Source organism: Scyliorhinus canicula, chromosome 14 (assembly GCF_902713615.1).
Source record: "Scyliorhinus canicula chromosome 14, sScyCan1.1, whole genome shotgun sequence".
NCBI lineage: Eukaryota > Metazoa > Chordata > Chondrichthyes > Carcharhiniformes > Scyliorhinidae > Scyliorhinus > Scyliorhinus canicula.
In genome coordinates, this window is record NC_052159.1 from 60,681,756 (window position 1) to 60,784,182 (window position 102,427).

Consider the following 102,427-nt stretch of genomic DNA (forward strand, 5'->3'; position numbering starts at 1 on the left):
TACAATGTCCTGTATTAAATCTATCTCTCTTGTGTATGGTTACTGGCACATTACATTATTTCTATCTTAATTAATCAACAACAATTGACTTTCTAATATTATTACACTGTTTCAAAATTCATCCCATATCTCTCTTTTAATTGGTTTGGAGAGAATGCCTCCCTAGGTCTGTTTTCGAAGCCTTTATCTCATTGTTGACCAAATCCTTAGTCTGGCAGATACCTTTTGTCTCAGTTCGGCTCTTTGCTGAAGTCTTTGCCAGTGATTACTTGAGAGACGTATTTATCTAATATACAGAATGGTTTCTGCTCATCAAGGCTATTAGCATTCATTGGAAAAAAAATAATTCATTCAGCTTCTCTCACAGATTACTTGATACTCAGGTTACATTAGGCTCTGGTGTTTATTGTATCCATACTGTATGTTTCTTTGGGACTGTGGTTTCTAGCTGCACGGAGTTCATGTGCTTTCTGGTAAACATTAAATCAAGTAATCAGCTTACCTCTGCATAAGATTGTGCAACTGCCATAAAATCTGCAGCAAGTAAAACAGCACATGTGATTTTTATGTCAGCAAACCCTCCAAAAGATATTACAAATAAATTGCACCCAATATCTGCAGGCCATAAAACCTGCATGAAGGTTAACCTATTCACTAAATGGTACAGCAACTATTTAATTTTCTAACATTTCAATTGATTAAAAGGAAACATTAATGTACAGTGTAACAAAATGTTTACCAGCTGAAATTATCATTTATTTCTTTTTTTAAAATGTAATCGTGAAGCACGAACGCTCTATTATTGAAACTATTGCTGCAATGATGATTGATTATATTTCCGCACTACTAATCAACATGATTAGTCATCCCACTGGCCTTTCACAATAACTGTGTCAAATGGGCGACGCACACATTATCTTATTTCATTGTTCACTAAGAGGGTTAATCATTCAGCCAGTTTCTCAGCAATCAGCTGGAGTTAATAAATGAGCCAGGCCAGTTTCTCCATGCCCATTGGTTTTTGATCTCCTCTTTGGTTTTCTATGTACTTCACCTTGAGCAATGGAGAACAGTGAGGGAATACCACAAAGGCGCAGCGAATCCAATAACTTTTTTCTCAATTTGATGGAAAAAACCAACGCAAGGAAATGTCTGACATGGTAAGTGATTTGAAAGTTGAACATTAACTGTTCAATGTCACATTTATCAGCTGGAGGAACAATAACACTGAAGCCATCAGTCTTTCAAGGAGAAGAAAGGGCCTGACAAAAGCGAACTGCATTTGCTATTATGGAAAATGGTAAAATAATTATGTTTTGACTGTTTAACCTGGAATGTTATCTACCTCCTTTAAGTCATTCCTCTTTTGCACTTGTGTAGCTTTCCGTCTCATAAGATGGTGGTTTTCGCCATGGTGGTCAACTCTGTTGTTTAGCACTGCCTGATGTGACTTACAAATCCCACACAGGCATGGCAGTCTCTGTCATATGTGACCCAGTGGCCACTTCACTGTAGAGAAGCTCTTTGGGTAACAGCTGTCATCCATCCAACAAATGCAGCTGAGTGTATGCTGATGGAATTAGCGCACTCCTGCACCTCTGAATTGGTGACTTTGTCCTGCTCAGAGATGCTGAGGATACGCCTGAGACAGCGAAGGTTAAAACTGTTCAGCCTTTTTCTCTGCCTAGTAATATACCGTCCAAGTCCCAGCACTGTAGATGATGTGCAGAGGACACAGATATGGTAAACTAACATTTGGTGTTCAAGTTGCTGTTATTCCACTCTCTCTTACTTAGATTGGATATAACAGTTTTTGCAATGTGTATGTTAATTTCAAGTGACAGATTGCTAATGATTGTGGGGTTGAGATATGTGAAGCCATTCACAACCTCCAGAATCACATTGTCAATGCTGATAGATGGCAGTATCCTGGATCATGACATTTGTCTTTCTGTTGCTGATGGTCAATCTCAACTCTTTACAGGCACGAGAGAGTCTGTTCTTTGCTGTTGCAAGTATTCCTCAGTATAAATGTTGGTGCAGCATAATCAGCACACATCCACTCTCTGATAAGGGCCTGATGCCCCTTTGTCTTGGATTTCAGACAAGCAAGTTTGAACATCTTTGTCAGCTCTGGTATGTAAGCAGGCACCCTTTGTAGGTGACCTGAAGGCATCTGACGGCAGCAAACAGAAATATGCCAAAAGTGTTGGTGCTAGAACATTAAAAGTATTTAACCCCACTGCAGATCTCAAAGGGTTCCAGTGTTGCTCTGTGATAGCTGATCTTATCCATTATATTGTCATGGAAAGAGGAGACCACACTGAGCAGCTTGGTGGACAGCCAATTTTCTCCAGCAGCTTTAATAGACCACTGCTGCTCACATGGTCAATTGCTTTGGTGGGATTGATGAAGCCAATACTTGGAGATCTCCTTTGTTGACAGCATTTTGCTCACAGCTACTGGACTAAGAAGATCATGTCAATTATATACCTGTTCTGAAACATACTGGAATTTGGGATAGATATGACCAGCCAGGATCTGCAGTCTGACAAGGACAACAGAGGCAAATACTTTCCCAAAATGGTCAGCAGGGAGATGTCTAGATAATTGTTGCAGTTGCTGCAGTCACCCTTATTCTTGTACAAGGTCACAATCTTTGCATCGTGCATATACTGGGTTACTGCCCCTTCCCAGCAGCAGAAACAGAGATGTTCATGCAGATACTGCTGGAGTGCCAGTTTCCTGTGCTTGATGAGTTCAGGCCGTATAGCATCAGTACTTGGAGCTTTGCCTGTGGCAAGCGAATCAATAACTTTGCTAAGCTTCTCCATTATGGGTTTGATACCCAGTTCTGCCTTGACAGGCTGGCTTTCTATGATGCCTGGCCTGCCTCAGTCAGTATTCATCCGAAAGTACAACTCGAGGTAGTATTCCACTAATCTCTCCAACTGCTTATTGCAGTCAGTGATGGCTTCCCCTACTAATTGAGCCATTCCCTTTATTTTTTTAAAAGTAATATTTTATTGAAGGTTTCACATTTAACAAACAAGAATTGAACTAAAACACAACAATTGAGAAAATCGTTCAAACATAGTAAGCGTTAGCAACACAAGAAATCCGAGATATATAAAAATCACAACAAAAGCTACATCCAAATCCAAAGCTGTATCCTCCTGAACACCACCCATAAACGCTACCTCCCCTCCACTAACAGCTGATGGTCACTAACTCTTTGAAATAAGAGATAAATGGCTGCCACCTCAGGTAGAATCCCTTTACCGATCTCCTGAACGGTGTACTTGACCTTTTCCAGGTATAAAAAAGTCCATAAGGTTAGCCAACCAGGCTGAGGCACTAGCTGGAGCGTACTCTCTCCACCCCAGCAGAGACCGCGTTTGTGCTATCAGTGAGGCAAAGGCGAGCTCATCCGCCCTCACCCCGGCACCCTGACTCCATGAAAATGGCCACCAATGGTCAAGGCTCCAGATCAATGTTAACAACCGCTGACATGGTGTTAAAGAAGGAGACCCACAATCTATGGACAAGAGCAGAACATGTGGGTATGGTTGGCGGGCCCACGAGAACCTGTCCTCCACTCCATCAAAGAACCCACTCATCCTAATTTTGGTCAGATGAGCTCTATGAGCCACCATGACTTGGATGAGGCTGAACCGCTCACAGGATGAGGTGGAATTTACCCTGTAGAGGGTCTCATTCCACACATCCTCACCTAAGATGGATCCAAACTCCTCCTCCCGTTTTGCCTTCACCCGATCATGTGACAAAGATTCCAATGAGATGATCTGCTCATAGGGTTTGAGTTTGACCACCAACTGTTGGCCCCTTTGGAGGTACACCCTGTGAATTCTCTGCGCCCTACCCCCCCACATAAAGGAATTTACTAACTTGTTCACTCCAACAAAGAAGGATTTAGCGAGAAAAATAGAAACCTTGGCAGAATATTCATTTTGATGATTTGAACTCTGCTCGCCAGGGACAACGGAAGGCTACTCCATCTCTGCAAATCGAGTCTCACCTTTTCTAACAAACTTATAAAGTTTGACTTCTGAAGCTCATATCAATCATATGTCACTTGGATGCCCAGATACCGGAAGCTACCACTGGCCCAGCGGAAGGGTAATACTCTCAAATTGGCTCCCCTCCCAGGGGTATTAACCGGAAAATATTCATTCTTTCCTAGGTTTAACTTATAACCTGAAAAGGAGCTAAAGTCGTTCAGCAGCCTCATAATCTCATCTATAGAGGAGACAGGATCTGTGAGAGACAAGAGCAGGGCATCAGCATAAAGCAACACCCAGTGCTCCCCCCGACCAATCCTCCTCCATCCCCCAGAAGTCCTCAGTGCTATTGCCAGAGGTTCTATTGCCAGAGCAAAAAGGGGTGGTGACAATGGGCACCCTGTCTTGATCCCCTGCTCAGAGGAAAGTATCCCAATCTTGTTGCATTGGTACGAATGCTAGCCATGGGGTTCATGTACAGCAACTGCACCCACAAAATAAATTTCTGCCAACCCAAACCTCCCAAGTACCTCAATAAGGTACTTCCACTCCACTTTATGGAATGCTTTCTCCGATACATAGCTATCTCACCTCTGGCTCGGGGTACGAAGAAGGCGAGAGGACAACATTCAGAACTCGCTGTATATTAGAGGACAGCTGACTACACAAATCCCATCTGGTCTTCTACCTCTATATCTGGGACACATGGTTCTAACCGCAAAGCCAGCACCTTAGCCAGTATCATGGCATCAACATTTAGCAGCAAAATGGGCCTGTAAGAACCACACTCCGTGGGGCTCTTATCTTTCTCTAAAATAGGGGAGACAGAGCCCTGTGTAAGCGTATCAGGCAGATAACCTCGAGTTAAAGCATCGTTGAACATATCTACCATTACTGGTATTAGCTGGTCAGAAAAGTTTTCGGAAAATTCAACAGGATACCTATCAGGGCCCGAGTTTATTCATCTGCATGAACCCAATCGCCCTTAACAATTCATGTGAACCTAGCGGGGCCTCCAGCTCCTCCCTACTCTCCTCCACTACTCTCGGGAAGGACAATCTATCGAGAAATTCGGTCATATCTGTCACCTCTTCCGATGACTCCGACCTGTACCGACCTCCGACCCTGTAGAACACCTCAAAAGCCACATTGACTTTGCTCGGTGTTGTCACTAAACCACCCTTCGAGTTCATGATTAATCTGCTTTATCTCCTGATAGGCCACCTGCTGCCTCAGCTGGTGCGCCAACAGATGACCTGCCTTCATAAACTGCGAGCCTCGCACGTCGTAACTGCTTCACTGCCCTTCCAGTGGATACCAAGTCAAACTGCACCTGGATCCCCTTCCAGGTTGCCAACAGATTTGGGGTAGGAGCCTCCGAGCAGAGGGTCTGTTTCCAGGATCTGTCCTACTAAATGCTGCCATTCCTCCCTCACTGCACTATCTAAATGTGCTTTATATGAGATCACCTCTCCTGTTATCACTGGCTTAAGAGCCTACCATAGTCAAGCTCATATCATGCCCAGTATAAGCATATCATATTATGAACTTCCAGTCAATACATTTAACCTTGGACACAAACAAATTGTAATAAATCATGCATTTATGAATAAATTATGCAATCATGCAAGTATCTAGTGAATTTGAAACTAAATATGGACCTGGTGAGGCTACCTCACAGCCAGTTGTGGAATTCACACATCTCATTGTTTAGGGATGGGCCAAAATATAGATACAATGGAGTTTTAGGCAGTCTGCCCCCGGGTTTCATATTGGACAAGAGGGAAGGTTGAAATTCGAAAATATTAACCTGACATCAGTTGTAAGGAAAATGCTAGAATCTATTATAAAAAATGTGATAACTTGGCACTTTGAAAATAATGGTAGGATTAGAGAGAGTTAACACAGATTTATGAAATTAATTAATTTTTGACAAAGCTATTAGTTTTTTGAGGATATAATGAACAGAATACATGAGGGGGAACCAATGGATGTGGCATATTAGGATTTTCAGAAGGTTTTAAGGCCTCAAGCAGGAGGTTATTAAGCAAAATTAGAGCACATGGGATTTGGGATAATATAATGGAATGGATTAAATATTGGTTAACAAACAGAAAAAAGAGTGTTGGAATAAATAGATCATTCTCAGGTTGACAGGCTGTGACTAGTGGAATGTTTGATGCGATGGGCTGAATGGCCTTTTCTGTGCTGTCGACCAATAGGACAACCTTGACCAGTGTTTGGGCCCCATCCAACTCTTCACAATCAATGTCAATGATTTGGATAGTACAAATGAAATGAAAATGAAAATGAAAATCGCTTATTGTCACACGTAGGCTTCAAATGAAGTTACTATGAAAAGCCCCTAGTCGCCACATTCTGGTGCCTGTTCGGGGAGGCTATTACGGGAATCAAACCGTGCTGCTGGCTTGCTTGGTCTGCTTTCAAAGCCAGCGATTTAGCCCTGTGCTAATATTTCGAAGTTTGCTGATAACTTAAAATTCAGTGAAAATGTGAGGATATAAATGAGGATATAAAGAGGCTTCCTGGGGATTTAGATCGGCTGAGAGAGTGAAAAATAACATGTGGATGATTGGTGGTGCAGGTGGATTTTACTGGAGGTTGGCAGGAATTTTTGGAGGACTATTTGAAGGGTGTTTTTGAGGATATTCATTGGACTCTTTTCAGAATCCTTTGAAGGAATCTTTCCAGTGGGACTTTGAAAGAATTTCCCAGTGGCAGCTGCACTTATGCTTTTCTCTTTTCTCTGTGCAGCTCCCTGTAGCAATTGACAGCGTTGTTAATGCTTCTGTTGATGATTAGTAGAGTGGCACAGTAGAAACCTGCGGGGCCCATAACCCAGAGGTTCATGGATTAAAACTATTCTCTGATTTTTATGTTAATGCTTTTGTTTACAATTGAACTGCGCTCTCTCCTTCATCAAAGATGGTGAAGGTCTCTCTACTAACCATCAACAGAAGCAGTAACAATGCTGTCAATTGCTACAGGGAGCTGTACAGAGAAAAGAAAAAAGCATAAGCTGCCACTGGAAAATCGTTTCAAAGTCCCACTGCAAAGTTTCCTTCAAAGGATTCTGAAAAGAGTCTGATGAATGTCCTCAAACTACTCTTTAAATAGTCCTTCACAAATTCCTGCCAAACTCATGGCGAAAATCCTGGCCTTTTTTTTAGCTTTCCTATGGCAGGATAAATTAATTGTTGGCGTTTTCTACATGTTTTTAACTTTATAATATTAATATATATGTTTGTAAGGAAATATATATTCCAAAAGCCTCTCTCCTGGAATGTAACCCCCATTTATAACATTGTGCCTACTGCAGGTTATGTTTTGCATACATAATCTTGTTTTGTATAACATTGTTTCACATAATGGGTCCGATTTAACGGAAATGAAACAGAGCCCTGTGTCTGGCACGTTTAGCGGGGTGTTTCCCAGCGCTTGCAGGACCGAGAATGACCCCGCTATTAAGCGGGACTCTGCTTCATTTCTGGGCCTTGGCAAGGATTGCCCCGCTGTGGCCCCGCTGAGACCCCGCTGAGGCCCCGCTGAGGCCCCACTGAGGCCCCGCTGAGGCCCCGCTGAGGCCCCGCTGAGGCCCCACTGAGGCCCCGCTGAGGCCCCGCTGAGGCCCCGCTGAGGCCCCGCTGAGGCCCCGCTGAGGCCGCACTTAGACCCATTTCCTACACCAATGAGCTCTGCTCGCCAGTGCAGGAAGAGATCAGGGCACCATGCCCTCCAATTCCCCCCACTTCCCTACTCACCCATGTACCTGATCATGGTTAAGATGCCACCTGGGCACCTTGGCACCACCAGTCTGGAGCCCTGGCAGCCTGGCTACATAGGCACCTTGGAAGTGCCAGGGTGGCATTCAGGTGGCACTGCCAGCATGCCAGGCTGGCAGTGACACAGTGCCTGGATGGCATCAGGGGTGCCAGGGTAACGCCCTGCCCAGAGCCTGACCACCCAGTGGACACCGATCTCCTGGGAGACCCCTGGTCCACTATTGTGGAAACCATTGCTAATCAGTTCCCGCTCAGGGTCTCTTAAGCAAGACCGTTCGATCCGGGGGCTGGGTAGATCTGGCGTAGACATATTCAAGTTAGACTAACTACTCACTTGAATGTGCAAACCTGGATCCAGATCGCAAAGCCTCGCAAGATCCCATTAAATGTCGCGAGGTGTGACAGGGCTGGTACATCTCGTGAGACCAGCCTCGTCACATCCTAAATCGGGCTTGACAAGGCTGATAGATCATGCCCAACATCACAATTTCTAGAAACAAATTAATGACGGGCAGCAAGGCCTTCCTGTAAGGGACTTAGCTGCTGACACCTCAGAGCCTCATCTATAACTCCATGTTAAGTCAGGAGTGTGATGGCATACTCACAATGATTGGATAGGTACAGTTATATCAACATTCAAATAGTCCAATTCTAATCAGTAATGATTCCCAAAGGTAGAGGAGTCTAGAACTAGAGGGTATAGGTTTAAGGTGAGAGGAGAGCGATACAAAAGAGACCAGAGGGGAAATCTTTTCACACAGATGATAGTGAGCATCTGGAATGGGCTGTCTGAGGCAGTGGTAGAGGTGGGTACATTTTTTCCTTTAAAAAAGTTAGACAGTTACATGGGCAGGGCGGGTATAGAGGGATATGGGCCAAATGCTGGCAAGTACAATGGAACAATAGAGCATTACAGCGCAGTACAGACCCTTCGGCCCTCGATGTTCTGCCAACCTGTGAAACCAATCTAAAGCCCATCTACACAATTCTATTATCATCCATATGTTCATCCAATGACCATTTAAATGCCCTTAATGTTGGCGAGTCCACTACTGTTGCAGGCAGGGCATTCCACGCCCTTACTACTCTCTGTGTAAAAAACCTACCTCTGACATCTGTCCTATATCTATCTCCCCTCAATTTAAAGCTATGTCCCCTCGTGCTAGCCATCACCATTCGAGGAAACAGGCTCTCACTGTCCACCCTGTCTAATCCTCTTGGGACTAGCTCAGTAATAGAAACTGGGCGGCATGGACAAGCGGGGCCGAAGGTCCTGTTTTCATGCTGTAAACATCTATGTAAATCCCCTGGATTTTCACAATTGCTACTGTTCTCAACATGTAGCCCTTCCACAACAGGTGCAATGTAGCTGCTCCATTCATAGAATTTACAGTGTAGAAGGAGGCCACTCGGCCCATCGAGTCTGCACCAGCTCTTGGAAAGAGCACCCTACCCAAGCCCACACCCTATCCCCATAACCCAGTAACCCCACCCAACACTAAGGGCAATTTTGGACACTGAGGGCAATTTAGTATGGTCAATCCACCTAACCTGCACATCTTTGGACTGTGGGAGGAAACCGGAGCACCCGGAGGAAACCCACGCACACACGGGGAGAACGTGCAGACTCCGCACAGACAGTGACCGAGCGGGGAATCGAACCTGGGACCCTGGTGCTGTGAAGCAATTGTGCTAACCATTCATGATCTATACTTCTATACTAACTATTCATGATCTATACTTCTCCAGGATTTACTGCAGCAACTCACCAACCTCAACAGCAGCTTGTGATGTCTAATATTCAGAAGGCAATAGCAACAGTATGGTTGCATCAAGTTCCATAAATAACTGTTTAAGTTGCATGTTTTCTGATTTGCATACCCACCACTGTTTCTTCATCGGCTCTGGGTCACAATTCTTGAATTCCTCATACAATATTATTGTGGGAGTACTATCACCACAAGGATGCCATCAATTCAAGACCACCACCAATGTCCCAGGGAAACCAATGGGCAACAAATGTGGTGTTGCTGCTGCCACCTCCATCCCAGGAATAAATCTAAAAAAAGTTTGAGGCCTACCTGTTTCTGTTAGAAGGGAGAGCGACTGAAATTAGAACATATACTTGTCAAAAGATCATTTTTATTGTGAATGGACAAATTATCATTAATTTCTATTGAACAAGTAAAACCTTTTAATACTGTATTCTGATTGTGAAAAACAAAATCTGATTTTCAATGTTGAGTTACTCTCTCCCACCATTTTTGTGAGTAGGTCCTTTCAGACAATAAAGACCTGGAGATTGGAGTCGATGGCAAATAAAGCAGAAGTGCTTCAAGATTCGGACTTACCATTGTCATTCTTTTGACTTTTATAGAGGAACTTTTCTTGTTATCTAAGCACCCAATTCAACTAAATGGATTATCACATTCTGATCTGATTATGAAATTAAATTTAGAACAGTTGTTGATTAAATTAAACTTTTCGAATACTACATTATACAAATAGCCTTTTAAATCTTTTAACTGCAAATAAAACAATGATAGCATTTTCCATTAAGTTGCTAAAATAGTTATTGTTAATTTTTGTCTTTACCTTTTCCTTCTAAAACAAATGAAATCTGTGAAGAAAATCTAAAATAGACTTTTATCAATGATTTATCATGTTTGATGATCTGTAAACTGTAAAAGTTCAAAGTACAAGCTTACTTTAATGATTCCAATTGTAGGTGTCGGTGGAAATAATTCGAGAACTTTGGTAAATTCTGCAGTGATGTAATATGCAGGGTGAATGTCCCTTTTTTTTGGGTGTTTCCACTCTTTCACAGTAACTTCATTGTAGTGTTAATATAAGCCTAATTGTGACAATAAAGATTATTATTATTATAAAGAGCCACATGCTTTGAATAAACACAAAAAGGTGCCATGTTGTCTGTCCATACTTCCATTTTGAAAAAAGCTTTTAAACACATGTAAAGTTTTGAAAACAGAAAGGTGCCTTTAAAACAGATGTTCTTAAAATCTAAAATATCATAATTACATTTTTGACAAGAAACAAATACTTGAAAGATTCATTCATAGAATGAATCATAGGATTGTTCAAGAGGAGGCCATTCAACCTGTTGTATCTGCACTGGCTGTTCAAATGAGCAATTTGTGTCGTGTCATTCTCCCGCCTTCTCCCCAGAACCGGTGTTATGATCCGGCAGATGTTAATTTCCTTGCAAACCAAATCCGAAAGGGAAATGTAGCCTACCTATCACAACCCTTTCCTTTTTGTATTTTGATGATGAGAAGATTAGTTTACTGAATTCAGAAGCCACAAATTCCAGTAACACTTTTGGGATTTTAATCATTAAATTAAAACATTTATAAACACAAAACAAATTACGGGTGCGATCCAGTAATCGGGTTGCACCCAGCATGGAACCAGGCACAACAGGTGAACCAATCTCCGCACCGGACGCTGGGCTAATCGTGAGCCACCTGACTCGTTCCGCCCAGCTGTGTGAGATCCAGATCTGCATATTTAAATGAGCCAGTACTAAATGTCTGTGAGACCTTGCCAGGGCGCTGTTTAGTACTAGTCTCCAAAAATATGGACCAGGTGTAGCAGCACCTCAGGGGGTCTCACAGGCCATTTGAGACCCCCAGGTGGTTGGGAACAGGGGAGGTAGTACCCTGGCATGTCCCCTGGCACCTGGGCACCTTGGCACTGCCACCCTGGCATCCTGGCAGTGCCAACCTGGGGGGGGGGGGTTTGCCCATTGGAGGAAATCGACTAAAGTGTGGCATTGGCAGGGGTAAACTTCCCAAGGCCCAAACATCCATCAAAGTTCTGGAATAGCGGTGTGAATCTCAGCACTGCAGCCACTGAGAAGCACCCCAACAAACCCCCGAAAGCGGACTTTAACTTTTGCCTGCTGAATCGCGCCCTATATGTACACAGCCAAAGTTAATTTTACAGAACATTCTCCCCAAAAATACTTCCCACCTGGTTAGACCCACAACTAAACACCACTTTAGGCAACAATCCATTATGTTTAACAATAAAAATCCAGTACATTAACAGAAGACAAACTGATTGTTGCTTTAGCGAAGGTCTCTCACACGGCTTCTCACTTGCTTCCACTCTGCTGTGGAAATTTAAGAAATTTGGAAACAAAACCTTGCTTTCTGAAAAAAACAAACACTTTTCTGGGTTGGCTAAAAAGCTACTCATTTTGCCTCACCACAGTTTTTTCCCAGCACAGAGCAGCACTCTTGGATGTTTCAGATGGTCACTCTTTAAGCTCTCAGCATCTCTCCTTCATTACCTTTTTGCTCTTACATCTGAATTTCATTATCCTTAGCCCTTCTTTGAAACATACTTTTCCAAGAATATAAACTCTTTCATGTTCTCCCTATTGTTCCCACTTTCATGTCAAATAAAATTTAGTAGCCTTGCCTTGCTTATTTATGACCTTTCCCAAGTTGTAAATAGCTAAAAATCCAAATTCTTACTTAGATCCTGATACAAATTTGTACCTACGGCTTGCTTACTTAAAGAAAATTCAACTTGGTCACATTAACTTCAAGCGTCTGCCTTTCACACTTCCACATTTTTGATGTCCTAAACCTTACACACAAACTGTTTTCAGTTTAACTAAATTGCACACACACACACACACACGCACACACAACCATCAGCCTGCTTCACATAATATCACAATAAACCCCCAAAATATTTAAAATAACAGGCAGGATTCTTCGTTTGGGAGATTATGTTCTCCTACTAGAGATAAATCGGCACCAGTTTTCACTCACGCAGGAAGCGCATATTCAGACGTGATTCCCTAACCCTTGCCATGCAAATGTAAGCATGGTGGGGGTTGCGAGGGATTCCCTTGTGAATCTCGCTATTGGGCCACCTTTTAAACACAGGGACTGCACAAAGGTAAAAAAGACAAGGCTGCCATATTCCACTGGCATCAAAATTTTATAAACTTTCAACTTTCAAAGGAAAGCATAACTCCAAGATTTTCTTGTATTTTCTTGAATTTTGTTTAATTCCCTTTCCTTCCCATGTACTGAATGATCTGTTGAGCTGCTTGCAGAAAAATACTTTTCACTGTACCTCGGTACACGTGACAATAAACAAATCCAATCCAATCCAAGAGACAACTATTTACAGACGATATGGCCCTGTCGATGTCCCACTTCTTTGTCCTCGTTGGGACCTCAGCTCTTCAGCATAGCATTCACCAGGTATGTTCAGGCTTGTCCTGTGGCTCAGCTCCTGGCTGCAGCCCTGTCTCCCTCTCCTTGTGAGACTTCACAGTTACAAAGGTGCTGCTGGTCAGTCTGACTAGATCCCAATTCTCCTCCTTAGGCTTCTGCCATGTTGTCATTCACAAGTTCTGGCTTTGTCCTGGATGTAAACTCTTCCTCACCTCTAGCCCCATCCCTCAGCTTTTGAAAGGCACAGCTCATTGTCCCACAGGAGCCAACCCCTTCCCCCGCTTGGTGCTGTCCCCCTACCATGAGCTGCACTTCTATCCTGTCTGCTTTATTAACCACTCTTTAAACCTGTCCTGCCACTTTCAATGACTTATGTACACCTGCACCCACATCCTTCTGCTCCTGCACACCTTTGTTCCATTTATTTTATATTGTCTCTTCATGTTCGTTTTTTCATCAAAATCACAATGAGCAAAATTGCCAAGTATCAGCAGAGGGCAGGGGGCGGATTTGGTTTGGCTGGAACGAGGTAGGGGGGCAGGAAATTAGTCCATGAATAGATCTTGTCTTCATTTTACACATCCCTATGAATAGCACAGCACAACCTTCCTTTATAGGTGAATATTTTAAATTCAAATTCCTCCAGTCTCTCCTGGTTTGACTCTTTTCTACCACTTTTCTTCTTTGCAGTTTACAAATCTTCCTTGTGATGCAACCCACATTTTCCCTTTACTGTTGTAAATAAGGTTGTCACATTGTCCAGGCCTCCATCTCACACACTTCTATTTTCTGCTCTGTGTAATCTTTGAATTGCCCAGTCCTAATTAAATAATTAGTTTTCTATTTATATCAAAATTCTGAGATCATCTGTCAAATATCATACTGTGTCCAAACACCAACAATTCATAGCTGAATTATTTATCAAAGAGTACAACATAAAGAAGCCCCTACATTTGCTGCTGTTTCTTTTTAAAAGTGAAAGAACCTTCTATCAGGAAAATAGTGATGTAGTAATGATATGAAAATATCCGGGAAATCCAATAAATTGGATTGTTCTCTGATGGTTATATATATTTTTGAACTATTGGAAAATGTAAGCTGCTTAAGGCAGTGACAGTTTGGTTATGCTAATGAAACTAGTGCTTTTGATATGTTGATGAGCTTTGCAATATTGCAAACAGAGATTTACCTAAGGCAAGGTGGTATGAGGAGGACAAAACGTAAAGGGTTTAAATAATGTGCTGGAGGTGCAAAGGAGGAGACAGGGTGTGAGATTTGAAATTACATTCTAAAAGGTAGACTTACAAAATGAAGGCAATCAAGTTTGACTTCTGAAAAGGTTATTTCATATCAGGGAAGATCAAAAGGGAACAACTGTATGTCGGAAGATGATTAAACCTATGCAAGAATAGCTGCTTCCAACCTCAGCCACAGTCCAAAGATGTGCGGGTTAGGTGGATTGGCCATGCTAAATTGCCCGTAGTGTCCTAATAAAAGTAAGGTTAAGGGGGGGGGGGTTGTTGGGTTACGGGTATAGGGTGGATACGTGGGTTTGAGTGGGGTGATCATGGCTCGGCACAACATTGAGGGCCGAAGGGCCTGTTCTGTGCTGTACTGTTCTATGTTCTATGTTAAGGAATAGCTGTTAACTCCCAGCCAGCTGGGTCTGTGAAGAAAGCTGGGCTGGAGACTAAGTGCTCCCGCCAGCAGAGATGCGCTATTGGTCTCTGCTGGTGCTAGGTGTAGTATCTATGTGAGATGCTCTCTCCTTTACCATACTAATTTACATTGAGAAGAGCTCGCTGGATTTTGTTGGAATCCCGACATCGGGCTGCCATTTTGTGCGGGCGGCCCGATATCGAGGTCCAGCAGCAGGCCCCCCTCCCCCAACAATGAAAATCCTGCCCCCACTCCCCACTGACAAATAAGGGCATCCTCCCACCACCACCCCCCCCCCCCCCCCCCCCCCGCCACCAGGGTAATAATGGGTCACCCTCACATAGCATGCATGCATGAGGGTGACCCGAACTACCCCACCAACATCCTAGGCCCCTCGTCAGACCCGCCCCCCAGCGGACACCCCTAATCCTCATCAGAACCTCCATGAGACACCCCCAACAGTGTCCCCATCGGAGAACCCGATTAGAGACCTCAAATCAGAAACCCTCGTCTTTCCCCCCATCAGAGACCCCCATTAGAGACCTCCATCGGAGACTCCCCATCAGAGACCCCCATCAGAGACCCTCAATCTGAGACCATCAGAGAACCCTAAACAGTGACCCCCATCAGTCCCTCCATCAGAGACCCCAACAAACCCCCAACAGAGGTCCCCAAACGAGACCCTCCAACAGAGACACCCAATGAAGACCCCTATCAGAGGCCTCAGCAGTCACCCCTGCCTGAAAGTTGGAGCAGTCTAGCTAGTACAGTGAAAAATCATTGCATTTTCACTTACCCTTTCCTAACATCTGCTGCCTCAGACAAAAGTGTTTAAAGCATCAGCTGTTATAAGTATCAGAGGTTTTCTCGAAAGTCAAGAGGACTTCAAAGAGCTTCAAATCCCTTGACAGCCTTTGAAATGCAAATCTTCCATTCAATTTCACACAGCAATACATTGCATTGGCCAGTGATTGACAGTTTTATTACTGTAGAGACAGGCACTTGGTGGAATGTTGATCTGTCTTTCCCTTCACACTTGAATGAATCTCAAGTAACCTGCTTTGATGCTGACAACAATGTTCATAAACATTATTTCTTTGATTGACAGATCCTCACCACATCAAAAGCAGTTAAATGCTTTCACTTCCTGTTTTTCACAGCAGAAAACACTTAGCTGCTATTGATGTGGTAACGAATTGTCAATCACAGCAACAGTTAATGAGATGTAAATGTGTGCAAATCACTGATTTGCATTCTCCCACTAGCATGGGCATGTGGCTTCCTGCGCCATCATGGCAGGGGGGAGGGGTGATGGAGCATCGGAATGGGATTGACGCCCAGTGCCGATCCCATTTTTCAGCCGAAGCTCCATTCTCCGCTGGATCAGGAAACCTGCTGTCAGGCAATGGAGAATCCACACCATTGTCTTGAGAAGCCAGTTGCTTGTTTTACCTCAGAAACAAACCCCAACGAGATATAACTGTCTGGTGTGGTAACCGTTATTGGATTTTTGTTCTAGTTTTAAAATTTTATTAGATGTTGTGGAACACTTGGGGAGAATGAGCTCTGAAGGGAGTGAAGTAAATGTTTGGAACTGGGTACAGCGAGAGATTATGTGTACAGCCATTGCCCTTCTTAATTTATTTCTGTTTGTTTTATTGCTTAATAAACATTTATTTTACTTAAAATCATCACAAACCATTTGGGACATCATTCTCTGGATTTCAAACCTTTCCTCACATGATAGAAAATTGCAAAATTAAGTGAGGGCAGTTGTTTCAAGTTTCCATTCTGGGATTTGGAATAACACAAAATTTACCATCAACCATGTTCTTAACACTTCCTTGGTAGGAGTTAATAGAAGTCAATTTGGAGACATTTCCAAACTTTAAACAGAAGAACCATTTTTGTGACCATTATGTTTATTTAATTTTTTTATTTCAAATTGGTGGCTTGTACTTGGGTTTCATTGTTTGGTCTTGCTCTTCAATGCACACTTTTCAGGCTATCTCCACGATGGCAATATTTCTGAACTAACTAGAATTCTTGATCAATTTTAGGAATCTTCTAAGGATATTACTTCTTGGTCAAGGATTATCCATGTTATTATGTGGGACTGCAATCAGCAGTCAATATTTGGCGGATGACTTTGCTGTGAACACCCCAGTGCTTCAGGGTTTTATCAACTACGTTCTATTGTTGCTGGTTTACACGGGAATATTGATGTTCAGGCGGGGTACGTAGCGAACAAGAAAATAATCTGTTTGAAATGTTCAGAATCAGCAGAATGAACAATACAGTTTTAAAATAATTGCAGCACCAAAACTGCTGAAGTGCTAATTTAATTTTACTTTTAATCAGGCAACGACAATTTACTACAAATACTGAAGACAAAATGGTGGAAGTACCTTCTGCTGGGATTAATTGATGTTGAAGCTAATTATCTGGTAGTCAAAGCTTACCAGTATACAACATTAACAAGTGTTCAGGTATGTGTTCAACCTTGTGAACCTGATTACGACATTTGTTGTATCCTGTATTTCCCTATGCACAAGTGGGAAGAGTTCAGTAAATAATTAATCCCCCAACTTCCTCTTTTCTGCCCGAAAGTTGAGTTCAATTGATTCCTCATCAAAGTAGACAACCATTTTTGTGTGACTCTAGCCAGTAGGCAGACTTACCCTGTCCTCACCCAGTGTCCTCAAGGATTATGAGACAAAAATCAGGGGTGGAGTTCCTTGTGTATTTTTCCCTTTTAACCTATGCAATGCTAATGCATTGGCATATTAACCACTGTTTCCCTGGCTGGTTGGCATCAGCAAACTCAATACTGAGCAGGGGTTGACCATGAGGCTTGTCTCCCCTGCATGGCCCAATAGCCTATTGTGTGGTGCATTTATAAATTAAACCAATAAGTAGAATCACTGGGGAGATTCTGCGCCCGTGTCCACCCCAAGCGTAAACGGCAATGTGGGCGCAAAATCCCGCGAGAATCAGGAAATGAGATTCCTGCTAACGAGATGTTGTTTCTCGATTTTCCCCGCCCCTTGATGGTGATTTAATGAGATACCACCTACATTGGTAAAAATAAAGTTGACTACATTTTAATATTATTCACATTTTCCACCCTCACTAAATATTCAAACCTTGCTGACATGACGTCACATTGGCGAGGTTCACAACGGTAATTTAAAAAAGGTATTCAGTCGAGGGGATCCCAATGGGGCTGCCAAGGGAAATAAAGCCCTGGGGGGGGGGGGGGGAACATGCCCGGGAAGTGCCCTGGCATCGCTCCCTGGCACAGGTTGGCACTGCAAATCTGGCAGTGTCAGGGCAGTTCCAGAGGTAGGCCCTCTGGGGAATTCCATGGGGGGGTGGAGGGGAAAAATAGCTGATGTCTGTGAAGGTGGGAGGACCTTGCCTGTGAAGAGGGTGGGAACTTTCCTGAGAGATACTGTTGTAGTGGGTAGGCGGAGGTGGGGGGAGATAGCTGCTGATACTTGTGCGGTTGTGGGGAGGGGCAGAGAGAGCCTCCGATAGCTCCATGGTGGGGGTGCCCTAATGCTCTTTGGGGAGCGAGGTGCTCCGTGTCCTTGGGGTTGGGGTTTATTTTCAGTGCTGATTGGGGTGCTACATCCACCCGAGGAAATAGTCTCTGAACGTTCACTCTATCTATCCCCCTCATCATCTTATAAACCTCTATTAAGTCGCCACTCATCCTCCTCCGCTCCAAAGAGAAAAGCCCTAGCTCCCTCAACCTTTCCTCATAAGACCTATCCTGAAAACCAGGCATCATCCTGGTAAATCTCCTTTGCACCCTTTCCAATGCTTCCACATCCTTCCTATAGTGAGGTGCCCGCGCTTTTGCCCTGCCCGGCCCCGCCTCCTCCAGGGCCACTCCCATTGTCAGTCCCCCCCACCAGCTCCCCGAACACCCCGTTTACCCCTCTGCCCAAACCCGTCCACCCGACCCCTGCAGAAAAACCCATATAGAAAAGACAAATCGACATCACCCCACCCACCCTAAAGCCAACCCACATCTTACATTAAACCAAGCAAATACAAATACAGTATTATACAGGCTCCCCCATCTTAGCCCCTCAGTTTGAGTCCAATTTCTCGGCCTGCACAAAGGCCCACGCCTCCTCCGGGGACTCAAAATAATGGTGCCGATCCTTATAGGTGACCCACAGACGCGCCGGCTGCAACATGCCGAACTTCACACTCTGTCTATGGAGCCGCCTTCGTCCGGTTAAACCCGGCCCTCCGCCTTGCCACCTCCGCACTCCAGTCCTGGAAGATCCGCACCTCCGTGTTCTCCCACTTGCTGCTCCGCTCCTTCTTGGCCCACCGGAGCACACACTCACGATCCACGAACCGATGAAACCGCACCAACACCGCCCGCGGCGGCTCATTCGGCTTGGGCCTCCTAGCCAGAGTTCTGTGGGCCCCCTCCAACTCCAGGGGCTCCTGGGAGGACCCAGCCCCCATCAGCGAGTTTAACATAGCCGCCACATAGGCCGCTAGGTCCGACCCCGCCAGCCCCACCGTGAGGCCCAGGATCCGCAAATTCGTCCTCCTCGACCGGTTGTCCAGCTCCTCAAACCGCTCCTGCCATCTTTTATGGAGCGCCTCGTGCATCTCCACCTTCCCCGCCATGGCCACGACCTCATCCTCCCTTTCGGAGGCCTGTTGCTGCAGCTCCCGGATCGCAGCCCCCTGGGCTGTCTGGGTCTCCATCAGCTCCCTGTTGGTTACCTTCAGCGACTCCAGCAGCTCCAACTTAAGCTCCTGGAAGCAGCGCAGCAGAGTCGCCTGCTGCTCCTGAGCCCACTGCCTCAGCTCCTCAAGGCCTCCGTCGGCCGCCATTTTGTCTTCTTTCCCCCGCTTTTTCAGGGGTGCTTTCTCCGGTTTTCTCCTTACCCCACTCCTGGTCCGGACCATAGGACCGTAGGGGTCGACTCCTGTCGTCTTCCCACGTCGGGATTTGCCGACACAGCTCCGTTGGGGTCCCTGAAAAGAGCCCCAAAGTCCGTTCTCAGCGGGAGCTGCCGAATGTGCGGCTTAACTCCTCATTGCCGCCACCGGAAGTCTTAAAACAGAAAGTTTAACGCTGGAAATCGCGATTCAAAAGTATTTAACTCATGAAAAAAGTAAAGAGCATTATAATGAGTTTTACTACCATGAAAATGGCAGAAAGATCCACCATGAGGTTGAATCTGTTAAAATGGTGTCTCAGCATTCAAAAGACCTCCTTCATCGCGGCAGCTCCGATTCAAACCAGCGCACATCCACAAAAGACCCAAACCATCAAAATTCCGATTTGCGGATGCACAACCGATTGTTACGCATGCCATCACAAGCGTCATGACGTCAGAAGCTCAGACCACGCCCACTTAAAAGGAAAATGCCCGAAAATCACAAACAAGGGGCGGGATTTTCCCCTACCCGGCGTGACGGGGGTCCCGGCGTAGGGGAGTGGCGCCAACCACTCCGGGGTCGGGCCTCCCCAAAGGTGGGGAATTCTCCGCAACTTTGGGGGCTAGCCCCGCGCCGGAGCGGTTGGCACCAGCTGCCGCTAACGTCACCACCGGTGCTTGCATGATATGGGTTTCTCTTCCGCTTCCGCCATGGCGGAGGCCGTGGCGGCCGCGGAGGAGAAAGAGTGCACCCAGGGCACTGGCCCGGAGTCTGAGCGGGGGGCCCCGATTGCGGGCCTGGCCACCGTGGGGGCACCCCCCGGGGTCCGATTGCCCCCCCCCCAGGACCTCGGGGGCCCGGTCGCGCCGCTGATCCCGCCGCCACCAGAGGTGGTTCAAACCTTGGCGGCGGGAGAGGCCTCCCATCGCGGGCTGGAGAATCGCCGCAGGGGCCTCGCCGATCGCAGTGGCGTGATTCCCGCCGCCGCCACTTCCTGGGTGGCGGAGAATCTCTGCCACGGCAGGGGCGGGATTTTCGGCAGCCCCAGGCGATTCTCCGACCCTGCTGGGGGTCGGAGAATTTCGCCCCAGACTCTTAAAGGTACAACACCCAAATTTTTTTTACCTCAAAAGGCACAACATTGCCTGAATTTCAACCAGCAGTTGAAAATAACTTTCACAGCACCCTGAAACAAGCAGTTTGCAGCATCCAAAGTGAAGAGTGCAAAAACAAATCCGAAACCAAAATGATGATTTGTTTATTGAAGAATACTACTCAGACATGGCTGAGTTATTCAGATATGATTATCATAGCATCAGCAACACGGTTGAAAAGCTCAATACGACTCTACTGATGCTAGATGAATCAAATAACATATCAAATGGCAGATCGTTGATACATTGGATGACAGCAACCTGTCAAATAGCCAAGAAGAAATGACGCCACACAGCGAATACTGACCAACTCTGTTGAGAGAGCGCTGATCAACTCCACAGAGAGAACACTGCACGACTCCACACAGGGAATGATGAAAGACTCCACAGAGAGCGATGCAAACCTCCACAGAGAGCTCATTGACAGACTCCAGAATGAAAGCAATTAAACACTCCAGAGCAACAACTATTCATGAAGAAGACTATGAAGTGTGAAAATCCAACATTGTATATATATGTGTGTGCCTCTATTAGGGGATGTACAATAGTACCTGCTATTACAGGTTTGTCGGTAAGCCCCTGCCGGCTAGCTCCGCCCACAGGGAGCAGTATAAATATCCATGAGAGCTCCTGAGCGACCATTTTACAGCTGCAGTTGAGGGAATAACATCTCACTGTAATAAAGCCTCTTTGTACCATTTTGTGTTTCTGTGTGCAATTGTTAGCGCAACATGAAGGTCTATCCACCTTATTTGAGCAACCAGAAGCAGACTATGAAAGTCTACCCAACTAATTTGACCAACAAAAAGAAGACTATGAAAGTCTACCCAGCTCATTTGAACAACAAAAAGACGACTATGAAGGACTATCTACCTTATTTGATGAACAACAAGAAGACAATGAATGCCTCACCACTGTATGTACGAATAGTGACACAGTGATCACAATTAGCATACACGATGTGCTAGATCATAGCGAGACTGATAGATCTCAGCTCATCTGTACAGAAGCACTCAACAATCAAAGTAAAACTACTCTTGAGTCCAGTGAGACCGCATCAATTAAAACCTCATCCACTCATGACAAACCACTGAAATCTTGACGATGTTGACTCCAGAAGAGGAGCAACAAGAGATCAAAGATGAAGCAAATCAACCGGAAATGACTGATGTCACCAAGATCAATGCAACAATAGATCATTCACACAAACCTGAATTCAAAAAGTTTAATGAAACATCAGATACCACAAAGGACACTGATACCAATAACTTTGAGAATGACTCAAATTATCTACACAGAACAGTCATTGAGTGCAACAAGAAGCACAACAAAAACAACAACAAGAAGCACTACAAAAACAACAAGAAGAAGCACAACAAAAACAACACCAAGAAACACAACAACGAAAACAACAATGAAACAACAACTTGTACGACATGGTACAACTCTGCACATGAAGGACAATGTAACAGCACAGTCCAAAACAATGGCAAGAGTACAAACATACCATGGCATGACAACGAATCTCACATATTCATATTTGCTCCACAACAAACAAGCAAGCCAGTTTTCAAGGCAGATGCCATACAGAATCGATACCGCAAGCACAGGAGAAAGTCCAGGTCAGACAAAAAAAGTAATTTGAACATTCGAACACCTCATGATGACTTGTTACTTAAACACAAGAACACTGACCACGTTCACAAAGGCATTGAAATATCAATGTCACCACTTCAACAACAGAAGAATAAAGAAACTCCACCAACTAAATTTATAAAGATTGGACTCATAAATAATAATTGGCGAGGCCGAGGCAGCAGGCCCGAGGCCAGGGCACAATGTAGGTGGGGTGTCCCACATCGGAATGCTCCCACCTAGGATGAAGAAAGAAGGCTGAAGTCCGGTCCCAGGGGAGCTCTGGGGGAATGTAGAGGAGAAGAGAAAGAAGGTTTAAAGAAGTTTGGTGAAAGTTGTTTTCTCCCCTTTTTTTTGTGTGAAGGAAGAAAAATAGTTTTTTTCCAAAAAAAAATTCAGATTGATTCAGACAGGAGGGTGGAAGGGGAAAGAAAAGAAAGGAAAAATGATAAGCCGCTAAAGGATGCGAAGAGCAGCATCAAAGAAAGGAGGAAACGCGGGTTCGCCGCTGAATGAGAGGACGAGCAAAAGTGCTGACAAGATGACGGAAGCCGAACCGCATGGTGGGGCTGCTCTACTTACAGTGGAGAAGATGACCAAGGTGATGGCGGTGGAGCTTGAAAAGCAGCTCGCGAGGCACATGGAGGCCTTGAGGAAGGAGACGGTGGTCGCACTGAAGTAATTGGTGGAGGAGGCAATCACCCGGTGAGGGTGGCGGTGGCAAAGACATCAGCCGAGGTGAGAGAGCAGGGCGAGAAGATGAAGGAAGTGGAGGAGGCCGTCACATGGCACAGTGACCAGGTCACCTCGATGGGGGACGAGCTGCAGAGGGTGGTGGAGGTCAACAATGAACTCCGAGCAAAGCACGAAGACTTGGATAACCGCTCAAGGTGGCACAATTTGAGAATTGTGGGCTTGCCTGAAGGTACAGAGGGCCCAAGGCCAACACAATACTTCACTAAGAAGTTGGCGGAGTTGATGGGGGAGAGTGAGAGCCCCTCCCGGTACGAACTAGACCGAGTACATCCGTCATTAAGGACGAAGCCCAAAGTGAATGAGCCGCCAAGAGCAGTAATTATCTGCTTCCATAAGTTCTGCATGAAGGAGAAGGTATTAAGCTGGGTGAAACAAAAGCATGAGGTGCAGTGGGATGGTACTGCGGTTCAGATCTACCAGGACTTGACAGTGGAGTTGGCAAAAAGACGAGAGGTGTTTGGGTGAGTGAAGGCAGCATTGTACAAGAAGGGGGTGCGATTTGGTGTAGTGTACCCGGTGAAGCTGAGGGTAACGCCAAAGACTTTTATTTTGAGACAGCGGAGGTGGCTGAGGTGTTTGTGAAGGCAGAAGGCTTGGAACAGATATGAGGAGCGGAGCTGGAAGAGAGACTGGACTGTGTTTGGGCAGCTGGAAAATGTATAAATGCTACAACTTTCTTTTTACTGATGTGTATTGTAATTTACTTCTCTTTGCATTGTTACAGAGTTCAAGTTAATGGTGGGTTGATTGGCGTTCTGTGTTGCGACGGTTAAATGTTATGTTAGTGAATTGTATGGGTTGGATTGTTGGTTTTGTTTTTTTTTCTTTCTCTGGGACTCGGTGGAAGGGGACGATATATCTTGGCGGGGGGAGCCACCCGCGCTAGCTAACTAAAGTCAGCATGTGAACGGAGGTGAGGTGAGAGGAGGGCTGCGGACGTTGGAGCCTGGATAGCAGGATTCAATGGGCCTACGAGGCGAGCGAGAGACGGGGGGGGGGGGGGGGGGGGGGGATTGATGCTGGAAGATGTTTTTTCAAGGGGAAATGTAGAGGGGGTTTTTGGGAGAGGGAAGGGGTTCGATGTTAACAATGGACAGGGGCGGGTGAGGCTTATGGGGCAGGGTCCGGTGGTATGATGGTGGATAGGAAAGGTGTGGGGGGGGGGGGGGGGTGAGAGACCCCCAGTAAAGATAGTCACGTGGAATGTGAGAGGGATAGGAGGTCCGGTCAAGAGGTTAAGGGTGCTTGCGCATCTTAAAAGTTTGAAAGCCGATGTGGCAATGCTGCAGGAGACTCACTTGAGGGTGAAGGACCAGGTGAGACTTAAAAAGGGCTGGGTTAGTCATGTGTTTTACTCTGGATTTGATGGAAGGGCTCGAGGGGTAGCGGTGTTGGTCAGCAAATGAGTACGCTTCCAGATGGAGATGGTGGTGGCAGATCAGGGGGGTAGATATGTGATTGTGACAGGGGCGCTGGAGGGGAGATTAGTGGCGCTGTTAAGTGTATATGGTCCCAATTGGGATGATGTGGGATTGGCAAAGAAGGTGTTTGGGGCCATATCCGACTTGGACACACACGAGCTGATTGTGGGGGGGGGGGACTGGAACTTGGTGCAGGAGCCAAGGTTGGACAGATCATGGCCGCGCTCGCTGATCCCATCAGGGGGGGGGTGCGAAGGCACTGGCTGGGCTAATGGTGGAAATGGGAGGGGTGGACCCTTGGAGGTTTCTGCACCCAAGGGAACAGGAGTACTCGTTTTTCTCAGCAGTCCATAAGGTATACTCACAGATCGACTTTTATGTGGTGGGAAAGGCTTTGCTGGCTGGGGTTAAGGGGTCAGAATACTCGGCAGTTGCAGTGTCAGATCATGTTCCACATTGGGTGGATATGGTACTGGAGAAGGGGATAGCGCAGAAACCGGGGTGGAAGCTGGATGTGGGGCTTTTGGGGAACCAAGTGTTCTGTGAGAAAATTGAAAAGGTAATTAAGGAATATATAGGTTTCAACTGTACAGGTGAGGTGTCGTAGGCAGTTGTCTGGGAGGCTCTAAAGGCGGTGGTGAGGTAATTTTGTTTAAGGCCAGGGTGGACAAAGAGGAGAGGTTGGAGCGGCAGAGGGTGGAGGTAGATAGCAGTTTTGCAGAAGATGGGGACCCAGCGAAGCTGGGAAAGAGGAAGGAACTACAGGCAAGCTTCGACCGACTGTCCACCAGGAAGGCGGTGCGCCAACTGAGATGAGCAAGGAGTGCGCAGGTCAGCTCCGGAGGGAAGCAGCGGCAAAGGAAATCCTTCAGGTGTGGGATAGGGCAGGGAAGTTGGTGGTGGCTCCGGAGCTGATTAACAAGGTTTTGAGGAGTTTTAGGAGAGGTTGTACTGGTCAGAGCGACCCAGGGGAGACCGTGAGATGCAGGAATTTCTAGATGGGTTGGAGTACCCGAGGCTAGGGGAGGGGGACAGTGCTACATTAGAAGGAGCAATAGTGGAGCAGGAGATAAAGAATTCAATTGGAAGGATGCAGTCGGGGAAGGTGGCAGGGCCGGATGGGTTTCCGGTGGAATATTATAAAAAATTCAAGGATAAGCTGGCACCCCTGATGGTTGGGATGTTTGAGGAGGCGATAGGGAAGGGGGTGTTGCCACAAACCTTGGGGCAAACATCGATTTCATTGTTGCTAAAAAAAGATATGGATCCGACGCAGTGTGGGTCGTATAGGCCCATATCACTTTTGAATGTGGACGCAAAGGTATTGGTAAAGGTACTGGCGGGTAGGCTGGAGGGGTGCCTCCCGAAGGTGATAGGTGAGGATCAGATGGGGTTCATGAGAGGGAGGCAGCTTTTTTCGAACATTAGGAGGGTTTTGAACGTCGTTATGGCACTGGCGGAAGGGAAGGAAACAGAGGTGGTTGTGGCATTGGATGCCGAGAAGGCGTTTGACTGGCTAGAATGGGGGTACTTGATGGCAGTTCTGGAGCGGTTTGGGGTTGGACCAAGATTTGTGAAATGGGTAATGCTATTATATAAGGAGCCGAAGGCGAGTGTCTGCACAAACACATCAGCTCGACATACTTTTCTCTCCACCGTGGGACGAGGCAGGGATGTCCTATGTCCCCCCTCCTGTTTGCACTTGTGATTGAGCCGTTGGCCATTGCATTAAGAAGTTTGGAAGCATGGAAAGGAATAGTGTGGGGGGTGGGGGATAGAGCATAGGGTGTCCTTATATGCCGACGACTTGCTGCTGTATGTGTCGGAACCGAGTGTGTCGATAGGGGGAATATTGGAGCTACTGCGAGTATTTGGGGCTTTCTCGGGATACAAGCTGAACCTGGACAAGAGTGAGTATTTTGTGGTGTCTCGGCCGGGGGTGGGGCAGGGATTGGGGGGCCGCCATTCCGTAGGGCAGGGACTCACTTTAGGTATCTGGGGGCGCAGGTTGCCCAGGAGTGGGGGAGGCTTCGCAGGTACAACATCACTAGTTTGGTGGGGAGAGTGAAAGCCGATCTGGCAAGGTAGGATGGTCTCCCTCTGTCACTGGCGGGTCGGGTACAGGCGGTTAAAATGAATGTGTTGCCGCGATTTCTATTTATTTTTCAATGCCTACCGATTTTCCTCCCAAAGGCTTTTTTCAGAGAGATTGAAGGAAGGATTACCTCGTTCATATGGGAAGGGAAGGTGTCCAGAGTGGGAAAGGTGCTGCTACAGAGGGGAAGGCAGGCAGGGGGTTTGGGTGTCCTGAAACTGATGTACTACTACTGCGCGGCGAATGTGGAGAAGGCGCGGAGCTGAGTCAGAGGTGTTGATTCCCAATGGGTCAGAATGGAGGAGAGTTTGTGCGGGGGGTCGGGACTGAAAGCACTAGCAACAGCGCCGCTCCCGATAGCCCCGGGAAAGTACTCAGAGTCCGGTAATAATAGCTTCATTGAGAATTTGTAGACAGTTTCGCCAACACTTCGGGTTGGGTGCAGGGTCAAGGGAAATGCCGATTCGGGGGAACCACAGATTTGAGCCAGGAGGTGGGATGGAAGTTTTCGGAAATAGAACATAGAACATTACAGCGCAGTACAGGCCCTTCAGCTCTCGATGTTGTGCCGTCCTGTGCAACCCCTCTAAAGTCCCTCTACACTATTCCCTTATCGTCCATATGCCAATCCAATGACCATTTGAATGCGTTTAGTGTTGGCGAGTCAACTACTGTTGCAGGCAGGGTATTCTACGCCCTTACTACTCTCTGAGTAAAGAACTACCTCTGACATCTGTCCTATATCTATCTCCCCTCAATTTAAAGTTATGTCCCCTCGTGCTGGACATCACCATCCAAGGAAAAAGGCTCTCAATGTCCACCTTATCTAATTCTCTGATCATCTTGTATGCCTCAATTAAGTTACCTCTTAACCTTCTTCTCTCCAACAAAAACAGCCTCAAGTCCTTCAGCCTTTCCTCATATGATCTTCCCTCCATACCAGGCAACATCCTTGTAAATCTCCTCTGTACCCTTTCCAATGCTTCCACATCCTTCCTATAATGTTACGACCAGAACTGCATGCAATACTCCAAATGAGGCCGCACCAGAGTTTTGTACAACTGCAACATGACCTCATGGTTCCGAAACTCAATTCCTCTACCAATAAAAGCTAACACACCGTACGCCTTCTTAACAACCCTCTCAACCTGGGTGGCAACTTTCAGGGATCTATGGACATGGACACCGAGATCTCTCTGCTCATCCACACTAACAAGAATCTTACCATTAGCCCAGTACTCTGTCTTCCTGTTATTCCTTCCAAAATGAATCACCTCACACTTTTCTGCATTAAACTCCATTTGCCACCTGTCAGCCTAGCTCTACAGCTTATCTATGTCCCTCTGTAACTTGTAACATCCTTCTGCACTGTCCACAACTCCACCGACTTTAGTGTCATCTGCAAATGTACTCACCGTCCTTCTACGCCCTCCTCCAGGTCATTTATAAAAATGACAAACAGCAGCGGCCCCAAAACAGATCCTTGTGGTACACCACTAGTAACTAGACACCAGCCAGAACATTTCCCATCAACCACCACCCTTTGTCTTCTATCAGCTAGCCAATTTCTGATCCAAACTGCTAAATCGCCCTGAATCCCATGCCTCTGTATTTTCTGCAATAGCCTACCGTGGGGAACTTTATCAAACGCTTTACTGAAATCCATATACACCACATCAACTGCTTTACCCTCATCCACCTGTTTGGTCACCTTCTCGAAGAACTCGAAGAGGTTTGTGAGGCACGACCAACCCTTCACAAAACCATGTTGACTATCTCTAATCAAATTATTCCTTTCTAGATGATTATACATCCTATCTCTTATCAACCTTTCCAAGACTTTTCCCACAACAGGAGTAAGTCTCACTGGTCTATAGTTACCGGGGTTATCTCTACTCCACTTCTTGAACAAGGCGACAACATTTGCTTTCCTCCAGTCTTCTGGCACTATTCCTGTAGACAAAGGTGACTTAAAGATCAAAGCCAAAGGCTCAGCAATCTCCTCCCTAGCTTCCCAGAAAATCCTAGGATAAATCCCATCTGGCTCAGGGGACTTATCTATTTTCACACTTTCCAGAATCGCTAACACCTCCTCCTTATGAACCTCAAGCCCTTCTAGTCTAGTAACCTGTATCTCAGTATTCAACTCAACAACTTTGTCTTTTTCCTGTGCGAATACAGACGAAAAATACCCATTTAGCACCTCTCCTATCTCCTCGGACTCCACGCACAACTTCCCACTACTGTCCTTGACTGGCCCTACTCTTACCTTAGTCATTCTTTTATTCCTGACATAGCTATAGAAAGCTTTAGGGTTATCCTTGATCCTACCTGCCAAAAACTTCTCATGTCCTCGCTTGGCTCTTCTTAGCTCTCTCTTTAGAGCCTTCCTAGCTAACTTGTAACTCTCAAGTGCCCTAACTGAACCATCACGTCTCATCTTTACATAAGCCTCCTTCTTCCTCTTGACACGAGTTTCAACTGATTTAGTAACCCATGGTTCCCTCGCTCGACCACTTCCTCCCTGCCTAACAGGTACATACTTATCAAGGACACGCAGTAGCTGATCCTTGAACATGCTCCACATTTCCATTGTGTCCATCCCCTGCAGTTTTCCTCTCCAGCTGATGCATCCTAAGACTTGCCTCATCGCATCATAATTAGAACATAGAACATAGAACAGTACAGCACAGAACAGGCCCTTCGGCCCTCAATGTTGTGCCGAGCCACGATCACCCTACTCAAACCCACGTATCCACCCTATACCCGTAACCCAACAACCCCCCCTTAACCTTACTTTTATTAGGACACTACGGGCAATTTAGCATGGCCAATCCACCTAACCCGCACATCTTTGGACTGTGGGAGGAAACCGGAGCACCCGGAGGAAACCCACGCACACAGGGGGAGGACGTGCAGACTCCACACAGACAGTGACCCAGCCGGGAATCGAACCTGGGACCCTGGAGCTGTGAAGCATTTATGCTAACCACCATGCTACCCTGCTGCCCCGAATTGCCTTTCCCCCAGCTATAACTCTTGCCCTGCGGTGTATACCTATCCCTTTCCATCGTTAAAGTAAATGTAATCAAATTGTGGTTACTATCACCAAAGTGCTCACCTACCTCCAAATCTAACCTGGCCTGGTTCATTACCCAGTACCAAATCCAATTCTTTTCCAATGGGAAATGAAGGGGATTAAGACATTAAAAGATTTGTTTCTTAGGCGTCGGTTTGCAGGATTGAGGGAGCTGGAAGCGAAGTATGGACTGCAGCAGGGAGGAATGTTTTGAAACATGCAGGTTCGAGATTTTGCCAGGAAGGAGATGCAGAGCTTCCCGGAGGAACCGGCCTCCACGTTGCTGGAGGAGGTGTTGACGACAAGGGGACTGGAGAAGGGGGTCGTGTCAGAGGTGTATGGAGCTATTTTGGAAGAGGATAAAGCACCAATGGAAAGGATCAAAGCAAAGTGGGAGGAAGAGTTGGGAGAGGATATGGAGGAGGGGTTCTGATGTGAGGTGCTCCGGAGAGTAAATGCCTCCACCTCATGTGCGAGGTTGGGGCTGATACAGCTGAAGGTGGTATATAGAGCACATCTCACAAGGGCGAGGATGAGCCGATTCTTTAAAGGAGTAGAAGATGTGTGTGAGCGTTGCTGGGGGGGGGGGGGGGGGGGGGGGGGTGCGGGGGGGCGCGGGGGGGTGCTAATCACGTTCATATGTTTTGGTCCTGTCCAAAGCTCGAGGAGTACTGGAAGGAGGTTTTTAGGGTAATTTCCAAGGTGGTGCATGTGAAACTGGACCCGGGTCCCTGGGAGGCCATATTCGGGGTGTCGGACCAGCCAGGGTTGGAAACGGGTGCGGAGGCAGATATCGTAGCCTTCGCCTCGTTGATCATCAGAAGGTGGATCCTGCTGGGATGGAGAGCAGCCTCTCCACCCTATGCCCTGACATGGCGAGGGGTCCTGACCCTTGAGAAGGTTAAGTTTGAACTGAGGGGAAGGACAGAGCGGTTCTATAAGTCATGGGCATTATTCATTATGCACTTTCAAGAACTGGATAACATCAAACATTAGTTGGGGGGGGGGTGGGTGGGAGGTTTGGGGGGAGGGGGGCTGCGTGTATTAAGGGTGACTATGGGTAATCCCTGATTCCTTTTTGTGATTTGTTTGTGTAAACATGCGGGTTGATGTTTGGGGGTTGGTGGGAGGATGGGTTATTGTTATGGGGATTGACATATTTGTTGCTGATTATTGTTTATTGTTGGTGGGTGTAAAGTTGGGAGAAAATGTGAAAAAAGAGGAGAATGAAAATATAAAAAAAATAATAATAATTGGCTTTCTATAATTATCAATATCATCATAACTTGAACAGATATACATACCATGGTTTATCTACCTGTTTTGTACAAATTTCTTTAGAACAGTACAGCAAATATGTAAAAGAAAAAAGGGGGATGTAGTGATCTGCATATCTGTATATACATGGGGTTAATGTATAGATGTAACAATCAAGTAATCAGTAGAGGTCAGCAATAGAGACAGGCATAAATAGACAGACGGAAGCCAAGATCCGCCTCTTCACAAGGGCAATGACTTGTGACCGCAAGCAGACAAAGACAGCTCAGCACAGGTGTAGCTAATCATAAGTATTTCTCATTTAATCATGTTCATGTAACATCTAGTTTAAGTATTGGAGAGAGAACAAACTCACAGTTAATTTATCCACATTACTCAATAAAGTATTTGCTCTAATTAGAAGACCATGAGTCTTAATCAACATCGAGTTAAAGATAATTCTGGAAGAAGCAAGTGAGTAACTTATTTTGCACAAAGCAATGCAACATTACTATCAGAAATAGTAATATAATATCCAGGATGGCATGCACCTTCCTGGTGCTAGGATCAAGGATGTCTCAGAGTGGTTGCAGGACATTCTGAAGGGGGAGGATGAACAGCCTGTTGTCATGGTACACATTGGTACAAACAACATAGGTACAAAAAGGGATAAGCCCCTAAAAGCAGAATACAGGGAGCTAGGAAGCAAGTTGAAAAGTCAGACCTCAAAGGTACCTATCCCAGAGTACTTGAGGAAGTGGCCCAAGAAATACATTGGTGATAATTTTCTGAAATTAGTTAAACTCTAGAATGGCTCCTCCAGATTAGAGGGTAGCTAATATAAGCCCGTTATTTAAAAATAGAGAAAACAGGGAACCAGAGACCAGTGAACCTGACTTCAGTAGTAGGGAACTTGCTAAAGTCCATTATCAAGGATTTCATAGCACAACATGGGGAAAGCAGGGGTATAATCAGAAAAAGTCAGTATAGATTTACAAAAGGGAAATCATGCTTGACAAATCTACTGGAATTTTAGCAGAGTTGACCAAGGAGAATTGGTGGAAGTGGTTTATTTAGACTTTCAGAAGGCTTTCGACAAGGTCTCACATAGCAGATCACTATGAAAAGTTAAAGCGCATGGGTTTGCCGGTAGTGTCTTGAGATGGATAGAAAGCTGGTTAACAGACAGGAAGCAAAGGGTTGGAATAAATGTAATTTTTCCGATTGGCAGGCAGTGACTAGTGTAAGGATCCTCCTGTTAATTCATGTATGTGTCTTGTTTTTTCCTTTTAATTTTGTTATCTGCTATTTCAATTTTTGTACCTGGCCAATTAATGGAACCATTGCCTTTAAGATGAACTTCACCTTTCATTAAAAGAAAACAACAAACTCCAGCAGAACTTGCTGTTTGGTCTGATATCAGTGATGACACTGATAGCTGATGGCCAATGAGCTGCTTTAAAATTGGTGGGCTGATACTCGATGCTGATTGGTGCTGACCATTCTGTAATGTTTTGCAGGGCAAAGAGGGTCTCATCTTGTTTTTAGTTTCACTTTAATCAGAAGTGAGAGGGTCACAGCTCTGATTTCTCTCTTTCACCTGATGGCTTATGTCTAAAGATCAAAAGTACAGATCTTCTCTGCATAGCCAGTTTCAAAAGCAGGAAAAGCCAATCCATCAGCAGCTGAAGGCCGGTCAGTTGTTTAAAAACCCTTTTGAAAATCTCATGTGGGGAAAACTGGGCTGGATTCTCCGAGCCTCCGCACCGAAATCGGAATTAGGTCCGACGCCGTGTGGGCGCGAACTACGCGGCGTGGGTAGGGCCAATTGACAGAGGCCCCCTGCCGTGATTCCCCGGGGGAAAGTGGCTGAGTTCCCGACAGTGTGGTTCTAACCACCTATTGGCTATTGGGAATGGCCGGTGGCGGCTGCGGACTCAGTCCACGGCCACCCTGGTGGGGGGGGGGTGATCGATCACCGGGAGGGGGCATCATGGACGGCCGGGGGGGGGCGATCGGGCGTCACGGACCCGCGGGCGTGCACAATCTCGGGGGGGGGGGGGGGGGCTACATTTCTGGTGCCGCTCCGTGGGCTGAGTCCGTCATGAAACATGGGACGGCAGCTGCAGGCCGCCGCCGTGCACATGTGCAGACTCCCAACCAGAAGTGCGGGTCCCCGTATCCGAGGCCAGAGCTCTAAGAAGAACTCTGGGACCCTGCTAGCCCCCTGCTAGCCCCCTGCAGGTAGGAGAATCACTCTGGACTTTCTTCAGTTTTTACACTGGCGTGGGGACATAGCCCCATTATTGGAGAATCCTGCCCACTGTTCTTATCCCAGAAAGGCTGTTGGCCATTCTGGTGGAGTTGAAAACAAATAAGAATTACACAGGCATGAGGCTGTTCTTTTGGAGTGAAGGCCCAGGTTAATAAAAGTTAAAGTGGTTCCCCATAGTTAATCATACAGCCTGGGAGTTCTGACTGAATGTAATTGCCAGAAGATCCTCATCAGCAATTCAACCGGTGGTTTCAAACACTCCACGTCCTGGGATGAAATCCTGCTGCTGCAACTTCTTCAACATCTGAAGCAAGGACACTCATCTTTCACTTCATATTTTAATTCCTATTATTTTTACCCTGCCCCCTCCCTCTGTGTGTGCCTGTCGTGTGTGTGTTTGGGTAGAGAGTGTCATAATATACACACAAGTATATGATGGCGCATAGACACACACTGACTGACACACTGAAAGACCAATAAACACACAGAACACAGCAGCCAATCACCAGACAGGGCACGGTCACTATAAAGCCAGAGGGCATTAGTTTTCCCGTTCATTCGGGATGCAGCCTCTGAGACAGACAGAGCCCGCAGTCCGTAGCACGAACATCTACCATATGCTAACAGTATAGCCTGGTCAGGTTAGCCATAGGTCTTCAGTCAACCTAACATAGTGTCGATCCACAGTGCAAGTATGTTTAACAGCTCATAGTTAAAGAAAATAGAGTTGTACTTCTACAAGTGTTGGTAGCCTGTCTCTTCTACTGCTCTGGTAAACGCAATCATCACAGACCCAGCATACCCAACACATCAGAGAATGGGACTGTAAAAGGGGGAGTAGTAGATTAGTTGGCTGTTGTTCTATAATAATTATTGCAAATCTTATCTCTATCTTTGTTGAAGAAAATAGTTGCTATGTTTCACTTACAAATATCCTGTAAGTCATTGGAGCTGTCAAGGACCAAAGATCTCAGAAACTTTATATGAATTATTGGTTAATTCACTTCTGTTGCGACTCTGTGGTATGTTGGGTTGGAATCAACTGGGCACTAGCCCAGCGTGTTGTAACACTAGTGGGGTATTGCAAGGATCTGTTCTAGGACCCCAACTGTTCACATTATATATTAATTATTTGGATGAGGAAACTAAATTTATCTCCAAATGTCCAGATGATACAAAGATGGGTGAGGGGGATGCAAAGATGATTCAATGTTATTTGGACAGTCTGAGTGAGTGGGCATATGCGTGGCTGATGTAGTATAATGTGGATAAATGTGAGCTCACCCACTTTGGTAGATAAAATAGGGAGGCAGATTATTATTTGAATGGGTATAAATTGAGAGAGATGGATACTCAGTGAGAACTTGGTGTTCTTGTGCACCAGTCCGTACAGGTACAGCAGGCAGTAAAGAAGGCAAATGGTATGTTGGCCTTCATAGTGAGATTATTTGAATATAGGAATAGGGATGTTTTACTGCAATTGTACAGGGTGAGGCCACACCTAGAGTATTGTATGCAGTTTTGGTGTCCTTATCTGAGGAAGGATGTTCTTGCTATGGAGGGAGTGCAGCAAAGGTTTCCAGGTTGATTCCTGGGATAGTGGGACTGCCATATGAGGAAAGACTAAATTGGTAAGGATTATATTCATTGGAGTTTAGAAGAGTGAGAGGAGATCTCATAGAAACTTACAAAATGCTGACAGCAAGAGACAGGGTAGATTCAGAAAGAATGTTCCTGATGGTGGGGGAGTCCAGAACTAGGGGTCATAGTTTGAGGATAAGGGGTAAACCTTTTAGGACTGAGGTGAGGAGAAATTTCTTCACCCAGAGAGTGGTGAATCTGTGGAATTCACTACCACAGTAAGTAGTTGAGGCCAAAGCGTTGTGTGATTTCAAGAAGGAATTACATACAGCTCTTGGGGCTAAAGGGATCACGGGATATGAGGGGAAGGTGGGATCAGGGTATTGAATTGATGATCAGCCATGATCGTAATGAATGGGTGAGTAGGTTCGAAAGGCCGAATGGTCTTCTCCTTCTTCTATTTTCTTTGTATATTTCTAAATATGAAAGTCATCGGCCGGAATTCTCCGGCTGTTGCAATTCACTTTTCCCGTGTAGGGCCGTGAAACACGGGGCTGGGGGACCGGAGAATCCAGCCTATCAACTTTTGGAATGGAATGGTGGGGGGAAGAGTGGCTTGTTGGTGCCCTGCACAGTCGAATAGCTATGCCACATTTCACCCGGAGTTTGAAAGTTGGGGCAATTATGTGGAAAGCCTTCAATACTTTATTGCTGCCAATGACATCATGTCAGGAGTCAAGCAAAAAAGTTATATTACTCACTGTTTGCGGCACACAAACATGGGTAGCATTGTGGTTAGCACTGTTGCTTCACAGCGCAGGTTCTATTCCCGGATTGGGTCACTGTCTGTGTGGAGTCTGCATGTTCTCCCCGTGTCTGCGTGGGTTTCCTCCGGGCGCTCCGGTTTCCTCCCACAAGTCCCGAAAGACGTGCTGTTAGGTAATTTGGATATTCTGAATTCTCCCTCCGTGTACCCGAACAGGTGCCGGAATGTGGCGACTAGGGGCTTTTCACAGTAACTTCATTGCAGTGTTAATGTAAGCCTACCTGAGACAATAAAGATTATTAAACACCTTGGGTGGGATTTACTGGCTGTTCCGGCTGGTGTGTTATTCTGAACCCACCCTGGCGACGGCCCAGCAGTGGTGGTGCTGTCAATGGGAAATCCTGTTGCCAACGGTGGGACCAAGAAATCCTGCTGGCGGGCTGCCTCTCTGCCGAAAAACACACGGTGTGGTGTTTGGTAAATCCCGCCAATAGGGTGTGATTTAATTGAAACATTGGTAAGTAGCATTTTTGGTGCAATTTAATGGCACTTAGTGCCGAACTTGAGCCCCCATGGGATTATCGCTGTTTTGTTATGCTCTTGACATAGCATAAGCTGCTTCCTTGATGTACACTCCAACAAAGGAAGGTTCAGACTTGGAGATAGCTTTAACACATTTATTAACTGTTAACGATTCTCCTACTTGGATTCGACTCTCCTGTTAATCCTGCTATAGCTACTCAGACTGATGAACCAGTCTGCTACAATCCACGTGGTGGGTGTGATGTGTTTCAATCAACCCTGTGTACTCACTGAGTGTCTTCACTGGAAAGAGGAAGATCATGTGTGCTGTGTCCTTTTATATGGGTTGGTGTAATGCCCTGCTGTGATAGTGTCACCTCTGTGTCTGTCGTGAATGCCCATTGGTCGTGTCCTATCTTACTGGCCTATTGGTTGAATGTCTGTGTGTCATGTCTCTGGTGCTCCCTCTAGTGTCTAGCTAGTCTGCGTGTATTAACATTAACCCCTTGTGTATTTACAGTGATGCATATCACCACATCCCCCCTTTTTTCGTGTTACATATTTTCTGTACAGTGTTAAAGAAAATTGAACAAAAACAGGTAGATAAGTGATGCTATGTACAAGGTATGATGACTGTGATAACTATACAATAGTATGCAAGACCAAATAATAGTCGCGATGACTTTGAGGATAAGACAATACAAAAAAAATTTATGAGTCCAATAGTTCATGAATTTATATGGTCTGGTATAGAAGTGTCAATGGTGACGTTGTCATTTCCTTGTGAACGCCCTCAGTGTCCTGGTGTTTGGTCATCAGGAGGTGTTCAAGTGTTCAAATCACTTCATTGACTGATTTGAAGTCTTTTTTTTTATGCTTATGGTAGCAATTCTTGATGTCATCTGTCCGGAAAGCTGGGTTGCCTGTTGGTAGTGTAGCAAGCATGAATTGGTAAGATGCATCGTCCTGCCATGGTATGTCATTGTACTGAGCTGAGCAGTAACAGTGTCCCTCATGGGCAGAGTTGTACCATGTCGTACCAGTCGTAGTTCCATTGTTGTTGTTTTTGTCATGCTTGTTGTCGACGTTGTTGCCTCTGAGGTATGATTCTTGCTATTGTTTTTGATGTTGCTGTTGTGTTGGTTGGTTTTGTTGTCGTGTTTGCTGCGCTCAAGGACCACACTCTGTGGATAATACGAGTCCTTCACACAGTTACTCGTGTCAGCGTGCTTTGTGGCATCTGCTGTTTCCTTGAGCGTGCCGTCACTGAGTTCGCGGCGCTCCCCGTCTGGAGTTATGTCCGGCTTACTTGAATCAGCTTTGGCTTGTCGATTCTCCCCGTCTGGAGTCTGGTCTGTTTCACCTGTCAGTTCTGGCTTCTTTCCGCTTCCCGTCTGGAGGCATTTCAGGTTCACTTGAATCTTCTGAAGTTTTGTGATGCTCCCCGTCCGGAGTCAAAACATTCAGGAATGCATTTGCTTGTGGAGAGGCTCGTGCAAAAGAGGTTTGAAGTAACGTGGTGTCACCGGAGTCACCAGTAGTCTCACTGTGATTGTCGCGTGCCTCTGTACACACTAGCTGAGGTCTGTCCCGTTTCACATCTGGTATGGGAAGTGGGATGCCGTCGTCACTTGTCTCACATACAGTGGGTAGAGCCTCAGTATATTCTTGTCATTCACTTGAGCTGGGTAGACTGTCAGAGTCTTCTTCTTCTTCACTGGAGCGTGGTAGACTGTTATAGTCTTTTTGCTGTGCACTTGAGCATGACAGACTGTCATAGTCTTTCTGTTGTTCACTTGAATGGAATAAATGAAATGAAAATCGCTTATTGTCACAAGTAGGCTTCAAATGAAGTTACTGTGAAAAGCCCCTAGTCGCCGCATTCCGAAGCCTGTTCGAGGAGGCTGGTACGGGAATTGAACCGTGCTGCTGGACTGCCTTGGTCTGCTTCAAAAGCCAGCGATTTAGCCCAGTGTGCTAAACCAGCCTCAGCCTCAGCCCCACTTGAGCGTGGCAGACCTGCATCGTCTGCTGCTGGTTGCTCAGAGGAGGTTGCTAGACCCTCATGGTCTTGTTCATGCAAGGACTGTGCTCTGGAGTCTTGCATTGCTTCTATCGTGGAGGCTGTCCACGAGTTCCTGCGGAGGCTTGTGACACTGGAGTCACTTTCTGTGTGGAGACGTGCAGTTGTCCCGCCGTGGAGTCTTTCATCGCTTTCTGTGTGGAGGCTGGGACCCTTTGTGGTGCGTGGACCACTCTCTGTGTGGAGTCGGGGCTGTTCGCGGTGCGTGGACCACTCTCTGTGTGGCAGCAGGCTGCTCTCTGTGGGCTTGTACCGCTCTCTGTCTCTTGGGGTCAGGCTGCAGCATAATCCTGCACCCACGAGTCGGGATGTCATATATGCTGGGCTGAGGACTCCCCAATCCGAAGAACCCGTCGTCGGGGTCTTCAATGTACAACACCTCTAGTTGCAGTTCGGATTTGGTACTGGGGTAGCCACCTCCCAAGGTGAAATCTTCATCTGAGTCGTTGTCTTCCAAGACCATATCATCACGTTTTGTGTCAGAGCTGGCATTGGGCTCGCGATGTCCAAAGAAGAATTCAAGGTCTGAGTCATAATCTTCAAGGACTGTATCATCTCTTTGGGTGGTGCTAACTGCTTGTTGCAGGGTGCTGCGGAGGTTACTTTCAGCTACTGGTTGAATTTCAGGCTTTGTGCTGTCATTCCAGGTGAAAGAATCTTGTTTTGAGGCTTTAAACATTTTTTTTTGTGTTTTGAGACATTTACCCTTTAAGTGGCCGTGGTCTGGGGCCTCTGACGTCACGAAGCGTGTGATGTAGAGCATAGGCAGCGATTGCACATGCGCATATCGCTGTTCCTTTACTTGGGGCCTTTTCGCAATTGCGCATGTATGGCTTCTCGCGCATGCGCAAACGGACCTTCCTGTTCTGTGCGCTCTTCGCACAACTGTGCATGTGCGGCACCTTTTCCTAGATGGCTGCAAATCAAAACTGCCGTTTGTTGCTGCAAGCCTACCTTGTGGTGAGTTTTGGCGCCTCTTTTACCTTTTTTTCTTGCATGTTCCTAGCAGAATTCTTGGAATTTGTCCAGGACTGCCTAGAAGTCACTCTTGTTTTGCCCCTTTGTGCATTTGAAGGTCTTGAAGGTTTCAGCTGCTTCTGGATCCGCGATGGTAAGTAGAAGCTTTATTTTCTCTGCATCCGCCACGCCATCTAAGTTGGACACTACCAGGTAGATCTCGAATCTCTGCCTGAACGCACGCCAGTTTTCACTGAGATTGCCTTGGTACCTGGGCTGCTGTGGAACTGGAATCTCGAACATCATCTTGCCTGGGTGCCGTTGCTGGTTGTCACTGTCTGTTGAGTTGTAACTATATGGATTTAAACAGGTCACTCCTGGGTACCATGTTTTGTTATGCTCTTGACGTAGCTTAAGCTACTTCCTTGATGTGCGCTCTGACAAAGGAAGGTTCAGACTTGGAGATAGCTTTAACACATTTATTAAACTGTTAACGATTCCCCTACTTGGATTCGACTCTCCTGTTAATCCTGCTATAGCTACTCAGACTGACGAACCAGTCTGCTACAATCCACGTGGTGGGTGTGATGTGTTTCAAATCAACCCTGTGTTGCATAAATAGTCAGTACTACGGTCACCTTGAAGGCGACTGGGAGTGGGTGTCCTCCAACTCCACGGGGTGCCAAGTCCGCAAGGATATGGCACAGGTGTCGCACTGTCTCTTTGTTGAGACAGAGTCTCCTGCAGCACATGATGTCTGTCATCTCATCGAAAGACTAAAGTCGTCCTTACACCTTGGGCTGTCGCTGGCGTCCACCTTTGGGTTCCTCCTTGACCTGATGGGTGGCCGAATCTTTAGGGTGTGCAGCCGCTCCCTGCACATGGGGTGCCACGTCCACCCTATGTCGATGCTGCTGCCTTCTCCGGAGTCTGGTCGCCTGGGCTTCCACCAGCAACGCGATGGTAGCCACTGTGGGATCGACACCACCATCCATTTTGGTATCTGTAAGGAATTGGGGAATGTGACAAACTGACAATCACTAGGGCTTCCATTCTGGGACCCCCAAATCCCACAAGCCTCCCCCAGTCTTACATGTCCCGCCATCTCTCAGAGTGCCAGCCTGCAAGCCTGTGTAACATTCCACATATCACACTAACGATTAAACAACAAGGAAACGTCACCTTTCCATATTGGTACCAGTACAAAGTTATAGCAACTCATTTTCACAAACAAAAGCAAACATAAAGTATGAATCTTCGTAGATCCCTCAACAGAAATGGAGGATAAGCCTGAGAATGAGTTATCATGTCCAGCACTTTGTCATAGAAATTATGTGTCCATCAATGTGTTCCTTGTTTCGTGTATCAGTGCCATTCTCCATCCAGGAGCCGCAGCTGTGCAGACCATCCCACACAGCCCAATCTCACCAGAACCAAACCCTGGCAACCACATATCCCACTGCCGCTCAAGGTGAAGTTGAACATCCTTGACTTCCAGTGTGTTTAACCTGTGGCGACATGCCAGTTACCTGCAGCACTCACCACTCCAGCAACAAGAGCATCAGCAATCTGCAAAAGCATTTCTTCAACAGCATCATCAGATGGTCCATTTAGATCAGGAGTTCTCAACCTTTTTTAACCCATGGACCCCTTTTCCTCTTAATTTTTTTTTGTGGACCCCCATAGCCATTCCACAGAAAAAAAAGCTTCTTATATGCGTGGTAAACTAATCCTAAAGTCCATCTACCTTACCGTGAGGGTTGGAAACGGATTAGCGGTATTTTCGTACGTTGCCAAATTTATTCTAATATGAAAAGTAATGAAAAAAACTTTTTACTGACTAAATTGAATTAAATTACTCTAAAAATAACCAATTCATATCAAATATACACAGTTTCTAGTGATTACTGTGTTAAATCATTCATTAAACTTCAAGGAGAAACGTGGCATAAGCGTCAGGTCAACCGTGGGTATTTAATAAGCTGCTTCTGTCATTAAAGGTCCTCCGGGCTGTTCCTAGGGGATAATAGCCCGGGCAATCTTCAACAACAACTGTCATTAAAGAACAATAAACCCATTTGTCATCAACTGGTATGGATTTTTTTTTCTCAGAATACAGTACCACAAAAATAAACACAGCAAATGCACCTTTTTGGTTCTGAGCCCCTTCAGCCCACAAGGTAAATTAGATAGATTATAATCTCTCTTTGACCTTTGTCAGTGCGAGAGAGAGAGAGAAAGGTGAATATTCATCATGAAAACAAACATTTTTTTCTTCTACTTGATTCTCAGTAGTAACAATTGTTCTGAAGTAGAATTGCTCTATGGACCACTAAAATATCACCGTGGACCCCCAATTCGGTATTTTTTTTGTGTGGACCCCCAGTAATGTTACATGGACCCCCAGGGTCCATGTGGACCCCGGTTGAGAACCACTGATTTAGATCAATGTCTCGCACCAAATCCCAGAGCATCTTCATGCATCAAACGGGATTGCCTTCTGGACTCATACGTCCCCCTGAGCCCGATTTTCCACGACCCAGGTACCTTAGGGTGTGTGAAGTGCTCTCACAACTAATATGGCCAATTCCTCATTTGCAACAGCCTTAAGCTGTGAAGCTAGAGGCTGCTCACAGTCAAAGGGAGTTAAGTGACTTTCAGCATAGAACCAAGAGCAGGACTCTGTCCTGGAAGTGTGTAGTCGGACAAAGAGGCTGCTGCTGTAGTTGTCCCTGTTGAGGGTCTCCAAAACCGCAAAGCCTCTCACCTCCCCCAGCCCACCTGAGTGCCCATCCCCCCCCCCCCTCCACCTCCCCCCTCCCTCCCCGCCACCCCCAGTCCCCCAAGCACTGGATTAGCAGCTCTGGTGCCCTTGAGCTTTATGCCGGAAAATGGAATTGACTACTCACAAGTGGCTAATCTTCACAGAATCTTTACACTTCCTCACTTCCCCTCAGTTGCCATTGTGTCAGCTTCATGTTTTTAAAGAGGGTACTAAACATGTGATTTTTTGCTGTGGGGGGCACAGTGGTTAGCACTGTTGCTTCACAGTGCCAGAGTGCCAGGTTCAATTCCCGGCTTGGGTCACTGTCTGTGCGGAGTCTTTCTGTTCTCCCCGTGTCTGCGTGGGCTTCCTCCGGGTGCTCCGGTTTCCCCCCCACAAGTCCTGAAAGACGTGCTGTTAGGTTATTTGGACATTCTGAATTCTCCCGCAGTGTACCCGAACAAGAGCTGGAGTGTGGCGACTAGGGGCTTTTCAGAGTAACTTCATTGCAGTGTTAATGCAAGCCTACTTGTGACAATAAAGATTGTTATTATTATTAATTCCTGGCAGGCCGCTGCAATTAACTTCAATCTCACTAATGAGATTGAAATTAATGCAAATGAGGGTTAATGATATGCTCACCATTTTGGGGTCAGGTAAATTGCAAACTGGTTTGTGCCTGGCATGAATCTCGATTTTGGCCTTTCCCACTATTTATCTAGCGCACCCAGATGGGCGTGGGGCTCAACTAAGTGGTTAAATCATGCCCATAGACCGGTTATTGGTATTCCCTTCCGGAGTCTAAGATCTCCCGCCTGCGGAGAATCAGGACTGGTCCCCGCTGGTGCTAACAACAGCACCCAGGTATGAGTCACAGTCCTTAGGCATGCAAATCTGTGCAAAGCAGCAAGTGCATCAGATTCCCATCACTCTGCCTCAGGCTGCCATTCGGAACGGATGTCTGATCCCAAAGTCCAGTGGCAGGCCCCCTCCCCCCACCGCGCAAATGTCAACCTCCCAGCACTGACAGCCCCTCCCTCCATTACAGGAATAACGGGTAATACTCCCCCCCACACCACACAGGCATGAGGGTAGCCTAATCCTCCTACTCAACTCCCATGCCTCCCCTTCAGCCACCATCCTTCAGTCCCCAGCCCCTAGCATTTCCCCCTGTCACCATAGCACTAACACCCTGGCAGTGACACCCTAGCCTAGCATGATGGGCCCTGATTTTGGGGAGGGGGGGGGAGTCATCCCAATGCTAATGTTGCTGCTAGGCTGCAGAGAGGGGCTCACCAATATTGGGAGAGCTTGGGCTGTGGGTGAGGGCTTGATGCCGGACCATCCGTGCCCTGTGTCTGGACTGCCCCTTCCAGCTCTGGGCAACCTGAATATCACCCGGGGCATGGCGATCTCAGGCAGCCCTCTGTTCAACAGCATCATCCTGGGCCGACTTTTAAAAATCTGATGTGGCCTCCTCACCTTGAACTGCTCTGTCTGACAGCTGATGAGCAGTCCAGCCAGTTCAGTGAAGAATCAATGCAGGAACGCTTTCCCTTTCTGAACATCTGCTCCCTCAGCCCTCTACCTTTAATACTGCAGCATTTAGAAGTGTCAAAGCCTTCCTAGAAAGCCCTCAACACTAGAAAAGGCTTCAAATCCCCTGACATCTTCCACTCAGAAAACTTCCCAGAAGGTTCTCCAATCCTCACACCTTGCTATAGTTTCTCTCCTGTCTCCCTCATGTCTTCTCTGAGCTCATCTTGTCCATGACGCCCATCTCCTGTTTTTCATGTTAGCTGATATTGTTAACAGTTCTCTATTTTCAGGTATTATCTCTCTTTCCTTTCTCCATCATTGTTCCTTTCCTCAAAAGATTAAGCCTTGACCTATGTCCTTGTAAACTACCGTGCCATCTCCAACCTCCCTTTTCTCTCCAAAGTCCTTGAATGTGCAGTCACCTCCAATGTATCCACCTTAACCAAAGCTTCATGTTTGAATCCCTCCGATTGGGTTTCCATCCCGCCATAGAATGCAACCAGCTTTTATCAAAGTCACAAATGACACCTTTTAAAAAATAAATTTAAAGTACCCAATTCATTTTTTCCAATTAAGGGGCAATTTAGCATGGCCAATCCACCTAAACTGCACATCTTTGGGTTGTGGGAGTGAAATCTTCGCAAACATGGGGAAAATGTGCAAACTCCACACGGACAGTGACCCAGAGCAGGGATCGAACCTGGGACCTCAGTGCCGTAAGACGGCAGTGCTAACCACTGCATCACCGTGCTGCCCCCACAAACGACATCTTATGTGATTGTGACAAAGGTATACTAGCCCTCTTCAACTTTCTCACCTGTCTGCAGCCTTTAACATGGTTAACCACACCATTCCCCTCCAACACTTCTCCACTGTCATTTAGCTGCGTGGGATTGCTCGCATTCTTATCCATCTAATCATAGCCAGAGTATCACTTTCAATGGCTTCCCTTCCTGCTGCTGTACTGCTACCTCTGGTGGCCCTTCCATTTCTCATCTACATTTTGCCTCTCAGTGGCATCATCAGAAAGCGCAGCATTAGTTTCACATGGAGGCTGATTGGCTCACGACATCCAGCTCCACTTCACCATCACCTCTTTCAACTCTTGCACTTGTGTTGAGTTACCAGACTGTTTATCCGATATTCAGTACAGGATGAGCAGAAATCACCTCCAGCTAAATACTGTATGGGGAAGACTGAAATCATTGGTTTTTTTAAAAATTCCAATTAAGGGGCAATTTTGCATGGCCAACCTAGCTACCCTGCACATCTTTGGGTTGCGGGGGTGAGACGCACGCAAACACGGGGAGAATGTGCAAACTCCATACGGACAGTGACCCGGGCCCGGGATTGAACCTGGGACCTCGGTGCCGTGAGACAGCAGCACCCTGAAGTTATTGTTTTTTGCATCCCAGTCCAAAGACCTATCCCTAGTTTCCGGTTCCATCCCTCTCCATGGCAACAGTCTGGGCGTAAACCTGTTTCTTTGTAACCTTGGTATAAAATCTGACACCCAGATGAGCTTCCTATCATATATTTGCACCACCTTTAAGATGGTTTCACCTTGATAACATAGTTTGACAGCCCCTGTCTCAGCTCATCTTGTGCTGAAATCCGCATTCATGCCTTTGTTACCTCGAGACTTGACTATTCCAATGCGTTTGTGGCTGATCGCCCACATTCCACCCTCTGTGAACTTGAGGTAATCCAAAACTCTGCGGCCTGTATCTTACCTCGCATTCATTTCTCACCCCTGTGCTCACTGACCCACACAGGCTCCTAGTTAAGCAGTGTCTTCATTTTAAAATTCTCATCCTTGTTTCCAAATCCTTGCACAGCCTTACCCCTCCCTATCTCTATAGCCTCCATCAGCCCCACAAAACTCCGAGATATTTGCGCTAATTTAACTCTGACCTTTTGAGCATCCCTGATTTTAATAATTCCACCATTAGTAGCTGTGCCATCAGCGGCCTCCACCCTCGGCTTTGGAATTCTTTCCATGCTACCTTGTTTACCTTGCTTTCCTTTTTTAAGATGCTTCTTAACACCTACCTCTTTGAGCAAGCCTTTGGTCATCTTACCTACTATCCCCTTATTGGCTTGGTGTCATATTTTGTCTTATAAACACCTTGGGAGATTTTAATGCATCAAAGGTGCTGTCTAACTACATGTTGTTGTTATTTCCAGGGCATGCCTGTAAATAACTGATCAGGTCCTATCTCATTTTGGTAGCTATATTGGACATCGGGAGCCAACTTTGTGAACTATGGTCCCCTTTTTCTAAAACAGTCAAATGGCAGGAATGGTGATAATTGTCCCTCCCGCTCCCTGCCATACTCTCATGTTCTTACACCAATGGAAAACCAAAAATACCAGTATGAATTGCAACATAAAAATGGCTTACGTTAACCAGCACTTCCAACAAGTAAACCAGATGGAAAACTGCTGAATGTGCAACTTGCAGGAAAAGCTTGAAATAGAGAATAAATAATCTTTAAATGCTACATACTTCATTGAATTTGAAATGATCTAGACTATGAAACAAGATGCAGAAATGTTGTGATTCCCGGTGCCAAAGTGTGCAAATAATAATTCCTGCCATTGGTTCAAATTTAACATTAATGTGAAAATTTCCGACAGACTCAGTGGATACCAGAGAGAACAAGTGGTAAATAGATTAACACTCATTGAGCCAGAAATTCAGAAGTGCCTATTTTGGGTGCCCCAAACACAGAGTACTAACAGACCACTTTTGGTTCGCGATGTGCTAGGAGCAAGGGACTTTTGGCTTTGGAATTTATTACATTGCCAAAGGCGGGAGCCGGCATCAGTTCAGGTCAATATTCAGATAAGTGATTGGGTAAGATCGCAGAGGTCAGAAAGAGGAATGACTGGGACTTGAGTGCAATTGGGGAGGGGGGAGATGATGCTACGGGGTCAAGGCAAAATATCCTGGGGTTCTGCAGTATTTCGGTGGGACTCGTAGTGTAATCAGGTGTGGGACTGTTGGGATCAGCAAAGGATGTCATTGTGTCGTCTGTATCGTTGCGGTGCTGAGAGTGTTTTTGGAGGATGCTGGAAGTAGGGGTCAAAGGAAGATTGGGTGGGGGGGGCGGGCTTGGAAGATAGAGTTATGAGTGAGGTCTGAGATCTTGAAGAAGAGGATGATTAAGGTGCTAATCTTTCTTTTGTTTTATGCTGCTTAGCCTTAGTTTTCCTGAGGCACGGGCGCCATTTTGGACACAAAACAGCATCCATTGTGCCCAAACCATGACACCACAGAGCAGAACTTCCAGTTCATTCTTTATGTCGGTAAATATAAATGAATTACTTGTTAACCATGTGTTTGTTATGCACTTTCAGCTCCTAGATTGCGTTGTCATTCCTGTGGTGATGTTCCTATCATGGTTCATCTTACACTCAAGATACAGAATCATCCACTTTGTGGCTGTTTTAATGTGTTTGTTGGGCGTTGGGATTATGGTTGGTGCAGATTTTCTGTCAGCAAAAAACCAAGGATTAGGTAAGACGCATTGGTGCAGGAGGCTTGACTGCATCTGGAATTGTATGAAATGTTTTTGAACAGTGTACAGAGTATTGTATGAACTTTAGAAAGTAGGCAAAGCATAAAGTGAGGAAAGAGACATTCAACACATTAACATAGAGAATAATTGATGGAGACAGAAGGCACATTGGAGGTATCAAAAAATACTTTGCACCTGCGCTTACGAAGGAAGAACTATTCCACAGTAAATAAGGAGGTTGCCAGGCTACTGAATAATATTGATATAGATTGTAAATAGTTGAGGCCCAAGCACTGACCCCGTGGCACTTCACTAGTAACAGCTTGCCAACCCAAAAAGACTCATTTATCCCTTTGCTTTCTCTGAGTTAACCAATCTATGTTAATATGTTACCCTTGCACCGTGAGCTGTTAATTTGTGCAGTAACCTTTGATGTGGCACCTTATCAAAGGTCAGAGGGCATTCCAGAATTTTAATTCTATGACAGTGAAGAAACAATGATATCGTTCAAAGTCAGGAAGGTGTGACTTGGAAGGGCACTTGGATTTGGTGGTGTTCTATGCTTCTGTTTCCCTTGTCTTCTCAGTGGTAAAGGTCACAGGTTTGGAAGGTGCTGTCAAAGGAGCCTTGGCTATCTTAAAAATCCACACCACAATCTTTCACTTTCTCACTTAATAAAATTCGATCAGATCACCTTTAAGTTGATGCTTCTCTAAATTATTGAATCCCAATACTAACCAATATAGATAATTAAGATGATTTAACCTGGGAGTTAGTTCAATGCCATTGAACTTTTTCCAAAGCCTCAAAACTTTCAGATCAAATCTGGACTTGGGTATTCATCACGATCCCAGCTCTGGGTCACTGTCCTTGTGGAGTTTGCACATTCTCCCCATGCTTGCATGGGTTTCTCCCCCACGACCCAAAGATGTGCAGCTTAGGTGGATTGGCCATACTAAATTGCCCCTTAATTGGAAAAACTGAATTGGGTACTCTAAATTTATTTTAAACTAAATCTGGACTTAGTGTAATTTTTTTGTTAAACGCATTTTATTCAAACTTGTATCAAAGTAGGTTACAGCAAAGAAACACCCCGGGAAACATTCTTCCCAACAATCAACTATACAGTTTGTACAGAGTTTCCTCCTTTTTCACCCCCCCCCCCCCAATCCCTGCCTCCCCCTGCGACGAACAGTTCCTCAAACACGGTCACAAACATCCCCCACCTTTTCTCAAACTCCCCTGCTGAGCCCCTTAACTCATACTTTATCTTCTCTAACCGCAGAAAGGCGTACAGGTCACCCAACCAAGCTGCTACCCCCGGTGGCGATGCTGACTGCCACTCCAGCAAAACTCGTCCCCGTGCAATCAGAGAGGCGAAGGCCAAGACATCGGCCTTCCTCCTCTCCATGAGCTCCGGCTTCTCTGAAACCCCAAATATCGCCACCAAAGGGTCCGGGTCCACTCCCTCCTCCCTATCCTGGCTAAGACCGGGAACACTCCCGCCCAGAATCTTCCCAATTTTTCGCAACCCCAAAACATGTGTGCATGATTCGCTGGCCCCTGCCCACACCTCTCACACTCATCTGCTACCCCTGAAAGAACCCATTCTCGCCCGAGTCATATGCACCCTGTGCACCACCTTAAACTGTATCAGGCTCATCCTTGCACAAGAGGAGGTCCTGTTTACCCTTCGCAGTGCCTCACTCCATACTCCCCAATTGATCTCCATTCCCAACTCTGCTTCCCATTTCTCCTTGATCTTCACCACCCGCTTGCCTCCCTGCTTCCCAGCCACTTATATATATCCCCAATTCTTCACTCTCCTTCCACATCCGGCAATCTAGGGAACCCCTTCCAGACCTTTCGTGCAAAGTCCCTAACCTGTAGATACCTGAACTCACTACCCCTCGGCAGCTCTACACTCTCCCTTAGCTCCTCCAGACTGGTGAACCCTTCCTCCAAATACAAATCCCTCACCTTGACCAGCCCCACTTCCCTCCACCTCCTGTACACACTAGCCATCCCCCCCAGCTCAAACCCATGATACTCGCACAGCAGCGTAAGCACCGACATGCCTTCCACCCTAAAATGCCTCCTCAACTGATTCCATATCTTCACCGCGGACTGCACAATGGGCTCCCTGAATACCTACTCGGAGCCATTGGCAACGCTGCCATCACCATAGCCCTCAAACTAGACCCCTTATAAGATTCCTCCTCCATCCTAACCCACTCTACCCCTTCTCCTTCCCACCACCGCTGCATCTTGTCCACATTCGCCATCCAATAATAATGAAGCAAGTTTGGCAACGCCAACAACCCTGCTTGGACTTGGTATTCTAAGTGAAACCTGACCAATGTCTTGTACAAGAACAAATAGCATGCCTTGTCTTATAATCAATTTTCCAATGACTACACCCAATTCACTTTAACGATTACTTCACGGTATTGGCATGGGGGAGATTGCAGAGATAGGGAAGGGCAAGACCATGGAGACAACTTGTAAACAGGGTGAGAATTTAAAAATTGCTTAACCAGGGACCAATGTAAGTCAGCAAGGGCTTCATTGCTGTCACGAGGTCATGTAGCACCACACTCAGACCATTGTGCCCTAATCTCAACTGATAGCACATGTGCCAGAAAATGGACAGGACCAGAGGGCTATCACAGCTGCAGACATGCAGTAACCATTTTAAGTACTCTCTCAAAACCAGCACAAGGCAATACAGAGCAACCTTAATCCAAAATAGCTGGATCCTCACACAGAAAACAGAAGTGGAAGTAGGCCATTTGGCCCATCAAGCCAGCTCCACCATTCAATGTGATCATGGCTGATCCTCTATTTCAATGCCGCACTCTTGCTCTCTCCCCATATCCTTTGATGCCATTAGTGTCGAGAAATCTTTTTCTTTCTTAAATACAATGTTACTTGGCCTCCACAGCCATATGTGATAGAGAATTCCACAGATTCACCACCCTCTGAGTGAAGAAATGTCTCCTAATCTCAGTCCTAAATGGTCTACCCTCTATCCTCAGACTGTGGCCCCATGTTCTAGACTCCCCCAGCTAATGAAACAATATCCCTGTATCGAGTCTGTCCAATCCTGTCACAATTAGATATGTTTCAATGAGTACCCTCTTCAGTGAGTACTCATGTACCACCCTAACTGGGACATCACCTAGAAAAAGCTCTAGGATGTGGAGACACACATAGGCCCATAACCTCCGGGTTCCCCAAAGTTGCATTTAGGGATTACCCCTATGATGCACTGGGAATCCCTCTCAGAAGTTCCCACATAAGGATTTACCCAGCAATTGTCCAGGGGATCTAACTTCCTCTGGACAATTGCACTAGGCTGGGAATTATCCAACAGAAATGATTTAAATGGGTAACTACGAATGGTTTTCTGCCAGTTTTAACCTGATAGTTACTCTGAAAGTGTTAGATGGGAAAAAACAAACTTATAACTCCAGAGTAATTATTTAAATACCCAGACCCATCCTCCTGGCCCAACCTGCAACTGTGCCCTACCCCTCCAACCCCAACCTGGCACCCACCAGCCCCCTCGCCCAGATCACCCTCCCCGCCACCCCCAGCCTGACCCGACCTGCACCCCCCCCCCCAACCTCCGGGACTGGCCCAACCCGCACACCCCACCACCACTGGTCAGATCCCACCCAACTCAGTCTGACCCACCCCCTCCCTACCTCCTCCCCTTGCGGGGCTGAGCCTCTCATCCCTCCCCAGGTCAGGCCCCCACACCCTGCAGGTTTGACTCCAGGTGATCACAATCTATCCAGGCCCTGTTCTAAGTAACCAATATTTGGTTCTAATATCATGCGATAGACATAACGGTCTTATTGTAGCTGAGCTTAGTTCTGCATTTAGTTCTTGTGAGTGCTATTAGCCATGACTGCAGGGAGCAATGGTGATCTCTCGTTCAAATAAGCCAGGTTGGGAAGATTCCATTAATGATTAACTGGTCCTTGGGGTATCTTACCTTGGGAGTGTAATGTACTGCCAAGGCGTTCCATTGGTGCTTGTTTGGGAATGGGATAACCTATGTTTGTAACAGCGAACGAGAAAAGCATCAGTGCATTTCTTTATACATTTATGCCCGATGAAAGTGACCATTTTTACTGATGTCCCTTGTGGCAGACTAGAAAGATCCAGAAGCAGATAAAACCATGATGGTGTTGACCTTCAGTACCCTTGCATTGCTGTTCCTGTCAATTTGTCTGCAGATCAACTTGTAATGGATGGTACAACTTTGACACTGCCTTCTTGGTAATGGACCTCAGTCTGTGAAGGCAGCTCTCGTCAGATATTCTCAAGTAGCTGCAACTGAGTCTATCGGCATGATTTTGTTTGGATAATGGTAATCTGTTTCTTGTGTAGGGGAATTTCGTAAGATGTTAGTCAGTGCTGATTACCAGTTTAAGAAAAATGTTAAGAGGTGGGCTACTAGATAGATAGATACCTAGTTTAAGAGAGTTGAGGCTTACTGCTTGAGAAAAATGTGGAGTTTTGACTGAAATTCTTCATTGAAAGAATTATGCATGGTTCAAGATGGCAGACAATTCTAGTTGGAATATGTTAGGTAGTATTAAGGGACATAAGGATAAGATATGTGAGCGTAGAACTAGTTTAGACGTTAGGAAAATGAATTGTTGGCCTTTGGAGTAACTTGTCATACCATGCTGGGAAAAGGACAGAGGACATGATCTTTTTCATATGCTTGTAATATAAGAGATCCAGAGCATAACATTACCGTTTAGCAAGTCAAATGTAGTCCATCCAGAATTAGCATATCATTATATTATCATAAACTTCTTTTTATTCTTTTGGGAACATTAGTTTCCTCCTCTGATCTCTCTGATAGTGTAATGAATATCTCAATATCACTTCTTACCAGGTTGCAAATCATCTCATTTTTAAAAGTACTGCTTGATTGATCCTCAATCAATTACTTTCTATGGACATTTGTATTATATATTTATCAACATGCTTCAAATATTTTTATTTGCTCAAATATGAAAGTTGCTGTGTATTCTCAAAATATAGTTCTGAATATTATAAAAGGTAACTTTATTGATGCTTTGAATTTTTCTTAAGTGGATTTAGTGTCTTTTTTTTTTAAACAGGTAACAACAAGTTGCTGGGAGACCTTTGTGTCCTGGGGGGTGCTGTACTTTATGGAGTTTCGAATGTGTGTGAAGAATTCTTTGTGAAAAACTTTAGCAGAGAGGAGTTCCTGGGAATGCTCGGCTTATTTGCAACCTTCTTTGGCGGTATACAACTGTAAGGAGTGGCAACGTTTTTCTAAATTATTTCTTTCTGATTTGTATCTAAATTGGGGAGGGGTTGGTGGTGATGTGGTTAAATGGGAATTATGTCAGGGGACCCTGGAAACAGCATAGAGGGAGTACAGAGGCTGCCAGGTGCTAAGGTGGGCTGGACGGAAAGGCCCACCTTGGTACTGTGGACTTTGTCCCCGCTGTGAAAAAAAGAATGAAACAAAAAAGCAGTTCTCCAGCACTCACCCCTCACACTTCCACTCCCCCCCCCCCACATATACCCCATGTCCCATCCATGCAAACCTATGCAATCTCATGCCCCCAGTCACCCCTTGGCCCTTCATAACCTCCATGTAAACCTATGTCCCTCTGTGGTGAATCACAGTAGCGTAATTCACACTATATTACTATGTCTTTGTAAGCTCGGCACACGAGCAGTTGCGCTGCTCTGCCACTAGGGGGAGATGCACTGGGAGTGTACGGGAGTTTGTACTGGGCTCCACCCTTGGCTCCACCCACGGCTCCTCCCCCCTAACCGGAAGTATAAATGTTGATGCTGAGAGCCTGCCTGCAGTTCATCTGGAGTTCATCGTGTCACAGGCAGGCTCTGTTGTAAGACGATTAAAACCATTGTTCACTTCTAACCACGTGTCGCGTGAATTGATGGTCTCATCACCCTCTACCTTCCACTACATAGTCTCTATGCCAACTTCGTGCAACATTAAGTCCCCCCCATCACTCACCACCCTGTGTGCTTAAGGCACCCATTACAACTCTCTCAGTATTAGCCATGGACAGAATTTAGGACCCATGCTCAGATTAAATGAAGTCCTCAAATGTCTATTGATGAATTCACTATTTTAAAAACTATCATTGATAAAATCGAACAATTCACTACATTTAACGTCTTTAAAATACCTAGTCCCTTGTAACAACAAACAATTGCATTCATATGCCCACTTTCAAGACTTTATAAACATTGTCGATCAAACTGTGAACTAACAGGTTGTGAAGTCAATCATGCAGCTCTAACCCTCAGGCCTATGTCAGCAGACAGAGTGAAATAGCAAGCACTGTTTTTTTAAAACTGAGGACAGAATTTAACATTTTTTTAAAGGATCATAGAATCCCTACGGTGCAGAAGGAGGCCATTTGGCCTATCGAGTCTGCTATGCAGGTACCCTCTGAAAGAACACCCAACTGAGGCCCAACCCCCCCCCCCCAACCCCCCCCCCCCCCCCCCCCACTCTCCCCTGAACCCCACCTAGGGGCAATTTAGTATGGGCAATCAACCTAACCTGCACATCTTTGGACTGTGGGAGGAAACCGGAGAACCCAGAGGAAACCCACGCAGACATGGGGAGAACGAGCAGACTCCGCACAGACAGCCAACTGAGGTCGGAATCAAACCCAAGTCCCTGGCACTGTGAGGCAGCAGTGCTACCCATTGTGCCACCATACCACCTTAACGGCAAGATACTTAAATTTCTTGACAGCTTAACATTCTCTTGGACAGTTCCAATTCCTAGTTTCAGTGAACCTTTTTTTTCTTCATTTATGGGATGTGGGCATTGCTGGCTCGGCCAGTATTTATTGCCAGTTGACGGTTCCAGAGTTTATCCACTTTTTGCACAGATTCACATCTACTTTTAACTATTCCAAATTGCACCTTACCTCTCCCAAAGAGCACCTTTCTCTCCTGAGGGGCACATCCCTTTTCCCAAAGGGTATCTTACCTCTCCCCAAGTATCCATATTTTAAGGGTACTCTAACTCTTCAAATAACTCTGCTAACTTTCGACTATCTCCTACTAAATCTAAAGTGGACAGGCTGCATTTTAGAAATACCACGAGCCAAAATTTGATCAGCCTAAAGGCAGCTGCACTTCAATATATGCAGTCGCCTCTTTGAAACATGGATGTGTAAAGTACGACCTGTTTCTGTCCCCCCCAGCCCGCATTCCCCCCACCCCCGCTGCAAAAATGGTGGGAACCAGTGGGACTTCTGCATCCTTGTCTCCAGAACTATTTGTGCTCAGATGGAGAATCTGTGTGAAAATTCAGGCCAATAATTTCCATATTGAACTTTGAAAACAGCTCCCATGATAGATTCATGCTAAATGTTTGCACATATTCCTGTAATCATAGAATCCTTACAGTGCAGAAGGAGGCCATTCAGCCCATTGAGTCTGCACCAACCCTTCAAAAGACCACCCTACCTAGGCCCAATCCCCTGCCCTATTTCTGCAACCCCACCATAAGGGGTATTTACCATGACCAATCCACCTAATCTGCATATCTTTGGACTGTGAGAGGAAACTGGAGCACCCGGAGGAAACCTCATGCAGACACGAGGGGAATGTGCAAACTTCACACAGTCACCTGAGGTTGGAATCTATCCCGGATCCCTGGCACTGGGAGGCAGCAGTCCTGGCCACTGTGCTACCATGCTGCCCAGCTAACCACTGTGCCGTCCAGCAACCGACACAATGGGAAGAAAAAATACATTAATAAAAATGTATTTTGATTTGGCTGCCGGATGTCTTCCTTGGGATTGCAGTAAGCTGGGTATTATGTTATTCAGTGATGTGCAACCTTTGTTTACCATTTATTATGAAGAGAAAACCTGTTTCTTCAGGAGAACTAGGGTAATATGCAACAGGCATGAATCATCAGGCAAACCGGCTACTGCGTCTAGTCAGAACCCACATAGATTTATTTCAATTCATCCAGGTTAAGTAATAATCTTCGTAAAGTCCTACTCATAAGAAGTGACTTAAAATGTAACTTACACATGCAGTACAGCTCCATATTTTTGAATGAGTTAGCAAAGAATTTCACTCTGGGTGATTGTGAATGTCACTCTAATATTTCTGTCATTGTGACAGTTCAGCATAAACAATGCAAATATATAATTATTATTACAATATTTCAATAAGTATTTTAGTTCGTATATCGTGATAGATAGCTGCCAGTGAAATATCAGGCATTAATTGAACAATAGCGAGCGAGATGAATTTTATTAGAGCATAAGGCACAACAGCAAATCTCTTGATTTGACTACTATTTTACATATTTACATTCTATAACAAATATAATTTCGGTGGTAATTGATGTGATTTGGTTCATTCGGCTGACTACGGTTTGGATGTTTAATAATATTAATGAGAATTATTCTGAATGATGTGGATACCTCAGATGAGTGATCTCAGTCATGGAGTTATATGGTATTACTACTCATACAATAGCAGCAATGTTTAGTTTTGATAGCATGATTCAGGAAGATAGGTTTATGTACTTAAGTTTTGACATTATATAATGATAGCATGTTCATAAATCACTTTAAAATTATAATTATATGCTGCTATATATGGAATAAAATCAGTAGGGAAGATGTAGAACATTAAGAAGAATATGGCAGGGGAAAGGGAATAAAACAAAAGATTGTCTTGTGAAAAAAGTGTTATGAATGTTCTTGTTATTGATCTTAAAATTCGGACCTTCCATTTTCTTCTTGTAGAAGCATTCTGGAACGTGATGCAATTGCAAACATTAATTGGAACTGGCAAGTCGGTAAGCATCTATTCGACAACAACAGCTTCCAGTTATGTAGTCCTTTTAACATAGTTAAATGTCCCAATGCATTTAAGATCAATGCAAAACATTTCTGAAACCGAACCACAGAAAGAAGTATCAGGTAAGATGATCAGAAATTTATCGGAGAGTTGAGTTTGAAGGAGGATCTTAAAGGTAGAGAGAAGGAAAAGTTTTGGGAGATAAATCGAGAGCTTAAGGTAAAGGCAGCTGAAGGTGCGTCTATGAAAATTGAAGTAATTAAAATTGAGGATTTGCAATAAACCAGAATGGGAGGATTGTTAAGGCCTGTAGAGCAGGAGGTGGTTCCAGAGATAGGGAGGGATGAGGCCATGGAGGAATTTTCAAATATGTTAAAATGCCTTTCTATAGTTTTCAAGGTGCAATTTGTCTTCAAATAATTCAGATAATATGTGTAAATGTAATTACAGCGTTGGGAGCTATGTAAACAGGATCTCTACTTTGTATAGAATGGTAGTGTCGCGATGTTTATTTTACACTGTGCTTTATTTCTTTAAGCATCTAGGAATTGATGCTTATTAAGGGAAAACCAGCAAAATGTGGAAATGGAGGGTACCAGTAAAACTTGTCCAAGCTGAGTTGGGGGGGAGGGGGGGGGAAGAGATCCGGGAGGTGGAAGGAAGCCCTGTGGAGGATAAATGCGTCCCCGTTATGTACGAGGTCGAGCCTCATTCATTTTAAGGTGGTGCATAGGGCCCACATGATGGTTGCGAGGATGAACTGGCTCTTTGTAGGGGTGGAGGATAGGTGTGGGCGGTATGCTGGGGGGACTGCGAAGCACGTCCACATGTTCTGGCATGTCCTAAGCTTCGGGGGCTCTGGCTGGGGTTCTGGGATGTCATGTCTGAGATTATTAATGTAGGGATAGCCACGAGTCCAGAGGTGGCGATATTTGGAGTATCGGAAGATCCGGGAGTCCAAGTGAGGAGAGAGGCCGATGTCTTGGCCTTTGCCTCCCTGATACTTCGGAGACGGATTTTGTGGAGCTGACGGGACTCGGAGCCACCAAAAGCGGGGGATGGGTGAGCGACCTGGCAGATTTCCTGCACTTGGAGAAGGTCAAATTCGTCTTATTGGGGATGGAGGAGGGGTTCACCCGGAGGTGTAAGCCGTTTATTGATTTCTTCAAGGTGAATTAAGGTGTCAGCGGGGTAGGGTAGTGGGGGGGAGTTGAGGGGTTTGTTTCTGTTGTGAGGGGGAGATAGGGGGGGGGGGCAAAGTGAGGGGGTGGGAAGAGTAGTGGGTTTGGCATCCGGGGGTGTTGCGGGCCTGTGTTCTTTATTACTGCGGATTGTTGGGTTTTCTGATATTTCTATGTACATATGGAAGATGCCTTTAATAAAAATGGATTTTTTATAAACTTTCCCAAGCTGGTCTCGTGTAACTTAAAATGGAACTCTGGTATTACCGGTGCCAATGTTACTAATTTTTACTGAGAGTTGAAACTTTTGAAGTATATTTTCCCTTCTGGTAAGGATGAAGATTTAAAAACCGAGGCCATGTTGGACCAGAAGCCAGCACAGATCAGCAAGAGTTGATAGTTGAATGATATTTGGTGCAAGTTAAGATATAGGGATGGATACAAATTCATATGGGTCAGAAGATGGGATACAGGCCAGGATAGAATGGAAATACTCCTCCCAGGGCAATAAAGGCACGGGTGAGGATTTCAACAGCAGATGAACTGAAGCAGGGTCAGAGTTAGGTAATGTTGCAGAGATAAAAGTAGGCAATCTTGGCGATGGAGTGGATATGTGGTTGGAAGCTCACCTTGGGATTAAATAAAACAGAAAGATTGTGAATGGTTTGGCTCAGCTTGAATCAGCTGTCAAGAATGAAGACAGAGGTCAGACAATAGGGTTTGTGGCAAGGACCAAAGACAATGGGCAAAATCGTCCCAGAAATCGTCAAAGTCTGATTTTGGACGGGTAAAGTGGCATTTGACCGGCCGACACCAGTGGCGGCTTTTCCCATCGTATTGTGCGACACTCTGCTTCAAAAATGTAGAGGCAGGGGTTTCATGTTGGATCGCTGGCAGGGTGGCCTCCAATTTGCCCGGCCCACCGTGACCTCAGAACTTCAGTAATCAGGCACCATATTTAAAGGTCCCCACTGTGCAGAGCTAACACTCTTCAAGGAATCCGAAGCAGCTGGGAACTGATGGCTATCAGAGCCAAGTAACATGCTGCCCCTAAATTGAGCAAGGCCACACTCTAGGGCTGACTAGATGCAGTGGACACCCACCGCAATGTCCTCTACCCCTGCTCTGGGTGAACACCATCAAGCAAGGTGACAAATCCAGCACGGGAGCAGGGCCGGTTTTAAGCCTATTTGACCAATTTCATCAAATTGGGCCCCGCACCTTAAGGGGGCCCCGTGCCAGCGGCGACAGAGTTACCGTTTGAAGCCTTTTCTGTATTCTAAGAGGAACTATAGGGTAGTTTTTACTTTTGGGGAGCGCACCGCATTACCATCGACAAATCCTTCAGCCCTGCGCCGCCAAATCCTTCCGCCCGGGTAAGTAAGTTTCAAAATTTTAGTATATCAAGCATTTAATGTTTTTTTTTGGTTAAAGACGAGCATACTACACAAAATATAAACATACATAAATTTTTACTTTTGTAGAGTAGGGGCCCCGCCATCACTTTTCTAATTGGGCCCGCAATTCCTAACACCGGCCCTGCACGGGAGGTGGTGGCAGCGGCAGTCAGCCCAATTCCCACCTAAACAGGACAGCCATCCAGTGCCAATAAAAGATGAATAATCTCTGTTCTGCCAGGTGAGGATTTCAACAGCAGATGAACTGAAGCAAGACACTCTTCTCTGAGAACTAAGACATTCTTCTCATCAGTCTCAACTCACACACTCACAGACCCATCAAACATGCACAGGGATCTCACTCCATGCCAGCTCAAGGGACACCATCACTCACTCTCTCACACGCACCTTCATCTCTCCTCCGGGTCATGTCCTCATCACCTTCATGGCCCCCCTCACCATCCGCACATGCCAGGAATCCTAATGATCAGCCCTGGCACATGTCCTGCATGCACTCTCTCCATCAAGCTGGCACACAACAAAAGGGAGAGGTCCCAGACTGATGGAGGGATGTCCGACATCAAGCTCCTCATAGACTTTGAAAACAGTGTGATCCAGCTGGCCATCAAGGATGTGGACCATTCCTGTGCTGACCGTGAGGTCTGCGGCACTCAACTATGTGAGGATCCAGCACTGCAACATCCATCAGACATCTATGATGTGAATGATTAATCCTGTTTCTCAAGCCTCTGCCATGCACTAATGATTTTTCCTTTCTTTCACAGGTCCTTCTGCGAAGCAGCCAAGGGGGTCCAGGAGCCAGGTCCTGGACTCAAGTCCTGAAGGCAGCACAGAAATGGAATTGGTAGGCACCAAGATTGTTCCTATCACAGAGCTCACCCACATCCTCCATCAGCACAGAAACACATACCTCAGTGGTATCTGGTTCCAGAGTAACCTCATGGTCACAATCTGGTGAGCACATCACACTGTCTGATCCATAGCAGGCGGAGGCAGGGACTTCCCAGGGTGCCAGCATTCAGAGGATTGCTGGAGGCCAGGAATCTGCTGAGTCTGAGTCAGGTGAGCAGCCTCTGGACCCAGCCATGTCTCAGTTGCTGGAACTGCAAAGACAAGCTCGGGAACATTAGGAAAGGATGCCTGCTGTACTCCTCAGATTGCAAGGCATAATGGAGGAATCTATCTGTCTTTAGACCGAGGTGATAGTGGCGACATGGCAATGCACCAAAGTCAACATTGGTAAGGTGGTAGTCGCCATGAAGACTTTGGTTCTGCACTGTTGCAGAGGCTACATTCCATAGCGGAGATCCATCAGTGACAATGACCAGAGGTTTAGCTCACTCCAGCTGCCCCTCCCTCTCAAGGATGCAGCCAGGGGCTCTCAGACACCCATTGGGAGGAGGATAAGCAAATGCACATCCAGGGCCATCCACCCAGATGACTCCAGTAGTGTTTGGCCCATCTAAATCCTTCAGCTCCAGCCCTGCAGACTGAGGTGAGTGGCACTGACACACAGCAGGACCCCAGAAGGCCGAGGCCTCCAGGTCTTGACCCTCCAGAGGACACCTGCCAAGGTCATCACAGACAATAAGTTGTAGCAGTCAGCAGGCTGCTTCTACCTCCACTGTGGATGTTTGGGATGCACCAAGACCTGGCAGGGTTAGAAAGATCATGAAGGTGGAGTTGTACAGATTGGGCATGGGTGTTAATCACTTGTTAATAATGTTCACAACTGTCAATAGACTCCTTCCAATGTCAGCCTGTCTATGGCTCCTGGTTGTGACAAGCTGAATTTCTGGCAGTCTGAAGTGAAAGCTTGGTCTCTGCACAAGACGAAAGCAGGTCCCTCAGTCCAGGGCCTCCTCCTTGTGCTGTGTATATTCCCAAAACACTGATGGTGCACCTTCACAGTCACTGGACACATCAGTCCTGCTTGCACCTCGATAGGAATTATCATTGTTGCCAGAATGATGGGCAGCACGGTGGTGCAGTGGTTAGCACTGCTGCTTCATGGCGTCGAGGACCCTGGTTCGATCCCGGCCCCGGGTCACTGTCCATGTGGAGTTTGCACGTTCTCCCTGTGTCTGCGTGGGTCTCACTCTCACAACCCAAAGATGTGCAGGATAGGTGGATCGGCCACACTGAATTGCCCCTCAATTGGAAAAAAAATTGGGCACTTTAAATTTATATTAAAATGAATTGTTGCCAGAATGTCCTGAGCTGGCGTCACTGAGTTCCATCATTCTCCTTGTGTGCTCTCTGCACCTTAGAGGTGTGGCTGGACCCACATCTCATCAGTATCTGTGTCCGGTGACTCTGGTCCTGAAAGGTGCCATAGGATCAGGAGAAATTAAAGTTTCTCCACAGCATGTCCATGATGTGACCATGATCATCACGAGCAAGTAAACTGCCATTAGCCAGACAGGAGTCAAACATTCACATAAGCTCAGTGAGTGTCTGTGAATTGTCCCCACTGCAAGTTATCATCCTGCTGGAATGTAGGGACTATGGACATATGCATGACAGGAGTTTTATCACAAAGGGTATGTGCACTGTTACTAGCCAGATGCGAGTCAAATATTCACAGATGAAATGTGAGGATCTATGGAGTGTCCTCACTACATGTCGTCATCAACCTCAAAGAATCTAGCAGTTATGAGGACGCCCCAGGCATTCCAGCCTTGTGTAGACATCATGATGATCTCATGGCCATCATCCTCGCTTTCAAGGCCCTCCTTACCCTCATCCTCATGTACATCCCGCTCATCGGAGGAGATGTGCAGCTCCTCCGCTTCCTACTCAGGCCACTCATCCCTCTATTGCAGCACCAGATGGTGTCAGACACTGCAGGCAATGAATATGTGTGACATTCTTGTCCACTGTATTGCAGGTTCGACCAGACCGATCCAGGCACTGGACTCTCATTTTCAGCATCCCTGTAGTTTGGCCCACTAAGTGCAAGTTGCAGCATGCGGCTTGTAGCACCTTCTCTTTGCTGCCACCTGAGGCCGCCACACAGGGGACCTAGAAGGCAGGAGTGTCAGTCTCTGCAATTGTTCAACAAGTTTGAGGTTCTCTCAGCTTGTTCGGATGAGAGGGGGGTCTGCAGGATGGGTGAGCAAACTGACTATGGCACCGTCGTGCAGGAAGCTGTCATGATATGCACTCATGCACATAATGAGATGCAGACAGGCAGTGACAGACACTCAGTACAGCCAATCAACACACAGGACAGATCACAACCAATCACCAGACAGAACACTAGAGGGGGGTCTCCCACTATAAAATACACGAGGCATCAGCACTCTGCCTCTTTTCATTGGTGACAACTGTAGTGACAGTCAGGGTGTATATATCAGTTAGCACCTTCTACACGTGGCTCAGAGCTAATCTGGTCTAGTTAGTTATAGTTAGCATACTTAGATTAGTAGAGTGTCAACCCACAGCAAGCTGTGTGCACTGCTACAGAAGTTCAATAAAACGTATTGAACTAACTTCTACGTTTGGTGTCTACTTTCCAGTACAATTGCATCCAGTTGCAGACCGTGTTACCCCAGGGTGAGTAACACGACATGGTACCAGTCGTCTACTTTATCTAAGTGATTTACCTCGAGTGATTCAGTGACGACCAGCAAATATCTTCCAGCGGCATGGAGAAGATTCAGGCTCCACCACAGCTCCAGATCTCCGGCAATCTCGGCGCCAACTGGCAGGCCTTCAAGCAGAGGTTCCGTCTCTACATTAAGGCCTCGGGCCTCGAGGATGCGTCTGATTCCAGAAAAATCGCTCTGCTCCTATCAACTGCAGGGGACCAAGCCATCCAAATTTTCAACTCGCTCACTTTTGCCGACGTCAAGGACAAGACCAAATTCAAGACCGTTTTAGCTAAATTTGATAGTCACTGCGGAGTCAAAACGAACGAGAGCTTTGAGCGCTTTGTCTTCCAGCAACACCTTCAGGGTAAGGATGAACCTTTCCAATTCTTTATAACTCATCACCGTATATTAGTGCAGTCCTGCAACTATGGTGACACCGCTGATTCCATCATCAGGGATCAGATCGTGTTTGGGGTCCACTCCGGCGCTCTACAGGAGTAGCTCCTCAAAATTAAAAACATGACCCTGCCAGTCGCAATCGAGACGTGTAAAGTGCATGAACAGGCAAGAAGTCGGTACTCCCGTTTCAAATCGGCAGAACATGAACAACTTGCCTCCCACGAGGCAGAGTGTGTACAGGCCATCGCCTGGATGCGGCGCCTCAGTATCGATGAAGGCGGCCATTTCGCGTGCTTTTCCCGGGGTCCCACACATGCGCACTACGAACGGGAGAACAAAGCGGCCGAAGAACAAACTGCGCAGGTGTGAACGTCGGCTGACCATATTGCTATGTGCGACGACGCACGGAGCGTAACGACGTCAACGTCATGACGTGCCCGAAGTGTGGCCCCGTCACTTAAAGCTGCAATGCCCTGCAGAAGGCAGGCGATGTTTAAATTGTGGGAAGCCTGGACATTATGCAGCCTTGTGTAGGTCTGCACCACCAGTCTGGCTGCAATCCCGCCTGTCAAGGCGCCGTTGTCCCCACCTCCACCTCTCAGGCGGTCGACAAGGATCCGACGCCAGCCCCAAAGATTGGACTTATAGACATTTATCTTGCAAATATTGTTCTGTATCTGCATGCTAGACACTTTTCATGTACATATTCATTCACTCGCTGTTTACTGTAAATAGTTATATTTGTACATACAGTCGTGTATGTTCTAGTCTAAGCAACTGACAACATTTTTTAAAAAGGAGGATGTCATAATATGCACTCATGCGGTACACTCTCCGTATTATCTCCCATCAGATCCCCTTTACCTTTATCACTTGAGTATTTCTCTTTTCCCCAGTTTCTATCCCTCACAGACTGAAACTGATGTAGTCAACCAAACTTTGATTTATGAACTAATTCATAATCATCTGTCATTTCTGCTGCTAATCTCACAGTTTTTACCCTCTGCTCTTCCAAATGAGTTCTCACTACATCAGGAATTGAATTTTTAAACTCCTCCAAAAGCATAATTTCTCTAAGAGTTTCATACGTTTGGTCTATTTTCAAAGCCCTTATCCACCTATCAAAATTACTCTTTTCAAACTCCATGTATGTTTGACCAGGTTCTTTCCTTAAATTTCTAAACCTTTGTCTGTAGGCTTCAGGCACTGGTTCATATGCATCTAAGATGGATTTTTTCACCTCCTCATACGTCCCAGATACCTCCTCTGATAGTGGTGCAAAACTTCACTCGCTCTACCTACCAACTTTGTTTGAATCAGTAATACCCACATGTCCTGTGGCCATTTCCTTTGTTTAGCTATATTCTCAAATGAAATTAAAAAGGCTTCTACATCCTTCTCATCAAATCTTGGCAATGCTTGTACATATTTAAATAGATCCCCACCAAGCCTTTGACTATGACGCTCTTTCTCACTATCCTCATCACTATCCTCAAACTGTACGTTTCTCTTTACATCCGCCAAGTTTAACTGACTTTCATGTTTCATGGCCATTTTCTGAAATTCAAAGTACCTCTCTTTTTCTTTTCCTCTGATGTGTACTTCCCTTTCTCTCTCTTTTTGTTTTGCTAGGGCTATTCTTTCTTTTTCCCTTTTTTCTCTCTCCTTTTCTTTTTCCCTGATCTGTACCTCCCTTTCTCTTTATTTTTCCTTCATTTCGTATTCAAGCTGCTTTAATTTTTTGCATGTTCAAGCCGCTTGATCTGTAATTGAATTCATGCCATTTCCAATGATTCTGACTGTGTCTCAGCCAATTTTAAATGCTCAACTACCGTTGCAATTACCTCTTCTTTTCGTATTTTGTCAGGTAATGTTAGCTGCAATATTTTTGCCAAATCTAAAAGCTTTTTTTAGTCTCTGTTTGTAAGGTACTGCATGTGGCTTTCTCCACCCCAAAAAACATCTGATCCTCTGAAAGAGCAATTGTCCACAACACACTCCCTACTTAAACTGGAATACCACACCTGAAAAGCAAATACAAATTTGCCCACCCCTCACTGTCTTTAAGTTCACTAAGCCAATCTTTTATCCAAGGCTTTTTTCCCAGATGAGCCCCCAATTTGTTATGGGCCAGTGTTTAGAAAACTTCAAAGTATATAATGGAGTTCACTTGGCCTACAACTGTTCATAGATTTCGGTTATGAGGAGCACAAGGGTCTACCTTTCAGGTGTTATTCAACAGAGGCCTTAAGCACTTTTAATCAAAAGAAAGTTTATTCTACGAATTATAAACACACACAGTAAGCATTTTTATCAACTACAAACATAAATACCCACACATCTACAGTACTCTATATGTAACCCGTAATAACTTCCCGTTACTGTTTCAATCAAGTAACAACATCCATAAATCAGAAAACCCTTTTACCAAAAACAATAGGTTTGAATTCGTTCCAGAAAACAGTTATCACTGCTAAATTATCAAGTGATCTGGACACACATTTTAACATGCAGAGAGAGAGAGACACACGCACACAAGACTTCTCTGTTTGAATCCAGCTTCCAAAAATGTGTAAACGAAAGTAAAACTCAGAGCCACAGCTAGCTCCCAGCTCAAACACAAAACTAAAAACCCAGCTCCACCCCACAATGACACCACTGAAGCCATTTGGAAACACAAAACATTTTTTCAAGGGACACTCCCATGACACAGGCTACAACAGGGAGTTGCGGTGAGCAAAGCTCCCTGTTGTACAAAATTGGGCTATGTGCCGTCTCGGATTCCCCGTTTAGGCCCTTTATCAATTATCAATTTGATAACTTGTCTCATTAATAGCTAACCACCTCACATTTATTTGTTCACTCACTGCTTTGTGTGCTTGGCAAGCCTTTTTTTCTGTGAACACAGAGCAAAAGCAGGTCAGATTTTTGAAAGAGGGAACTTCAAGGAAAAATGCAGAGATTAAGGGGTTATAAATACTGAATGATAGTTGAATTCATCTTGTCCAGCAAGATGATCTACTTATTTTTGGGGAGTTGATTAGCTCAGTTGGCTGGATGGCTGGTTCACGATGCAAATGGGGGTTTGATTCCTGTACTGGCTGAGGTTATCTGTGAGGTTATCCTTCTCAACCTTGCTCCTCACCTGAGTTATGGTGACCCACATGTTAAATCACCACCAGTCAGCTCCCTCTCAAAAGTGTCCTCAGGGACTATAGCGACTTTCTTTCCATTTATGTGGGTGGTATGATGTATTGTAATGCAAAGGATATGTTTAATTGAGTAATTGAGTTAATTTGTTGAGTCTACACACGGCAACAATTGTCTGGAAAATAGAATTAAGTAAATAGAACACTGGTTACCTTGGAAGTGAAGTGCACTGATTGATCTTGATGTTTCCTTTGGTGGCACAGTAAGGGGACAGTGGCTGGAAAATCAATATGAAACAATCTAACGGTGGTGTTTTGCATGAGCAACTGTAATGCATAACAATGATAATTTTATGAACATTGTTTACTGACAATGTATATTAGAAATTCACAGCACACTGCCGAAGATGCCCTTTATTTTTATTCTTTGATGAGATGTGGCATTGCTGGCTGAGCCAGCATTTTTATTGTCCATTACTAATTCCTAATTATACTTAAAAAAAAAGAGTATTCAAAATCGCTGTAGAACATAGAACGATACAGTGCAGTACAGGCCCTTCGGCCCCCGATGTTGCACCGACATGGAAAAAATCTAAAGGCCATCTAACCTACACTATGCCCTTATCATCCATATGCTTATCCAATAAATTTTTCAATGCCCTCAATGTTGGCGTGTTCACTACTGTTGCAGGTAGGGCATTCCACGGCCTCACCACTCTTTGCGTATAAAACCCACCTCTGACCTCTGTCCTATATCTATTACCCCTCAATTTAAGGCTATGTCCCCTCGTGCTAGCCACCTCCATCCACGGGAGAAGGCTCTCGCTGTCCACCTTATCTAACCCTCTGATCATTTTGTACGCCTCTATTAAGTCACCTCTTAACCTTCTTCTCTCTAACGAAAACAACCTCAAGTCCATCAGCCTTTCCTCATAAGATTTTCCCTCCATACCAGGCAACATCCTGGTAAATCTCCTCTGCACCCGTTCCAAAGCTTCCACGTCCTTCCTATAATGAGGCGACCAGAACTGTACGCAATACTCCAAATGCGGCCGTACTAGAGTTTTGTACAACTGCAACATGACCTCATGGCTCTGGAACTCAATCCCTCTACCAATAAAGGCCAACACACCATAGGCCTTCTTCACAACCCTATCAACCTGGGTGGCAACTTTCTATGTACATGGACACCGAGATCCCTCTGCTCATCCACACTACCAAGAATTTTACCATTAGCCAAATATTCCGCATTTCTGTTATTCTTTCCAAAGTGAATCACCTCACACTTCTCCACATTAAACTCCATTTGCCACCTCTCAGCCCAGCTCTGCAGCTTATCTATGTCCCTCTGTAACCTGCAACATCCTTCCGCACTGTCTACAACACCGACTTTAGTGTCGTCTGCAAATTTACTCACCCATCCTTCTGCGCCCTCCTCTAGGTCATTTATAAAAATGACAAACAGCAACGGCCCCAGAACAGATCCTTGTGGTACGCCACTCGTAACTGAACTCCATTCTGAACATTTCCCATCAACTACCACTCTCTGTCTTCTTTCAACTAGCCAACTTCTGATCCACATCTCTAAATCACCCTCAATCCCCAGCCTCCGTATTTTCTGCAATAGCCGACCGTGGGGAACCTTATCAAACGCTTTACTGAAATCCATATACACCACATCAACTGCTCTACCCTCGTCTACCTGTTCAGTCACCTTCTCAAAGAACTCGATAAGGTTTGTGAGGCATGACCTACCCTTCACAAAACCATGCTGACTGTCCCTAATCATATTATTCCTATCTAGATGATTATAAATCGTATCTTTTATAATCCTCTCCAAGACTTTACCCACCACAGACGTTAGGCTCACCGGCCTATAGTTACCGGGGTTATCTCTACTCCCCTTCTTGACAAAGGGACCACATTTGCTATCCTCCAGTCCTCTGGCACTATTCCTGTAGCCAATGATGACTTAAAAATCAAAGCCAAAGGCTCAGCAATCTCTTCCCTGGCTTCCCAGAGAATCCTAGGATAAATCCCATCCGGCCCCGGGGACTTATCTATTTTCATCTTGTCCAGAATTGCCAACACTTCTTCCCTACGCACCTCAATGCCATCTATTCTAATAGCCTGGGTCTCAGCATTCTCCTCCACAACGCTGTGGGAGGGCTGTACAAAGAGGAGAGGGAAGATTGTTCAATCGGCGACCAGTTGATTGGCAGTGGGTGACCTGGTGATGGGCGGGTGCAGATGTCGAGGGCGATCGACTGTGTTACCAGCGGGCGGGGTGGGGCGAAATTTCGGAGGCGAGCTGTGAGGGACCACCACTCCCCAACCCCCGTTGGTCTGTCCGTCCTTAATCGATCACCTTTCTTGGGTCTCCCGGCCAGCAGGAATCTCTGTGCCCTCCATCCCAACCACCCTCGTCCGCCGCCGCGCGGCTCCGTCGTCTGACTGCTTATTACTAATTCCCTTGAAAAGATTGTGGTGAGCTGTCTTCTTGAACCTCTGCAGACCATGGTGCAGGTGCACCTACATTGACATTGGATAGGGCGTTCCAGGATTTTGACCCAACAACAGTGAAGGAACAGCGATATAGTTTCAAGTCAGGATGGAGGGGAACTTGCAGATGGTGGTATTCCCATGCACTTGTCCTTCTCGGTGGTGGAAGTTGTGGGTTTAGACGTACTCTCAAAGGAGAGCTCTTCAGTGCCTCTTGTTGATGATGCATCCTGCTGCCACTGTGCATCAGTGGTGGAAGGAGTGGATGTCGAAGGTGATGGATAGTGTCCCAATCAAGGTGGGCTGCTTTGTCCTGGATGGTGTTGAGCTTCTTGAGTGTTGATGGAGCTGCACTCATCCAGGCAAGTGGAGAATAATTGATCACACTCTGACTTGTGCCTAATTGTACATGGCGGACAGGCTTTGTGGAGTCAGAAAGTGTGACTTTCTGGAAATTCTCAGCCTCTGACCTGCTCTTGTAGCCACAGTATTTATATGGCTGATCCGATTTAGTTTCTGGTTAATGGTAACCGCCAGGATGTTGATAGTAAGAGATTCAGTGCTGGTAATGCCATTGAATGTCATGGGGCAACGTTTGGATTCTCTCTCTTGCTTTGACCATTAACTGTCTGAAATCACAGCTAAATTTCTGGTGTGATATTGAAAAAATGACTCGAAAGTGTATTGTATTTTTCTTGCAAGGCGAGCAGTATTTTGTCGTGGAATAATGACCCCACTATATTGAGTCAAAATTTCAGTTTGAACCATTGAATAAAAGTATCATCTGATTGAAACTGAAATGATGACACAGACTCTCACGACTCTGCTAATAAGAGAACAAACTAATGGTTGTTTCAATGTGAAGAACAGGAAAAATAGGAAAAGAAACTAACAAAAACTGCCATATGATTGTATCTAGTCTGACTACATAAGACATTGCATTATGACAGTTTCAATATACAATTTGAATGATATCCCCTTCTCCTTTACAGTGCTATTGTTCACTGCATTTGCTGTTTGTATGTTTGGATGGTATAGCTTCCTGCCAGTTGTGATTAAGCTCAGCAATGCCACCTCGGTCAACCTTGCAGTCCTGACTGCGGACCTCTACAGCCTCTTCTTTGGGATTTTCTTGTTCCACTACAAGGTGAGCAGCCATCCTAAAAAAAAAATCTCAATTAGTAAATTCATTAGTGGAGATAGGATATGCTGCATTGAACTTTCTTTCATTTTGGTTTGTATTATATTCCTCTGGTTTTCTTACCTTACCCGATCCCCTTGATCTGGTCTTTCTCAGATATGTGCCAGTTGTGTCAAAGAGGTTACCTGCTCCATTGTTTCAACTGATCTTAGCTGGCCATTAGCAGATCCATTGACAACTTCCTCTGTGAGTTTTTGCATTTCTCTGCAGGGTCCTGTCCTCTGCAGGCAAAAGGAACATGTCCAGGCATTGCGCCTTCTTTGAATTGAACAAAAGCATAGGGGAAAATAGCCCTCTTGTGCATTCTCCATGGCAAGGTCTCAATCAACTGGAGTTGACTTTGCCAATCAATCAGCATTCTGTTCTTATGCAGACTAAATAGTTACTTCCATTGAAATTTGGCATTCTTGCTTCTGTACTGATGAGTGCAAGATAAAAAGCTTTGATAGAATGCCCCTTTTCTCAGCAATTTTGAATGAGTTGTTTGTTTCTGAGTGTTCCATTTACAGATTTGTTAATTTAGTCTTTGCAGCCCCCTCCCCCCCCCCCCCCCCCCCACACCCCCACACCCCCAAAGAAGAAGGTACAAATAAACTGATAAAATGCAGGGTGTAAAATGTTTATTTTCCTCAAAGGAATTTTCCAGAGTGACTATTCCTTCAATGCTGTTTTACTTTGAGATAAATATGTTATCTTCAGTGAATGCATGAGCTGGCATTATTTGATCATTACTGGCAGAATAACACAGTTCAGAAACAAAAGGAGGACAGAGATTGGAATTATGATGCATTTTACTTGTAATTAAAAGCAATTATAGTGAGATTCGCTTTCACAGTTAGCTTCAAAATATCAATATCAACATCAGGTGTTAAAAGTCTAAATATTCTGGGAAGCATGCCTATAAAATGCAGACTTTTAGCACTTACGATAAAAGTGATGGAACGGTGTGTATGCCTGCAGCATAATCTGTGATAAACATTTGCCCAGCTGCACTCAGCCTGTTGGCTGAATCTGCCATTGGCTATATTCATGATTTCTTTCAAGCTGTCAATCTTTGGGGAGTTCAGCATTTTTTGGGACAATGTCAGTTTGCATTAGTTTTGCATATCTGTGATACCAAACCGAATGAGTGACGGCATGGAGTAATTTTTTCAAATCCATGGTAATGTCCTTTGCCTAAGAACACATAATGGTATTCAGGAAACATTCTCCTTTTGTTGATCTCAGGTCAGTGTCATAGTCATAGGGTTTAATCATTTTAACCACCCCACAAAGAACTTAAACATGAAGAGCCTCTGCTCTACTTTGCAAAGAGAGCTAGATTGGTAGAAATGAACAGCTTACCTCATCTTTCATGTCTGATCCACTGCCCTGGACTCGCCTCACACTGTTCTCTCCTTATCTGTTGTGACTATTTAACAACTTTTTCTGAAAACATACAATGGTCTTTGGCCCAACCACTCTGTCTCCAAGGTGTCCATGCCATGATACTTCCTTGTGTGTTGAAATCTGTCCTGACATCTGTCCTCACCCTAATAATTTTAAATTGATGATACCTCGTTACTAACTTCCCAACCAAAGGAAACTGTGCTTGCCTTGTTCCTCTCAAAATATACAGCATCATAGAATCTTTACAGTTCAGGAGGAGGCCATCCAGGCCATAAATCTGTACTGGCTCTCTGGAAGAGCATTCTACCTCGTCCCACTCCGCTGTCTTATACATTAATATATATCACCTCATATTATCCTTGTTTTTTTTTTAATATTTAGAGTGCCCAATTCATTTTTTTTTCCAATTAAGGGGCAATTTAGCGTGGCCAATCCACCTAATCTGCAGATCTTTGGTTTGTGGGGGCGAAACCCAGACAAACACGGGGAGAATGTGCAAACTCCACATGGACAGTGACCCAGGGCCGGGATCGAACCTGGGACCTCGGCGCTGTGAGACAGCAGTGATAACCAGTGCGCCACCGTGCTGCTTTTATTCTTGTTAAATAGTTGTTACCCTCCCCCCTCCTGCCCCACTATTTTGCTCACCTCTTCCTGAAATTATTTGCACTTTTGTCTATCAAACCTCCTACATTTGTGTCTTCAGCAATTTTCCACAATTCTATTCCCTATCCCCAAGTCTAAACCATCTATACATACTGACCCTTCCTACCCTTCTCCAATTTGAGCAACATCTAACTACCGTATCTATTTGTTTCTTGTCTTTCAATTAACATTTCCTCTTTTTATAACAAGATTCCTGTGAGATAGCTTCTTGAATGTCTTTTGAAATCCACACATATACTCCTTTCATTTAGTCAATCAGCATACTTTTCAAAAGATTATCAACCATGAGTTTGCATTAACAAATCTGTTGACTGTAAATTAACCCTTGTATTTCTAACTTCCTCACCGATTTTAACTCAAAGTGCAGATCCTAAGAGAACCTGCCTCAGATATTGGAATGCATGGTCAATAGTAACTCCCCTTCTCTCTTTTTGCACAACAATTGTTATCTTCTTCAGGAGAAACCAAAAACATGATCCCAATTCAACATTTAAATCAGTGAATTCAAATTTTCTTCACTCTGGGAATCCATCCCACCAGCCATGGCAGCTCATCAGCTCGCAATCTATCGACAATAACTTCATGTACGAGCACCTGAATTTCGCCCTTCCCAAGGTTTGATTAAATTGGCATTATTTAAATTGTCAGCCTGCCAAAACAGACATTTCAGCCATTTTAAAAAAGGTACCCGGGAACACATGGCAAAGGCACTAGACAATGAGAAATTTTACATATGCTGTAAAATGAACAATTGGATACTCCATCCCTTAATCTGCTGATTTCCTGATTGGGGCTGTGCTGAAGTGGAGCAATGCTAAACATAGAGTAGGCATCTTCCTGATAGTCACCACTTGTTCACTCTCAACAGTTTACACACTGTTGGCTTCTTAATAGTTATTGAGGGAGCATCACATGCAATGCACTGGGAAAGTAAAAGCAGAGAAGATAGGAAATGAAAATAGAGGTAAAAATACTTTTAAGAAGAGAGTTCTCTTTAATATGTGATCATTTGATCAGTGACATTTAAATTCATATATATTTGTTTCTTTAAAAATTAGCCGTGTGTTAATTTGAGAACTTTTAGTAAAGAAGTTACCAAAGTTGCAATTATTTCTAAATAACAATTCATGATGTCACAATATCATTACGTGGCATTACTGTTATTATTCTGTGTCTATTAGTCAACTTAACCTTGATGCAACCAACATAGATACTTTTGGGCAGTCCCATATACTTAGGTGAAACTTACATGTAGTTTATCTGTAAATTATTTTTGTTAAGGCACAGTTGGCAATAGTATTGGTAATTACAGATTACAAAGCACAACATTGAAAGATCGTAAGTCTCCAGTAACAGCTTTCAGGCTATTTTCTTGGTTGGATAATTACAGAATGGAGCAAAGGTTAGTGTCTCCTGAAAGCAGCGTGTAGGAGGATGCTATGGAAACCAAAAGAAAAATATTGAGTCACTACAGTGATTAACATCAGCTTCCTACTGTGGGCCTAACATACTACTTTTATGCGAAACAAAAGCAAATTACTGTGGATGCTAGAATCTGAATCAAAAACAGAAAATGCTGGAAAATTTCAGCAGGTCTGACAGCATCTGTGAAGAGAGGAGGGAGCTGACGGTTCGAGTCCGGATGACTCTTTGTCAGAGTTGGAACAAACTGAAAATGGGATTAGGTTTATACTGCTGTGGGGCGGGGGGGGGGGGGGTTGAGGGGAGTGGCGCAGTGGGGCTGGATAGAGGGCCAACGATAGTAGGAGATTGACAAAGATATCATCGACAAATAGACTAAGTGTATGTCAATGGTGGTGATCATGATTAAGAAGAGTGTTGATGGCAGCACATTAAGAGGCCAGTTTAGCTCACTTGGTCACTTGGCTGGACAGCTGGTTCATGATGCAGAGCAAGCCCAGCAGCCTGGGTTCAATTCCCATACCAGCTGAGGTTATTCATGAAGGCCCAGCCTTCTCAACCTTTCCCTGCGGCCTAGGTACAGTGATCCTCAGGTTAAATCACCACCAGTCAGCTCTCCCCCTCAAAGGGCCATGATGTGGAGATGCCGGCGTTGGACTGGGTGAGCACAGTAAGAAGTCTTACAACACCAGGTTAAAGTCCAACAGGTTTGTTTCAAACACGAGCTTTCGGAGCGCAGCTCCTTCCTCAGGTGAATGGCGAGGTATGTTCCAGAAACATTTATATAGACAAAGTCAGAGATGCTGGACAATGCTTGGAATGCGAGCATTTGCAGGTAATCAAATCATTACAGATCCAGGGAGAGGGATAATCACAGGTTAAAGAGGTGTGAATTGTCTCAAGCCAGAACAGTTGGTAGGATTTTGCAAGTCCAGACCAGATGGTGCGGGGTGGATGTAATGCGACATGAATCCAAGATTCCTGTTGAGGCCGCACTCATGCGTGCGGAACTTAGCTATAAGTTTTTGCTCGGCAATTCTGCGTTGTCGCGTGTCCTGACAAAGGGGAAAGCAGCCTATGGGTCATCTGGGACTATGGTGAATTTTCCTTTACCTAAGAGATCTGAATGTGTTAATGGCAGAACAGGGCAACTAGGAACAGGGAACAGAAGTCCCCAGTGGGGTGGACTGGGGTGGGGGAAGGGGAGACAATGATGAGGGGAAAATGGATCACTGTAAGAAATGAAAATAAGTTAATAGAAATAAAAATGAGGTGAAGGTGGAGGAAAGAGTTCACAGTCTGAAGTTGTTCAGACTCACAGTGTGGTACACTTATGTGTGCTAGAAGCTACATATATCAGTACACAGCCCTGGGGTGGGATTCTCCATCGATGGATTCCTCCGCTTTGCCGGCAGCAGACTCATGCACGCGGATTTCCCAATGGCATGGGGTGGTCACAATGGGAAACGCCATTGGCCAGCTGCCAGGATGGAGGATACCGCTGCCGGCGAGGGCGTGCCGTGCCAGAAAATGGGTCTGGTGGTACGGAGAATCCTGCCCTTGTTCTTTGCAGATAGAAAGAACATGTACACTCATTGGATCTTTTTCAACTGAACAAAATATGCGACAGCCATTCTCTAGTTCATTCCCCAGGGCAATGTCTTGACCAATTAGAGTCAACCTGCTTGGTTTGAATTTGAACATAGCTTGCCAGTTAACTGTCAGTCATCAACTAAATGGTGCATTCTCCATGGCAACACCTCAACCAATCAGAGACCACTTGCCAATCAATCAGCACCCTCTTCTCATGAATTATAAATTGTAGTTCCCTTTACAATTAGTATTCTTGCAGATGTCCTGATGAGTGCGAGACAAAAAACTTTGACAGGTCTGTTTTTTTCAGCAATAATCAGATACCGAGATTCTGAATATATCTCTTTTGCTATCAGGTTGAAAAATAGTTTGAGGTATTTTAGAGCTTTAAATTATGATGCTTCACTTAAACTTAACTAATATGAACAATTGAAAAACCTCTGTATAGTTATACCTTCAATTCTTTTCTTGTTATCAGTTTTCAGCATTGTACATCCTGGCATTTGTGATAATTGTGGTTGGATTTATTCTCTACAATTCAACACCGTCACACACAACTGCAGTCCAGGTTCAACTTCAAACTGCATCCAGTAGAGTTGATGATCCTGTTCCAATAAATGACATCAATATTCAAGAACCTACTATCCACTTTATCTCCAGTGACTATCCTGTGGTGACAGCTGTACAGTTGTAAGAAGTCTTTAAAACTTCAAACACATTTTGCTTCTTTACATGCTGATTCAATAAAATATTTTAATAATAAACAGGTTTCCTATTTTAATAAACACAAGACAACAATTCCTCTTTAAACTGTGCAAACATAGTTGCAGTACAGAAAAGCATTTGTGCTGAGGTTCAAAAATCACTTTCCATGCCAATGTTTCTGCAAGGGATTGAACTTTATTTTGTCTCAGTCATTGTTTTTAGCTTAGACAGGATGTTTGCAGTAACACCATCTACAGGGTGTTGATCGGAGGCGGATAGTGCTTAGGGATGGTGAACAGTTAGGGCTCACTCACTGAGATTGCTGGGAATACAAGGTGGCATCACACTGCTGAGCCCATGCCCTGCCACTTCTCGGTGGGAGTGTACCCATGTGGGATGTTCATGTGTCATGGGCGCCCCCGCCCCTCCCCCACCCACGGTCATTGCACAACATCTAGCCCATCCTTTACACCCGTGAGACAGAGGTTAGTGGTAGATCGGACTGGTGGTGCAAAATTGTTTAATAGTAAGTATTTACAATATGTGTGCCCTTCCCCTTTGCAATCAACTCTAATATACCTGTGCCAACTTAAATGTCATCTATCTTTCTACTCTTTCATGGCCTACCGCTTCTTCTAGGTGTTATCCCAGGCAACACATCAGAAGTGGAAGGGGCCTGCTGCTTGTCTCGCCCTCTGCCCTGTGATGCTCTTGGCAGGTGTCCTCTGGAAGGCTTGGATCTGAATGGGCCCAGGATGTACTAGCATGGGTCCCATCACTTCCTCCTCCTTTGGGGTGTCCGCTGGCCTCTAGGCTACCCCATGGGATGGAGGGAGGCCGGAGTGAGCTCTGGAGGTGCCACCATCACATGGCGCTGCCAGTCATGGAGGCTCACCCTCATCTGGACCATGGCCTTGACCCTCAGCCATGGCTCACTGAGACTGGCTCACTCTCAACGGGTGAGCCATGTCCTTCACTGCCTCGGTCATGTCCCTCTAGGACTGTGTCATGTTCCTCTGTGACTGGCTAAAGTCAGTCAGTGCCTGGTCAATCCTCTCAATGCCCTCAGCCATGACCCTTTGTGAATGCGCCAAGCTCTGGAGTACTGCAACAATGTCCACCTGAGCGTGGGACACGTCTGCCTGCGACTGGGCTCTCCTGTTCTGCGCCTCAGCTATGGACAGTGCAGTGTGCCCCAAGCCTTGGTGTCTTGTCGCATGGCCCTGATATCTTGCACAGTAGCCACCTTTTCAGTGTTGGCATGGGTGGGCTTGCTGGAGGATGGCTGCCCGGGCTGGCGGGAGTAGCGGGGAACAACATGGTGCTAGGTTCGTGGGTTTGGGGTGTCGCCTTCAGGATAGGGGTGGCCTGGCTCATAACACCATTGCTGCAGTATGTGTTTTAAACGCAGCCCAATGGTGCTACTTACCACCTCCAGGCTGCTCACACTGCTGAGTGCTGCCTGTTTCCGTTGAATGCTCAGAAAGCCTCTGGTCATCTGGCAGCCCACCCAGGCCTCCCCTGGACAATCTCATTCCCCAGCTGTATCATCAAGGTGATGGGCATGGCCAAGCTCAATCAGGGGCCCAGCAGGTATTGGCGTTCTTTAAAAACACTGCCCCACTGCAGAGGATCACCAGAGCTCATCCCAACCAAAATATACTTTCACCTTGGCCTTTGTAACCCTCCCTGGTTCTCTGACCCTCTCAGCAGTGACCCCCATCCCTCAGCATTACCAGCTATCTCCTCCTGGTGAGACGGGCAGTGCTGACTGCCTCTGCCACCACCTCCCAAGCAGTGTTCAGGAGGGCAGACTTGAGTCTGCGTCCCATGCTGGGAAAGAGGATGTCCCTCCTCTCCTCACTGGCATGGGGCTGTGGGTCCACCTTGGACTCCTGAACTTGGGGTCAGGTTTTCTCTGAGCCATTTTAATTGCTGCAGAGAGTGTGTGGTAAGTGGAAAGCTTAAAAACAGCTTCAGCTGTCAGGTTCTTTGACGCTAATTCTGGCCTCAGTGGTTACAACACCCGCTGGGCCAGGAATTGCTCTCAATTCGCATTGGCAGAGTGTTGGCCCAGTGCATGTCTTGACTCGCTTAACGATAAGCACCCCAGCTGGAAGTGCACATCACACGCTATTCCGCCCCGGCAAGAACACTTTGGGTATGGTTCAGCAACCGCATTGTGCCCTGCCACAGATTCGGGCAGAATAGGTGAAACCCGCGATAGCCCAAAATCAGGCTCTGCTCCGGGCGCCAGGCCGATCACAAGTCATCCGACTTGCTTCGCCCAGCACAGTCTGGATCTCACCGTCGCTGAGTGAGGTCCAGATCTGCATACTTATATGAGCCACTAGGTTAATTTAAATACCCTGATGTCACTTTCACCTGGTGCCCAGGAGTCAACGGCCGCGTTTGTGAGACCTCTCCAGGGAGCCGTTTAGCACGAATTTCCACAAATGTGGACCAGGCGTGAGGGCACCTCAGGGGGGTTTGCAGGCTGTTAGAGACCCCCGGGTGGATAGGGCAGGGTGGTACGCACCCTGGCATTGTCACCTGGGCACCTTAGCAGTGCAAGGCTGGCAGGAGGTGCCTTTCCCATAAGAGTAGGGGTGAGGGGTGGGTGTGAGGGCCCCAGAAAAGGTTGGGGGTGAAGGGGAGGACCTGAAATCCACAGGGGTGGGGGCTGAAAGGGGGAGTCTAGACATCTGGGCTGCTTTCCAAAATGGCACCCTGATCTGAGAGGAGCCGGTCCTGCTGGCGAGATTAGCTGAGAAAAGCTGGGATTCTGGAGAACTGCACCATTTTGCTGATATTTGCACTCTGGAACTCGAGTTGAGTGGAACTGCAGATAAGAATCGATGGCTAAATCCTTGAAGAAAAGGAGCTGGAATTCTACCCGAGGAAGTTCAGAGTCTTGAAGGACTTTGTGGCTAGTTTGGGGCCGTAAATGATGAGTGTACTGCTAATAAATCAGTGGGATATATCTTTGTTATGTGCTATTTAATGTGTAATTTATATTGACCATGGTTTGACTGTTAATTCCTGTTTAATTATGTTGATCACTTCATGTTGATTTTGGTTTGATTATTAAAGTAAAAGTTGTAAAAAGGTGAAATTGTTATTTCTATCTGTCAGCATTGACAGGGCAGAATATTATGGTCTGGCTTGTATGGTCAGGTGAGATTGTTGGAGTTTGAGAGAAATTAGGTTCAGAGTTGGGGAGGTCTTGGATCAGTAATTGTTCAATTGCCGAGATGGGGATTGGTGATCATGCAGGCAGCATCAAAAGCTGCAGGAGAAATTAAATCTGTGCTGCACATCCACCTTAAATATTTAAGCAATCAACACACTTCCTTTAAACCTGTAAATGGGTGGATTCAAGCCAGGTTCGGTTTGGGTTTGAGATTAAATTCTGTTAACATCCCAATTAACCCAAATCCACCTGTTTTACATGGTTAAAATGACCCCCTTTGGGCTGTCATTACCTTTTGCACCTCCAGAGGCAGCTTGCTCAACATCAGTGGATCAAACCTCACCTTGGGTAAGATCCAGGAAGATGGTGGGGGAGAATGGAAGGACAATGGAAAATGCCATTGACTGTGTTGTGAAGCAGCATTTATCCAGTAATAACCTGCTCGCAGATCCTCAGGTTGAATTCTGCTGGGATCATACAGCTCCAAAGTTCATTTCAGCCTTGGTCCAAACATGAAAAAGGTGCTGAATTCCTGAGGCAAGATGAGAATGTCCGACTTTGACATTTAAGCGGCAACAGTGACATTGAGGAGCCTTCGTAAAATTTAAGTCATTAGCGATCAGGGGTACTAAGCTCCACTGGCTGAACTCATACCTAACACAAAGGAAGATGATTGTGGTGATGATTGTACAATAATCAATTCCATTCGCAACTCGTCAGATAGTGAAGCATTCTGTGCCACATCCAGTAAGACCTGGACAACATACAGGCTTGGGCTGCTAGGTGGCAAATAACAATTGCAGACGAGGTAATAGTTATCTCCAACAAGAGAGGGCCTGACCACCTTCCTTTGACATTAAATGGCATTACCTTGTCAAATCCCTGACCATCAGCTTTCTAGGAGAGTTACCATTGACCAGAAAGGTGATGGGCCAGAATATGGGCCAGCCATATAAATAACATGGATACAATATCAGGTCAGTGTCTGTATTCTGTGGCAACAACGTACCTCCAAACTCCCCAAAGCCTGATCACCATCTATCAATCACAAATCTGGAATGTGCTAGAATACTCCCCACTTGCCTGAATGAGTATAACTCGAACAACAGGTGGGAAACTCAATAACATTGAGGATAAAGAAGCAAACTTAAATGTCATGACATCCAACACTTCAAACATTCACTTCCTTATCGTTGTACTCCTTGGCTGTAGTTGTTCCATTAATAAGAGGCACCGCAGCAACTCGCCAAGACTCCTTCAACAGCACCTTTCAAACCTACAAACTCTTGTACCCAAAATGACAATGACAGTGTACACATGGGGTGCTATCATCTCCAGGTTCCCCTCTAATTAACACACCACACTGAGTTGTTCACAAGTCTCCACCCTGACATCCTCCTATGGTACTTCCATCTAGCACATATGCTCGGTATATGCTTCGGAGACTTGGACAGCCCACAGCAGGTACCTCAAAGCATTAGGAGAAGTAACACAAAAGGCACCTTCTCAAGGTGGCGAATGTGGAGAAGGTGTGGAGCTGGGTCAGAGGGGTTGACTCTCAATGGGACAGAATGGAGGAGAGTTTGTGCAGGGGGTCGGGATTGAAGGCGCTAGCAACAGCGCCGCTCCCGACGGCCCCGGGGAAATACTCAGGGAGTTCGGTAGTAATAGCTTTGTTGAGAATTTGTAGTCAGTTTCTCCAGCACTTTGGGTTGGGGGCAGGGTCAAGGGAAATGCCGATTTGGGGGAACCCCATAGGTTTGAACCAGGGAAGTGAGATGGAAATTTTCGGAGATGGGAAGAGAAAGGAATTAGGACACTAAAGGATTTGTTCCTTGAGGGTGGTTTGCAGGATTGATGGAGTTGGGAGCGAAGTATGGGCTGGAGCAGGGGGAAATGTTTAGATACATGCAGGTTCAAGACTTTGCCAGAAAGGAGATACAGAGCTTCCCGGTAGAGCTGGCCTCCACTTTGCTGGAGGAGGTGCTGACGACAGGGGGACTAGAGAAAGGGGTAGTGTCGGCAATTCATGGGGCTATTTTGGGAGAGGAGAAGGCACCACTGGAAGAGATCAAAGCAAAGTGGGAGGAAGAGTTGGGAGAGGATATGGAGGAGGGCTTCTGGTGTGAGGTGCACCGGAGAGTGAATGCCTCCACCTCGTGCGCGAGGTTGGGGCTGATAGATCTGAAGGTGGTATATGGAGCGCACCTCACAAGGACGAGGATGAGCCGGCTCTTTGAGGGGGTAGAAGATGTGTGTGAACATTGCGGAGGTGCCCGGCAAACCACGTTCATATGTTTTGCTCCTATCCAAAGCTGGAGGATTATTGGAAGGAGGTGTTTAGGCTAATCTCTAAAGTGGTGCACGTGAAACTGGACCCTGGCTCTCGGGAGGCCATATTTGGGGTGATGGACCAGGCCGGGTTGGAAACGGGTGTGGAGGCAGATTTTGTTGCCTTCGCCTCGTTGATCACCCGAAGGCGGATCCTGTTGAGATGGAGATCAACCTCTTCACCCTGTACCCTGGCGTGGTGGGGGGACCTGCTGGAATTCTTGACTATTGAGACAGTCAAATTTGAACTGGGGGAGGATGGAGGGGTTCTACAATTCATAGGCGTTATTCATTATCACTTTCGAGAATTGGATTACATCGAACATTAGGAGGGGCGGTTGCGAGGGTTGGGAGGGGGAGGGACTATATGTGTTAATAGTGACTATGGGTGATTCCTGATTCCTTTTTGTTACTTGTTTATGTTAACATGCGGGCTGCTGTTTGGGGGGTGATGGGAGGATGGGAATAGTTGTTATTGATATGGGGATTGACATTACATTCGTTACTGATTATTGTTTATTGTTGGGTGTAAACTTGGGAGAAAATGTTAAAAAGGAAAATAAAAATATTTTAAAAATAATTATACATTCCAACAGCACGGTAGCATTGTGGATAGCACAATCGCTTCACAGCTCCAGGGTCCCAGGTTCGATTCCGGCTTGGGTCACTATCTGTGCGGAGTCTGCACATCCTCTCCGTGTGTGTGTGGGTTTCCTCCGGGTGCTCCGGTTTCCTCCCACAATCCAAAGATGTGCAGGTTAGGTGGATTGGCCATGATAAATTGCCCTTAGGGTCCAAAATTGCCCTTAGTGTTGGGTGGGGTTACTGAGTTATGGGGATAGGGTGGAGGTGTTGACCTTGGGTAGGGTGCTCTTTCCAAGAGCCGGTGCAGGCTCGATGGGCCGAATGGCCTCCTTCTGCACTGTGAATTCGATGTAAACTACCCCCCCCCCCCCGAGCCGCAACCCCCCCAATGTTCAATGTCATCCAAATCATGAAAATGCAGAATGAACAAGGCCCATGAATTGTAGAACCCTTCCATCCTCCCCGGCAACTCGAACTTTACTTCCGTGAGCGTTAAGAACTCTAGCATGTCCCCCCGCCATGCCAAGGCACAGGGTGGAGAAGCCGACCTGCACCCCAACAGAATGTGACATTTTGAGAATGATAAGGTGTCATATTTTTAAAATAAATTTAGAGCACCCAATTCTTTTTTTTCCAATTAAGGGCCAATCCACCTACCCTGCACAGCTTTGAGTTGTGGGGGTGAAACCCACGCAGACACGGGGAGAATGTGCAAACTCCACACTGACAGTGACCCGGGGCCGGGATCGAACCCGAGTCTTCGGTGCCGTGAGGAAGCAGTGCTAACCACTGTGCCACCATGCCACCCCAATGAATTTAATCCTAACTGATTTAGCCTCTCCTCACATGCCATCCCAGGAATCAGCCTGGTAAACCTTCGCTGCACTCCCTCCATTGCAAGGACATTCTTCCTCCAGGTGTGGCCTCACCAGTGCCCTATACAATTGCAGTAAAACATCCCTATTTCTTCAGGGCAGCACGGTAGCATAGTGGTTAGCACTGCTGCTTCACAGCGCCAGGGATCCGGTTTCGATTCCCGGCTTGGATCACTGCTGAGAGTCTGCACATCCTCCCGCTCCGGGTGCTCCGGTTTCCTCCCACAGTCCAAAGATGTGTGGGTTAGGTGGATTTGTCACGTTAAATTGTCCCGTAATGTCCAAAAGTTAGGTGGGGTTGCTGGGTTACGGGGATAAGGTGGAGGTATGGGCTTAGGTAGGGTGCTCTTTCAGGGGCCGGTGTAGACTCGATGGGCCAAAAGGCCTCCTTCTGCAATGTAAATTCCATGATTCTATACTCAAATCCTCTTGCTATGAAGGCCAACATACCATTGACCTTTTTACTGCCTGCTGTCCCTGTGCGCTTACTTTCAGTGACTGATGCACGAGGACACCAAGATCTCGCTGAGTATCCACCTCTCTCAATTTACACCATTCAAATAATAATCTTCCTTCGTGTTCTGCTACCAAAGTGGATAACCTCGCATTTTTCCACATTATACTGCATCTACCATGCATTTGCCCACTCACTCAGCACGTCCAAATCCTACTTAAGCATCTTTGTATCCTCCTCAAACCCCACCTCTGACCCAACTTCTGTATCATAGAATTTACCATGCAGAAGGAGGCCATTCGGCCCTTCGAGTCTGCACCGGCCCTTGGAAAGAGCACCATACCCAAGCCCACACATCCACCCTATCCCCAAAACCCAGTAACCTCCCCAACCTTTTTGGACACTGAGGGTAATTTAGCATACCAATCCACTTAACCTGCACATCTTTGGACTGTGGGAGGAAACCAGAGCACCCAGAGGAAACCCACGCAGACACAGGGAGAACGTGCAGACTCCGCTTTATGCTGTCAACTCATTTACCTTGTTTCGAATGCTATGAGCATACAGGTAAAGTGCTCTTATGCTAGTTTTAATACCTTCGTTTTGAACCCTAACACCTCCATTAATAACATCTTCTGACTTCTCCTGCCCTTTATCTTTTTTCATAACATTCGATGCCAGTGATCCCATCTTAAATTTGACCCATTTAAAGTGATGCAGTGCATTTTGTTTCTTATGGGGCATTGGATCACAGTGAGGAATGTCAGTATGAGGGAATGGTTTTAAGCAAAGTGTGTTATAAATAAAACCATTCAAAATATCAAAACAATAAAAGCCTTCTTCCTGAGTGACCTCTATATTTGCTGAATTTCGAAGGTGGATTCCCAGTCCTTACATGAAGCAATGCAGCCAGATTGAAGCCAAACCTCAGTGGAGACAGAAGGTACACTACTTTAGAGGCAAGGTTACCACAGAAATATAATTCCAATTGATTTCATAGATTTCATAGAATTAACAGTGCAGAAGGAGGCCATTCGGCCCATCGAGTCTGCACCGGCTGTTGGAAAGAACACCCATCCCAACCGCACACCTCCACCCTATCCCCATAACCCAGTAACCCCATCCAACACGAAGGGCAATTTTGGACACTAAGGGCAATTTATCATGGCCAATCCACCTAACCTGCACATTTTTGGACTGTGGGACAAAAACCGGAGCACCTGGAGGAAACCCACGCACACACGGGGAGAACGTGCAGACTCCGCACAGACAGTGACCGAAGCTGGGAATCGAACCTGGGATGGAGCTGTGAAGCAATTGTGCTAATCACTATGCTACCGTGCTGCCCTGTTGTAAGAGACAACAGCCATTAATTAAGGTCTGCAGACTCTGGCTTTGGAAGTGGAGAAGAGTCTGTAAAGAGGGCATCCAAGCTCTGTGATGCAGTGTTAGGGTCTCTGGCCTTGGTGGTAGACAGGACAGGGAGATACTATTTACCCTGGGAAGGCAGAAAGCCCTCCATGTGACACTACCAGAAGGGATTGCAGAGGAGATGACGCCAGGAGCTTAGATCCCAGAGTATGGATGCAATGCCAAGATCTTGCCATTAAGAATGCTGGGCTGGATTCTCCGCACGCCGACGCCAAAATCACGGCTGGCGCCTTGCCAGAGGATCCATTTTCCTGCATGGAATCAGGACCTGTGCCGGTTCCCCGATTCTGCGGGCCCGAAAAAGCGGTGTACTCCGACCGCGCCACATATCACCTGCTTGCGGCCATTGCTGGAGGCACACTGCGCCATTCTCCACCCCCGACTAGCTGAAGTTCCGATGGCGTGGCCCACCCATATTCCTGCTGGTCAGGAAGCTAGCATGGCGGCTGCGGACTCAGTCCGCGGCTGCCCTGGTCAGGGGCGGGCCGATCGGAGGGTTGGGGGGGGGGGGGGGGCTTATACACGGCCGGGTAATGTTTGGGTGGGTGGTCAGGGTTGTGTGCGCGGCCGATCGGGGGATCTATTTTTAATGTCCAGCTCCGCGGTCCAAGTCCACCATGGTGCACGACGCTGCCAATGGAGGCCGCCGCCGTGTTCTGCTAGTTTTATGCCAGGTCCCTGCTAGCCCCCTGGCGTGGAAGTCCACAGATTTTACAACGGCATGGGGACATAATCCCAAAAACAGAGAAACCAGCCCACACCTCTCGGATCATAGAATTGCTACAATGCCGAAGGAGGCCATTTGGCCTGTCAAGTCTGCACCAATCCTCTGAAAGAGCTCCGTACCTAGGCCCACACCCTATCGCTGTACCCGCAACTAACCTGCACATGTTTGGACTGTGGGAGGAAAGCGGAGCCCGCCGGGGGAAATCCACGGAGAACATGCAAAGTCCACACAGACAGTCACCCAAAGCCAGAATTGAACCCGGGCCCCAGGTGCTGTGAGGCAGCAGAGTTAATCATTAGGCTACTATGGCCCTTACTCTCAATTACTCTGTCCCCATACCATCCCCATACCATCACCTGCAATCTCACTACTCACAATTACTCGCTTCTTCTGCTTCTCTAACTTTCCAATTTTCACTGCTCAGCACTTCTTTCAAAACTTGCCATTGTTACAACCCTCACTTTCCCACACCTCACATTTCCACACGGCACAAGAACTATTCTATCATTGGCAAGTCATGCTGCAGCTGTATAGAACCTTAGTTAGGCCACACTTGGAGTGTAATGTTCATTTCTGGTCGCCACACTACCAGAAGGATGTGGAAACTTTGGAGAGGGTGCAGAGGAGGTTTACCAGGATGTTGCCTGGTATGAAGGGCATCAGCTATGAGGAGAGGTTGGATAAACTCGGTTTGTTCTGACTGGAGCGACGGACGTTTAAGGGGCGACCTGATAGAGGTCTACAAAATTACATGGGGCATAGACAGAGGGATAATCAGAAGCTTTTTCCCAGGATGGAGGGGTCAACTACTAAGGGGCATAGGTTTAAGGTGCGAGGGGCTACGTTCTGAGGAGGTCTGCGAGGTAAGTTTTTTACGCAGAGGGTAGTGGGTGCCTGGAACTCGCTGCCGGAGGAGGTGGTGGAAGCAGGGGCGATAGTGACGTTTAAGGGGCGTCTTGACAAGTATATGAATAGAATGGGAATAGAGGGATATGGACCCCGGAAGTGTAGAAGATTTTAGTCTAAACAGGCAACATGTTCGATGCAGACTTGGAGGGCCGAAGGACCTGTTCCTGTGCTGTACTTTTCTTTGTATGACAGGCATAGTCTCTAAACTGACCACAAGACTGTCACAAACTCACTTCATTTTTTCCTGTAGGAGGAGAACACACATGATCTGTAACAAGAAGAGGTTAAACCATACTGCATACCATTTCTCCCGCGGGTGAAAATGTGCTGGTCAGGGGGCAGAGGATCATGCCTGCGATGAGTGGCAACACTGGGTGAGATGCACAGGGTATCTTCACACTGTGGCCTTTTCTTTCCCCTCTTATTCCTTCTCTCCCTCCACAAACTGGATAATAAACTGCAGGGTTTTTTTTTAATGCAGCCGCATCTCCATCCACTATAATTTCACATTAAAAGTTCATCCTAGTCCCTCTCTTTCTCGTCAGGTGCTGAAAATATGGACATCACTTCTCTATGGGCAGAAAAAAAAAATGCTGAGATCAGCCAGCAGTCAGCCAGCATCGAGGAGTAATCCTGATAAATTAACCTTTTAGATGTAGGTTTTCTGCTCGCGTTGCCGATGAGACCCCAGTTTGTTTAAAGGCTGTGCATCATCAAACATTAATTTATGCAGATGTGAAAATTGCAGGAAGTCATTGGGAGGACTTCGATGGAAAAGTGGGATCCATGCATGGCTGGCCCTGAACAGACATTGCATCTGAAACCTTTGAACGAAACAAGGCTCCGCCAGCTGTAACGATGTTTTAACATATGGAATCTGTCTCCTGCCCAAACCTGGAAGGTTGGAATTTAATGGGAATGGCCTGTGTCAAAACAGTGCAGGGTTCCTATAATTTCCATTGTAACCGCTTTGAGGGATGTAATGTCTCTATACCACCCAGCTCTAATGCAGGTGCACAAGAGCCTACAATAATTGAATTAATAATTTACAGAAAGAGCAGTAAACGTACAGATAATTGAATGTACATAAAGTAATGTGAATGTTGTGAAGGAATCTGTGTAAAGAAATAAAAAAAATTCTATAGATAAGGGGCGCGATTTAATGGCCGCACTGAGCTTAAGCGAAAGCGCGATGAGGCCACTAAATCATGGGAGAGGCCATAATTGAGAACCATGCCGGGCGCCGATCTGTTTGTGATCGAACCAGGCTGCTCCCGCTGGTGAAGTCAGGACATCGTTAGCCGCACGTATCATTCATCGTGGGGGTGGGGTGGGAGATGGCTCGGGCTGGGGCGAGGGTCTGAGGTGTGGGGGAGGACAGCACAGGGGTGGGGAGGGGGAAGAAAGACAGCCCATATGGGGGGCGGGGGGGGGGGGGGGGGGGGGGGGTTGGGGGTCCAGTGCCAACTCACCCATGTGGCCAGATGGAAGTTGTTGATCTTGTTGCGGCACTGGGTGCCGATCCTCCTGGTCACACTCCCCGAGCTGATGGCCACTGCCACTTCCTCCCAGGCAGCACTGACTGCCCTGCAGCTGACCCCCCGAGACCCTCGGGGGAACAGGGTATCCCACCTGGCCTCTACCGCGTCCAGTAATCTGCCCAGGTTGGCATCGCCGAATCATGAGGCTGGTCTTCTCAGTGGCACGGCAGTGAGCTGAATGAGGTTGACTGTACAGGATCAGTTGAAGTGCTGCTCCCCTTGGTTACCGGGGGGGGGGGGGGGGGGGGGGGCGATTGCAGCCCAGTGAATCAGCTGGTGGGGCTATCATTTGTGGCGTGATGCCTGCGGGGCCTCGTTAAGTGGACCCATTAACGTTTTATAGCGGTGACAGCCTCGCGGGACGAGTGTTGGGAAGCTCGCAGCAGTCCCCACTCGCTACCAGACTAAGGAACGTTTTGGTTAAATCATGCCCCAAGAATTTAAAGGATTTTAAAGGGGTTATTTACTTTAAAAGGACAAATGCAGTTCATAAGCCTAACTACAGGCTTAGGGGCAGCACGGTAGCATGGTGGTTAGCACAATTGCTTCACAGCTCCAGGGTCCCAGGTTCGATTCCCGGCTTGGGTCACTGTCTGTGCGGAGTCTGCACATTCTCCCCGTGACTGCGTGGGTTTCCTCCGGGTGCTCCGGTTCTCTCCCACAGTCCAAAGATGTGCAGGTTACGTGGATTGGCCATGATAAATTGCCCTTAGTGTCCAAAACTGCCTCCTTAGTGTTGGGTGGGGTTACTGGGTTATGGGGATAGGGTGGGGGCGTGGGCTTGGGTTGGGTACTCTTTCCAAGAGCCAGTGCAGACTCAATGGGCCGAATGGCCTCCTTCTGCACTGTAAATTCTATGTCTTTCTACACATCCTACCATGTACAGACTTGGGTATTCTTAACAGCAATCACTCCTCCGCAAAGATGCACCCAAAAACCTGCACACAAGCACATCTTTTTTCTCATGTCAGGAAGGCAGCACAATGTAAGAATTGATAAGGAGACCATACTCATATAGGAATTCTTCCAGCATAGAACTACGTTAAAATCTTAAAACACTGAGGTAATGGCCATGACTATGGTACAAATTTTGAAAACCACTGTCCTCAGAAGCGAGGCTTTCTTAAAATCAAAGAGGCCCACAATAGAATCATACAATCCCTTCAGTGCAAGAAGGAAGCCATTCAGCCCAGTGAGTCTGCACCAACCTTCTGAAAGAGCACCCTACCTAGGCCCACTCTCACACCCTATCCCCGTAACCTAACCTGCACATCCCTGGACACTAAGGGACAATTGATCGTAGCCAATCCACCTAACTTGCACATCTTTGGACTGTGGGAGGAACCTCACGCAGACATGGGAAGAATGTGCAAACTCCATAGTCATCCGAGGCCAGAATTGAACCCTTGTCCCTGGCGCTTTGAGGCAGCAGTGCTAATCTCTGTGCCACCGAGCCGCCCTCACTTACTAGAAATCGACAGTTATATATATCTTCTTAGAATAAGAGAAATCTCTCAGGAGAAATTAATAGTAATCAAAACCAAATTTGGAACAGAAAGAGGCTGAACCTAATCGCAATTAATGGACCACTTCTAGACACAAGAAATTAATTATGTAGCCCAAGATACGCTTTAAGTATTGTTGTAACCCGCATGAGACGTATGGGGTGGGAGCAATCACTAACCCTGTGAGTCCCACCGAATCTAGCTACCCGCTAAGGAGATGGGGAACTGAGATTGATGATGTTGAGTTCTATATCTCATACAGACCCGGCTGGAATCTGATGTTGTTGCAAATACCTTTAAGTTACAATAAATCAAAATTGCTTTTTACTAAACTTGGTTTGGACTCCTTGTGGTCTACAAAATGTATTGAGGTGCAAACAGGAAATCAGCCAGATTTGTTTGACGAGCTTCGGCATCTCTCGCTCAGGGATTCAGGTACATGCAGAAGTCCTCGCCTGACGCTTCACCTCATGATGTTTAACTTTTCCACCGTTAATAAAGTGTCAGAATATCCATTTAATGTTGTCAGCTTCAATTCCCACAGGCCTCCTCTTCTGTGGCCTGCCTGCTCACAAAACATTTCCCCCAGTGCTTCCCCTCTCACCCTCTGCCCCTTCTCCTGCCCTCTGTTCTTGTCTGAGGCCCTTGGCCTGATGTTCTTCTCCTGGCTTTGCCAGTTCTGAACTCTGACTGAAATCCATGCCTCCATCTACTGGTCAGTTCCAACATTTCTGAGATTCAGCTGATAGCTGCACCAACCAATACCTGTCACTAGATGGAGCCTGGTCAATCTATAGCACTGTACTGCATGGTGTGTGTATCTCCTTTTATTGAATATTGTATTTCTTTCATATTTTGTGATATTGTGTCCATAATCCGTTATGATTATGTTGCTGATTATTTAATATTTATGGTTGTCTTTTCTCCTGCAAGAGAGTGCAACGAGTGAGCGAAACAGTGGGTGTTGTCGTTTATCCTGTTTTAGCAAAGTCATGTTGAGTTGATTATCGAAAATGTAATCAGTGCACAGTTTTACTCCTTTTCTTGTTATTATGTCTTATAATCCTTGTGGCTGCAGTAGCAGAATGTTCTGATTTTATCACCTCCTTGTTTACAAGAAGGATGAGTGAAGCCGGAGGAGGGTGATGGGTGGTTAGTTGGTGTTAGTAGGGTTGCTTTAGTCCTCACTGTGATTGAGGTTAGCCCCTTAGTTAGAGTTAATCTGTAATGAGTGTTGTGTTATACGTCTTCATGTAGCATAAGCTGTTTCCTTGATGTATGCTCTGACAAAGGAAGGTTCAGATTTGGAGATAGGTTTAACATATTTATTGAACAGTTAACAATTCTCCTACTTGAGTGCGACTCTCCTGCTAATCTTGCTATTGTAACTCAGTCTAACTAACCAGTCTGCTCTAAGCCATACGGTGGGTGTGATGCTTCTGATCTGCCTCATCTTTGTCTCTAAGTGTCGCCTGTGGAAAGAGAAAGAGCATGTGTGACCTGTCCTTTTATATGGGTTTCCCCCTTGTGGTAGTGTCACCTCTGGGTGTCTTGACTGCCCATTGGTCGTGTCCTATTCTATGTGTTCATTAGCTGCATGTCTGCATGGCATGATGTCCCTGGTGCTCCCTCTAGTGTTTACTTAGTCTTAGTGCATTAACCCCTTGTGTATTTACAATGATGTATATCACCACAATGGGTTTTTATTTGGGTAAATTTTTTTCCTCTAATTTTGGGTATTTGAATTTACAAATCCGTGCTTTTCTCCTTTTACAGCCTGAGCAGATTTGGGGTCCTGGGAGGACCGGGTTCTTTCTGACTCCTGGGGTTGAGCTTCCCTTCGTTATGGGGTATCACTCAGGGGTCTGTGGGGCACAATGAGGTGAGACGAGCTAATTGTGCTCGGGTTGTTGAGGAGAGTGATCGCTCTCGATATCTTTTCTGTGATGGCGGTGATTGAGTTATTTCGGGTGTCTCTTCCCTGGGGGGCTTCTTTCTCTCTGAATCGGGTGAGTAGGGTGGTGTTACTAATCCTGGCCTGGTCTGTTGGTCCCCTGGCTGTACCGGGGAGGTGGGAATCAGCACTCCCTCCCAGGATGCCCAATTGTTGGGGGTCTTGACGGTGGTTCTTCTTCTCGAGTCAGGATTCCCCCCTGCTGGGGCACGAGTGAGCATCCTTTTATTCTGAGTATTATTGGGGATGGTGTATTGTCCTGGATGGGGTGGAGTAGGTATGGTTTTGGCTGGGGGACAGGTTTTGCAGTGTGCTGGAGGCCCTGGGGATATGGTTTCCTGTCAGGATGTGTTGGGCTGGACCAGGTCTGGGACTATGGCTAGTGTCCCTTTTTGAGGGTGCTTGTTGGGGTAACCCTGGGCAGTTAGGCTCTGTTTCTTCGATGAACAGGGGCCTGGGGTTGAGGGCCGTTCTAAGATTTTTTTTGAAAAACATTTTATTAAAGGCATTTTAAATATATACATAATCACAAAAATACAAAAGCCAACTGCGGCAACAGGTAAGAAAACTACCCCTCCCTCCGATACTCTAAGTTGCCACCCCCAGACTCGGAGCTACCTCTACTCCCAAAGTCTTTGACATTACATCCAAAAATCCCTTCCAAAATTCCTTCAATCTTGGACAATCCCAAAACATGTGTGCATGGTTCGCCGCCTGCCCCCCCACCCCACGCCCCACCCACACCCATCCTCCACTCCAATAAAGAACTGACTCATCTTGGACACTGTCATGTCAGCTCTAAGCACCACCTTAAATTGGATAAGACTTAGCCCAGCACACGGCAAGGATGCATTCACCCTCCGCAAAGCTTCCCTCCACACTCTGGCTCCCAAGTCCTCTCAAACGTCTCCTTCCACTGGTGCCTGACCTCCTCCTTTGGAGCACCCACCCGCTTCATCAGCTCTTCATACATATCCGCAACCCTGCCCTCCCCAATTTCATCCTCAAACAGAAGCTTATCCTGCAGCACTGGGGGTGGCAGCGTTGGAAAGAACAGCATCTCCTTCCTAATAAATTCCCTAACCTGCAGACACCTGACTTTTTTCCTCTTTGGTAACTGGTACGTCTCTTAGACCTCTTCCAGGTCTGCGAACTTTTCTCCCACGAACAAATCCCTGAAGAACTCCAACCCCACCTGCCGCCATCCCCGGAACCTCGAATCCAACCCCACTGGCAGAAACCAGCCCTCAGTGACATGCCTTTCAATCCAAAGTGCTGTCGACATTGGTTCCAAATCCTCAGTGTTGATACCACCACTGGAGTCATGGAGTACCAAACCGGCAAGAATGAAAAGGGCGCCAACACAGGGTCCTGAAACTGGTCCCCTTGCACTAGGGGCCGCCTCCACTGCCCCCAAACCGACAGCTCCTCCACCGTCCATTTCCTAGCCATTGCAATGTTTGCTGCCCAGTATTAATTCAACAAGCTTGGCAATGTTAAAGCACCCCCCCCCCCCCCCCCCCGTCCCGTGCGCCCCATGTTGATCCATCTCCAAGAACACCCTCTTCACCCACAGAACCTTCACCCCGCCCCCCCCCCCCCCCCCCAACACAAACCTCAGGATCATCCCATTCACCTTCCTAAGAAAGGACTTAGGAACAGAAGTCAGGAGATTCTGAAATACAAAAATAAACAGCACTTTCATCTTCACCATCTGCATCTGCCCCACCAAGGACAATGGCAGCACATCCCACCTCTTGAAGTCCACCTTCATTCCCTCCAACAGCCTCGCCAAGTTCAGCTTGTGCAGCTGGGTCCAACTCCACCCACCTGTATTTCAAAATAGCAAAAGCTCACCCCCACCACCCGAAACGGCAATTCCTCCGGTCTCCTCTCCTGCCCCCGTGCATTATTTGGGGACACCTTTTTCCCATATGCAGCTTGTGCCCCGAAAAGTGGCCAAACTCACTCAGAATCCCCATGATCCTATTGAAGTTCCCAACCGGGTCTGAAATTTACAACACAAGGTCATCTGCGTACAAAGAAACTCGGTGCTCGACCTCCCCCCAGCTCAACTCCCCTCCAGCCCTTAACCACCTAAGCACCATTGCCAATGGCTCTATCGATAGGGCAAAGAGCAGTGGGAAGAGTGTGCACCCCTGCCTCACACCACGGTGTAACCCAAAGTACTCTGAACTAATTTTGTTCATCTGAGCACTTGCCTGAGGCGCCTTGTACAGCAGCCGAACCCAATCCACAAACCCCTGCCCAAACCCGAACCTAGAACAGTACAGCACAGAACAGGCCCTTCGGCCCTCGATGTTGTGCCGAGCAAATGATCACCCTACTCAAACCCACGTATCCACCCTATTCCAGTAACCCAACAACCCCCCCCCCCCCAACCAACCTTACTTTTTAGGACACTACGGGCAATTTAGCATGGCCAATCCACCTAACCCGCACATCTTTGGACTGTGGGAGGAAACCGGAGCACCCGGAGGAAACCCACGCACACACGGGGAGGACGTGCAGACTCCGCACAGACAGTGACCCAGCCTGGAATCGAACCTGGGACCCTGGAGCTGTGAAGCATTTATGCTAACCACCATGCTACCGTGCTGCCCTAACCGATCGAGCAACTCAAACAAATACGCCCTTAAACCGATCGAACACCTTCTCCGTGTCCATTGTCACCACCACTTCCACTTCTCTGCTCTCTGAGGGCATCATAATAACACTAGACAGACTCCCACAGAGAACCCTATCAAAAGGGACCCCCACCCGACAGGGATCCCCCTGGCTAAAGGCACTGCCCCCCCCTCGGTTAAGCAGGTACTGACGCAGCTCATCGCTCATGAACGATGTGCCCTGGTCGCTGTGGACGTAGGCAGGCAAACCAAACAGTGTGAAGATGCTGTGCAGTGCCTTTATTACAGTGGCCGAGATCATGTCGGGGCAGGGAATGGCGAAGGGGAAGCGGGAGTACTCATCGATGATGGTGAGAAAGTATATCTTCCGATTGGTGGAGGGGAGGCGCCCTTTGAAGTCAATGCTTAGGCGCTCAAAGGGCCGGGAGGCCTTTACCAGGTGGGCCTTGTCTGGCTGGTAGAAGTGCGGCTTGCACTCCGCGCAGACTTGGCAGTCCCTGGTCATGGCCTTGACCTCCTTGGTGGAGAAAGGCAGATTGCGGGCCTTAATAAAGTGGGTAAGCCGGGTGACCCCCGGGTGGCAGAGGTCATTGTGGATTGCCCGAAGTCGGTCATCTTGTGCGCTGGCACATGTGCCGCGGGACAGGGCTTCTGGGGGCTCGTTGAGCTTCCCAGGACGATACTTGATATCATAGTTGTAGGTGGAGAGTTCGATCCGCCACCTCAAGATTTTATCATTTTTTATTTTGCCCCGTTGTGCGTTATCAAACATGAAGGCTACCGATCATTGGTCGGTGACGAGGGTGAACCTCCTACCGGCTAGGTAGTGCTTCCAGTGCCGCACGGCTTCCACTATGGCATGTGCTTCCTTCTCGGCCGAGGGGTGTCGAATTTCGGAAGCGTGGAGGGTCTAGAGAAGAAAGCTACTGGCCTGCCCGCCTGGTTGAGTGTGGCAGCCAGTGCGACGTCTGATGCGTCGCTCTCTACCTGAAAAGGGATGGACTCATCCACCGCGTGCTTAACTGCAACAACATAATAGCCCTCTCTGGCTGCAAACCTGGGCTGAAAATGGCACACCGGCCTACTCGCTTCCATTCCTTTCCCCCTCCCCAATTACGATTCCATGCGAGAGAACAAAATATTACCACATGTTCACCAGCAGTTTTTGGAACCACGTCACTTCTTAGCTGATGGAAAGAATGAGAGGAAAAGAAAAGAGAATTAATGGGGGTGAGGGAAGGCAAAGAATTCACCAGTCTTTAATTCACATTGAACCCCACAGGTGTAAGTTGTAGCAAACTCATCAAAGGACGAAAATAAACCGGAGATGTTGGAATGGCACATTCCATTTTAAATGAGCAGATCAGACAGACAACGGAATCAAGACAAACCGACCATGAGTCATGAAACAGCCCAATCTCATCAAGAGACCGGGGGCAGTTGAAATGCAAATCACTTATTGTCCTGGCCAGACGGAAGCACAATACCTTAATGAGATAACCAAGTTGGCTCCAGCGACCATTGTCAAGAGACCAGCAGAAACCAGTGACATTGCAAGCTTTTTGTAAGGGCACTGATTAAAATCAAATTACATTATGACACCTTGTGATTGGGGAACTTGATTACTTCAATTCTGTCAACAACCAGAAAGGCTTCCTTTGTCCTGGAACTCACCTGTGGGAGGGTCAATGTTTGACCCATTCAGGGTTTGGCCCTTAAAAAGTCAAGTCTGAGGAACTATGAAAATAAAAGAAGGAACTCTACTCGCCCCTGCGAGAACTCTACTCTCCTGAAAGAAACTCTACTCTCTTGCCTGACACACGCTTTGCCTGGCTGAAAAGAGACCATGAGAACTGCAGGAGCAACAGCCGCAAGGACCAGCCAGCTTGGAAGAAGATCTAAAGAAATCTGTGTCAACGTTTTATTTAACTATCCTGTCCCTGGAGCGGTGAGTATATTCCTCCAGCTCACAGAAAACTCCCAATTAGTATAGATTGTTGAGGTTTGGGGTGGGTGAGTGAATGTATCTGTGTTTGCGTTGCTAAAGTAAATCTGTGTAAACTGTAAGAATTTTCAATGTGCCATTTAGTCTCTTGTTTTACACATAGTATTTCATAATCAGTGTGTGTGTGTGGGGGGGGGGGGGGGGGGGGGGGGGGGGGTGGGGGGTTAATCTGAGTTGCAGAAGACTTAATTTCTCTTGAATAAATCAATTATTTTAAAACTACCAATATTGTGGTTCTCACCTTCCTTCCATTGTCCGCTCTGGGTGAGTCACAATAATTGCCAGGACATAATTCCATAGTCAAGAACCCAAAAGGAATCCGAACGCGTCAAACACGCTCATTCAAGAGAGGCTACTGGTTAGGAACAAACAGTGGTCCCTCTTTCTCTCTCTCTTGTGAAGTTGCATTAGTGGGGCACTTCCGGGTGACATTTCACCATCAACAGGAGAGAGACTCACACAGGCGTAGGTGGCAGTCAAGGTAACTGGTGTGGCATAAGGACAATCCCACTGGTTAGGTATAAACAGTGAGACTTGTTCCCTCTCTCTTGTGAAGCAACACTTCCGGGTCGTGGTTTTAACACCTGCAGGAGAGAGACACCCACAGTTATCTGTGACACCCAATACCAGCCTGTTATGGAATAAGGGAAACCCTTTTCGTTACACAGGGCTAAAAGGATCTGTACTACTGACTATGGCTAGGCAAGGTCATGACTAATAAATTGATATACCTTCAATTCACAGTGAGGCCGAGAGAGTGAGTGAAAGTAGGCTTTATTAGTCATGAACTTGCCGAGCCAGAGTCAGTAGTACAGATGAATGCCGCCCACAAGAGGCCGGCCTATATATGGCCCCGGTGTGGGTGGAGCCAGAGGCGGAGCCATACCGGGTTAATGCGACCATCAATTCATTGATAGACATGAGTGAAGTACACTGTGGCTTTCATCGACTTACAACTGAGCCTGCCTGCGACTAACTGAACTGAAGACAGGCTCGCAAGACCGCAGCACTTTATACTTCCTGCTGGGGGTGGAGCCAAGGGCAGAGCCCTGTACATGCTCCTCATCTCCCCCTGTGGGCAGAGCCGCACAACGGCTCACAGATGGAGCCCACAGGGGCACAGTAATATACAGTATGGATTTATAGGTTATACATTCACCACATTCACCTCCTGTTAAAAAATCAAGTCCGACGGGGGTGACGGGTCTATAAGTTCAGTCTGTCCGGCGTTCGAATCGTGCGTTGGGACCGACGGAGCACCGGAGTTGCAGCCGCTTCGGATGGCTGTGGACAGATGTTCGGTGCGAATTTGAGGGTGGACTCCGGGGGTGGTTCTTCCAGAGCTTCGTTCCTGCGGACCGGTGTGACGGGTGAAAGGGGGCGCAGGACGCCTGTAGGTGCAGGGGCGCAGGGCGTGGGAGGTCGGGTGGGGTGTAGTGTGAGGGGTACTTTGGCGGTAGTGGTAGTAGAAGTGGTGGATCCTGCAGGTGCCAGGTCCCGGAGGGAAACGGTGTCCTGTCGGCCATCGGGGTGTTCAACAAATGCGTACTGGGGGTTAGAATGCAGGAGTAGAACCCTCTCTACCAGCAGGTCTGTTTTATGTGTCCGGACGTGTTTCCGAAGGAGGACAGGGCCCGGTGTCCTCAACCAGGATGGAAGCGAGGCCCCCGTGGTAGTGCCCCTAGGGAAGACAAATAATCGCTTGTGAGGAGTCTAATTTGTGGCCATACACAGGAGGGACCTAATTGCATGGAGCGCATCGGGGAGGACCTCCTGCCAGTGGGAGGTCAGGAGATTCCTGGACCGTAGGGTCAGTAGGACAGTCTTCCAGACCGTCGCATTCTCCCTCTCCACCTGCCCGTTCCCCCTGGGGTTGTAGCTGGTAGTTCTGCTCGAGGCAATGCCCTTGCCGAGCAAGTACTGATGCAGCTCGTCGCTCATGAAGGACAAACCCCTGTCACTGTGGACGTAGCTGGGGAAACCGAACAGGGTGAAGACACTATGCAAGGCTCTGATGAGTGTACGGGAGGTGATATCGGGGCATGGGATGGCAAACGGGAAGCGAGAGGAATTCAACGATAATATTGAGAAAATAGATGTTACGGTTGGTCAAGGGGAGGGGCCCTTTGAAATCAATACTCAGCCATTCAAAGGGCCGGGATGCCTTTACCAGGTGGGCCTTATCTGGTCTATAGAAGTGTGGTTTACACTCCGTGCAGATCAGGCAATTCCTGGTGACAGCTTTAACCTCCTCGGTGGAGAAAGGCAGATTGTGGGCCTTGATGTCGTGGGTGAGCCGGGTGACCCCCAGGTGGCAGAGGTCATTGTGGATAGCCTGTAGTCGGTTGTCTTGTGCGCTGGCGCATGTGCCGCGGGACAGGGCATCTGGCGGCTAGTTGAGCTTCCCCGGACGTTATACAATATCATAATTATAGGTGGAGAGTTCGATCCTCCACCGCAAGATTTTGTCATTTTTGATTTTGCCCCGCTGCGAGTTATCGAACATGAAGGCAACCGATCTCTGGTCGGTGATGAACGTAAACCTCCTACCAGCGAGGTAGTGCCTCAAGTGCCGCACGGCTTCCACAATAGCTTGGGCTTCCTTTTCGACTGAGGAGTGTCGAATTTCCGAAGCGGAGAGGGTTCGGGAAAAAAACGCTACTGGCCTCCCTGCCTGATTCAGAGTGGCAGCGAGAGCGACCTCTGAGGCGTCGCTCTCTATCTGAAATGGGACGGATTCATCCACCGCCCACATGGCAGCTTTGGCGATGTCCTCCTTGATGCAGTTGAAGGCCTGGCGGGCCTCGGCTGACAGTGGGAAGAGTGTAGTCTTAAATACTGGGCGGGCTTTGTCTGCATACTGGGGGACACACTGGACATAGTAGGAGAAAAATCCGAGGCACCTCTTGAGGGCCCTGGAACCGTGAGGGAGAGGGAGTTGTATACGGTCCGCATACGGTCAGGGTCGAGCCCTAGGACCCCGTTTTCCACGACGTAGCCGAGGATGGCTAGTCTGGTTGTGCGGAAAACGCATTTCTCGTTATTATAGGTGAGGTTGAGTTTTTGGGCGGTTTGGAGAAATCGGTGGAGGTTGGCGTCGTGGTCCTGCTGGTGATGGCCGCAGATGGTGACGTTATCCAAGTACGGAAACGTGCCCCGCAGCCCGTACTGGTCCAACATTCAGTCCATTGCTCGTTGGAACACCAAAACCCCATTCGTGACGCCAAAGGGAACCCGGAGGAAATGGAAAAGGCAGCCGTCTAGCCGTCTGCCTCGAACGCCGTGTAGTGGCGGTCCTCCGGGCGGATTGGGAGCTGGTGGTTTGCAGACTTCAGATCCACCGTGGAGAAGATGCAGTACTGAGCGATCTGATTTACCATGTCTGCAATCCAGGGGAGGGGGTACACATCGAGATGCGTGAACCGGTTAATGGTCTGGCTGTAATCAACCACCATCCGGAACTTTTCCCCGATCTTGACGACCACCACCTGAGCTCTCCAGGGGCTGTTACTGGCCTCTATGATTCCCTCACGTAAGAGCCGCTGGACTTCGGCTCTAATAAATACCCTGTCCAGCAGGCTATACCTCCTGCTGCGAGTGGCCACTGGTTTGCAGTTGGCGGTGCGATTAGCGAAGAGTGGAGGGGGGGTCGATTTTTAGTGTTGCTAAACTGCGTATAGTGAGAGGGGGAAGGGGTCCACCGAAGCTGAGTGTGAGGCTCCTGAGGTTACAGTGGAAATCCAGTCCTAGGAGGAGGGGGGCGCAGAGGTCTGGGAGTACATACAGTTGGAAGTTGGTGTAGTTGGCGCCCTGTATCGTTAGTGTTGCAATAGTGCGCCCTTTTATCTGAACGGAGTGCGACTACGAGGCGGGGGAGCTAGTTTGCTGTGTCGGAAATATCGGAAGCGAGCAGCGCCTTACCAGGTCTGGGTGAACGAAGCTCTCGATGCACCCGGAGTCGAAGAGGCATGGTGTCTCGTATCCGTTGATTTGGACGGACATCATGGAGCTCTTGAGGTGCTTTGGCCGCGACTGGTCCAAAGTGACTGCACTGAGCTGCAGGTAGTCGGTGGCGCGGTCAGCGGTGCTGGAAAGGCCCCATGATGACTGTCTGCAGAGGTCGTAGTCGTCGAGTGGATTATATATCGGGTGATGGCCAAGATGACGGGGGGTTGATCGCACGTGGCGGACGGCGAGGAAGATGGCGTCCAAGATGGCCACCCCCGTAGATCACATGTGGCTGGCGGCGAGGAAGATGGCGCCCAAGTTGGCGGCCCCCATGAATTGCACATGGCCGGACGCGTGGGGGAGGATTGCCAAGATGGCGGCCCCCATGAGTCGCACATGTTGTGCGGAGGCGGAGTCGGCAGACACGCTGCCACATTGCAGGGTCTGCGGACCTGTGAGTTGGAGGGGCGAGTGTTCTGGTCAGCGGTCGAGTTGGAGTTTTTAGTTTTAGCCAGGCAGACCTTCGCAAAGTGCCCTTTTCGCCCGCAGCTGCTACAGGTCGCGTTGCGGGCCGAGCAGTGCTGCCGGGAGTGTTGGGGCTGGCTGCAAAAGTGGCACGATAGCCCTCCGTGGTGGGCGGGTGGCTGCACGGCGCAGGCCTGAGGCAGTCTCTGGTCGGGGGTCCACGATGGGGTCGCGTGATCGGCCGGGAACAAGTTTAAACTTTGGAAAGCGACGTTACCGTGTCCTCCAGGTTATGGGCCCCTTTCTCGAGGAGATGCTGGTGCACATAATTGGATCGGACCCCAGCAACATACACATCTCGGACGGCAAGTTCCATGTGCTGGGAGGCTGTCACTGCCTGGAAGTTACATTCTCGTGCTAGAGCTTTAAGGTCGCGCAGGTAATCTTCTAGCGACTCTGCAGGGCGCTGGCGGTGGGTTGTAAAGATGTGCCGCACGTAAACGTCATTCACGGGCCGCACGTACAGGCGGTTGAGTATCGCGAGGGCATCGGTGTAAGAGTCAGTAACATCAAGTTGAGTTGAAATACGATGGCTCGGCCTTGTGTGGAGAAGACTGAGTTTCTGTTCTTCTGTAACAGCGGAGGTAGTCGACGCAGCCAGGTAGGCCTTGAAGCACCAAAGCCAATTCAAAAATATTTTCTTTGCTTCTGCGTCCTGTGGGTCGAGTTCCAGTTAATCAGGTTTGAGGGCTGATTCCGTGGTAGTTTTTAAATTTCTATTAAATTGATGCGACCATCAATTCATTCATCGACACGAGTGAAGTAAACTATGGCTTTAATCGACTTACAACTGAGCCTGCCTGCAACTAACAGAACTGAAGGCAGGGTCGCAAGACAGCAGCACTTTATACTTCCTGCTGGGGGTGGAGCCAAGGGCGGAACCCTGGACATGCTCCTCATCTCCCCCTGTGGGCAGAGCCGCGCAACGGCTCACAGATGGAGCCCACAGAGACACAGTAATATACAGTGTGGATTTATAGGTTATACATTCACTACAGGGGGTTACCGTACAGTACCTGGAAGCAGTTCATATCACCACTTCCAGGTCATAGCTCACAGGTTATGGTATCATGCATGCATTAGGGTGAATACATTCACCACATTGCAAGATTACGATACCATCCACAGTGCATGAGAAGATAAATGATAAGCCAGGATCTGTGAGCACTCTTCAGGATCGCTCATGGATTCCAATGATCGGGGCAGCATGGTGGCACAGTGGTTAGCACTGCTGCCTACAGCGCTGGGGACCCAGGTTCGATCCTAGCCCCGGGTCACTGTATGTGTGGAGTTTGCACATTCTCCCTGTGTTTGCGTGGGTTTCACCCCCACAACCCAAAGATGTGATTAGGTGGATTGGCCACATTAAATTGCCCCTTAATTGGAATAGGATGATACAGGACCAGTGATCAGGGAGTCTGACCAACCTCAAGCTTCAAAGAACAGATTTGTCGGGCTCCATTGAATCTAATGCACCCAGCCTCCAAACCAAGATTACCAAAATATGGCCGACAATTTTAGAACTTAATTGGGAACTCACCTCTCACCCTTCGCCAGGGACTGAGTCAATAAATACACCTTACTTGGCCCCTACCTCCCGAATCTGTCAGGGTAAACAACATACCCTGCAGGAGACCTAAACAACATGAAGGTGGGCTCTCACCAGGGAAAGTGCTCTTTCAAGTGCAAGAACTCTCTCTTACGGCTCCACCGCTTTCTCAAAGATACTCCCTAATTCCTCCAAATGAAAATGAATTTTATTCTTGGCAATGGTTTCCAATAATTTACCTACAAGCTGCCATTTCAACAGATTATTTTTCTTCTTGGGATGGTGCATCGCTGGCAAGGCCAGAGTTTGTTGGCTGTCTCGAATTGCCCTTGAGAAGGTGGTCAGATGCCTACTTGAATTGCTGCATCTATGAGGTGCAGGTTTACCAGCAGTACTGCAGGGAAAGCAGTTCCAGGATTTTGATCCCGTGACAGTGAGAAAATGTCGATGTATTGCAAAATTTACTGACTTTTTGTCAACTTGGGTGGGAAAGGCGGAGGGTAACCCATTGGCTGCGTGGCCAGATTTTCCATCCTGTGACAGTCTGTAACTAAAAGGGAGCTCCAATGTAAAAAAATTAAAATGGAAATCCCGTCCGCCCCTTCCACCACAGAACTACCCACCCACCATGGATCTCCTCGGCATCAATTCCATGGAACCCCTCCCCACCATGAAACTCCGCACCTCTCCCCTCACCACAGAAGCCTACCACACGTCCCCAATGAGAACTGCTCCCCGGCATTGCAAGGGCAGTGACTCTCTCATTCCTGGGGCTATACTCACCTGTGCGCCTCCGATGGTTTCTTATCAAGGTGCATGTCGTGGGGAGCCTGTTGTGATTCATATTGGCATGAATGGACAACTTAACGTGGAGGGTATACCATCTGATATGCATAGTTACATAGGTGGGGCAGTGTACTGTAGCACAAGTGGATAGCACTGTGGCTTCACAGTGCCAGGGTCCCAGGTTTGATTTACCGCTGGGTCACTGTGCGGAGTCTGCACGCTCTCCCCATGTCTGGGTGGGATTCCTCCGCGTGCAGGTTAGGTGGATTGGCCATGCTAAATTGCTCTTAGTGTCCAAAAAGATTAGGAGGGGTTATTGGGTTATGGGGATAGGG

At 46.8% G+C, this 102,427-nt stretch overlaps 1 protein-coding gene across 1 annotated transcript; it reads left to right on the forward strand.

The window, feature by feature from the left end:
• The first annotated feature begins 946 nt into the window (after positions 1-946).
• On the forward strand, positions 947-75,145 carry LOC119977447 (solute carrier family 35 member F2-like). Its single transcript, XM_038818366.1, has 8 exons — positions 947-1,160; positions 16,764-16,939; positions 17,065-17,192; positions 46,871-47,030; positions 52,179-52,335; positions 55,851-55,903; positions 69,143-69,297; positions 74,900-75,145. The coding sequence occupies exons 1-8, from the start codon at positions 1,063-1,065 to the stop codon at positions 75,113-75,115; spliced, it is 1,143 nt and encodes a 380-aa protein (XP_038674294.1). The 5' UTR covers positions 947-1,062; the 3' UTR covers positions 75,116-75,145.
• Positions 75,146-102,427: the final 27,282 nt, after the last annotated feature.

Bases quoted from the DNA above. Each gene is read 5' to 3' on its own strand.
- LOC119977447 (XM_038818366.1), top strand. From the start codon at position 1,063: ATGGAGAACAGTGAGGGAATACCACAAAGGCGCAGCGAATCCAATAAC. The intron at 52,336-55,850 runs GTAAGGAGTGGC...TTCTTCTTGTAG, and splicing joins TTCTTTGGCGGTATACAACT to AAGCATTCTGGAACGTGATG. The intron at 55,904-69,142 runs GTAAGCATCTAT...TCTCCTTTACAG, and splicing joins TAATTGGAACTGGCAAGTCG to TGCTATTGTTCACTGCATTT.